This window comes from Vitis vinifera, chromosome 19, assembly GCF_030704535.1.
Source record: "Vitis vinifera cultivar Pinot Noir 40024 chromosome 19, ASM3070453v1".
Taxonomy (NCBI): domain Eukaryota; kingdom Viridiplantae; phylum Streptophyta; class Magnoliopsida; order Vitales; family Vitaceae; genus Vitis; species Vitis vinifera.
Genome location: NC_081823.1, coordinates 23266437 through 23410615, shown reverse-complemented (window position 1 = coordinate 23410615; position 144179 = coordinate 23266437). Strand labels below are relative to the sequence as shown.

Here is a 144179-nt window from a genome sequence, read left to right as displayed (position 1 = left end):
TCTCCAAGTTCTTTTTCAAGTTGTTGAATTTTCTTTTTAAGAGAAATATTTTTCAAACTAAGTTTTTCAAAATCCTTATACAATTCTTCAAAATCATCATGCATATCTTCATCACTAAAGTTAGAGTTTACCTCATCAAGTTCATCTATTTCCATGAAGCACATGTTTGCCACTTCTTTCTCTTTTTCTTCTTCAGAGGATTCTTCACTTTCACTCCAAGTGGCCATCATTGTCTTCTTCATTCTCCTCTTGGCTTCACTTTTGTAGAGAGGACAATCATATTTAATGTGTCCCGGTTTCTTGCATTTGAAACACACCAAATCTCTTTTCTTTTCCCATTTCTCCTTGTCACCATGGGATGAAGATTCCTTTTTAGAAGGATCTCTTCTAGAGGTGAACTTTCTTCCTCTAAACCTTTCACCTCTCATGTATTTGTTGAGCTTTCTTGTGATGAGGGCTAAATCATCATCTTCTTCACTTTGTTTTTCTTCTTCAACTTTTTCTCCTTCCTTATTTGTAGCTTTGAGAGTTATTCTTTCCTTCTTCTTTTTTTCACCTTCTTGTAGCTTCTTTGCCAAATTGATCTCATATGTCATTAATGACCCTATGAGCTCCTCTATAGGTAGCTTGGTCAAGTCTTTGGCTTCTTGAATTGCAGTGACCTTTGTATGCCACTTTGATGGGAGTGACCTCAAGATCTTCATCACATTTTCGGATTCCTTGTAGGTCTTTCCCAATGCTTCAAGACCATTAAAAATGTTGGTGAACCTAGTGATCATCTCAACAATAGTCTCATTTTCTTTCATAAAAAACAATTCATAGCTATGAACAAGTAAATTCATTTTTGACTCTTTCACTTGATTTGTTTATTCATGAGTTATTTCAAGCAATCTCCAAATTTCTTTAGCCGATTTGCATTGACACATTCTATTATATTCATTTCTATCCATAGCGCATTGCAAAGTGAAAACGACCTTAGCATTTAATTGAAAATTTCTTCTATGAAGCTCATTCCATTCTTGCTTGGGTTTTGGAACCATGACTCCATCAACTAGTTTTGAAGGAAAAGTTGGGTCATCTTCAATGACGTCCCATACGTCTAAATCGGTTTATTATAAATACCAAGTCATTTTAGTTTTCCAATAGGGATAGTTAGTTCCCGTAAAAAATGGAGCTCTATTTTTTACAAAACTTTCAGTATGAGATGAGCTTGATATAATAGTCATTTCCTCTTAGACGATTAAGTCTTAAATAAGAGGCCTATCTCTGATACTAATTGAGAAAATAAAGGTAAATCTTAAACACCCAAGAAATGAGTGAATTAGGTTTTTAAAAATCTTTTTTAACACAAAAAATTCAAGCACGATAGAAGCAAATATAAAGAGATAGAGTTGGAGAAATCAAACTTAGATTTTATAGTGGTTCAACACTTCCTTGCTTACGTCTACTCTCAAGCTCTTAACCGAGTAAGGGTTCCACTAACTTGAAACTTCAACCAAGCTTCTAATCTCCTTTACACTTGGATTCCAACTCCAATGGGCTCTTACACAATCTCTTCAAGATTCAACTCACTTGAAGGCTTTAACCCTCAATTTTACAAGAATGAATCCCTCAGCCTAGCTCAATGACTACTCAAATACAAATAAAAAATAGGATGAATCACAAAGGTGCACAAAAGGATATGCAAGTGAAGATTTAATACACCAAGAAAGAAATGAGAGCTTTTAAGGCAAGAAGAAGTGGGTAGACAAATAAATCCAGGTGTTCTATATCTCATAAATGAAGTGGAGCGCTCTATTTATAGGTTTCTAACCTCGAGAGCCAAGAAAAACATAAAGCAACCTCAACCGATCGAGCTGGGGGTCGACCGGATCACTAGCCGTTGGAGCATTTAATGCTTTGACTGGTTACCATTACTTCAACCGGACTTCGACCGGACATCGACCGAAGGTCAACCAGGAATAAGGATACCTCGACCGGAAAGGAAAGGCTACTGGAAGAGAGAGAATTTTTTTACACTCCTCGACCGGACCTCAACCGAGCAAAGGGAACCGATCGATCGGTACCTTGGCCAATTGAGCCGGTTGGCCCAGTGCCTCGACCGATTCAATAATTTGGCCTCGAAAACCTATCTTTTTCTATTCTTTTCTTTTCTAACACTTAGGCAAGGTCTTTAGGTAAATTAATATGCCAATTTTGAAACGTTTTGCCTAAGGTACATTTGATAAAAGATGAGTTTTAATGAAATTGTAACTTTAAAGAATAAACCGAGTTTTTCAAAGATGCGTGAAATGATATGTAAAACCTAAGTACACCCATACATTCATCTTACATTTGTTTCCTATGATTAAAGATTTTCCAAATGTCTTGATCTTGTATCCATTAGGTCCTTTGATGAATTTCCAAATTAATACCTGAGATTCTTTACAATTCAATCCAATTAGTAATTTAACCATGGTTTGTTATCATCAAAACTTGATTAGGAGAACCCTTGGGCTAACACTCCTATTGTGTATTTAACTCATATGTCTTAGCTCTCAAAGAGTCTATGTCAAGTTCCACTTAAGGAACTATTATGGTCGTAGTTTCCATAAATACACCTCCTTAGGATCACCCAAGGAACACACTTCCTCATTTATTGAGAATACCTATTGTTATCGACTTCCATCAATAGTGACCAAATCCATCGGGAATATATGATTAGTTTACGATCTCACTTGTAGGTCAAAGCCACTAATAACTTTAGCATAAGCTCAATATTCTATAAAGGTTGAGAGACAACACAATGAAGTAGTTTGGTGAAGTCATAACCACTTGATAGCCTTAAGTCATGACTTACCGTAAGTCCTATCCAATGTGTAACCATACACATTAATGCACTCACCATGGGAAATTCATCTTAATAGCCAAGACTAGTCATCCCTACAATTAGGAGGTGATGCACTACAACCTTTAATGGGTTGTCTAGAGCTATGAGCCGATTGTGAGGAACCCATGACTTAGATCTTTTGTGCAACTTTTAATGCACCCAAGTCATCCCTACTTGAATCAGGGTTTTGAGCATAAAGATTCCACTGACTTGTAAAAAGTGGGCTTAACCCTTGAGGGTGCGGTAATACATCTAAGAAATTATTCCATCGAACGTACTCCCCCCTGGATCCAGGAATAGCGACATGGACTAAATGTCCTGTCCAAGCCAATGAACTTACTCCGAAGAGTCTTGAAAAATGATGATTGAGGCGAGATTCGACATTTTTGAACCACGAAACACTCGGTTTTCATTTCGGTACAATGCAAAAGATATAGACAAGAATGCTCAAAAAGTATAATACATGGAATAAGGATAGATAAAAGTGAAATTGGAACATCATTAAATAAATAACGGAATCCAAATTTATTACATCATGTCGTGCTTTTAAGGGCTCTATCCTAACACTCATTTGGACATCTCTAGCCCCCTTAACTATCCTTAAAACTTTGGATTGGTTAAAATAGGAATGTGTCATTGATCTTCATGCGACTTTAACCCTTTAGCTCTACTCATACTCTACTCTTGCCTACAAGATGTCCCAATAGGATTTCAAGACCATTATTATTCATGAAAGTAGTTGCAAACCTCAACAACTAAAAGGAAAATATGAGAAAACTAAGCATATGCAAAGTTAAATATAATTAACTAGTTGACAGATTAGTTTAGGGCTAAAATAGAAGCTAAGTTGTGATTTTTGCCTTCACTATTATGTAAGATATGACATCAATCAATCTCTTATTGTGTAATCTCAGCTCCACTCTATTTCTCTTCTTATGAATTTTCATCTTAAATATTGATGTATTTTTGTTGGTCTCCATTAGATGACACAACAGTTGTGTTTCCATGTTTATAAAAACTGAAGAAATCTTCTTCATGGTTTTCTTCCTCTTTTAGCAAGGTTTTTCCATGTTATATATGGTGTCATCTTGTTCTTATATTTTTAAATTATGATTGTTGCCTTTTCTTGTTGGAATGTTTTTATTGTGGAATATTTTTTAACTTGTGCGGTGAAACATGGTTGTTATGTCCATAATGTTCACTATCACTTAACAAGTGTTAACCATCCTCCATCTCATCATGTCATCCTTAACAACTATTACCATTCTCCAACCTTGATAAGTGGTATCAGAGCTTGGTTGTAGTGGGAATACTTGTTTTTGAAAAAAATGGAAATGGTAACCTCCATGGTAAAACTCAACAACTTAAATTATGCTATGTGGAAGACCGTGATGGAGAATTTTCTCACCACTCTTATATGTAAAGAGGCCAAAACCAAGGATATATCTAACCTAGAATGTAAGAATACGAACAAAACGGCAATTGCTTACATTAAACAATGGATTGATGCAACTTCACACCATCATGTGGAAAATGAAACCAATTCCCATAATTTATGGAAGAAGATGGAATCAATGTTTAAACAATAAACTACTACAATAATAATAATAATAATAATAATAAATATTGAGGAAGTTAGTAAACATGAAGCTAAAGGAAGGAAATCTAATGGTCTATCCCTTGAATGGTTTTTAAAGAATAGCACATCAGTTGGTTGCCATAAAAATAGTAATGGATGATAAGATGCAAGCTTCCTTGTTGCTATATTCCTTGCTAAATAGTTGGAGAACCTCTATTATAATTATAAACAACTTCCTTTTAAATGGTGTATCATCTACGAACTTGTGAAAAGAAAATTAAAAATAAAAAGACAAGAAGAAAAACTTTTAACACAAAAAAAAAAAAAAAAAAATACACAAGAAAGTAGAAGAAGCAAGAATAGAGGACATAAAAGTTTTGAAAAATCCAAAGGAAGGCCTAAGTCCAAAAATAAGATTAAATGATTTTATTGAAAGGAATGTATCTCAATTGCAATCCAAAGCACTTTCATAAAACAATAGGGTTAGTTCAATAAGTATAACATAACAAATGTCCTATAATACACACAATATACATTCCACTAAAATCAAGAATCGAAGTAGTGATCAAGGCATAACAAGATGTAACCAAGCATGAGAATATATAAAAACAAGACATATTTTCATCGAATATTTAAGTAAATAAGGGATAGAAGAAACATACCTTGATAGCATATAAAGAGTTTTCATAAGACCAAAGGGGATTAGCTTAATGAATGAAATAATGGATTCAATATCATAGGTAAGGACTCATATTACATACAATCAAATCCAAAATAAAGAGCAAATAAGTGAAATAACGTAAAGTAATACACAACAATCAGGTTAAAGAATTCAACATATATTGAATCATAAAATAATTTCAAATAACATGTCAAAAGAGGGATATGAATATGAAAGAGAACTCATATAATATATATAATACATCTACAATGTATAATCAAATTCCAAGCAACCTAAAAGCGTGCCTAAGAAAGCTAAATTATCAACAACAAACAAGACTTTCAGTAATAGGGCAAAACAAGGGTATTCCTAAAATAAATCCAAAATAAATACCTAAAAAAATTATTTCATCAAAATAAAATATGGAAAACATCTTCAATATGTTTATATCACAACATAAAAGCCTAAATTAGGTATCAATTAATGACAAATTAATTCATACTAAGGACACTACACAAAATAATCAACATACAACCAAAATAAAGGAACTTGTAAAATAAATCCTAAAAAAAAGATCTAAAAATAAAATTTCACTAAAATAAAAATTCTGCATCATTCTTAACAAGTCTAGAAGACATTACAATTACCCAAAAAAAATTTAATCATGTCCTATTGAATACTAAATTTAATCACAAACACATTGGTAAGAGAAACAAAAAAGCAAATTTCAATAATATATCAAAATGAATTTATTTCACTAAACTAGAAGCATGGTAAATTCAAGAAAAAAATTGTACGATACATTCAATATTCCTACTGATAGGAAAAATAAAAACATAATGAAATTGCTTGAGTACATTTAAACTAAGCTAAATAGTCCCTAACTACAAAATGGGGTCAATGTAGTAGGTATAGGAAAAATAATTTATTTCTCCCACTTGGAGAATTGATTTTCAACAAAAAAAAAAAAAAAAAATGGGGCCCTAAAATTAACTTTGAGAAGTGTAGATTAAAGTAAAAATAACAACAACAATTAAAAAAGTCAAAAAGTAATTTAACTTTGCAAGAACAGTTCAGGTGTCTAGAACAAGGTTAAAATTGGACTCATGTAAAAACCGATTTAAATCTCTTAATTGAAAAATGATTTTAAACCTAAATTAAAATTTGTTGATAAATTTAGGAAGTTAGGAACATCATAAAATCATCAAAATAATTTTAGAGAACTCAAAGTGCCTTGATTCTAGTTTTTCATTTCAGAGGTTAATGAGTCAAGTAAAGTGGCAATAGGTTTTTGTTTGGAAGAGTTCAATGTCTGTTGGACTTCACCATGGTTTAGATTAATGTCCACACATTTAATCCATATTTTCCAATCCTCCATACTCATGATGAAGCTTATAAGGACCGAGAATGACTTTATTATTTGAAGCCATGGATTTTATTCATGTGAGGAAAAAGAAAATCAACAAAAATCAACAAGAAAAATGCATACCAATTGAAACATGGTTGCATGTTTTAAAAAAAATGATTTTTTTTTTTTTTTATAATCTAGAGATCTAAGATGAATTTAGAAAATGGATAATCAAATTTTTATTAAAAAAAAAACCCTTCAAAAATATTTTAAAACAAATAATTCATAAAAGTTTCAAAATGAGATAAAATACTTACTAGTCAATTTAGAAAGAAATTTTTTTAATCATATATATATATATAGTATATCTTATATTAAGTTTTTCTAAATTGTTTTTTCTAAAAGGTCCCATTATAAGAGGTGACACATTTAAAAGTTTAGTGACAATCATCTTGGTCCAACTCAAAAAGTTGTACATAATATTAGTTAATGGAAGAATCAATATGTAAATAAGAAGTCACTAATATATCTCTTATTCTTTAGGTGAAATTGCAATTTGTTTTAAATATGATTGCAATTAACAAGTTTATTTGGAATAAACTTATTAGATATGCAGAGATCCCATAAAGGTCTCATGTCACATGTCCTCACCTTAGATTATTGAGAAGAGACAATTAATTTATTGAAATGCAAAGAGTTCATAACATATAAATAAATTTATTATAGACATTTACTTTAAAAGTTAAAATATTATAATGAATTAAAAAGTTACAAAAGGTTGTAAATTTACAATTATTTAATGTGATGTCACAAAGAAATGTGTAAAGACACCAATGAATTGTGAGGTTACAAAAGTTGTAAACTTACAATGAATTGTAAGGTTACAAAGAAAAGTAGTGGAGTCACTGATGAATGGTGAAGTTTCCAAGTTGTAAATTCACAAATAAATTGTGATGTCACAATAGGTGTAAACACACCAATAAAATTTATAAACTTACAAAAAATTGAAAATACTATGGTTTATCGTTATGCCGATAAAAGGATGAATGTGCTTCATAATTTTAACACTTTTCAGTTTGGGAAGATAATCTTCCTATATTTCCTTTTGTCCCTCTCAAGAATTCTAATATTCTACCATAAGACTAGAAGGGCATGCATGTGAGCTTGTGGAGGGTTTTGTAGTTGTGAAATCAGAGATTAAAAAATATTTTTCTTCTTATTTCTAAATTAATTCATACATCCACATGTGAACATCAATGGGTAATTATTGTTATTATTATTATTATTATTTTAAGGATTTGTTTCAATTTTTTATAACATGATGACAGCCTTGTAGCCTAGTGGTCTCCTCGTGGTATTAAACAGAAAATGGTAGAGCCAAATAAAGTTATGTCTAATGGCCTTTTGATTTAGTAAGCACTGCTAACACACTATGACATTGATATGGGCAGATGTGCTCCCTTCCTTTAAAGTAGGACCGCCAAAGAAGAAAATAACCAAACAAGCCATATCAACAAAAAAGTTCATGAAGTACCAATAAGCCATTGTACTAGAAGAAGGAGGCTGTAAACCTTTTCAATAACAACCAGAGACATCTTGATTATAAATAAATTCTATGAAGCTCCAATCAACTCACTCTTTTGAGTACTCCGCTTGCTCTATCTTAAATACATGCTGAAGAACATCATCAGAACAAAAATTAGAAGTTGCAAAAGAGGACAACTGTCGTCTGTCAGGGTGTGTTGCGCCTCTCTCCAGTAAATCATGTTCAATAAGACGATCAAAGGTAAAGTCATGCCTATAAGGAAGAGTTGCATATTCACATCTGGCCTAAGAAACACAAACTGTGCAGGTTTGAATTTACTACTGTCTCAGAGTGAATATGGGCTCATGAACTATGCTTGAGCCTAAGTGCTTAGACAACACTATGAATAGGCCTGCTCAAGCATTGGGCTGCCCAGTAAGCAACCCTATCAGAAACGAGCCCATCCCAGAAAATCCACATTCATAATTTTGGTGAAAACCACCTTATCACAATGATAAAAAGGATTGTTGAGTTCTTTCACTGATCCAAAATTTCTCATTCCTATGTCATTCAATTGCAACCATTCTCTGGAATGGTATCCCAATCTGGCAAGAGATATTGGAATGGTAACCTTGAAAGAAAATGGGAAGTAAGTGATTGAAATGAACAGGAATGCAATTCGCAGAAAATTTATTTTGAATGGAAAATTTTGGTTTGTAGCAATGCAGCTTGGTTGGATTAATGTGTTTACTTAAACTATTGGAATTTCTTTATTCTAAGATCACCCAAATTATTGGAATTCCACAGAAAAATGACAGAGGAATCGGGATTAAATCCATTATCAAGTGATAATAGAAAACTCTCACATTCAAATTCTTTCGACTGTCAAACAAAAACCATAAATTCAAACTCTTTTTCTTCTTTGTTTATTAACTAAATCCCATTTCTCACTATTTCACACCAAAAATAGAGAAGAGGTAGAAATTGTGGTAAAGAGGGGCATATGGAAAAGAACTATCATTTTTGGAAAAGGGAACCAAAGAGGTAGAAATTTTGGTACTCTTAAATAAGTATATGCATGTGAGTAACCAAGGAGTTGAGTAGATTATAGGCATTACTCCTTCCTATTTGTTTTCAAAATTTTAATGGTATGTCTTGTTTCTCTTTCCACATAAACTTCGAACAGTTTGAAATTAGTACATGCATTTTTCTTTTTCTTTTTTTGTTTTAAAAATAAAACTCAAGCCCGCTGATTAAATGTCACGTTCAAGCTTAAGAAAGTGTTGGATTAATTCGAGGAAATCCACAGCCTCCAATACTCACTGATTGCAACTGTTTTCATACCTTTCTCATTAACATGAAAGACTTAAATACAACTGAAAATAACAACTGACTCAATCCACGACGCTGATATTCAGCTAACAACCCAACCTAAAGACCTATTCTTAAGCCAAAATACTTGGCTGTGAATTAACGGATGATGCCCACGTACAATTATTGGACCCAAACAATTAAATTAATCAACTCAACATGACTCTGACTCAACCAAATTAAATAATAAGCAACCAACAAATTAAATAATAAGCATTACACAAGTGGGCCCCAAGTGCACATGACATTGCCCCCCTCATTAAATGACCTTGTCCACAAGGTCTGGAAATTCATTGACTAAGGTAGAATATTCCACCCAAGATGCTTCATCTTCACCGAGCCCCTTCCATTTCACCAGTACTTCGGTCACCGCATGATTTTTTTTCTTCTTCAACCTCCTGTGCAATATTTCTTTTGGTTCTGGTCGAATAACTCCATCCTTGTCTGCTGGTGGAAGAGTAACAACCAGCTGGTGCCTTTCTCCCAACTTCTCCTTTAAGCAAGATACGTGAAACACCGGATGTATTTTTGCCTCAGGAGGAAGCTCAAGCCGATAAGCAACAGTACCGATCTTCTCCAGCACTCTATATGGACCATAGAATCTTGGAGATAATTTCAAATTCCTTCTTTGCACCACCGATTGCTGCTTGTATGGTTGTAAGCGAAGGTAAACCAAATCCCCAATGTTGAAACTTCTCGCAGTCCTCTTAATATCTGCAAATTTTTTCATTCTATCTTGTGCCAACTGCAAATTTGTACGAAGGATGTGGATGATTTCATCTCTGGTCTTCAAAGTATTTTCTACTTCTTGGAGTTGTGTGGTTCCTGGCGTATAAGGAATTAATTTTGGGGGTGGGTAGCCATAGACAGATTCAAAAGGGGATAATTTGGTAGATGCATGAATGTTAGTGTTGTACCACCACTCAGCCAACGGAAGCCATTTAATCCATCCCTTTGGCTTGTCCCCCGAGAAACACCTAAGATATTGCTCAACCATCTTATTGACAATCTCTGTCTGGCCATCCGTTTGAGGATGGTAAGCTGATGAAAATTTCAAAGTGGTTCCCTGCAGCTTAAAGAGCTCCTTCCAAAATGTACTCGTAAAAGTAGGATCTCTATCAGTAACAATGGAATTAGGCAGCCCATGTAATTTAAAAATATTGGCTAGGAACACCTGAGCAATCTTTGAGGCAGTGTACGGATGAGAAATAGGAATAAAGTGAGCATACTTAGACAGCCGATCCACGACCACCATAATAACACTGTAGCTTTCAGAGTTCGGTAATCCTTCAATAAAATCAAGGGAAATATCAGTCCATACCTTAGTAGGAATTGGCAATGGTTGCAGCAATCCAGCCGGGTGGATATTCTCAGACTTGTTTTGCTGACATATATCACATTCCTTGATAAACCTTCTGACCTCCTTCCTCATTCCTTCCCAATAAAATTCAGACTTAGCTCTATGGAGAGTCTTGTGAAATCCTGAGTGTCCTCCTTGTGGGCTACTGTGCAGCAAATAAAGAATTTGTTCTCTCAACTCCTTTGAAGCTGGAATATACAATCTTCCTTTGTAAAATAATAATCCATCCCTTTGTTTATAATTTTGGGATGCAAGACTTCCTTGTTCCAAATTTTTAATAATCTGCTGCAATTTAGGATCTATAGCATAACTGGTTCGGAGTTGTTCTAGCCAAGTGTTAGCTGGTGCAGTAATAGCATATAGCTTCCCTTCCTTCTGATCTTCCATTTTTCTGGACAAGGCATCAGCAACCTTGTTTTCCTTTCCTTGTTTGTATTCTACCACAAACTCATATCCCAAAAGTTTGGTAATCCATTGTTGCTGAAGAGGAGTACCCATCTTTTCTTCCAGCAAGTACTTGAGACTCTGCTGGTCCGTTTGTATCTTAAAGTTGTGTCCTAAAAGATAAGACCTCCATTTCTTCACTGCTAAGACCAATGCCATTAACTCCTTCTCGTAGGTAGATAGTTGCAAGGCTTTTCCATGAATTGCTTGACTCATGTATGCTAAGGGCCTGCCCTGTTGCATTAATACAGCTCCAACACCAATACCAGAAGCATCACATTGAATAGTAAAAGGAATAGAAAAATCTGGTAAAGCTAAGACAGGAGGGCTAGTTACAGCATGTTTAAGATCTTGAAAAGCCCTTTTTGCGGATTCGGTCCATTTGAAGGAATTCTTTTTCAAAAGGGTTGTTAAGGGGGCTGCTATAAGTCCATATCCTTTGATAAATTTTCTGTAATATCCAGTTAAACCTAGGAAGCCTCTAAGGGATTTAAGGCTGGTAGGAAAGGGCCAGTTAAGCATTGCTTCAATTTTGGTAGGATCAGCTTGTACCCCATCTTTTGAGATTAGATGACCAAGATACTCAATTTCAGAACATCCAAAACAACACTTAGATTTTTTTGCAAAAAGCTGGTGCTGTTTTAAAATGTCTAAAACAGTTTGTAAATGATAGACATGGTCAGCAAGGTTTTTACTATAGACAAGAATGTCATCAAAAAAAACCAATATGAACTTTCGTAAATAAGGTTTAAAGATGTCATTCATAAGACTTTGGAAGGTTGCCGGGGCATTGGTAAGCCCGAAAGGCATTACCAAGAATTCATAGTGGCCTTCATGGGTACGGAAGGCTGTTTTAGGTATATCCTCTGGGTGGACCCTAATTTGGTGATATCCCGACCTTAAATCTAGCTTACTAAAGATGGTTGATCCATGAAGTTCATCAAGAAGTTCGTCAACTATAGGTATAGGAAATTTAACCTTAATGGTTTCTTTGTTAAGGGCTCTATAGTCAACACAAAGCCTCCAACTTCCATCATGTTTTCTTACTAATAAGACCGGGGATGAGAATGGACTTTGGCTAGGTCGAACAATACCAGATTGTAACATTTCATGAACTATGTTTTCAATTTTAGATTTTTGAAAGTAAGGGTATCTATAAGGCCCTACACAAACTGGTTTTGCACCTGAATGTAATACAATATGGTGGTCATGATTTCGAGTAGGGGGCAATCCTTTGGGTTCTGAAAACACTTCTGAATATAGGTTAAGAAGGTCATATATTAGTGGCTCAGCAGAAGTTTCAATGGACAGCAAACTGGAATTTTCAAAATCAATAAGCTGAATAACTAGTCCTCTTTTATTTTGCCTAGAAACTTTACCAAATTTTTCTCCTTCTACTAATGAGATACCAGTTGGTGACATACCTTGTAGTTTTCGAGGTTTGTCCCAAACTGAGAACTCCATTTGAAGTCTTGAGAAATCCCAAAGGATAGGTCCCAAGGTTTGAAGCCATTGAACACCCAGAACGATATCACATCCTCCTAGGGTCAAAATGTAAAAATCAATGGTATAGAGATTACCCTGCATATGTAGAGGTACTGCTGCACAACTCCCCTCACTACGAACTGCTTGCCCATTAGCCACTTTGACAGAGAGCCCTTCTGTTGGATTAGATGGTAGGTGAGCCCTTTGAATAACAGATGGGTCCATGAAATTGTGTGTACTTCCCGTATCAACCAAGATTACTACTGCCCTTCCACAAATGTGCCCCAAGAATCTCATTGTTTTTGGGTTTGGTGACCCAACTAATGCATGGATAGATATTCCGGGTTCTATCTCCACTATAGGCGTTTCCTCCTTAGACTTGCTCGCACGCCCTTCTGCAACTTCAGATTTGGGCACCTCATCATCACTTGATTCATCACACTCCATGATAAACAGTCGGGCTGATTTGCACTTATGCCCCGGGGCCCATTTGTCATCACAATTATAACAAAGTCCCTTATCCCGTCGCTCCTTCATTTGGCTAGGTGATAATCTTTGGACCGGAACAATGGCCCTTTTTTCAGGTGGGCTCGGAGGCCCAATAGCCAAACGTGTAGGAACTGATCCTAGCTTTGCAGTTCTTCTAAGAGCAGCCACATTCTCTTCTTGCATTTTTGCTAAACCAAAAGCAATATGTAAATTTGAAGGATTAAGCATACGTACCATAAACCGAATATCTTCCCGCAACCCACTTAGGAAACAACTGAGTTTGTAAGACTCAGCCAGTCCTCTAAGTTGGTTTGAAAGAGCCTCAAATTGGCTCTTATAATCTTCCACTGTTGAAGTTTGCTTTAACCGAATAAGAGCTTCCATGGGGTCTTCATAAGGTGATGATCCAAACCTTGTCTGAAGTGCACGTACAAATCCCTCCCAACTACTAATTCCCCCTGCAGCTTCAATGTCCTAGAACCAAACCAAGGCCTTCCCTTCCATATGGAAGGATGCCAATAGGACTCTGTGATGTGGATTGGTTTGATGGTAATTGAAAAATTGATCAGCTCGATAGACCCACCCACTGGGGTCTTCTCCATTAAATTTAGGAAAATCCAACCGTACTGCACGAGTCTGAATTCCCCTATTATCTTCAAAAAGAGGGTTAGTCATCTGTCGTTTAGACCCTTCTGAATCACCTGAATTATGCTTAGTCTTCATTTGCACTAATGTCTGCACATTGGAGGCAACCACTTCTAATTGATGGGCCAGCCCTTCAACCACTTGTTGCAAAGAATTATGATTTTGCTGATACTGCTCTTGATTTTGTTTGACAGCTGCCAAAGATTCAGCAAGCTGGGAATATCTGGTACCTGTACCCTCAGCCATTGGAACGACCTGGCTCTGATACCAATGTCACGTTCAAGCTTAAGAAAGTGTTGGATTAATTCGAGGAAATCCACAGCCTCCAATACTCACTGATTGCAACTGTTTTCATACCTTTCTCATTAACATGAAAGACTTAAATACAACTGAAAATAACAACTGACTCAATCCACGACGCTGATATTCAGCTAACAACCCAACCTAAAGACCTATTCTTAAGCCAAAATACTTGGCTGTGAATTAACGGATGATGCCCACGTACAATTATTGGACCCAAACAATTAAATTAATCAACTCAACATGACTCTGACTCAACCAAATTAAATAATAAGCAACCAACAAATTAAATAATAAGCATTACACAAGTGGGCCCCAAGTGCACATGACATTAAAATAATCAATATAAAGGTATCAAAATATTTGTATTCTCTAATTGAGGGAATCTTCATTGGAAATGGATTCAACTGAATTTATCAAGAGACTTCCTAACTCCCTATGATTTTTCTGTAGAATAAAGTCTCTATGCTTCTTTCTTAAAAACACATGTTTCACAAACTTCATTTAAAGGGTTAATAAAAAACAATCCAAAAACTATATTCTTAGTAGAAAATAATTTTAGACTTACAAAATTAGATGTAAAAAACGCAATCGAGTCTTGAAACTAATTTTTATCGACAATTATAGAATTAAAGTAAGGTAAATTTCCACAGTTAATATCTAATGAAAATAAATGATTTTGGGTCATTTTTCCTTTGATATCAGTCCATTTTATTATTATTAATAGTACAAATGCCCTTATAGATTTATATATCATTACTCTTTTTATAAATGTTGCCCCAAACTTAATGGATTTTGATGAAAACTTGAGACATACAATACATTGGAGATAAACTTATTGGATTCGTCCTTAAATTTAATGAAAATCTTACCTCTACCCTTAATTAGTACTATTGTGTCATTCTCAAACTTTACTTTTAAATTAAAAGTCTCATCTAGCTCAAAAAATCTCTTTCTCACCACATATGTGACTATACAACCTGAATCTAAAATCCATCTACGTTATTTTATTTTATTCCTTTGCAACACATGTCAATAATAAAGTCTCTAAATTTTACATTTATTTTCTATAGCACTGGCTTAAAGTTTCTCCCATTTGATCTTCTAGACTTACATTCTGACTTGTAATGACTATATTTTTTATAACTATAAGATTAAATATAAATTTTATTATTTCTTTGAGTTGAAGTTTTACCTCTTCCTCCTTTTTGGCCTAATCTAGAATTTTCTTATCTTCCACTCTATAGATTTTAAACATTTCTTACTTGATTTAGAATTATTATGGGACTTCTATTTTTCCTATTTAAACTTTAGTTGTCTTTGGTAATACCTTTTCCACCTCAATTTAAGACCTTACATTTAATTGTTGTTCTTGAGCTTACAGAAAGCCCATCAATTCATCTAATGTCATGGTATTAGATAATACCTTTTCTAACCAAATCAAGATGTTTCGTACTCTTTTTTCCATAATTTTATTTTTAATCATCTCAAAAATAGGTGGTTCTATTGATTGATGAACTTAAAAACGAGTCACCAAATCTTTCTTTCTAGAATCCATTAAATTGTCTTTTTATACTCGTGGGAGTTGTGTTTAATCTATTAGGATCATAAATCCTTGATCCACTTAAGGGTCTCCAACGGCCGGGCCAGGCCGCCCGGCCCGGAGGAGTAAGGCTCGGGCCGGGCCGGGCTGGGCAGGCTTGGCGGGCCAGTTGGGCGGGCTTGGGTAAAAATTAAAATAGTTTTTCAGTTTTGAAGGGAAGGGGTTCGAACCCTTATGGATCCATAAGGGAGCTAGCCACCAACTGAGTTAGTCCTCTTTTGTGCAACTATTTTGCATTAGTTATATATATATTAGAAATGTTGTATGATTTTTGAAAAAAAATAAAAGTGAGCTGGCTGTTCAACGGTCACATGACCGTTGAACATGCCTACCTCTCATAATTCAATATTATGACCGCTGAACGGTCTTGACATTTAAAAAAAAAAAAAAAGTAAATCCTAATATTTAAATCCCTATAAATATTAAATACCCTCAATTTTTTTTTTTTATTCTCTCAACTCTTAAGCTCTCTCTCATTCCACAATATTTCCGATTATTGCATTTTGTCTCAAATTATTCAATATTATTTGTGGTGAAAAACAAGCATTAGTGGTTCAAAGAGTTCAAATTTGAAGGAATTTCTGTTTCGGTTCTCCAATTTAGTAACATACTTCACCTTTACTTTTATTTATTTGTTACATTTTAATTTTACATTTATTATTTTTAATATAATATTTTATCAATAATTATAATTATAGCAAGTGGTTCTTGTTCTTCATCTAATGCATGTGATAGCAAAAAATTTACTTCAAATATATGGAATTTTTTTTATAGAATAGAAATAAATTTAGAAAATAATAAAAAAGAAATAAAAGCAAAATGTAAAATTTGTAACAAACTTCTTAGTGGTGGCTCAAATGCAGGTACAAGTCATTTAAAAAGGCATCATGAAAATTGTAAAACTAAAAATAATGTAGATATTAGAAATTATATGCAATTAGGTAAAGATGAAAGTGGAAATTTAAAAACATTTTCTTATGATGAATCTTATTGTCGTGAAGAAATGATTGGTTATATAATAAGAGCAAAACAACCTTTCAATTTCATGGAAACTCATGATTTTATGGGAACAATGCAACGAGCTGTTAATCCTCAGTTTCAAGGTTGCTTTGGAAATACAGTTAAAAGAAATCTTATAAAAAAATTTGAAACACAAAAAGAAAATTAAAAAAAAAAAATTGCAAATTTTGAAGGAAGAATTTGTTTAACATCTAATATTTGGACATCTTTAACTCATAGTGGTTTTTTATGTATAACTGCTCATTATATTGATAATGAATGGAAATTAAATAAACGAATTATTTCATTTAAAATAATAAATGTTCCACATAATGGTAAAAATATAGCATCTTTAATAAATGATGAAATTATAGATTTTGGCATTCGTGATAAAATATTTACAATAATATTAGATAATGCTTTTAATAATGATGCAGCAGTATCTAGATTAAAATGATATTGGCAAATAAAAGAAGATCAATGTAAAATATTTCATGTACGTTGTTGTGCACATATTTTAAATTTAATTGTAAAAGATGGATTAAAACACGTTGATGATACATTATCAAAAATTAAAGGCATTGCTGCGGGTCTTAATAGTTCTCAAGCAAAACATGAATTACTTTTTTATTGTTGCAAAATGTTAAATATGAAAAAATGAAATATAAATTTGGATATGCCCACTAGATGGAATTCCACTTATAAACTTTTACAAACTATTATAAAATATAGAAAAGTAGTAGAACTATATGAAATACAATTAATTAGCAATGATTGTGAAACAGATATTGATGCATTAAATGATTATGATTGGCATATTGCAAATCTTTTAAGAGATCTTTTTGAAGTATTTGATACTTTAACAAAAAAATTTTGTGGTGTATATTATCCATCTTCAAACCGAGTTGTCATGCAAATAACTAATATTTTTGTTGTACTTAAAAAATATTTAAATTTGGATATATTTAATGATGCAATATTTGCAATGATAGAAAAATTTAGAAAATATTGGGGAGAAATACCTTTAATTTTTTATCTTGGTTTAATTGTGGACCCTAGATTGAAATTTGAAGCTTTGGATGAATGGTTAACAATTATTTATTTTAATGACCAAATAAGAACTAAAGAAATTAAAAATGAAATAAATTCATTATTATATAATTTATATAACTATTATAAAGAAAAATATGGTGATGATATTAGTTCTATTATATTACCACCTACATCTACAAGTTCTTCATCTTTTTATAAAGGAGCTCTAGAAATGTTAAAAAGTCGAAAGAAGACAACAAATAATTCTCCAAACAACACAACTGATTTAGATAGATATCTTAATATTGATTTAATTTCATTTGAAGATGATGAAGATTTTGATATTTTAATATGGTGGAAATCATAACAACACAAATATCATGTGTTTTCTATCATTACTTGTGATGTACTAACAGTTCCTGTGAGTACAGTTGCATCAAAAGCTGCTTTTAGTGCAGGTGGAAGAGTAGTTAGTGATAAACGATGCAGCTTAGTGCCGGATTCTATTGAAGCAAATATATGTGTGAAAGACTGGGCAATAGCAGATAAAAGGATATTTGATTCTATTCAAGAAGAAAATATGCTTGTCGATATGGAAAAACTAAAATCATCAAGATCTTCATGGATTTGCGATAGTTCGCCATCACCGCCAAGAGATAATGATTAAAATATTTTACTAAATGTATGTCATATTTTTATTTTTATTTTTGTGGTTGAAAAGTACAAGTGATTGATAAATAAGTAGGTGCCAACCTATTTGGGATGTATTTATTTTGTAGTGATGTAAACTTTTCCCACATTTTCAAATGTAATGTATACATTCAATGAATAAAATAGTTAGCAATGAATATTTTTATTAATGTAACATTTTCTATTTCTTGAATTTTATATATATATATTTTTAAGTGGCGGGCCTACGGGCGGGCCAGCCCGTCGGGCCTAAATTGGGGCCCATGGCCCGGCCCATCTAGAAATGGGCTCGGGCCGGGCCTGGGCCGGGCCGCGGGCTTTTTGGAGACCCTTAGATCCACTACTCTCAAAATATCTTGATAATCAATAATAATTGCATGTACATCCTCTAAAATTCAAAATTATGTTTCTCATCAAACTTTGGAAACCAAAGTTGGATCATGTTATGTTGGGTTGGTTGCTTCTCTAATAGTTAGAGTTTGATACCTTATCTGAATAACCAAAAAAAAAAAAATTCTTTCCTACACAAGTATAATTTCTTCACATAAAAAGGACAAAAAAAACCTAAAAATAAAACAAATAAAAAGAAAAAGTATAAAAAAACAGTAATTATAGAAGAAAATATATATATATCATACACACTTTTGGCCAAAGATTATTTAAATTTTTTTTTTTTTTTTAAATCCCAACTTTTGGCCAAAGAGCACCACACTCAACAAATCCGGAATAGCCATAAAGGATGAAGAGAAACGATCAAAGTCGTCACTCAAGCCCAAAGCCTCCTTGAATCAATGAACTTCACGACATAACCTTCTCTTTATGCAAGATTTGTGTTTTCAATACCTAATATGTTGAACTCCATGAACCTTTCAATACTAGTATCCTTGATTGAATTAATAAAATTAAGTATACTCATAATGTGTCTACAAAGTAATAAATTGGGACTTATACATGGTTTCACGTTTTATAAGCCTAAATTAATTTAACGACATTATTTACTTAAAAGAACTGACCATTGCTTAGTGACTTTGTAAAGTCAAACTTTCCCAAGTCACTCAGTCCTGTTCTACATAAGTATATAAAGAAAAAATATAACAAAGGAAAAAATATAAAAAAAATAAAAAATAAGTTTAAACTCAATTAATTAATTTTTTTTAATATTTTCTCAAACTTATTTTATTTATTTATTTTGATTATGTAAATATTAAACAATTTAAAAATATATAATTTTTATGAATTTTAATTATAGTTGAATTTTTTTTAATTAATTAAAATGTACCAACAGATGAAACTTTAGTGTGAACAAAACCCCGCCCAATAAAAGAGACTAAAAGTAAAGATGGAAAAATCGAATCAACTAAAAGTGAATTGGATTTCCTTCACTCACATGGTGCATGATCATGGTATGGTCTATTTCGTTGATTTGCTATGTGGAAAATGCATTACAAAGTTAGAAATTAAGATCATCTTTGTTTCATGAAGATTTAAACATCACTTTCAAGAATTAAAATAATCCTTCAACCATGATGTATCATGTACTTTAAAACTAACTTTTTTATATAGAACATTACAAATATTATTATGAAAAGTAGTTTTTTTTATGTATAAGCATATACTAGATGTTCATAAAAGTATTTTTAATATTAGAGTTAGGAAAACTACCGTCATATTAGCATTTTTTCCATAACGTGTTGTCATTCATAATTATATTTATGCAATAAATTGATATATATTATTTAAGAGTATTAATTGATAAGTAAGTGAATCAATTTATTGAACATCCAAAAGTCTTCTGTATAGAAGACTACAATTACAAACGTGGAGTTAGAAAATTTTCATTTATATTAATATGGTGTTACAACTTTTGTAACCCTATTATTATGAGATTTAATTTGTATGTAATATTTATAAGTAATTGAGGAATATGGAAAAATATAACCTACACAATTATATAAATGCATTCAAGTTAATAACCCACCATTATTCATTAATTTATACATACCGTTTATAAATAATGAGTATAACTTTCATATAGTCTAAGAGTTATCAATCTCTTTTATAAGGTTAAGGTCCCAAGCCACATTATCATTTTTATGTTGTTGTTGTTTTACTTATAACAACATATACTACACAATTGACTCATCCACTATGTAAGAATAGTGAGTTAAAGATTTTGACCAAAATAATTCACAAGATAACTCAAACTCACTTAAGAAGTGTCATCGATATCATGGATCAAGTAAGAATATAATTATTATTTATCATTTCTTTAGGTTATGTTTGGTTTCCAGAAAGTACTAAGGAAAGAAAAAAATGGTAAGAAAAATTATTTTCTCATGTTTGTGTGGACCCTGCATTTCGGCTCATGCATTTCCCACTCGATGGCGAGCTCGATTTTGATTTTGAAAAATGATTTTATTGATTAAGAAAAATGACTTGGAGTCGCCACTTATTTTTGTTTTATTTTAAAAGGGTAAACAAAATAAGAAAGAAAAAACCCTAAGTGTGACTCCTTATTTTGGAAAAGGTGATGTACGAAAAACCGGATCGGGTTCGGGAGTCTGGTTACTTATCGAAAAGGTACGGCAAAAACCGTAGCACCCCTCTAAGTCCCTAAGTCGGGTCTCTACTAATAAAATTAAAGCAATCGTGGTAATGGATGAGTAAATCAATTAATACCCAGAATAAATCATGCACATGTGAAAATTGGGACATGCATAGACAACGATTAGAGGGAAAATGGGTACATACCTAGGCAACGAGCAACCATGCGCTATCAATAGAGAGGGTTAGTGCACAATTTAGGAATAATCTCATGCATGTCAAAGAGTAGGACAAATCAATCATGTATGATAATCAAATCAAACAATCAATCAATCAATCATAAAGTCACCCATGATGAGCCCCCACCAAAGTCCGTTTATTTTGCATGACTTAATGTTACAGATTCCATTATTCTGGAATTATGAAAAATTTATTCATGCTTATTGAAATCAAGAGGAGCAGAAGATCGTTTGAAAACCAGAGCGGAATTAAAACTATTTGAGAGAAAATTGGATTTTTGAAATTTATTTGAAAAATGGGGATCTCGAGGATTATTGGGAAAATTGGAGTTTTAGAGTTTATTTGAAGATCAGACTTTTAGAAATTAAATGCGAGAATGAGAATTTTAAAAATTAAATTTGAATGAGATTGAAATTTTGAAAATGATTTGAGAGTTCGGGATTTTAAATGAGTAGATAAGTGGATGAGTGAATAAGTAAATGAATGGAATCATAACGATGGTGAAATAATAAAGATTAGGTAAATAATTGCGAAAGATGGAATTTTAGAGATTGGAGATTTGAATTTAGAGATTGAAAACTTAAGAATTTATTTAGAGACGAGATATTTGGTATATGAATAACTGAATAAATAAATGGATGGGATAACATTAATAACGAGAATAATCATTAAACATCGGTATATGAACGGTGAAGCTTTTGAGATTGGAAAATTAGATTTGGAAGTCGGGTTCTGAAGAATTAAACTTTTAACGATTAGAATAAATAAATAAATATGGAATAATAATGCTAATTAATGGAAATAATATTTTAAACGAATAGAAAATGAGTAGTGGAATTTTTTAGATTGAAAATTAAATTAGGACGTTGGATTTTTGAAGAATTGAACCTTAAATAAATAAATAAATGTGGGATAATAATTCTAATTAACGAAAATAACATTTAGACGAATAGTGGAATTTTTAGGATTGAACATTAAATTAGGACATGAGATTTTTGAAGGATTGGACTTTAAATAAATAAATATGGGATAATAATTCTAATTAACGAAAAATAACATTTAGACGAATAGTGGAATTTTTAGGATTGAACATTAAATTAGGACGTTGGATTTTTGAAGGATTGGACTTTAAATGAATAAATGAATATGGGATAATAATTCTAATTGACGAAAATAAATTTATACGAATAATGGAATTTTCAGGATTGAAAATTAAATTAGGACATGGGATTTTTGAAGTATTAGACTTTAAATAAATAGATATGTATGTGATAATAATTGTAATTGATGAAAATAACATTTAGACGAATAGTGGAATTTTTAGGATTGAAAATTAAATTAGGACATGAGATTTTTGAAGGATTGGACTTTAAATAAATAGATAAATATGGGATAATAATTCTAATTGATGAAAATAATATTTAAATGAATTGTAGAATTTTTAGGATTGAAAAATTAAATTAGGACATGGGATTTTTGAAGGATTAGACTTTAAATAAATAGATAAATATGGGATAATAATTCTAATTGATGAAAATAACATTTAAACGAATTGTAGAATTTTTAGGATTGAAAAATTAAATTAGGACATAGGATTTTTGAAGGATTAGACTTTAAATAAATAGATAAGTATGAGATAATAATTCTAATTGACGAAAATAACATTTATACGAATAAGGGAATTTTTAGGATTGAAAATTAAATTAGGACATGGAATTTTTGAAGGATTACTTAAGGACCTAAGTTTTGAAAATAGGATTTAAAGTTTAGAATGTAGTAAACTCATCGAAACCAACATAAGTTAATAATATAAAAATTTTCATATATGGTGATTAGACATAACTAAAGAAGGGAAGATAAGATACGAATTATTTTAAGTTTTGAAAAGGATATTCAACCTTAATAATTTGTCTTTTAATTGTCTTTAAGTTGAGTTAACTAAATTGGTAAAAATAAAATAAAATAAAATAAAATAAAAAAATAAAAATGAATGGATAAATTAATAAATTATTAAGATTAGAGGTTTAAAACTTATTTAGAAATGAAGTAGCCAAATGGGCTAACTCAACATGGACTTGGGCCATGAGGGTGGCTAGCATAGGGAGCATGAGGCCCTCCATCAACATGCTTAGGCCTGGGCTTCTACTCAAGCCCATATCTGTCACCATGGGCAAGCCCAAGGCTTCATCTCCTTCACAACCTACTCATTTGAGAAGACATTGCCCTCCATCAACATGCTTGGGCTAGGCTTCTTCTCAAGCCCAATATCCGTCACGATGGGCAAGCCCAAGATTTCATCTCCTTCACAGCTTGCCTCTCCACCTAGGTATCATCCTCAGAGGAAGCTTCCACCACCGGCAGCATGATGGAGAAAGGAGCTGTGGCGGAAATCCGACGGCATCCAAAAGATGTTGCCGCCATGGTGGCCGGTGCAAGTGCCCGCATGGCCGGAGCGGGTGATGGTGTCTCATGTTTTGAACAGATAAGAAAAAAAAATGGTCCCTCAATCACGCAAACTGATTACTGAATGGACAGTCACCGCCTCTAATTGTGCACTCCGCAGTTTGTAAAACATCCCCTCCTTGCATCCAAAGTCTCACAACTCTTGAAAGATGATGAAACGTGGCATAACAAAAATCGAATAAGCCTCAGAAATCACATGTCAATTTTCAGCTTCAAACCCATAGAAAACGGCATGAGAGAAGTCGATAAAGAGATGGAAAGTGGTGATGTGCATGGGGCATGAAGGCAGCGGGTTACATGGCGGAGAGGGTAATGAGATAAATGGGTTAAGGAATATTGAGAGATGGCGGGGAAACGGGGTGAGTTGGGAAGTGTTGAATGGGATTATGAGGAGTAAGAGAAATGGGTATGAGGTGGCCATGTTTGCAATGGGGTTAAATGGGTGGCAGAAGGTTTGCAATGGGGTTAAATGGCTGGCTGAAGGCGTGAGTTTAAAGGGTGTTGGAAGAAAGGAAGGTGGCAAGCATGAGGGGTGGAAAGGTGATGAAGTGGAATGGCTTGGGTAGTTGGCATGAGACGGGAGTGGGAATGATGGGCAACCGTGAATGCATGGTAAAGTTAGAACAGAGCCGCATTGCTCTCAAAGCAACCCAAAGAAGTGAAGGAGATATTAACAAATAAACCATAACTCAAACATGATCCATGAAACTGAGCATATAATCAAGCAATCCACATAAACTATTGAGAAAAAAAAAGAAATGAGACTATATATAGATAAAGTAAATCCAGGGGCCCATGGTATTCATACCTCTCCTTTCTCCTTCCCAAAGCTCTTTGCCCTCTCTCCGGGTGTTTGGCTTCCTGGAAAAAAACCCTGAAGCTCTCCCCTATGACCAAAACCTCCTACCGATATCCCTGAAAACCCACTCTCCTATTCCACTCATCAGCCAGCATGGCTCCCTCCAACCACCTTCATGGGCAGCCATGCCCTTGGTCAGTTGCCTATGCGGCTAGTCTCGTGCATGGGAAGGTCCCCCCCCCTCACTTCAATAAATGTAATGAAAAGGAGAAACCACCTTCATGGGCAGCCATGCCCTTGTTCAGTTGCCTATGCGGCTAGTCTCCTGCATGGGAAGGTCCCCCCCCTCCCTCTCACTTCAAAAGGGGTCTACAGTTTAGTTTCATCATAAAATTTAAAAAAAAAAAATTAAATATGATTAAAATTAGTTAAAAAATTATAAATTATAAATTTATTTAATTTTTATATAATAGAGGAAATTAAGTGAAATGAGTTTAAAGAAACACATAAAATTAATTTATTGATTTTGAATTTTTATTTTATTTTTTTTATTTTTTATTTCCTTTTATTTTTCCTCTCTATTTTCTTTCCCTTAGATTTTTCCTCAAATTTCATGAAAATCAAACATAGCCTTAGTGTTTATAAATATTATATTTTATGCATCCAAAATGATTTTCCAAAATAATTATTTCTATATAACGTTTGGTTAACACACATCATACACTAATCACCATTTTACTAAAATCAATCCCAAAAGTATATTTTATTTTTTATCAAGATTAGATCCGAATAGCTACATGTTGATTTATTTTGCTAAATCTATTTTTTTTATTTATTATTATTATTATTATTATTATTATGCTAAATCCATTTTATTTATTTATTTATTTATTTATTTATTTATTTATTATTATTATTATTATTATTATTATTATTATTATTATTATTATTTATAGCTAATTGTTGAGTCATCCTACTTGAATTTTAGGCAATGTTGTTACTTATTAGTCATCTCTTGACCCTAGGGTTTGTAGATAATGAAAAAGGGGGTGAAAAGAGATAAAATAAAAATAATAAACAAATCCAGTGGTTTTCCTTAGCTAACTAATATATAGATTATATGATTTTGTTCTTTAGTATTTGTTTGGTACGCAATAAAAGTTTAAAAATAATCACAATCTGTTTGTTAGTGATTATAGAAAGCGTTTGTGACTTAAAAAGTGTTTTTGAAAAAAAATTAGGTATTTAAAAAAATATAGAAACACTTTTAAAAATATAAAAAATCACTTATAATGTTAAAAATTGCTTGTAGTATTGTTTGGAGAAATATTCTATAAATGATTCTTCTAAAAACATTTTTATTATAAATATTTCAAATAAAAACACTGTGAAACACACTTGTAATTCTCAAAATTTGTCCTATATTTATTTTTACTTTATATTTTAGTTCAATTTTATCCTTACATTTCAAGTTTGATTAGATTTGATTTTTTTTTTTTCATTTATACCATTTAAATCTTAATCTTTATTATTTTATTTTTATTTTGTTTTTTATTTCATTTTTATTATTATTTTTTTCTTTCACTTTTTCTTCACCTACTCCACCCACTCCAAGTGCCACGACCATACCTACCCCCTCTCCTTTCTTTCTTTTTCTTTTTCTTTTTCTTTTCTTTCCTTTGGGCTTCCCCATTTTTACTCTCCTCTCTTCTTTCTTTTTTTTTTTTTTTCTCTTCCTTTTTCTTCATTTTTTCCTCTTCCTTTTTCCCTCACCACACTCACTCAACCCTTATTGCCAGTAACACAGTCGGGTAGCTGTGGTCGACGAGACACTGCCAGATGGTGACCCCCCTTCTCCCTCCTATTCTCCCCTTCCACCCATCTCACCATTTTATCTCTTTTCCCCTTTCATTTTCTTTCATTTTTTTTTTTTTTATTCTCATTTTCCTCTCTCAACACTGTCATCCTTGAACAAACTTCATTCAATGGTTTCTTCAAATTTGGGTAAGTTTATTTCCTTTTATTTTTATTTTATTTTATTTTTATTTTTATTTTTAAATTTCTATGGTAATTTATTCTTGATTATTGAGATTGTTTGTTTGAGCTAATTTTTATTATTTTTGGGTATTCATTTACTTGATTGGAATATTTTTTGTAATCTTTAGGTTAAGTTTGGACATTTTTAGTATTAATTTAGACCTTGTATTTTGATTTGTATTTATAATTTAGGTTTGCTAGTTTATGTTTTATTTGGATTTAGTGATTATTGGATTTGAGTTTGTTTATTAAATTAGGTTAGGATTATGACAATATTGAATTTAGGTCTAGTTAAATTTATTTTGTTTTGTTATATTTGGGCTTTGTTTTGGTTGTGAATTCGGGTTAACATAAATTGGGTTTGGTTGATTTTGTTTGTATTTTAGTTATTAATTTGGAAATTTTGGAAGAAGGTAGGGGTATTTTTATTGGGTTATATTTGTTAATTTAAGCTCATTTTAATTTGTGAAATTTATTGGATTAATTTGAAATTTGAATTTTGGCTTGAATATTTGTTTTAAATTTTGTACATTTTTTTATATTTACATTTGGACTATTTTTGTTTTTTCATATGCACATTCCACTACTTGCATTGAAATTCTATTGGTTGGATATGAATTTATAACACGTGGAGCATTGAATTTTATAGAATAAAATGAGGCTTGGAAAATTGTAGAAAGACATTGAGCTTATTATAAGCTTGTTTAGGTACATATTTTATTTCCTCACTTCTATTTAGTTTTTTTTCTTATTAGTTTCTATAAATATTTTTTATATATTTATTGGGTGTACACAAAATTGAACATCTGATTGTTCAGATATTTTGTTTTAATGAAAGAAACAATTCAATAACCATGTTTTAATAAATAAAAAAATTCTAAGAAATGTTATTAGATGAATTAGAAAATTGTTTTTAATAGGAATTCAAAAAATTGTTTTTAGTAATAATTTTCCAAAAAATTATTTGTTTAACAAAAATTGTCCCAAAAAAATTGTTTTGTAAATAAAATTGTCCAAAAAGTTAATTTTTAATAAAATTGCACAAAAATTATTTTTAAAATAAATTTTATATCCTTAATTAGAATGGGATTAAAAGTAATTTTTGTAAATGAAAGTCTTAAATAACCTTTTAATGAGAATAGAATGAAAGTCATTTTTTTCAAATTAAAGTTGTAAAAAACATTTTCTTAATAAAATTGGATTGAAAGTTGTTTTTGTAAATGAAATTTTAAAAAAAAAAATCATTTCTTTTGTAAATAATGTCAAATTGAAATATTTTTTTTGTAAGAAACAATCTTTTGTTTAAAAAAATATTTTTCTAATTAATTTGTAAAAAAACACTTTTCTATATAGAAATAAAATTGAAATATTTTGTAAATCAAATTCTTTTTTTTAATGAAATTATTTTTAATAAATTCCTTTAATAACAATGACTATAACTAATTTTCTTGAAAAAAAAACTGAATATAAATAAAATTGGATCAAATCACTGTTGGAAATAAATTGAAACTTTTTTTAAAATAAATAAATTGAAACTTTTTTTTTTAAATAAATAAACTGAAATCATTTATTCAAAATTGTTTTTAATAAACTTCTTTGGAATTTCTTAAAAAAATAATTTTTTGAAATTTATTTTTTTAATTAGTTTGATAAATCAATTTACATAATCCCCTTATAATTTATTTTGTGCATTTTTTTAATTTGATTTTATTGTCATTTTTGTGTATATTGATTTATGTCTTTAATCTTGATATTAATTAATTAATTGTTATAGTTTCATCCACTCGTTTAGTATAGATCATACGTATGCGAACTTAGAGGGGTACTTCGGCTCATTACCGTACATTTCCAATAGGTAACTTGATTCTCGAATTCAAACTCGAATTTTGCATATATGTCTTTTCCAAATAAGAAGTTGCATATAGATTTATTTCTTATTTTGTTTTCACTTTTAAAAAAAATTAAAATAAGTAACAACTCAACTTTTTTTAAAAAAAATATCATATTTTTCACCAAATAAAAAGCGAGTATTGCCGCTCGACGCACATGAAAAATATAGGTCTACAACACTATAAATCAATTTTGAAATAATATTGGAATGAATGTAATCCCATGCACAATCACTATCCATGGAAATTTTATTATTGTAGTATGATTAAATTTAATATTTAAAAGTTATATCTTAAAAATATTTTTCCTAAAGATTAGGTGATATTTTAAAATTAATTAATTAATTAAAAATCTACTTAATTTCCATAATGTAGTTGAGGAAAAACACGTCTATTTAATCCTTTAAAATACAAAAAAAAAATACATCAATAAATGATTGTCCTCGTTAAAATTATAATCAAACACTATTACAAATTACATTTGAACTTCAAAACTGCATTTAGAAAAATTGTTTATAGCATTTGAGAAGCTATCCTAAAAGAGCTTCAATGTTTACAAGCACACACAAATAGATTACTTCCAACATTTTGTCTTCAATGTTTTTAAAATATTTATTAAAGGATTTGGTGTAAGATGTGTTAGAAATATAGCTAGATTATGATTAAATTCATGTTATAGAAGAAGGGCATGAAGACAAATAATAATCTTTTATACCGATGTGGGTTTGTCAATGGTAGGTGACAATCCGTGGCCCTACACTACGGTGTCGTGTACCTTAAAAACTTCAAACTTTTATGTGGCCTATACTCTCAAGACATCCTTGAAAGACCAAGAGGGCGTTTAATAAAAGTGATAATCCGTGGTCCTACACCATGGTGTCATGTACCTTAAAAACTTCAAACTTTTATGTGACCTGTACTCTCAAGACATCCTTGAATGAAAGAGAGTGTTTAATAAAATTTAATATTTATTATTTAATTACTTAATTTAATTTTAAATTAAATTATACTTAAGTCATTAACTTAAAATTTATTAATTAACTTTTATTTTAAATATTAAGATTATTTGATAAAATTTATTATAAATTATTAAATTAACATATTTATCCTTATAAATTATAACTAAGATAAAGGAAATTGACTAATAATATAGATCTTGAAATAGCAAAAAAGATCATGAAGGTAATTAGAATAAATTAGAATAAAAATATATACTTAACAATAAATTAATTATTTTTACTTATTATTTAAAGTTTTTTTTTTAAATCATATTATTAAGTTATTTTATTAAATATATATACTTAATTTATTTAATAAGTTAAATTAAGTTATTAAGTTGATTTATCAACATTACTGAATTATTATTTGTTTTTTAACTTTTAGTTAAAAAAAAAAAAAAAAAACTTCTTTTCAAATTTTACCATTTTCTAGAGCTCTCAAGTTTCTTCCACGGTTGTTAAAGAGGAGCCTAGTACATCATTTATAGACTTTCGCAACTCCTTTGTTAGCGAACGATGCATTAACACCTCCTCCTTGGAGTAAACTCCCTCAACCGACCAATCAGACGGTGCTAGCATGCACGAATCAATGAATGGTTGCCAACAAACCGACCAATCATACTTCACCTCCAAACCGACCAACCAAGTGCACCGCCTTTTTTTACCAATCATAGATTGACACGTGGACAATCCTTAATCACGGCACACCTAACAGCTTCCTCAAGCCAATCATATTGTTACACACAACTTCCTTAGAGGGCAATTAGATTATTACACTCAACCGGGCGGTTCTGCCGACGTATGATATTATGACACCTAGCATTCATGATTGTGACACGCAAGAGCTTCTTTTGTGACATTCAATAGGCACTATAAATAGCTGAAGGGGTGTCATTTTAAGCACGGCGTTTGAAACTTCGACCACAATTGCTCTCATGCAGCGTGTCCTGTCTTTTTTGAGGCGGGCTAATCGGTCAACTCGATTTATTAGCCGGGCTCCTACCCTCAGCAAATGGGATCGACCAGGTCCAATGGACTAGGCCTTCTCCATGCCGTGGATTTTTCTAGTTATGTTGAGTTGGCCACTAGCGGATGAGGTCCCCATCTAGGGTTTTAGACCCGACCCTTCCACGTAGTAATGCTCTTGCTTCCTATATTCTATTGTGTTAAAAGGTACGAACATCTTCGTATGTATGAATTTAACCTCTTTTTTTTTTTTTTTTTATGTTTTTGTTTGAAGAGTATTCTATTTTTTATACAAATATCTTTAATTATTTTAAATATTTACATATGTTTTAATAGAAATGTTATTTTTATAATATATGTAAATGAGACCATAAAACCACGAAAAGTTAGATTTCTAAAATTAAGTTATCAATTATTTTTTTAATCAAATTTTTTTTTTTTTTACTTTTGTCTGTCTTCGTCAATTCCGAAATTCAAAATTCATACTTCCTATATTTATTTTTTAGTGCGTTTGATTAAAAAATAAAGTTTACGAAACCTTGTTTGGTTTTAAGTTTTACTTAATATAAAATAATTATAAAAATATATATGATTAAATTTTTATATAATTCAAATTTTATGAGATATATTGATATAACCATTATGATATTATATATCACCACTAATAATAATAAAATACTTCTTCTACATTGTATATGGTTTAATTATTATATTACATTTGTTTATCATTTTTTAAATTTCGTTTTACTTTTATTTTAAAGTGATATTGATTAAAATATTTTAATATACTTATGATTAATCAACTAAATTGTTCAAATATAAAAAATATATCTATTTATAATAATCAATACTGTAACAAATAAACAAAATACTTATAAAATATATATGAGAAAGATAGTAAATTTTATTGAAAAAAAATATAATAAAATGTATATATGGTGAAGATTTTATAAATTATTAAATTCTAGTTTCTTTTCCTTATGATTATCATAAATAATTCTGAAATAAATTTGACAAAGTTCGAATCGCCTTCTTGAAATTATGTTTTGCTTGTTTTTCAATTTGACACAGTTTAGGCATTGTTAAATTGAAATAAATTTTAGATATAAAAAATATTAATATTAATTTAGAAAAAGTTAATTAGTATTATACATATAAAATAAGTAGTATTTCTCCATTTAACCCAAAGATTAAAATTTCTTAAATGGGTTCTTTAATTATTAATCTAATAATTTTAATCACACAAGTACATAAGTGATTTACATGGAAAAATCAAACCGTAAAACTATAATCCATTAATTTTGAAGAAGCACGTACACAAATTTATTTCGTAATTGTTACTCCCTCATAAATACATTGTCACCAACTTTACCTATTTTTTGCTTACAACGTAGCACCCCTGTGCTCCTTAGTGGATTCTTCAACTCCTTGAGGTGGTATGATTTTATTAGTTGAAGCTCATGAACAAAAAGATACTTCTTGAGAGAGTCGGGTTAAGTACAAAGATAATGAAGTAAGACTTAGGTAGTGTTTGTTTTTTGGCTGAATAGAAAAAGCCAAAATATTTGGCTTTTTCTATTCAGCTAAAAGTAATATGTTGACATCATCCAACATAGTTAAAATTAATTTGTTATCAAATAAGTTCAATTTAATTGTATTGAATGATGTCAACAGGTTACTTTTAACTGAATAGAAAAAGCCAAATATTTTGGCTTTTTCTATTCAGCCAAAAAACAAACACCACCTTTGCGTAAAGAAAAATTGCTCTACATTAGACACTATTTCTGCACCCTTTGATCAACCTGAACAACATATACGGATCCCCTCCCTCCTTTTTAGCCAACATCATCAACCCCATTTTTCACTTTGAATTGGTCAAAGCCAAAAATATGATGAATAGAAGGAAAGGAGATCAAAAGGATACGCGAACGACTTGACTATAAGTATAGGTCGAATGTTTTCATGAGCAGTAAGCAGCGAATCTCCCTTTATTTTGGGAAAGCTGGTGGCCGCGTGTGAATTCTTTCAAGGAAGAAAAACCTGATTTGACATTGTTGTTTACTCTGATCGGGTCGAGGTGGTTTTCGTTTACCAGCGCGTAGGTGGTCTAAGTTCCTATGACCGAGTCTTTCTAGCCCCTATGAACATCTTTTCTTCATGTATTAAAGAGGGCCTCTCTAACCTGTGAAAAGTGGTGGGTGTCCACTAACGGCCATTCCTGGCTCGGCTCCGATAACGCAATTCCAAGAGGAGTCGGTAGTTAGGCACTGGATCCCCTCGGGCCTGGAGAACGTGTGACGCTGGGTCGGGGTTTGGTGAACCAACTGGTCGCTCCTCTAGTTGAAGTATCGGGCCCCTTTTTCGTTGCCTAGGTTACACCTTCGGAAGACCCAGAAGGGAATTTTGCTCTACTCCCCTCAATCTTCACTTTACGCCACGTCGACTCCCCTTTCGTCATAAGGCGTGGAATTAGACCAAGCGGAATCTCCATAGGAACTAGTCCCTCAGATTTCGCACGTAGAAGATCGAGACATAGCCCCAGGGCTATGGGGAAAGATGTAGATCGATCGCCCTAGATAGAGAACTACATAGAGGGTTTCTACAAGTCTCTATATTCTTTGATTTCGTTCCCCCCCGTAAGATCAATATCACAACCAATGAGGTCTGCAAGTTTCACATCTAAACCCGATCTGATAGTTTACGAAATAGATAGATAATTATATATTTAACAACAACATTCTAAGAAAAGATATTAATAGATATCGGTAGTTGTCCGGTCATATACCCAAACAAAAATATTCCAGAGGGAAATGCACCTAAGATCAAATATTTCGAGCTGGCTTCTATGGAAAATTCAGACTTTCTTTTTTATGCTGCGATCACATAAAAACATAAATGGAGGTTTAAATAGAAATCAAATTTTACCCAAATAGAAATTAGGATCTCGGAGAAATTTTGGAAACTTGGTAAATTTAGGCAATCCTATCTCAAGCACTAAGCACCTACTAAGGCCACTTGAGCGATGAGAGCACCCTTGAGGGTGCTTTAGTGCTCTAATTAAGATTTCTATTTTTCTCAAATTTTAAACACCCAGTCTCCTTTTTCTTAATGTACAGCATTGAACTAAAATTGTTTTCCAAGTTCACTTCATTTCCAATTTCCATATAAGTGTATTTTATGTCTTTTAGATCATTATTTCCAATTAATTCAACCATGCTTATCGATATAATTCTCGAAGATTTTGTTTTAACCATAAGTCTTCATAGGAATTATAAATCAAAGTAACGTAATCTTAAATTAGAATGAATGGAACAAAAAATTTTAAAAAATGAATGGAACGAAATAAAAACAAATAAGTCAATAGTTTATTACAAATATACATTTATTATGATGTCCCATGTTGAATAAGGGATAAAGCTTTTAATACTATATAAGTATAAACTTCTCTTAACCTTATAGACGTATTTTAAAGTCGTAATAGCCCATTTGGGCTCAAAGCAAACAATATCTATACGATTGGATACGAGTCGTTATAAATGACATCAAAGCCGATTCTTGACCCTGGTGTGAGAGTTTGTTTGGCCCCGTGAGGGGTGTCAGTTTATTTGGTCTTATAATCCCATGGGACATAACAATAATATTGTGTTTACATGGGAGATGTTTGCAACGTCTCATATCAAATAGGAGAAAAAGTTTATGTCATTATATAAATATGAACTCCTCTTAACCTTGTAGACATATTTTAAAGTCATATGGGTCTCTTTAGGCCCAGAGCGAATAATATCTATACAATTAAATGCGAGTTATTATATTTATTCCCTAATAATTTTTTATAGAGTATTATAGATCTGTTTGGTCTAGTAAAGTTTCTTAATAATTAGTATAATATTTTAGGTTATGTTCATTTCCGAAAAGTACTAAGGAAAGAAAAAAGTGTTACGAAAAATCTTATAATATTTGGTTTCATTATGAAAAAATATGAAAGAAAATAAAATCTAATTAAAATTAATTAAAAATTTATACATTTTAAAATTATTTAATCTTTATATAATAGAGGAAAATAAGTTAAATGAATTTGAAGAAGTATTTAGAAATAATTTATTGACTTTGAATTTATTTTTTAGTTTTCTTGAACTTTTTCTTTTCTTCAACTTTTACTCTCTATTTTCCTTCCCTCATAATTTTTAGTCGAATATTTTGAAACCAAATATAGCCTTAATTTAAAAAATAGAAGTGCAAGGTGAATTCAGCTACAAGCAAATTCCATAGTTATTCACAGATGATATGGATCAAAAGCAAAATCCATGGCTGATACAATCTCATCCCAATTCCCATTTGTAAAGAACTCCCTAGCTTCCTCACTCAAAACAGTTGAGCATGACTCCGGCTCTGAACCTACATGCAACTGGATCCTTCCATCCATACTGTGACCAACAACAGGCTTCTTCTCATCATCAAGAGCAGCTGAAGCTCCAAAACTAATATTGTAATATTCCAAGTTTTCCGAATCCGCATCGCATGTTTTAGTTCTTGCATTCACTGGATTGTGTCTAGCAGATGATTCTCTCCAATCTGGTGTGTACTTTCTGTACGACACATCTCGCTTGAAAATTCGACATAGTGTCCATATTTCCTGCAACCTCACAAAGAAAAACATGTAATTGTCAAACAAACAATTAATTCATGTGTGTATATATTTCTGAGTAGTTTATTTTTTTTCTTACAGCTTCTTGGTCAGCAGCCTTGGCATTGGGGAGGTTGGTATTTTTCTGGTTTGCGGGGAGGCGAAACTCATGCATCATCCAATCAGTTTTGGTGCCTTTTCCTGCACTTCCACGGTAGTATACTAAGGATTTCTTCAGCCCAATACAGTCATGGCCTTCTCCATTGTTAGAATATATTGGCTTGTCTATGCCTGTGGCTTTCCAAAATCCGGACCTCGTGACTCTGTTGGGTCTTATGCTATTCCTGTATTTTCTTCCTCTTTTGCAAAAGAAGTACCATTCCTTGTCTGTAAGAGTATTAATATTTTCTGCATATTTACAAGACATATCAGAGGAAGAAGATTTCTCAAGCATATATACAAAGATTTGGGACACAAAATGGGTTGTTGTACTGAATAAAAGTGGGCTTGAAGTATATGTATATATTGCTTTCCCCCTATGAAAAAGGGTTTTCATTTTTTCTCTATAAATCTCATGTCAGTGCAGTTGTCCCTGTTAATCAATTTTCTTTGCGTCAATAGTTTGCAAGAAGAAGGGCCTCAAATCAAATGAATATTAAGGCTAGCTAAATCAGAGGAACCCCATGCATGCATGGCCTCTGGATCCATATGGAAATCCTATTTTGTTTTCTGTCAAGGAAAAAGTAAAGAAGTAAAAGGACTGAAAAAGCTATGCCCTAGAATTATAAACCTGTAGCTGCTTCTATTATTGTTTGTTACCATGCGAAAGCAACAATCTCATGAGACATGCCAGTGTATATATACATATAGATAGTTAAGACAGTTTCTTCAGATGTTGGTGAACCTTCCAAACCCTAATTGAAAGAGAACCTAAGCAAGTAAAACACTATCATAAAAATCAAAAGAAGACAGAAATCAAACTGGGTATGGAATAGCGTACTCGCAAGATCCCAGGGTTCGTATTTGTAGATGTCGATCTGCTTGATGAATTCAATACTGATCAGCTTCTTCTCGATCTTTCTCTGAAGATAAAACGAAACAAGTTCTTCATCTGTCGGATGAAACCGAAATCCCGGAAGCACAACTTGATCATCATCCTTTGTTGCATCCATGCTACTCTTGATCATTATTCTGCTGCACCTCTTTATTTCTCTAGCTCTCTCACCCTCTGAACCTGAAACCTTCTTATAATGGGAAGGGTGTTTGAGAGATGATGTGCTGGTCAAATCATGAACTTTGACTTTCTGCTAATGAATTTGAAGGAGTCTTCCCTGGCTTACCTCACCTTGTATGTAAATCATTGAAGACAGAGGAAGATAAAGAAGTTGATTTTGTGTGGTGGACTTCTCCTTACTAGTTCATTCAATGCCAATATCATCTTCAGGAGGCAAAAGCAAAAAAATTAAATATAAAAACAAAATAAAAAATGCCATGCATTTTCAATAAAATTCTTGGTTTAAATATTTACAACGCAATGCAGCAAATGTAATTTGTTTTAAATGATAAAAAATATATACATTTTTATTTACATTCCAATACTTGGGGGTGTAAGCAAAATCGAAAAAACCGACAAATTTATCCAAACCAATCAAAATCGATCATATTAGTTCGTTTTCAATAATAAAAAAGGTTGATAAGTTTTAAAATTCATATATAATTATTTGATATTTGATAAGTTTTTTATATTAAATTCTATTCAAGTAATTCATTGTTTTTATATTATAATCAAATTAATTCTAAATGCATTCAATATATTTTTAACATTAAATCTAAGTTGATTTAATTAATTTTAAAAACAAAGACCTAATATAAACACAAAATTAATAGGTTTTAAATTCAAAGCAAACCTAAATTTACAATTGGATTGAGGACTAAAAAAGTTCATTAAGTTAAGTCGAAATTGATCCACAAAAACCGAACTAAGACGAGCTTAAAAAACTTGGTTAATTTTTGTTTGGTTTTTCACTTCAAATTTGGTTGGTTTGGCTTTTTTTATATATAAAATCGATTATATTGGTTCGGTTCATTTTTTACTCAAAACTCAACCGAAATGACCTTATTTACACCCTACAAATATTTTAAAATGTGATTGATGAAAAATTGCATTATAAGAATATTTATGTTGGTTTTTATCAAAGATTCAAACTTAGAATTGGGTTTTCCCAAAGTCAAAAACTTTTCCCCATCACCAATACTACACTACGATTTGATTAAGCTCTCCTTTATATATAACTATAAAATGATATAAGATGACAAGGATGGTGTATGCTAGTTAAACACTTACTATGAGACATAATTATAGCATATGTAGACTAAACACTTGCCCTAGAATTGAGAAAAAGGGTTAATTTTGTCAACCATAATATATGATTATGTCTACCTTCTTTATAAGGTGTTAAAGATATTAAGTAGACCTTATTTAGTTTAAGGTTTGAATGCCTCAAGAATTTTTATTTTTATATAGATTAATACAACATTGGTTGTGGCTTAGTTAAAAATATATTTTCTTATCATGAAATAAAAAAACTTAAGGTCCGTTCAATAAAACTTAATATTTATTACTTAATAATTTAAATTGATTTTAAGTTAAACTATATTTAAATTATTAACTTAAAACTTATTACCTTAAATATTAAGATTGTTTAATAAAATTCATTTAAAACTTGTTTTAAATCATCAAATTAATATATTTATCCTTATAAATTATAATTATGACAAATAAGATCGAGTAATAATAGAGGTCGTGAAATAGTAAAGGATGTCGATGAGGTAACTAGGACAAATGAAGATAAAGGTAAAATGAAGATATAGACTTAAAAATAAGTTAATTGTTTTTACTTATTACCTGTTTTTTACTTTGAGTCACACCATTAAGGTATTTTACTAAATATACTTAATGACATAAATTAAGTTATTAAGTTAGTTTACTAAATACCCCCTTAGTGATCTTCCTCCATTTATATTTATTGCATTTGTAAGGGAAATATGAGGGTTGTATGATTTGAATTATCTGATTTTATTTTAAACATCTATATAATTTCAATAGTAAAATAGCTAATAGAAAAATATTTTAAATTAATTTAAAGACTCATAAAATCATGCTACAATCACTTTAACATCATTTGTCTACTTTTGAGCCTCAGATTAACGTAACTTATTTTATATCTTTGTTGACCCTATGATGATATTTTTCATGCTTTTTTAATATTCTGCAGAAAAGAACATCTAACCAAAACAACCCTGAAGGCAAAGTAAACCCATGCTTTCTTCTAGGACCTCAACCACATCCAAACCAAGTCCAAGTTGATTAATTTTCTTCTTCCTCCTTTTTCATCTTCAATTATTTTTTCTTCTTTTTTTTAGCTTTTTGTGCTATGGGGATCGAAAGCCTTTCAGAAGGTGCGCATTCTTTGACTAATAGACGAAAAGAATGTGAAGGTTCCCTTAAGTAATTGAAGTTATATATATATAGGGAACCAAATTTCAAAGGTGTATGAATTTATGGTGCAGATGCAGTTATTTCCGTAACAAGTTTGAAATTCTATGCCTTTGAAAATCGGTGAAGCTTGGACTTTTAATGCTGCAAATCAAAGAGGGGACCAATGATCTAGAAGCAGCTGGAAGTACGTTTTCGTAGGTGTTGAAAGAACAAGCAGAAAATGAAAAGGCAAAAAGAAAGGGTAGTATCTAAGGTCGTGAGCCTGACACGGTTTGTTTCACAATTTCACATCTTCAAGCCTTTCATTAATACGAATTTTTGGTGATGGTATTGCTGCCGTTGACCATAGGGTTGTGGAAATTTAAGAAAGGGTGTAGAAAGGTCAAAAATAATATATTGAAAAAAATCAACCTTTTTATTTATCTTTAACAATTTAATAATAAAAATTAGGTAAAATCTCAATAAATTAATAATCAATAAATTGATAATCTTAATTAGATGATATTTTTTACGGGTCTCAACTTAGGACCAATGTGCTAAATTAATAATTTGACAAATTTATAAGATAATTTATTATAGAAAAATCTATGTAGTTTAATTTAAAAATATGTATCCAATGTTGTTTTTTCTCGACTTTTTATAATGTGAAAAGAAGTTTTGGTGTGGTGTTCTAATATTGCAACAAGAAAGTATTCAACCACTTTGAGCGCTTCTTTACAAGAGACAGACTCCATAATAGAAATGTTATTTTCAACATCGTCCTCTCCATCGTTCTAATATTCCATGCATGTTTTTTGGCATGCTACTCAGTTCATATTGTAACAAGAAAGTATTCAACCACTTTGAGCGCTTCTTTGCAAGAGACAGACTCCATAATAGAAATGTTATTTTCAACATCGTCCTCTCCATCGTTCTAATATTCCATGCATGTTTTTTGGCATGATACTCAGTTCATATTGTAACAAGAAAGTATTCAACCACTTTGAGCGCTTCTTTGCAAGAGACAGACTCCATAATAGAAATGTTATTTTCAACATCGTCCTCTCCATCGTTCTAATATTCCATGCATGTTTTTTGGCATGATACTCAGTTCATATTGTAACAAGAAAGTATTCAACCACTTTGAGCGCTTCTTTGCAAGAGACAGACTCCATAATAGAAATGTTATTTTCAACATCATCCTCTCCATCATTCTAATATTCCATGCATGTTTTTTGGCATGATACTCAGTTCATATTGTGCAAGTTTAAATTCTTGAAACAATGTGGTTTAGCATACTTCCCGATAATCCACAAAAGATTTTCTCGGAACCATCCTCATTACAACAAATAACAATTGTAGTCTTTCCTCTTTTTTTTTTTATCTTCTTCAAGTTGCTTTGTTGAAAGAGAATAATCTAGCTGTTCTTGAAATAATGTCATAGTCATCCATGCATGTTTTTTGGCATGATACTCAGTTCATATTGTGCAAGTTTATATTATTGAAACACATCAATGCACAAGTTTAAATTCTTGAAACACTATGGTTTAGCATACTTCCCGATAATACATAAAAGAATTTTTTTTCTAATCATAATGATAAAAAGGATTGTTGAGTTCTTTCACTGATCCAAAATTTCTCATTCCTATGTCATTCAATTGCAACCATTCTCTGGAATGGTATCCCAATCTGGCAAGAGATATTGGAATGGTAACCTTGAAAGAAAATGGGAAGTTGCAGAAATGAATCTAGTAAGTGATTGAAATGAACAGGAATGGAAGATTTTGAATGGATATATAACCAATGGAAGATCTTTGGTTTGTAGCTATGCAACTTGTTGGATTGATGTCTTTGTAGTGTTTGTTTTTTGGCTAAATAGAAAAAGCCAAAATATTTGGTTTTTTCTATTCAACTAAAAGTAACATGTTGACATCGTTCAACATAACTAAAGTGAACCTATTGATAACAAGTTCACTTTAGTTATTTTAGACGATGTCAACAGGTTACTTTTAACTTAATAAAAAAAGCTAAATATTTTGATTTTTTCTATTTAGCCAAAAAACAAACACCATCTAACCATTGGAATTTCTTTATTCTAAGATCACCCAAATTATTGGAATTCCACAGAAAAATGACAGAGGAATTGGGATTAAATTCATTATTAAGTGATAACAGAAAACTCTCGCATTCAAATTCTTTTGACTGCCAAACAAAAACCATAAATTCAAACTCTTTTCCTTCTTTGTTTATTAACTAAATCCCATTTCTCACTATTTCACACCAGAAATAGAGAAGAACTGAGCCAATGACAGTACCTAGTTCAATTGCATCTGCATAAACTTGTAGTCCAATCGAATTAGGAGGTGGGGCAGTGGTCGACTGTGGGCAGTGATTTCAGATATGACCCAAGGATTAATCACCAGCTTCCTAGGAGTCGAAACGTATGCAAAAATCATTCATAAGTACTAAGAATATCATTGAAGCTTTACAAACACTGGATTCATATGGCATGATTATCCAAGAATGTCCAAATAAATCAGCATCTTCAGTGTAAAAACTCCACAACTAAATTGCCAAAATAGCTAAAATTGTCATAGGATTCAATAATATCTCCTCTTCACATACCTAAGAAAACGAATTACAAACTCTTTTAGAGTTTTGGGTTAAGCGTAAATAATAATCACTTAAAAATTTTTGGTGTACAAGTTCATGCAAAAACTCGCTTCCATAGTCATGTATTAGAGAAACCCTAGTAGACTTAGAATCAATTTAGGAAACCATATTTTACCAAAAAAAAAACAATAATAATAATTTAGGAAAGATTTTTAGAAACATTTTCATTTTTAAATCCTTACATTAAATTCTTTTTCAAATTTCTTCAAATATTTTTAATGTTTTCAGAATTGAACTAGACATTGAATCAAAAAAATTACTGATTCATAGTTCACTGTTTAGACCAATGATCAAATTGCAATCGAACCGGTGATGTCATAAATATATAATTTATATTTTATTAAAATTAAAAATAATTTTAAAATATATATAATTAAAAATTAATAATATCTGTAATATTATTTATTCATTTTTATATAAATGTATTAATATTTTAAATTTATTAAACAAAATATATACAATATTTAAATATGAAAACATATTGAAAATGAATATATATATATATATATATATATATATATATATATCATTTTTTGAAATATCCTATGTAATGTTCCCTGTTAGGTTTCTACACAAGCAAAGGCATAGCACAGTGGAGAGATTATCCTATTGTAAACTTGAGGTGGTTCAAGCTCCCTTGTTGCAATAGCAAAGCTGATTTTTTCTTTAAAGCCCTTCAAATTGATCCACATAGGAAATGAATATCTTTATAAACCTCCTTCCATCTAACAAAAACATAAAGAGCTTTATAAACCTCTTTCCCTCTAACAAAAACCAAATGGTTGCTGGGCCATGGGGCTCAATGTGGGCCTGTGTAGGCCCTAGTGGTCCATTTTGCAATAATAGAAGTGGGCATGGACTATTGGGCTGTGAGGAGAAATTTGGCCCATTTTGCCAAAAAGAAAAGAAACAAGGAAAAGGTGGTGACCTTGACCCGGTCCAGTTTTAAAACATAGAGATTTGGAAAAAATTTCCTTCTTAAACTTTCAATTTAAAATTCTTTTCCAAATTGATTTTAATATTTATAAAGATTTTTAAAAATTCTCAATTTAAAATTCTTTCTACAATCATCCTTACTTGTTTCGATCTAGATTGATTACACAATAACCTTGAATTTGAGTCCTAAAATAAAACGGAAGAAATAAAATTGTCAACAACTTAAGGCAGGATCCATATTTTTCATTTTTGACAAGGGTTTCACTTTGTGTACAAGCATTCCACCAGGTTTCTTGAGACATCTTATGGGGTATGACAAAGTAAAAAGAACAAAAATATAAATAAAAATAAAAATCATGGTATATATGCAAGGATTTAAATTAAATCCTTTAGAGTAACAAAATTCAAGGTATATATGCAAGTTAATGGAATTTGTATAGGTGAACTTGATGATTACAACCAACAGAAAAAATGAGAAATAAAATACATAAAAGATTATAAAATTCAAAAACTGCCTCTTCATGTGTGGGATTCAAGATCAGAATCCAGGAAGAAAAATCAGTACCAGAATGAACCCATAACAACAGGTTAGCAAAGGACTAAAACAACTGTAATTGGAAGAACCCAACACTATAGTTCAGAATGAGCAAAGAACAATTTGGAGGAAAAATCTGCCATAGATGAGCTATAGCGACTGAAAGTCAGCTTCTTCTATTTAGAAGGAAAATGCACTTCGGGAGACATGAGTGCTTCTGTAAGTTGTTTGGGCATGAACAAAGCTTCAACGAATTTTAAATCCACTATTCCTCTCCCAATCAAGTTGAAAGCCCTGAGAAAATTCAAACCTCACCATTTTCCCAAACTCCTAGACTGCAGAATTCAAAGAGACGTGATTATTTTGGCACACAGCATTAGCAATTAGTTTGACAATGCAAACTTTACAAAGTTTTTGATCTAAGTACTTTATCAAATAAAATGAAAAAAGAGCATTTTGATTGTAAAAATAAAACCAAAAAAAAATTGAGAAGAAAGATTGGAATTTAACCTGAAATCGCTTTCTGAATCAGTTCACTCTCCATCATTGAGGGCAGTCATCAATTTCAAATTCTATAAAGTGATGCGGAGTTGCCTATACAGTCTCATAAAGTTGCCAAATAGTGCCAAATAGACAGAGACTTCAACGAAGAAGAGACAAACATCAGTTGTTGCCATACCTCCTCTCTGACTCTATACAGGTCTAGTACCTCAAGACATGGTAATGAAGACACTTTCAAGGATGTCAAGGGCAACTTTTGATACACAAATAGCAAAGATGAGGAGATGAATGCAGTTCCAAGGATGCCAACTTAGGGATTTGATCGATATGTAATTTAGAAAGACAAGGCAATGGAGGCAGTGGCAAGGATGTTAAGTTATCACAACACGTGATCTCTATTTTAGAAAGACAAGGAGATGAAGGGAGTGTCAATGATGTCAAATTATCACAATATTCAATAACTAATTGAGAAAGACAAGGAAACAAAGGAAGTTGCTCTGCTGGTAAGTCCGTCCTCCACAATCTATTCAATTTACACAAATAACTGAGCTGGAGTCTTTGAAGAGATGGGAAGAATGGCAGTTTTGATGAACACTCCATCATGTATTCCACCTCATCAAGACCATTAAGATCCAGAGACTGGAGAAAAGGGAGTTGAGCAAAGGATGGCAGAATTTGGCTTATTTTACATCCTTCTAAATGAATATGAAGTAGGTTAGGGAGCCGCAAATGCAACTCATCCATCATCCAACTTGGAAACCTCCCACCTCCATAGCCTTTTACATAGAGCTTCTCCAGGCATGGGTGTGGCTGGAGGCTTTCCATCACTAACTCACAATCCTCAGCTTCTTGTTCACTTGGCCCCCATTCTAATCTCAGAGACTACAGGTATTTTTTTTCCCTTCAAATTTTCTTCCTTGGTTTCTAATGCACCATCCCTCACATTTTCAAGATTTTTGATGTATAGCTCTCCTCTTAGGTTGTTAAGCCTTTTCAATTCAATCAAGCTACCAATTTTATTATCCCTTGAATGCCCTCTTCCATTCCCAACAACAAAGATGGACAGGCTTTGAAGCAAAGTCAAATCTCCTATTCCAAATGGCATAGAAGTCAAGTTTATACACCCATCATTCTCCAAGTGCCTAAGATTGATCAATTCTGGTGTATTTTTTGGAAATTCTTTTAGATTTCTACAATGAACAAGTCTTAGCGTCTGCAAATTCGTTAAACTTCTAATGGCCTCTGGGAGTACCATAAAATCATTGTAGGAAAGATCAAGATACCTTAGATGGTGTAATTGGCCTAAACACACAGGCACCATCTTAACTTCCAACATTTTTAATTCCAAGGCACGTAAAGACTTGCAACTTGAAATCCATGTATCCACCATTGGTTCATATTTACAACCATGGCAAGAGAACACACGAAAGGACTTTAAGGATTTTGCCTCTAAATAGTTGATTACAAGACGTAAGGGCCTAGAGACTCCAAACAATGACACATGGTTAACTCCTCCAAAAATATTCTTCTTATCATCTGTTAAAATGCCAACGTTGAATCCCATAACTGATTGTGCAAGATCATGGATAAGGTCATGCATTTTGTACCTTTTTATATTATCATTGACACCCTCTATAACCTCCTCAAACAATGACCTAGACAATAAATCTTCAAAGTATTGATTGCCAATATCTTCTAAATGCTCATTTCCATATGAAGATTCAATATAGCCTTGTGCCATCCATAATTGCACCAACAACTTTTTCTCAATTTCATAATCTTTCGGAAATAACGCAAAATAAGCAAAACATTGCTTCAAAGGAAGTGGCAGATTATCATAGCTTAACTTAAAAAAGTGGAAGAATACCATGATTTATATCTTCATGTAAAGTTCCCTTAATAGACAACAATAGACTTTCTTCAGTTTTAAAGTGCAACATTGCTCCTAAAGTCTTAATGGGAAGAGGAAATCCCTTGCACATTTCAACAATTTCTCTTCGAATTGCCTCATGGTTGGGATGTACTTTCTCTTGTTCTCTTCTAGGTGCAATTTTTGAAAATAAATACAAAGACTCATCCATTCCCAGAGGTTGCAAATTAATGGTGGAAGCACTGTGCATAACACTTTCAGCAACATGACTCTAAGTGGTGACTACAATTTTACTCCCTTCGGCACCGACCATCAACAAAGCTTCCAGCTGATCCCACTTCTCAAAATATTCATCACAAACTTCGTCCAATACTAGCAAGTACTTCTTTTGACTCAGTTCTTCCCGAAGCCTATCTTTCAAATCATCCCACTCAAAACCTTCCATGTTTTGAATGTTTATGGATCCTAAATTTTTTTTTACCAGCCACTTCACATCAAAATGATCAGAAACACAAACCCATATTCTAGGCTCAAAAAATTGCACCACTTTCTCATCATTGTACACCAACCGGGCAAGGGTGGTCTTACCCAACCCCCCAATCCCAACAATGGCAACTATGGAAAGAATTTCTTGATTATCAGATGACACCAACGACTTTATTATCTCCTCTTTGTTTTCTTCTATTCCCACAATTTCAGAGGTCAACACAAATGAGTGAGTCTCTCTCCAACTACTCTCTACCTGTTCCCTTGAACAAGTTCTAGCAAATGACTTAATTGCTGGCCGGTTCACATTCATTTTTTCCGGTTGACTTAATCGCTGGCCGGCTCCGACACAATATTCGTCACCGATTATCGGTCGACGGAAATTTCGGTAATTTTTCGAAAATATCGCCGATATTTCGGTATTTATCGGTATTTTACCGATTTTTCGGGAAATTTCCCGACATTTCCTACTAGTCCAGCCCGCGCACAGGATACAAAATCTGTTTTTTTAAACAAACATAAGATGCTATTTGGTAATCTGATCATGATTTGCAGGCAAAGGTTGTGTTTTTCAGCCTGGCTCAAAAATTGTGGATTTTAGGGTTCGTGAAATTGAAATCCAATGGCACAAAAGCAAAGAGACCCCTAGAACAGATCCAGAAAACACAGGGAGCAAAAAAAAAGCAATTATTTTGGTTTTCTTTGGGGGTTTTGCATGGATTTTCTCGGATGAATTTTCCCGGAAATCGAATGGGGGATGGATTTTCTTGGGAATCAAACGAGCGTTGCAAAAAAAAAATTAATAATAACATGATTAGATTAGTACCTGCGAAGATTGAGAGTGGCAGAGGAAAATAGGGCCATTTTAGGGATTCTCTCGTCTGGAGGGCAATTTCAGAAAAGAGCTTTCTTGATGCCCGGGTGGGAGAAGTGGGTGGCCCTTTGGGAGAATTATGTTTTGGGGTAGATGGATTCTCAAATTAACAAAAGATCCATGTAACTTTTCAAATTGAGCCCAAGACCCAATGAAAGTATATAAATTGAGTTGAAGGATATCATTTTTCAATATTTTCAAAAATGCCTTTTGTTGATTTTGAGGAAAAAAAATAATATTTTTGAAAAATACTTTTATTTAATTTAATATTTTTGATTTAATTTAATATTTTTTAAAAATACTTTTATGTAATTTAATATTTTTTAAAATACTTTTATTTAATTTAATATTTTTTAAAAATAAATTTATTTAATTTAATATTTAAAAATAATAATTTAATATTTTTTTAAATACTTTAATTTAATTTAATATTTTTGAAAAAAAAATAATTTAATATTTTTGAAAAAAAATTATTTAATTTAATATTTTTGAAAACTACTTTTATTTAATTTAGTATTTTTGAAAAAAAATTTATTGAAAAAAAATTATTTAACTTAATTTTATAAAATATTTTATATGTGTTCTTAAAAGGTATATTTGTCCGTTACTATTTCATATCCTTCAATTCAATTTGAAGAGTTATACGTAAGGGTCTCCAACGGGCGGGCCGGGCCGTAAATAGGAGGCCCGCGGCCCAGCTCGGGCCGGGCCTATGGGCTCGTTGACTGGTCAACGGGCCGGGCCGGGCCTGGCCATGGAAAAATGTTAGGCCCGCGGCCCGGCCTATGAGCCCGCGGGCTAGCGGGCTGGGGGGCAGGCTGGGGCATTTAATTTTTTAAAAAAAATAATATACTTTATTTTATATATATATAACTAACTCATTTAATTAACACAAAAGAAATGTGGCTCAGTTGGTTAGAGCCTTTATATTAAAGCATGAGGGGAGGGGTTCGAATCCCCCCCTCTCCCCTCCTTTCTAAAGCCATTTTGGCTTATTTAAAAAAGCCCAAGGCTCGGCCCGCTGGCCCGGCCCTTTTAAATAAGCGGGCCGAGCCTTGGGCTTTTTTAAATAAGCCAAAATGGCTTTAGAAAGGAAGGGAGAGGGGGGGATTCGAACCCCTCCCCTCATGCTTTAATATAAAGGTTCTAACCAACTAAACCACATTTCTTTTGTGTTAATTAAATGAGTTAGTTATATATATATAAAATAAAGTATATTATTTTTTTAAAAAAAATTAAAGGCTCCAACGGTCATGTGACCATTGGAGCTCCAGCCCAGCTCCCAGCTGCCATGTGACCGTTGGGCAACGGTCACATGGCCAATTTTTTTTTTTTTTTTTTTTCTAAAACCTTCCTATAAATACATCTTCTCCCTTTTCATTTTTTTCATCAAATTCTCTCTATTTCTCTCACATTCTACAATATTTCAAATTCTTTTATTTTTCCCTCAAATTATACAATATTGTTGGTGGTGCAAAACAAGCATTGGTGGCTCCAAGAGTTCAAATTTGCTAGGAATTTCTGCATCGGTTCTCTAATTGAGTAACATACTTCACCCCTACTACTTTATTTTTTTGTTACATTTTTTTTTATATTTATTACTTTATTATTTTTGGCATAATATTTTATCAATAATTATAATATGACAAGTGCTTCTTCTTCATCTAGTCCATGTGATGAAATATCATCAAACAAAAAATTTACTTCAAATATATGGAATTTTTTTGATAGAGTAGAAATAATTTTAGAAAATAATAAAAAAGAAATAAAAGCAAAATGTAAAATTTGTAATAAATTTCTTACTGGTGGCTCAAATGCAGGCACAAGTCATTTAAAAAGACATCACGAAAATTGTAAAACTAAAAATAATGTAGATATTAGAAATTATATACAATTAGGTAAAAATGAAAGTGGAAATTTAAAAACATTTTCTTATGATGAATCTAACTGTCGTGAAGAAATGATTGATTATATAATAAGAGTAGAACAACCTTTCAACATGATGGAAACTCATGATTTTGTAGGAACAATTCAACGAGGTATTAATCCTCAATTTAAAGGTTGGTCTGGAAATACAGTTAAAAGAGATATTATGAAAAAAAATTATACACAAAAAGAAATTTTAAAAATTTTTTTTGCAAATTTTGAAGGAAATATTTGTTTAACATCTGATATTTGGACATCTTTAACTCACACTGGTTTTTTATGTATAACTGCTCACTACATTGATAATGAATGGAAATTAAATAAAAGAATAATTTCATTTAAATTAATAAATGCTCCACATAGTGGTAAAAATATAGCAGCTTTAATAAATGAAGAAATTATAAATTTAGGCCTTCGTGATAAAATATTGATAGTAACATTAGATAATGGTGCTAATAATGATGCAGCAATAAATAGACTAAAACTATATTGGCAAGTAAAAGAAGATCATGCTAAAATATTTCATGTGCGTTGTTGTGCACATATTTTAAATTTAATTGTAAAGGATGGATTAAAAAATGTTAATAGTACATTGGAAAAAATTAGAGGCATTGCATATAGTATTAATAGTTCTCAAGCAAAACATGAATTATTTTTTGAATGTTGCAAAATGTTAAATATGAAAAGAAAAAATATAAATTTGGATATGGCCATTAGATGGAATTCCACATATAAACTTTTACAAAATATTACAAAATATAGAAAAGTAGTCGAATTATATGAAATACAATTACTTAATGATTGTGAAGCAGATATTTATGCATTAAGTGATTATGATTGGCATGTTGCAGATCTTTTAAGAGATCTTTTTGAAATTTTTGATACTTCAACAAACATTTTTTGTGGTGTATATTATCCAACTTCAAATCGAGTTATTATGCAAATAACTAATATTTTTATTGTACTTCAAAAATATTTAAGTTTTGAAATGTTTAATGATACAATATTTGCAATGATAGAAAAATTTAGAAAATATTGGGGAGAAATACCTTTAATTTTTTATATTGCTTTAATTGTGGACCCTAGATTGAAATTTGAAGCTTTGGATGAATGGTTAACAATTATTTATTTTAATGACCAAATAAAAATTGAAGAAATTAAAAATGAAATAAATTCATTATTATATAATTTATATAACTATTATAAAGAAAAATATGGTAATGATATTAATACTAATAAATTACCACCTACATCTACAAACTCCTCATCTTTTTATAAAGGAGCTCTAGAAATGTTGAAAAGTCGAAAAAAGACAACAAATAGTTCTCCAAATAATACATCTGATTTAGATAAATATCTTAATACTGATATAATTCCATTTGAAGATCAAGAAGATTTTGATATTTTAATATGGTGGAAATCACATCAACACAAATATCCTGTGCTTTCTATAATTGCTCGTGATGTACTAACAGCTCCTGTGAGTACAGTTGCATCAGAAGCTGCTTTTAGTGCGGGTGGAAGAGTTATTAGTAAAAAACGATGCAACTTAGCGCCAGACGTTATTGAAGCAGGGATATGTGTAAAAGATTGGGAAATAGCAGATAAAAGGATGTACGATTCCATTCGAGAAACAGAGATGCTTGCCGATATGGAATCTTTAAAACTATCAAGATCTTCATGGATGCATGATAGTTCGCCATCACCGCCAGAAAATAATGACTAAATGTATATTATATTTTTATTTTTATTTTTTGTGGTTGAAAAATACAGATGATTGACAAATAAATAGGTGCCAACCTAGTTGGGATGTATTTATTTTGTAGTGATGTAAACTTTTCCCACATTTTTAAATGTAATTATACATTCAATGAATAAAATTTTGAAATGAATATTTTTTTTAATACTTTTTATTTTTGTAGTTTTTTTTTTAAAAGGGGCGGGCCTAAGGGCGGGCCTACGGGCGGGCCGGGCCTAAATTTAGGCCCGTGGCCCGGCCCGCCCATAAACGGGCCCGCGCGGGCTTGGGCCGGGCCTAAAGCGGGCCGCGGGCTTTTTGGAGACCCTTAGTTATATGGACCTTTTGTTAATTTGGGGGCTCATCTACCCCCAAAAGATAATTCTCCCTTTTATTTTTAGATTTGGTAGAGATAAAAAAAAAAAAAAAAAAAAAAAAAAAAAAAACAAATCATGCGAACAATTTTCAAATAATTATTAAAAACATCGACCTTTATTTTGACTAAATTACTATCATGATTGAAATTTCCATTTTTATCGGTATTTTATAAATTAAAATTAATTTAATCAGATAAATTATTAATAATTTTAATTATTTAAATAAATTAATATTAATAAAAAAAAATGGTTTCATTATTTAAATAAATTAATGTTAATAAAAAAATTGTTATTATATATTTTTAATAAAATTTAAGAAATTAAATCTTAAATAAAATATATTTTAATAAAAGTATTTTAAAATTTTTTAAATAAATATTATCTTAAAAAAGATGTACTCTTTTCATTTAACAATATAATGGAACACAGTAGAGTCCCTCTTTTCAAATCAAGTGTAATGGTTCGTTGTTATTATTATTTTTATTATTACTATTTTTATAATTTGAAACAAGAGGGCATTGCATGACCACCCGGGAGAGTAAAAAAATTTTCATTCTTTAAGTAGGGGGGGCTCCCTATGCAAAGGAGGAGTTGCATTGGATGTGCAGCAAAAAGGGATGGCTGGTGGTGGGTAGAGATGACGCACTTGCTGGATAACGCACAGTGAAGTAAGGAAAAAGAGGAGAATCAATTTTTTTTTAGGAGGAGATCTGAAACGGGAAAGAGATTTTCAGGTATGAATACTGCGGATTTCCTTTTTCATCTTCCTTATTACATCATTCTTCATGCATTTATCTGGTGGTTCTCTTGCTTTCATTAGTTATTGGGGTATTTTATTGCTCTGTTTTCTTTGCCATCTTCTTCAAGCATTTAGTTCAAATGTAAACCCGGATTTGATTCGAGTTATGCCATCGACCACGGTGATAGAATAAATGTGGACCGACAATATATTAAACATTGTCTAGTATTAAGCTATCTTTTAACATGCAATTTCTGATTTAATCTTGAGTATGGACCACCTAATGTGTAGAGCCCAATGCCATCACGGGCTTTAGATGATGGGCCTAAGACCCGTGAAGCCCAATAACCAATGGGTATGGTCCCTAAGGCAAGAGGGTATAAAAGGTGAGGCTTATGTCTTTTCAGATGATTATCACACCTATTAAACAGAAAAAGACCGCTCTCTCTCCCACTCCCATTGCCTGAGAGAATCTAGAGAAAGGTGGTGCCCTCCATAGCATTAGAAGATCCATACCGTCTTTAAACGCACAATGGACTCAGGTTAGTTCGGATTCTATATGGTAGCATTCCGCAAAACCTTCAAGGCATGATTTCTTTGTATGGTTTAACATGAGATTCTTGGCAGAGTTTCTTTTATGTTAATAATGGTGATGTATTTCAATTGGTATCAGAGCAACATGTTAAATCATTAAGAAATTCCACTATTCACATTCAGTTGTTTAATGATTATTTTTGTTATTATTACTATCCCGTTCATTTTTTTATCCACTTATTCATATATTTAAAATCTCATCTCTAAATAATTTCTCAAATTTTCAATCTCTAAATTCAATCTCCAATATCTAAAATTTTATTTTTCACAATTATTTACCTAATCTTTATTATTTCTTCATTATTATCATTTCATTCTTTTATTTATTCACTTATTCATTTATTTAAAATTCCGTCTTTAAATAATTCTTCAAAATTCCGATTTCTAAATTTAGTTCTTTGAAATTCCAATTTTCCAATTTCCGAACTTAATTTTTTTCAGTTTCCAATATTCCAATTCCCATATTTATTCCGTTACTTATTTATTATTATCATTTTATTCATTTATTTCTAAAAATTCCGCCTTTGAATGATTTCCAAAATTTCCAATTTTTATAATTCGATTTTCACAGTTTCTATTTCTCAAATGATTTTCAATTTTGGTTTCCTTCAAAATTTAATTTCCAAGGTCCCAATTTTCGAAATTTAATTTTTTTAAAATCCCGAACTCTCAAATAATTTTCAAGATTCCAATCTCTTTCAAATTTAATTTATAAAAATCTCATTCTTACATTTAATTTCTAAAAATCCAATTTTCAAATAATCTCTAAAACCCCAATTTTCAAATAATCCCTAAGACTCCAATTTTCAAATAAATTTCAAAAATCCAATTTTCCCTCGAACAGTTTTAATTTCTGTTTGGTGATGCACGTGATATGTTTTGTGTTATTTATCGTACACTGACCTCATTTTTATGATAGCGCATTGCTCGTTCGTGGCTCAAGTACGCATCCACTCCCATTCTAGTCATTCTCTATGCATATTTTGATTCTCATATGTGCATGATTGATTTGAGTATCCATTGATTTTCCTATTGATTGCCACGTCAGTTTCATTTTATTAGTAGAGACCCGACTTTAGGGACTTAGAGGGGTGCTACGGTCTTCACCATACCTTCCGGATGAGTAACCTGACCCTCGAACCCGATCCGGTTTTTCATAGACCGCCTTTTCCAAAATAAGGAGTCACGCTTAGGGTTTTCTTTCTTATTTTGTTTACCCTTTAAAAATAAAACAAAAATAAGTGGCAACTCCAAGTCATTTCCTTTTAATTAATAAAAATCATTTTCAAATAAAAATCGAGCTCGCCATTGAGTAGAAAACGCATTAGCCGAAATCCAGGGTCCACAACCACATTGATCTTTATTTTGATATTAAGGATTATTACAATGTCATATGTATTATATTTATGTATAACTTGTTTTTATTCAATAAAATCAAATATTTCTCAACTCAATTCTAACTTTATATACTTCCAAAATTCATATTTATTATTCTTAAAATTTAAATATTGAATCTACCGATATATCTCTGTTTACGATGTTTTTCTTCTTGATCATATCTATGTCAATTACACTTACAAGATAATTTAAAAATGTGTATTATTACTTATTTTATCATTTTCTTTTTACTTTTGTCAAGCATTCCTATGAATTTTAAATAATTTTTCGTTCCACCAATATTTGTGAAAAAATATCCATATGAAAAAATATTCATCGATATTTCTTCGATATTTGTGATATATCCGTGTGGACCCTGCATTTCGGCTCATGCGTTTCCCACTCGATGGCGAGATCGATTTTTATTTTTATTTTTAAATGATTTTATTGATTAAGAAAAATGACTTGGAGTAGCCACTTATTTTTGTTTTATTTTAAAAGGGTAAACAAAATAAGAAAGAAAACTCTAAGTACGACTCCTTATTTTGGAAAAGGTGATCTACAAAAAACCGGATCGAGTTCGGGGGTCAGGTTACTTATCGGGAAGGTACTGTAAAGACCGTAGCACCCCCTAAGTCCTTAAAGTCGGGTTTCTACTAATAAAATGAAGTTGATGTGGCAATGATGAGGAAATCAATGAATACTGATAGCGATCATGCGCATATGGGAATCAAAACACTCAATAAAGAACAACTGAAGTGAGAACGAGGCATACCTTGGTGTCAAACAATCAATACGCTATCAAGAAAGAGGGTTAGTACACAATTAAAGAATAATCTCAAACATGTCATAGAGCAAAATGAATCAATCATGTATGACAATTAAATCAATCAATCATAAAATCACTTATGTAGGGGCCCCACCAAAACCCATTTATTTTTGTATGAATTAATTCCATAAATTCCATTATTTGGAATTACGGAAATTAATCTTTACTTATTTCAAAACATTTTTGGTAAAAAAAACTGAGGAGATGAGAATTGCATACCAAAGGAATTGGTAGCAAAATTTTGTTAAAAATATGATTTTTGGGACCTAAACAAAAAAACTTTAAGGGTGAGAATTTGAAAACAATGAAGTTATTTGAAAATTGAAATTTAGGGGGAGGGTTATTTTGAAATCAAATATGGTGAAAGATGAAAAAAAAAAAATTAAAAAAAAGGAAAAGGCACATGGCCCCAAAGATGGCCATGCAAAAAAAAATGTATAAATGAGAGAAGTGGTAAGGGATGACCATGCAAGTTTATAGGGTTGACGCCACCAGAAAGCTTTGCACTACCGTCTCCCAAATAACCACCCTGAGCCTCCATCAATTTTCCACTTAGCTTGCCACTTAAGGGTGAGGAGAGATGAGTTTTACCCCAGTTTCAAGTCTTCACCCAGATCTTCACGGGCTAGTGCTCTACGCTATGTTGTACGAATGCAAGGACTGTAGTTGTGGGATCAGGAATGCACCGAGGTGGGGACCACTTTATCTGCAGTTGATGTATTAATCTAGCAAAGAGACTGGGTCGTGCAACCTCCTGGTTTGTCTTTATAAGAAATTCTCGATGCTGGTGGTCCATGCGGATTTGGGAACAACACCAATAACTGTTTTTTTCTTCTCGCCGCTCCTGAAGATGATGACAAGGGCTTTCATCAGTGTTCACTTTGTAGCATTTGAGCTTCCCAGTACATTGCTTTGCCAGTTCATTGATCATCGGGTGGATCATGCAGTAGGGACCGCACCATGGAACCCAGAATTTCTACCAGAACGGGGGTGCCAACATAAAAAACAAGCGACTACCAGATTGCATCAGTCACAACAGGTACTTCAACAGTAGTCTCCTGAGCCTCGCACACGACTCCTCCAACACGGCGACCTACTCTTGAACTCTGACCTACTGCGGCCACAGAACGAGAGGCGAGACATGACTGGATCTTCGAACCTAAGAACTCCGGCAACCTCGCCACTCACTTCCTTCAAATCTCCTTTCGTGAATATCAACTCAATATTCCCATGAGCAAAGGAACGTAACATAGAAAGGCCTCGTTACCCATTTTTCTAAGGTCTGAAATCCACCCCACCGACCACGTACCTTTGACACTGCTAAAAAGTCATTAGAATGCACATCTTCTGGATTGGTAGTTACCTGCCAAGGCTGAGGGCGTTTTTCAAACGGTGCACCCATGTGATTCTTCAGAAAATCTAAGTTGGCACTCTGACCCCAGGCCGTGTCAGAAAATAGAGGTAAGACGTCCATTAAAGAATACAAGATCCCCAGTATCCCTGATGTCATGAGAAATACAGAGACGCCATGCTGCTTTACATATTCCAATTCTGCAGGTTCTTCCCATGATTCCATTTTTAATTTATGTTCTCAAGCAGAAAAGTAGTAGTCCCGCGTAGCACGGTATGGTGTTGCAAAAAAAAAACATATAAATCCATACAGGTGCAACTATGGGTTTCAGATGTTTATTATCAACTGTGAATCTAGAGCTTGAATTAATCTGGTTCACGAGCTTCTCACTTAGTTGGGTTTCATCATCTGTAATGACATATTCTTCTACTTGAATAACAACAAAACTGATGCAAGCTCTCCTAACAGTCTCGATATTTTCCACCAAGTGAGCCCTCCGGTGCATTGAGAACACAAAGTAAGTTGACTGAAACTCAACCCGCGGCCATAATAACGAGACTCCATGCATGATTACTGGGAAAAATGAACGAGAGAGACATGGGAAGAAAATGAGTTCCATGGGTGAGGGTAATGACATAGAGAGAGGAGTGGATCTAAGTGTGTGGTGGAGTGGAAGATGATAGAATGATAGGTTTGATAATGAAACCGATACATGGAAGGCCTGAGAGATGTTGAATATAAGTGGTTTCGGGTATGAATGTGGTCATGCATGGTTGTGCATGGCCATGCAAAGGTTAAAAGAGTGAACTTGAAAGGCACTTGAAAGAGAATATGTGGGTGGTGTGGTGTGGTATAGAAAGAGAAAAAGGTGGTGAGGGGTATAGAAGATAGGTGATTTGGGTATACATGGATGTACAGAGATAAGGTGTTTTAGCGGTGTGATCAGATGGGTATGTGCATGAGAAGAAGGAGATAATGGATATGAAGAGTATCGGTGATTTTAGATATAGCGAACGTGAGACATAATGGATGTGGCGAGCATGGAGTGGACAACTGGAAGACTGGAACGGAATCAGCTACATGCTCTAGAGTAGCCATGCACATCAAATTTTCTTAAACACAGGGGATGAGTGGTGGGGCAATTGGAAAGTGGGCCTGCTAGCAAGATAGTCAAATCAAATTCTTCACTTTAGCAAAGCATTTGGGCTTTCTGCTGACGAACTCAATTCAGACCTGAGGACGTCAAATCCCTTCGCACTTCGATGAGTGTTTTCTTTTATGTCAAGTGCCACATTCTGGCCATGCTAGAAAGGATAACCATTTGCCTCACTGCTTCTCATTGGTTCTAATTCAGAGTGTCTCCCATGGGTTCGCGATTGAGATGTTCAATTTAATCACCATCCTCCAGATCCACCAATAAGTAACTTTGATTTTATGGCTTGCTTAGACCGGCATTGACAATAGGAACAACCCTGATCATAAAGAAAAACAGTAGGGGCAGATCTGGATTTTACAAGGCACCTCACCCCATGTCTTTCAACTTTAACCTTACTCCCCACCTGCATTCTCTTCCCTGAACCTCTGGATCACCTTTAAATCCATAAGGATATAACCAAGACCGGTTTCATTCTCATTGCAGATGTAGAGAACTAACGGGTCCAAAACAAAGCATCCATGAACACAAACCAGTTAACACTCCTGCTTCATTTAAACCGATGGATGATTCCAGCTGTTTTATCAATTACAAGAAGTCTGGCTCCATTTCTGGGGTCTTCATTTGTGGGAAGAACCTCAAGTATGGGAGCCAAAACATCAGCTAATACAACACAGGTATACATCTCGTCCACTGGGTCACGGATCTGGAGCAGTAAACTAACTCACAGCCCTCTCTTCTCGTAGTTTCACTCTCCATTACGGCTTCCTATCCAAGAAAGTCCGAACACCAAAAGCAGAGAGAAAAAGTAGAAAAACAGAGCAATGGAGGAAATAAATAGGATGAAACATTAAGAACTATACTTCACCTCTTAGTAAGTGGGCTTGCAGATGGGTGAATTAAAAGGTCATTTTTCTTTAAAATGCCACAGAGGAGGTAAAATAAAGTTAAATCAATTTCCAATCATAAACATAAGCAAAAGAGGAGCAGTCAACCATGAAGAACAGAGCATAACCCATCCAAAGATCAACAATAATGCATCCCAGTAACATTTTATGAAGAGGAAAAGAAATAAACAAGAACATAGTGGGAAACTTACCTCCGGGAAAAACCTGGAGGCTCTTTTTCTCTGGTTCTTGGTAACCTCTTCAACTCAAAACCGCCTCCTCTGTGACTTATCGCTCCTTAGCTCCAGAACCCCACACCTTACCTCTTACCCCCTCAAGAAAAGAAACTCCTGCTGAAAATATCTCCTCACCTCTATCCTCTCCTTCAGCAAAAACCCAACCAAAAGCTCTACACCTAGCTTGTCCCCTCAGCTCCCGAAACCTCCTTTTCTCATAAAAAGCACCAACCTCTGCAGAATCCTCTCTCACCTCTCTCTACCAGATTTCCCCCTCCAAAAATATCTCCTATCCAACTTCCTAAAAAGAAACCCTACTCTCTGCCCCTGCCGGTCACTCCTAGCCTCAATCAGAATATCCTTCTCTCTCATACGCTCCCCTAACGACCTGCAATGCCAAAAGAACTCCTTTCCACGTGTCATCCTCTTGTTTGCTCCTTGATTCCACTACCTGATGCCATAGCAACTAAACGAGAATCAAGTGCCTACCCACAACTGCGACACCTGGCTAAAAGATCTGCAGGAAAGTGAGGAAAATAAGCCCCTAAAATGGGGGTCTACAATCCGTAAAATTGAAATACCATATATCCATAAAATCCTATTTTTTAATCCATGCCTAAAGCCTTTCGTGACTTTGTCAATGCATGTGAAAGTTATTCCAATCACAGAAAAAACCAAAAAGTGAAAATGAAAACTTTAAAAATGTTAAGTATATTACTGTCTGTGTTATTTTTGGTGAGAGGAATCTTGAATTTTAGACTCATATATATTTTTGAAATGAGTAATGAAAAATAGGTTATGTATATTTCCTCGAAAATATTAAAGAAAGAAAAAAAAATATAAAGAAAATTTATTTTTTTTCATGTTGAATTGTCCTAAGAAAAAAAAAATCAAATCTAAGTTAGTCCTTCTAATAACAAATCTAAGTTAGTTCTTCTAAAGAAAATTTACTTCCCTCCTTATCCTATAGAATACGTCCAAAAAACATTTTCCTGTAAAAAAAATCTAAGTTAGTCCTTCTAATAACAAATTTTAGAAAGTTGGACTATCAACTTAATGAATGAGATTTATTCTATTTCAAAACAAATGGATCTTCAAATCCCAAATGTCAATTATATTGAATCCTTGTCATAAGGGCTTTGTAGTAAATGGATATAATTATTCAAAGCCATTAGTTAATGTCATATTATCATAAAATTCCTTCCAATTGGTACTATATCTCTTCCCAAATTAATAATTCTTTTGTTGGTCAAAATTCCCCACATAAAATTCTTTTGACAGAATCGGAAGAGACAATACCGAGCAATTTAAGGCTGCAGAGCGTTTGTAAGCATAGGGGAAGTCACACGGGCGTGCTCATCACGTGCATAATATAATAATGTGAATCCTATAGCATTAGGTGGCACGTGGGAAGCACACTTGCGTGTTCATCGCGTTTCAGAATTATTACATATAAATTGTTTAATTATTTTTTCTTTACATTCATTTTTTCGATTGACTTAATCATCTCAATATGAAAAAGCCCTAACCATGTTATTAAACCATAAGAAACAGTTTTACTTATTTAAAGATCAATGATAAAGCTACAATCAAAATGTTTACCACATATTTGGCTCTTGAAAAACACCAAGCAAAATATAAGAAATAAGAAATAAAATATATATATATATATATATATATTAGTAAAAGGAAAATAGATTTAAAATTAATAGATTATTTTTATTTACTTATTATGATTTATTTTATTTCATATTCTATATAAAAGACTAAAGAATTTAAATATATATATAAATTTTTAACTGATTTTAATTATTTTATTTTATTTCATAACTTTTTTTTTATTTTTTATTTTTTTTTTTTTTTTCATGAATTGACTATGAACAACTTATCTACTTATAAAGAACACATGACTTGTATCTTTTATGCAACTCCTAATGCACCAAAGTTATGTAAAATGTAAGAGATATGAGCTAAATGTTCAAATCAATGTCAAAGCATAAAAAAGATAGCAAAGAAACAGTCAAATATGACTTTGTTACATCATGTCTTGCTTTTAGGGGTTCAATCCCAACAATAGGTTCATTTCTAGATCTTTATTGAAAAATTACGCTCGAAATGAAAGTCTTAACACCTTCCATTAGGAAAATGACTGACTATTTGGGTAAAACCTTCCATGAAACAAGTCTAAGTAAGAACCTTAGTTGAATAAGCCCTAATAAAAGGCAATGTATGAAATATTGGTAAATACAGATATATCGGTATTTGGATTTTATGGAAATATCGGAGAAATATTAGTGAATATTTTGACAAAAATATCACTCAAACATAAATGGTTTAAAATTCATGAAAATGTTTAGAAAACTTAAAAAAAACGATAGAATAAATAAAAATACAAATATTAAAGTTATTTTGTAAGTGTAATTGACATAAGTATAATTAAAGATAATATTTATCAAATTTTTATTAAAAAAAATTATTTTAAATTCCTCTAATATATTTGTATTAATTTATTTTAAAATTTTAAAAATATTTTTATTAAAACATGTTTTATTGCATTTTAAATAAAAATTTGAATTGATTTATATAAAATATTTTATTTGGGTTTTAATTTCTAAAATTTTATCACAAATCTATGGTAACAACATTTTCAATTAACATTAATTTATTTAAATAATTAAAATTATTAATAATTTATCTTATTAAATTAATTTTAATTTAGAACTTCATTATTTTTTTTATATTGTACCAATTTTTTAGTAAAATTATAGTTTTAATATTTTAAAATTAAAAGGATAAATATAAAAAAAAATTAAGAGTGAAGTGATAAAAATTTTTTAAAATAGGATTAATGAGACAAATATGAAAAGTAGTTGAAAATAAATAGATAATATAAAATAAAATGATAATATAAATTTAAAATAAAAGATAAATTAAAAATGAATAAAAAAACATAACAAATATAAAAAAAAATTGTGATTTTTTGAAAAGTCGCTAAAAAATCGAGCGATTTTTCAAAAAATCGCACACTTTTCAATGATATATCGTCAACTTTTTGTTGTCAAACCTCCCCACACGCATGTTGTCCCCATACTTGATTTGATCGTCGATTTTTCGATTTTCTATCGAAATATCGATAATTTTTCTAATTTTTGGGCGATTTTTTGCCTAATTGATAATCAGTAGTCGATTTCATTTTGGCCACCACCAATAATTGATTGTTCGGAAATTTTCCGATTTTTCAAACATTGATAGAATGAGCAACCTTAAAATCTTTCACAAATGACATAAGGTTGCCTTGGTTTATCAATCACAAAGTTGTAATCAATCCCAATATGGGGACCCTCTAGTGCATTACAACTATTTACCCTTCCTATGAGGGCCCAATTACAACTTATGTCTCCTCCCCTGGCCAAAGAGAGGCTACCACCACCCACTCCTAACCTCAACAAATAAGCAATAGTTATAAGGCATTAAAATGCCATCAAAAGCCTACATTCTAGAATGTAGCAAAAGACACTATAGTAAAAGCCTTGCAAAGGCAACAAGTAAAAGTCCTGTGATGAACACAAATAATCAATTGAAACAAAAATGTCCAATAGAGGTAATAATTATTAAAGGTACTCCAAAGATAAGGAAAGAATCAAATAAAGACAAGATAAGCTTTTTCTCCTTAATAAGGAGACTTGTAAGAGGAACCACTTTAGATTTAGGCAACACATTATGGTCCTTTAAAAGACATAAAACCTAGACCTTCATTCTTGATCTCATTTCGTAAAATCTAGCTAAGTCATAGAACTGTTCTTGAGATGGTACATGTTAATCTTTAAATAGATTTACTAACATGCCAAAGGCTTAGCTCTATCACAAACAAATGATCCAAAGAGAGTTACCTCTAAGGCCTCTAACAACTATGTTAGGTAGTTCCCAAGCAAGTTCAACTACAATACTTAAATCACTTCAGCACCAACTTAGCTCTTTGGCATCTTCATTAGACTAATGTTTAGCACTTAAGTGAAACATTAAACAACTAAGTACAAATCAAAAAGCTAAATAAGGCTAATGACAAGAAAATAAACTACTTCAAGATTAGATCTAGACAAGGTGTCATCTTTAACCTACGCTAAATCCACAAGGAACTATCCAATAGAACTCGTTGCACGACTATAAGAACCAAACTCAAAGCAAAGGTCTCCATGCCTGTTGAGATATTAGGAATGTTTAGATATTAGGAAAGTTGAGATATTAGGAATGTTGAAATATTATGATATTAGTTGTTCTTTCCTTATATCATTCCTTCCTTGTACCATTCTTTCCCATTCTTAGAATGGTGATTACCCTCTATATATACTCTGTACATGAATGAATGAAATAATTAATGAAAAACTACCATTCATCAATTTGAAGATGGTATCAGAGTCATGGAACTGAAATCCTGGATATTTTGTCGGTAAGGCCAACCATTGCCCCTCCTTTGCGATTTAAAAAAAAAAAATGAGTGAAAAAAAATACTATTGTTTTTCAATTTGAAGGTACTTTTAATCCAAAAATTATTTTGACTGAATCAAACTATGACGTTTGGTCACAACTTGTGGAGATGTATATTGTCAAACGGGAAAAACTTTCCTACATTCGAGTTAAGACAAATCCACCAAAAGAGTCAGAAGATGGATATGAAAAATGGTATGCTGAGAATCAAAAGGTGAAGAGATGGTTGTTAATGTCCATGAGTCCAGAAATTATAAAGAATTACTTACGCTTACCCACCGCTTAAGAAATTTGGAGTGCATTATCAAAGACCTTCTATGATGGAAGTGATGAATTACAAGTTTTCACTTTGAATCAAAAAGCCTTTATTGCCAAACAAAGCGGCGGGTCTCTTTCTAAATATTATGGAGAGTTAACTGAAATTTTTTGCGAATTAGATCATCAGGATAAGGTAGTCATGAAAGACCCTAAGGACATTGCAGCATACCGAAAATCTATTAAACTATAACGGGTGCACATCTTTCTTGTTGGATTGGATGGTAACTTTGAGCAAGTTTGAGGAGAGATTCTATGCAAAGATCATCTTCCCTATTTGGAAGAATGTTATGCACTGATTCGACGAGAGGCAATGTGTCATGCTAATATGAAAGCAGAATCTGACAACCCTGACACCTCAGCTATGGTAGTCTGACAACGATCAACCCAGAATTGGCAAGACCAATCCAAGACCAACCATCCTAAGACAGACCCTAATATTGATAAGTCAACCTTCAAATGCACTCACTATAATAAGACTGGTCATACCAAGAGTCGTTGCTTTGAAATTGTGGGATATCCAGACTGGTAGGATCATAATCGTGATCCACGGAAGAAGGATTCCAAGAAAACCTCAACTGCAGCTGTTGTCGAAATAAAAACAGAGGCTAATGTTGCTAAGAAAGCGTCTGCATTGGTAGCCGCTACAGATTATGGTGGTAAGTTTTTAAATACTTCTACACCTGTTATTAATAGTGCATGGATAATTGATTCTGGTGCTATAGATCATATGACTTTTGATTCTAGACAGGTCTCACCCCTTAGACTTTCCTCACAAAAAATTGTTTCCACAGCCAATGGTAACATAACCCCAATCATTGGGGAAGGATCCTTAACTCTTACTTTGAATTTGGATTCTGTTTTAGTTGATCCATTCATGAAACGGTTACCACACCGTCATAATAGAGGTATTCCTAAACCCATATATGAACCTGAATTGTCTACCAAAGTCAAATATCTCATGAGCAACTATGTGTCTAACCATCGTTTATCTGAATCAAATAAGTCATTTGTAAATCAATTATCTACTGTAACTATTCCTAATAGTGTGTAGGAAGCCTTCACTGATCCAATGTGGAAAGCAGCCATGAATGAAGAGATGAAATCATTGTAGAAGAATGAAACATGGGAACTCGTAGAATGTCCACCAGAAAAGAAGCCAGTTAGGTGTCATTGGATCTATACTGTGAAGTACAAGGCAGATGGTAATATTGAACGATTTAAAGCAAGACTGGTAGCAAAAGGGTACACTCAAACTTATGGAATTGACTACATAGAGACATTTGCACCTGTAGTTAAGATCAACACAGTTCGAGTATTACTGTCTTTAGCTGCAAACTTGGATTGGCCACTATAACAATTCGATGTGAAAAATGTCTTTCTACATGGCGAGTTATCTAAAGAAGTATATATGGATCTTCCACCAGGATACATGGTGTCAAAAAAACAATGTCAGAAGGTGTGCAAATTGAAGAAGTCATTGTATGGGTTGAAGCAATCCCTGAGAGCATGGTTTGGAAGGTTCACAAAGTCAATGAGAGTTTTTGTCTATCGTCAAAGTAATTCAGATCACACTTTGTTCCTGAAAAAACAACATGGTAAGATTACGACATTCATCATATATGTGGATGACATGGTAGTTACAGGAAATGATCTTGAAGAAAGAAAAGCTCTGCAAAATTATCTCTCTAGAGAATTAGAAATGAAAGATCTAGGTCCTCTGAAATACTTTCTTGGGATTGAAGTTTCTCGATCAAGTGAAGGAATTTTTCTGTCTCAAAGAAAGTATGTCTTAGATCTTTTATAAGAGACTAGAATGTCGGGATGTCAACCTGTTGATACACCAATAGAAGAAGGTCTGAAATTGTGTGTTGAGCCTAATCAAGTATCAACCGATAAGAGAAGATACCGAAGAATTGTGGGGAGATTAATGTACTTAGCTCATACAAGACCAGATCTAGCTTATGCATTGAGTGTAGTAAGTCAATACATGCATAATCCTGGAGAGCAACATATGAATGCAATCATGCGTATTTTGAGGTATTTGAAGAATGCTCCTGGGAAGGGAATTTTGTTCACTAAAAATGTTGATCATCATAGTATAGAAGTATATACTGATGTTGATTGGGTTGGTGCAGTAGATGATAGGCGATCTACATCTGGTTACTTTACCTTTGTAGGTGGTAATCTTGTGACATGGAAAAGTAAGAAGCAGAATGTCATCACTCATTCAAGTGCAAAAACGGAATTTAGGGGTATGGCTCTAGGACTTTGTGAGGTATTATGGTTAAGACTCCTCTTACAGGATTTAGGTTACCTATCTAGGTAACCAATCCGATTGTTTTGTGACAATAAAACCGCATGTGATACTGCTCATAATCCAGTACAACATGATTGTACAAAGCATGTCGAGGTGCACAGATTCTTCATTAAGGAGAAGTTGGATGATAAGATTGTGGAATTGCCTAAGATTTGATCAGAAGATCTATTGGCCGATATCCTCACCAAAGCTGCAATCTCAAGTCGAGTGTTCTCAAAATTTTTAAACAAGTTGGGCATGTGTGACATCTATTCACCAACTTGAGGGGGAGTGTTGAGATATTAGGAATGTTTAGATATTAGGAAAGTTGAGATATTAGGATATTAGTTGTTCTTTCCTTATATCATTCCTTCATTGTATCATTCTTTCCCATTCTTAGAATGATGATTACCCTCTATATATACTTTGTACATGAACGAATGAAATAATTAATGAAAAACTATCATTCATCAATTTGAAGACCAACTTTCAATCAAGCTCAAACAAACTTCTTACTCCAATATGACTCCTCAAAATAGACTCGAGCAAGCTCAACATCTTTAAAAAAAAAATACTTGACTAGAGATAGTTCATTAAAACCAAACAACTTAACTTTTCAAACTTACTCCTTTAGAAGAAGAACCAACATATGAAGCAACATCTCTTAACATTATTTTCCCAACAAATAGCCTCCACTCTTTAAGTCCTTTGTCTAAAAGAAGCAAAGGTTGAGTGGGAGGGTTGGGGTTGGGGTAATGAAGGGGAGAAAAAAGTAAACCATCCCAAAAAGCTACCTTCAACCATCCAACCTCAGGGCCATCTTAGGGAAAGAGGTAATATCGTTCACTTAATTTGACTAAAATACCTAATTTTTTATGAATCTCACAAGTCTACTATAAAGCTAGTAACATTTGAAAAAGTCCCCTACAAAAGCTGATAATCTTTGAAAAGTCTTTATAGCTAAACGACAAAAAACCCATGAGGCAAGAAGCTTATAAAAAGCCTTCAAATCCTCTTAAGTGGGGAGAGAGAGCTCAACCTTCAAATATAACTACCTTCAAGCATCTCAGGGAAAAATTAACACCTAAAAGGTTTGCATGAAGTGTAAACTATTGCAAGCAATAACAATATTGAGAAGTGACATTCCATTCAACTATTGCTTTGTGCCAAAGCCTACAAAGCTTGTAAAAGAAAGAAAAAATAAATAAATAAAGGAAGCAACTTCTTAGAAGATTCATGATCAAGGAGCTTATAAACAACTTCTCTCCAAGTAAGAAATGATCAAGTCCTCCTCCCTACCAAATCTCTCTATATATCTATCAAACAGATGAACAAAAATTCAGTTACTCCTTGAAGAATTTCAGTATCTTCAAAGACCTATCGAAGCTTTAGAAGAGAAAAAGGAAGCTTGACAAATAAGAAGGTAATAAAAAAGAGAAGACCTGAATTTTTGTATGTGATTCGATTAAAGCAAGAAAAGTTAAAAGAATTGGACTAGAAAAGAAAGCATATAGAGATATATGAAATCATAAAAGAATATACATCACACATCTACCTATCCAATAGTAACGATGGAGCAATGGTAATCAGTGATGGTTGGGAAGTGATAATTGAAGACCAGGGATAAGATTGCTACAATGGACAAGAGAAAAAGGATTATGATAAAGCACATGTAGAAATAAAATTAGCCCAAATGAGGACATACGAACTTCTTGGCCAACTTAGTTGCTAAATGACACCCAAACAAGTACTTAGTCCCATAATTACGGTTTTTATAATCCTCATCACATTTTTCTTGTCAGGGGTTTTGATTAAGGTTATGATTGGTTCTTGGAAAATACCAAGGAAAGAAAAAAAATGTAAAGGAAAACGATTTTTTCATGTTTGGTTGTCCTATGAAAAATATCAAAGAAAATCAATATATAATTAAAACTAATTAAAAACTTATGTATTTTAAAATTATTTAATCTTTATATTGATGAGTTAAAATAAATAAAATGAGTTTGAAGTAACAAAAAAAATAATTTATCAACTTTTAATCTTTTTTTTTTATTTTCCTTCACTTTTTCTTTTCTTCTACTTTTCCTTTATATTTTCTTTCCCTTACATTTTCCTTCAAATTTTATGGAACCAAACATAGCCTAAAGATTTTCTTATTCTCAATTATTATTTTCATTTTAAATTTGATGGCCAGCCGTAGGACCGCCAGGCTCTGGGCCTCAGATATGGGAGAGGAGCCGGGCCCAAATGCCTCCTTGGGTTTGGGCCATACAAAGTGGCCCAAACAAAAAAGAAAATATTTTAAAATGTGAAAATTGAAATTAACCACATGAACCGCTTGAAATTAACCCACATATATTTTCAACTTCTCGTCTTGCCCCAACCTCTTTCTATGATTCTATCTGACTGACTATGAAGGAGGACCGTGGGCTTCCAAAACCCTAGAAATCAGTTAATTGTATGCCCATCTTCTCTTTGATTTCTTCGTTATTCATACATTTCTAGATTCAACAACACTTTTGTGTATATATATATATATATATATATATATATATATTTCAATTTTGCACTTGGATTTCTATATGTACTGGTCAATCATTTATTCTTAGGAACTCAGATTTAGCTCTATACCCTTTTCATCTCCTTCTTCTCATGTAGCAGTTTCAGATTCGTGGTTTTCCCCTTTCGGGACCCATGTTGGTCCTGAAAACGAAGTCAAAATGTCAGATTTTGTGTTGTTTGATTGTTTTGATTAATGGGTTGCCTTGATTTGGTGAAAATCCGTGGTCATGATTTTGGTTTCAGTGTTTGAAGCTCTGAATTTTAGTGGATTTTTTTTTTTTTTTTTTTTTTTTTGTGATTTGGTTACAACTTCCCTTTGGTTCTGATTTGTCCGTCTGTATATTAGAAGAAGGTTTTGATGTGTTGTAGTGGACATGTTTTGACTGCTTTTTCATATTCTGTAGTGCTAGTTTAGGGTTGTAAATGGGCAAAACTGGTTGTGATATGATTTGCCTCCGTGATTTTGTGCTTCGATAACGCACTGGATTCACGTTTTTGGTTCATTTGGGAAAAATAGCTTATCCCTCTTGGGGTTCTTTATTGGTTTACCACTGCCATTGCATTGTATTTTTGGATTTTTGCTTACATTCTCATTTCTTTTTGAATGATTGCCCCTCCTTGTACTTTATTATTGCTTTTTTTTTTTTTGATATATTTTCAGTTTTCTATTGATACAATGAAAATTTCATTGTTTTTTCACTGTTATTTCTCCCCTAATTAAGCATCTTGTATGGTATAGGTGGCGTTTATAAACACCTTGTATCAAGAATAGTTGGCCTGAAAATTAAGAATCAAAACCTTTGGATGATGATGGATGTACTCTGTTTACCAATTTCACCAGGTCAATTATGGTGGCCCTCTGAGATGTTCTGACAACATTTTCCGAGAACCCTTGCATTTTCATGCTTCAGTTTTACAGATCATGGTATCTTTATCTCCCTAAATTCTGTTCTTATTTTTTCTGTTCATTACAAAGAATTTTGATCAGCTTGAGATGTTTCTTTTGATTCTCTCCTGATGCATTAGATATAATTGTCATGATTCATGACATGAAATTGCACCTCTCTATATTTTTTTGTCTTGTTAGAAACCTCAAAGCTTTTTGCTGATAAATTTCTAACTTCTGCCTTTTGGTTGTATTTTTTTATAAGATGGTAGATCGCTATTGGATTGCCTTCTTTGCTGTCTTTGTGTATCTTGTTAGAGTTTTTGAAGCTAGTGTCGGTGATGCAGATCCACTTTACAGGTAAAATTCAGTTCCTCATCCAGTGTCAGATGCTCAATCATACAATCTTACACTTGTGACTTGGTAAACATGAAATGCAATCTAAGTTCTTGAGGAAAGTAAATTGCAGATTAGCCTTACTTTTACACACGATTTTGAACAATCATAAAAGGAAATGTGGTCATGTTTATTGGATGCAAAATGCAACAAAATTGGGCCATTTATTTTAAATGTTTTCCTTAGTATTTCTATTTCAAAAGGAAAAGAAAAGGTTTTCATTTAAAATAACATTGTAATAGTGGAGTATGCTCAAAACTACATAGGAGGGACACAAGTACAGAGAGGTTTTCATTTTTTATATTGATCTCTTGTTTTATTGGTTGGAAGGTGGTCGAAATGTATTAAGTAGGGACCATCTAATTATATTGTGATAAGGTGGAAATCTCTCTCTATATATCCTTATTTAAATGGTTTTAAGCTTGAATTGCATTTATGTAAAAGAACTCAGGTAAAAGATTTAGTGATTCAAGCAAGCTTAACATGGGCTAATACGGGAATCCCACTTGTTAACTTTTTTGTCAAAGTGCCAATTTCACTGTATTGCTGGAATAAAGAAGTTGGCAACTTGGCATCAACTAAACTATATTTTGAAGAGTGTGTGCCCTTAGGGGGCAGAATCCACATGGATAAGTTTCCTTCAAATTTAAGTTTTAGAGCCCTGCAAGTATCAGAAACAATATTGAGCATTTTTGAAAGCATTTTGTGCATTTCCTGTTTTGGTAGATTTGTTTAGTGGGGCTCTGCTAATGCCTCTCTGGTTTTGTGGCCATTATATCTTGGTTATTTCTTCTATCTTGACTTTGTGGATCTCTTATGTTCCTTTTTCTCCTTTTACAAAGTGGGAATGAGATTTTGTATTCATGTATTGTCTATTTTTCTTGTCTTTCTTCTTAAAGGCTTGTAATTTGGCCTAAATCTCATGGATTTTGAGCTGTTCTTGTTGGCATTGTAGAAATGTCATCTAGAATGAGATATTATAAAGTTTGTCATTAGATCTGAGTTTTCTGGAGTCTGCTATTGGCTTGTAGCTTCTGAATATCTGCCTAAGCTCCATCACTATGGTTGGTGATCTGTGATCTTTGCCAGGAAAAATTCTACCTTTTTTTTTCTTTTCTTTTTAATTAGAAACAATAATTTTTTAAGTACAGTAGAAAGCTTTGAAGTGCAAAAGGCATCATTTCCTAAGAATTCTGAACCTAATAGAAAACAACAAAAATAAGAGATACAGCCCATCCCAGAAGTTAGTGCAGATAAAGGTAACCCTCAAACTCTTCCATGCACAAGCCCCTCTTTGTCCAAGCTATGCATTTCTGTGTTCCCTGATCTATGAGTGTATTGTGCTTTCAGTTTCATCATGCATGGAACCAACCTTATAAATAATTCACTGAATGGCATGATCAAATTTCTGTAACTTGTGTATCTTCCCCAACTGATAATCACTAATGTATCTCTTTCCACGATTTCTCAATTAGATTTTTTATTACTCATCAAAATAAAAATGTATGTCAACATTACTTCTTGAGACCTAGCACAAAAAAATCCTGTCATGGTTGCATCCCTCCTGGCTGGCTTCAAGTAAATTGAATTCACTCTCCAACTCATAGTCTCTAGTAGAACCTGGCTGTCTCTTTCCACAATCAACTGGTTGATCCCATGGGTCATTACTTCCTTGAGACCAAGCACAAAAAACAATTTTGCCATGGTTGCATCCCTACTTGCTGGCTTCAAGAAATTAAAATCACCTTCACCTCATTGTCTCTAAAGGACCTGGCTGACCTATCTAATCTTGTTTTCTAGGGGAATAACCATCAAAGTTAAGCTTCATAAACTTCATAGGTGAACTTCCATACTGCCTCTCAGTGGGGCATTCTGTGTTGAAAATTACACCTTCTCAATTTACATGAATAGGAATGAAAGTGATATATTTAAACTCTTTTGCAAACTGATGTCTGTAAAGATGAGATAACAAACTCTGTTCCACATGGTATTTATGCCCTGGTCTTTGTATTCCAATAACCTAGCATCTCTTCCATGCATATGATCCATAAAACTTCAAAGACAGCAGGTTCCCACAAACATATACCTTGCTACTTTGTATGCTTGCTACCACATAAAGCACTACTCACTACCTAAAAAGCATTCTAAACCTTTAGCAGGAGATTTCAAGCATATCTAAGCGGTTATAATGGGCTAGTTATAGAAATGCCATTCCAACCTTTGCACCACATTTTTTTGTACATGTCGGCTTGCCCTAGGCCGTCATGCTCCACATTCATGCACCACAATGCTGCCCATTACCACACAATGCTGCATATTGTCACATGATGCCGCACATTGTGGCACCACTACATGAGCTCATCATGCCATGCTGCTGGAATGTTGTAGGTTAGAGGTCTCTATTGCTCTGACATGTGAACACACATACACATCATACATAACTCATACACATAGATAAAGTTGCATCCAAAATTGTTGTTTGTTTGAGGAGTGGAATTGAGGAAACTTATTTTTCTATCTTGTATTTAGCATGGAAGCTAAAAGAGATTGATTTACAACAGAAATACTAGTTACATTTTTTATTTTTTTTGATAGGTAAGAACACTTGTATTAAAAGTGCCTAAAAAAGGGCACAATAAAGTATACACAATGTATACAAGGCACCTAAGGCCAAAAAAGAAGAGGGGTACACAAAAACAACACCCTCCCTCACGTGCACCTCAGCTAATCAATGAAATCAAATAAAGACAGTAAGCTAAAACATAAATGCACCCTGACCCATTCCAAGAGGATATGCACAAAGGACCATAAACTAGCTAGTTCTGCCAAACGCAAATACTAGTTACTTGACACAAGGACTTCCAAAAAACAAATGCGGTTTGAGTATGGAAACTAAAGCAGATGCTAGTTAAAAAGATGAAAAAGGAAAAACAGTTTTATGTAAAGATTCTAATTCTTGGAGTAGTATTGGAGTTGAGGTTGAGTATCATGTCAATTATGCCTTGAGGACATAAAATATGCACAATAGTTTGTTAACCATGACCTCATACTTCGAAGTATGAAGCATAAACAGTGTCAAAATCTACACCCTCATTTGGTCTTTCACAGGCAGTGTCTTGAGGCAGCCCTGTAGGAGTTAGTGTTACATGCCTTATAAAGCTAGGTTACGAATGTCTCTTGTGGTATATATAATTCAACTTATTGATGATCTAGATTGCTACTTGTTAGTTTTGATATGACATGCCTTGGGTTATTCTACCTCTCAGGAACTTCTTAAAGAATGATATCTGGGAATAAAAAGTTCTGCAAACTTAAGCCATTGTTCTTGAATATCAATCCTTCCTTTTTCAATCTTCTTCTTGCCAATCTTGCATCCTTTATTGCATTCCTCTAGAGCCAATTTTCATATTTCTTAAAAATAGACTCTTCTCAATTGCATATTTTGCATGGAAGGATTTCCCAAGGGGAATATAATCAAACAATTAGAATAACTGGATTTCATTCTTTGACTTGTTTGATTGTAATGGCTGAGCATTTAATTGTTGCAGGTGTTTTGAGTATGGGCATCTGTTCTCGATTTATATTTTAATGCTTTCTTGTTCTTGATTTATATTTCAATTGTTACAGGTGCTTTGAATATGGGTACTTGTTCTTGATTTATATTTTAATGCCCCCCCCTTCTCTCTCTCTCTCTCTCTCTCTCTCCCCCTCCCCCTCCCTCTTAATTGATTTTTTTTTTTTTAATTTTATATAAAAGATTTAAGTTTTATGATCTTGTTTAATCTTTGGATTCTAGGGATTGTGTAGAACAATGTGAAAAGACTGGATGTGTCGGGGAAAGATGCTTTCCACACTGCAAATTCCCTTCAGATGGTGCAGTTGTTGATGGTCCATGGTATCTGCAAGAACCTCTTTATTTGCGGTGGAAACAATGGGATTGTCAGAGTGATTGTCGTTACTATTGCATGCTTGACAGAGAGAAAGAAAGAGAAGCACTTGGCAATGGGCCTGTCAAGTATCACGGTAAATGGCCCTTCAAACGCGTGTATGGGATTCAGGTATGTCATTCCTCATTATGAATTTCTTTTGATTTAGCAGGAAGTGCTATTATAATTTCCAGTTTGATGCATTTTGAGTGATGTCAATCATTTACTCAGGAGCCTGCTTCTGTAGCCCTCTCTGCTCTCAACCTTGCAATGCAGTTCCATGGTTGGCTGTCCTTCTTCATTCTTCTGAACTACAAGTTGCCACTGAAGCCAAATAAGAAGGCATACTATGAATATACCTGTTTGTGGCATATATATGGACTCTTATCAATGAACTCCTGGTTCTGGAGTGCTGTATTCCATAGTCGGTAGGCTTTTATTTTATTTTAGACCATTTTTAATGTTATTTCCTTGAGTTCTTGTATCTGATTAAAGATAGAAGGCAGAAGCAAGGGACAGAGTTTGTTATATTGTGTTTTTCCCTCACCATTGCCATGAGGAAAAGATTTGGCTACCGCCTATTTCTATTTTTGTATTCGGATTGGTAAGTGATTTATCATTAACCTTAAAAACAGGGTATGCAACCAAAGAAAGAACTTACCAACCTGTCTAGATTTTTCTGTCATTAGATTGGGGTTCTTAATTTGTTAAATGGGTTTGGTTCAGCTAGGATGGTTTGCACTCACCTTTTGGTGCAATATACCTACTGTAGGATAATGTGATCAGGATAGAAACATGGTTGTCATTGTCTGCCAAGGTGACCTGAAATGTTTTTTAAAAAAACCATGAATTTTGATGAAACATGGACAACAGGCATGGTTGTTAGTCCAGCCAACATGGTTAAGGTGAGCCATGAGAAAGGTAAAACAAGACTCTTCTTGATAGATGGGTATATACTTGTACATTTGCTAATAGATGCTAGTGTTGTTTATTTGTTTTATATGATGCAATCAATTAAATAATTTTTTTTGTTAATTTCTTTTCTTTTATGGGTCTATCATTTTTTTTTTCGTTTTTGGGTAAAATAAAGAGAAGTAGAAATATGAAAGACTATCGTTGGATAAGTTTTGGTCATGTATCCGTCCACATTTCAATTGAACAGAATTTGCAAACCATATGAACTATATTTATGTGCTCATCAGTTCAGCTGGTTCAGTCTTATGTTATAGTATGATGTTTTTCTTATTTCTTATTGAGTTGTCTCATGGAACTACAGAGATGTGGATTTGACTGAGAAGCTGGACTACTCATCTGCAGTGGCATTACTTGGGTTCTCACTCATTCTTGCCATACTAAGAAGCTTCAATGTCAGGGTTGAGGCTGCCAGAGTCATGGTTTCTGCTCCGCTGCTAGCTTTTGTGACCACCCATATATTGTACCTCAACTTCTATAAATTTGACTATGGTATCATCACCTTCTTTCATACCCTCCTGTGTGATCCACAAGCTATGCAATACAAACCTATATTTCTTCTATTTACTGCTGAAAAGTACTCGTGTATCTAGATCATCAGCCATATGTAAATTCATAGTGATATTTCAAATGCTTGGTAGATTCTATTTACTTCCTGATCATCAGTTAGAGCCTGAAAACCTTTATGTATCACTGCCTCTTCCCATGTTTCTAACACTGGAAGGAAATCTCACTTTAGGACTGTAGCCACTGGACATTAGTTTTAGTTTCCTTGTATTTTTTATGATTATCTGACCAACTTTTTGAAAATCGGACAGGGTGGAACATGAAAGTGTGTGTTGTCATGGGTGTTGCTCAACTTCTCATTTGGGCGATATGGGCTGGTGTCACTCGTCATCCTTCTCGCTGGAAGTTGTGGACAGTGGTTGTGGGAGGTGGTCTTGCAATGCTCCTGGAGATCTATGATTTCCCTCCATATGAAGGATTTGTTGATGCTCATGCTCTTTGGCACGCTACCACTATCCCCCTCACCTATATCTGGTGGAGTTTCATCAAGGATGATGCTGAGTTCCAGACTGCTAACCTCCTGAAAAAGGTAAAGTAGAACATTTCAACTCTGATCTGTGAACTTTGTAATGGCTTGACCAACAGGATAAGTCTGCTTCACCATTACCTCAACAGAAAATATATTCTTTTCTTCATTATTTATTTCCCTTGCAAAAGGGGAGGGCGCTTGGTTTGAAATTTCCGTTGGGTAAACGGGTTTTATATAAAACAGGATAGTATATTGGAATGGGAAGTTCCAGAAGAGCATTGATTTTATTTCTTTTGCAGATTCAAATCCAATAAATTGTGTTGAGATAACAACTACCATTGTTTCTGATTAAAAAAATAGCTGCCATTGTAGCTCCTCACTGCTGGGCTGATTGCAGTCCAGGATTGCATCAAGCAGCTAGAAGTGCCTATAAATTTTAATAATATTCACAGGATTAAACAACCACCTCATATCCAAATAAGGGTAGTCACAGTTAGAGCAGAACGTTATATCTTGTCTTTCATCCATCAATTTCTCATTCGTTTGTCCTTTCAATTCTTCGATAGAAAATTCAAGTTGTAAGGTGATGAAACCATAAACTGTCCTCTTTGGTTTAGTTTTTATATCTTAGTGGCATTTGTTTTTTTAATTTTTTGCTGAAAGTAATTTGCTTTCAGAGTTCAAATTGTTTGTTTGTTTACCTTTTGTTAACTTATTACTTAATTTTTAATTTTTTTTTTGAATACAAAAAGCTAAAATATTTGCCCTTTTGAATGTTAAAAGTAACCTGTTAGATTATTATTATTATTATTATTTTACTTCTTAATACTTAATAGAAAACAAATAAACAATTTAATACTTAACATATTTAATTTTAAGCTCTATTTAGAATTAAATAAATTTTAGTCTAAAACAATGAAAATTGTATGGTTGGATTACATGATAATTTTCTCATCTTATTAGGTAATCAGACTTCTTATCACAAGTAGACAAGTCATGAATCAAGATCATATGCTTACCATGCTGTGCTCCTAAAGAATAGTTCATGGTTGGATGGTCACTTAATTTCTATACAACTAATAGGGTAGGGAAGGAAGGTGCACTAGCTTTAGATTCCAAAAAGAGTCCTCAATCTCGTTCAACCCATTAAAGTGTTGGATGGCTTAGGGATGGTGTGATAGAATGAGTGGAGCCCTGTGCCATTTTACTCACAACCTTAGAGACCCTAGATTGAATTTTAGGTGAATCTCTCTCAGGAAGGAGAAATTTGCACAGCCAACATACAAGGAAAGCAACCATGTGAGTCTCATCTGCATACTCTTTTTCTACGCCTAGCCTAGGTTATGAAGCACCTCCATCTCTCAACATGGGTGATTGTGAGTTTCCTTTTGCTTTTGCCTTTTATTGTACTTCTCTTTGGTGGCTTAGTGTATCCTCAAGCCTTTGTACCAAAAGGGGTCACGATAAAGAATTCTAGTAAGAGATTTCCCTGTCCTTCTCTAATAAAGCCTGTGATAAGCTAAGAACAAGTATTAAAACTGTTCTTATTCTTGTCCCAATAAAAACATAAGTAGGCAAGTAGGTAGAAGACATGAGTAGGGCTTATTTGAGAATTTCCTATAATTGTCTTGTTGCGCTTTGTTAATTATTATTTTTAATTTTATTTATTTTATAAATTTAAATTATACTAAAATAAATATATTTCCTAAAATTAAATATTTCAAAATTTTATAATATATTTTATTTAAAATTATATTTTCTTATTTTATGTACTAAGAAGGAGAAAATAAAAAATTAAAAAAATAGGGTAATTTTAAAAATAAGATAGGACAAGACATTACCCTAACTCATCTGATTCTATTAGCAATAAGAGGGAGCATGTCATCATTTTGTCAGAAATAAAAAGTGGGACTAAGAAATAGGAAATTTTCCTATCAAAATGGTTCTTTTTTTAGCACTAATACACCCAAATGCAAAGGAAATATTTAGTTTTGAAAACAATTACATCTTCAAATTCATCTTGTATGAAAGTGAATTGCTTGGAAAAGAAAAGAAAAGAAAAACTAGAAGAACAAAATGGGAAAATTTTGACGAGTGAGATTTTCCTTTGATGAAATAGAAGTGTTTGAAATAGGAAATTTTCTTATTAATATGAGGTTTTGTTTTAATATTAAGCATACATGAACATAGACTCCATAAAAAGGAAAATAGAAGTCCTTTAAAAAAAAATGACTTTAATCCTCATTTTATGTACTCATATATGAAATGGGCATTTGTGGACAAGAAAATTTTGATTAAGTTCAAGCTATCATCAAATTGATCCACAATCAACAAGTTTTTGAAAAGATATAAGTTAATGAAGGTAAGCTGAATGAAATAGATGACATGAACAATACAAGATTCAACAAGCAACTACGAAACCATAAATCAATTCTTAAAAACTAAAATCAATTAAATTAGTATTAAAAGATATAAAATAGAAAAGAATTAGAAACTTCTAAAAAAAAATAGAAAAAAATTATTGGAGTAAAGGGCCACATTTCTTGAATTTGGAAGCAAATGAATGAAAAAAAAAGTCTTATAAATCTCATCAAGCAAAAAGGCTTAAAGTCCAAGCCAAACTTCAAACATTCTCCAATGAACTTGCCAAAAAAGGACAACACAATATGAAAAGTGTTGCTTATCCATCTTTTAATCTCAAGATCAAGAAAAATATTCTTTACTCTTTTTTTTTTTTTTTGAGAAATAAAATTCGTTACAAATTTATTTGAGAGCAAACTTTTGTTAGCCTTAATTAAACTTTGACTCAAGAACAATTGCTAGTCACCTCTAGATCACAATGAAGGCATTCACTCAAATTAGGACTAATATTACTTATACCTACATTAGATTTATAATATTATTTTTAAAATTAATATAAATGAATTCTATCCATTATTTTCTTATCTATTTGATTGTAGAATGAAAACATTGTTCCTCAACATAAACCATAATTTGTTTCCTTTGTAAGTGTTAAATGAGTGATTGGCCTTAGGAAAAAGTCTTGAAATCTAGTGGGTATCCCATTAATGAAATTAATAGCTTATATTCTTTCACATAGGAAATCCAACATGTCATGTTATTTATAATTTAATCTCAAATTTTTGGTTCATTATTTAAGTTAAAATGTGATGTTCTTTATCAATATTTTCCTTTGACAACATTTTTTCAGTTTTACCAAATTTATCATAATTTTAAAAATAGAAAATTTGTTAACAAAAATAAAAATTCAATAAATGAACCAAAAATGGAAAACAATTTAAATATTTTCTATTTTAAAATAAATGATACTCCTTGAGTATGTGCGAAAATTGTAGTTTCAAGTAGTGTCATAGTAATATTAATTTTAACTTGTTTTAGCTTATGTTTGGTTCCCAAAAACTTTAAGAGACAAATGTGAAGGAAATAAAATAGAAAAAAAAGGTAGAAGGAAAAACAAAAGCAAAGGAAAATAAAAAAAGAGATTCAAAATCAATAAATTATTATTATTTTCTTTTTCAAATTCATTTCATTTATTTTCTTCCATTCTATAAAGATTAAATAATTTTAAAATTCATAAATTTATAACTAATTTTAATTATATTAGATTTTTTTTATAATTTCCATAATGAAATCAAACATGAAAAAACCATTTTTTTAAACTTTTTTTTTCTCTTTTTAGTACTTTTTGAGAACCAAATATAGCATTACTTAGTAATTTACAAACTATTAATTATAATTGTTATATATTTGAGAAAAAGAAATATAGTACCACAAGTATGCATCAAAATTTCCCATGCCTAATTTGAACCACAAATTGAATTAATTATGGGGTTGGTAGACACATATATTATAGTTATTTGGGAAAAAAAATTAAGGTGATTTGTAAACATTTGTTGTTGTTCATAATTATTTTTAAAAATTATTCAAAACTAGAAAAAAACTATTCATGTGCTGTATTTATTTCATTTTATTATTTTGGATGTTCTTATGAACATTCTTCATGTTTGTTTGGATTATATGCAAAACTAATAATCACATGCAAATTAATGAAATGAAAATTATTGGAATTTTTAGTTGCAAAAAAATTAAGGGTAGCATTTTTAGAATATATTTTATTTGATTTAAATTATTACTACAATAGGTAGAGTTCTTACCAAATATTTAGATTTTGGGGAATTTGTCAAGCATATATTGTTTGAAACAAAAAAAAATGAAATTTTTTTAAAAGTCCAAGATTTCCTTTTCATAACAAGTACCCAAGGTGATGAAAAACTTATATTTACATCCAACTATTCACTTTACACATCTATAAAACATTAATCCTATTAACACATTCACATAAAAAATTTCAATATACCTAATTCTAACATTTTTTTTTCTAATCGACATACTAATATTATATTTATACCACATGAGTATATTTTAGGGTATGATTAATATAAATTTGGACAAAAAATTATTGCAAAGATAGTTTTAAAAACATCTAGAAATAATTTTAAAATGTTTTAGAAATAAGAAATTTTGAAAAAGTGGAAAAGAAATGAGGAAAAAAAAAAAACAATTGTATAGTGTCCAAACTTCCAAGGTGGGACATTGAAAATATGTCTAGAAGGACGGTTTCGGATGTTTTTAAAGATATCTAGTGATATATTTTCGGGTAATGAAAGACTTTAAGGGCATTTATATTATTTCATTAAGAGTCAATTTTTTTCCTAAAAATTCTAACTCAATTAATGTATTGAGATATTTGGTGGAGGTAATATAACTTCTAGTAACGTTGACTTCAATAGTAGCCCTTTTACACTTTTGAAATCGCCTCTTAATCACCAAAGTAGTATTCATATTTCATTCACATGAGTCAACCTTTTTTTCCTCAAATGCCCAGAAGGATCTAACAAAAAAAGTCTATCTAACTAAAAAAAAACTATCAAACAAGAAAAATATTTGGTTTTTCATCTTTAATTAAAATATAAGGTTAATTTACTGTTTGAAATTTAATGTAAATGTACTAATTGTCACACCCCTGAATATCTCATTGAATTTTTCACGAGTGCGTGGTGCTAAGGACCCTTCCTTAGCCAACCTTCCTTCCCAGCGTTTAGAAAAACAGAGTAAAACACAGAAACAACAAGGCAACAGGGACACACACGAGGTTACGAGAATCCTTTCCCAACTTGTATTATTTCACTATTACAAGACAAAATCGTTTCCTGAACCAGAGTACAATGCTCTCACCCAAGCATACGAGAAGGAACCCTTTTCCCCAAACTCTCTACCTCTGTTTCAAGGCTATAGGAGCCCTTTTAAAATACTCAAGTTGCAATTACAAATTTGAATTTCCCAATTCAAATCTTGGAGCCAACTTGGTGATTATGCAACTGGCCAAAACCGCCCTCAATTGCCTTGCATAACCACCCACCACCCAAATAGTGGCCTGCACATGCCACCCACTTGCACCAGCCATCATCCCTCAGCCCTATAGGTCAAATGATGGCTTGACTTGGTCACTTGCTGTCCGAGCTAGCTGCACTGCCATATCCTCAGGTTTTGCTCCCCAAGCTGTTGGAGAGTCCCCCTAACAAGCTGACTCCTTCCCCGTAAGGTGCCTCTTGTGATCGGGTGCCTATCAGCATGTCTTTGATCAAGGTCCTCTGAGCCAGGCAGCGTGCACCAACCATCTGACTAAGCATCTGGTGCATCAACGTGCCTTCCCCACACTGATGTGTGAGCCCGTGCCATGTCTAGGTGCTCATGGCTTGGGCTTGTTGCTTGCTTCCCAGCTTCCCAGCAACGAGCCATGGCATTGCGCCCATGGTTGATCCCTCTTGGTACACAGGGCATTGCGCCCTTGTGTTGTGCGTAGGCATCTTGGTGCGAGTGAGCTATTGCTTGGAGCCATCAGACCATGGCATTGCGCCCATGGTTTCATTAGTTGGCTCACTGCACAAGGCTTAGGCACCCTCGTGCTCGCGCGGGGATGGGGAAGGCCGCACCAGGCCCTGTGTCGTTGCGGCCACGGGGTGCACACCACACATGTCATGGAACCCATGTGTGTGTGCTCGAGTCACGTCGTGTGTCCTAGGCACGCCCAAGGCTGTGCCATGATGCCCCCCCAAGGCTGTGCCATGATGCCTCCTTGGTGCGGTTAAGGCTTCTCTTGGTGGCTCCCTCCTTTGAGTCACCTACCCCCCCTTAAAGAGCAATACGAGCTGTTTTCATTGTTTCTTAATGAGACATCAATATGCCTAAGGAGACATAATGGAATAACAAATAATTATAAATTAAAACTCCAAGTCCTTCAGCCTTCATCTGCACTACCTAAGTCAGGTGCGCGCGCGATCCCCATTTGGTGTGCACGCAATGCATGTCTGGCTCGCCCGCAGTGCACGCGCAGTGCGCGTTTAGTCCACTCGTGATGCGCGTCTAGCCCGCTCGCGGTGTGCGTTTGGCTCGCTCGTGGTGCGCGCGTGGTACGCGTTTGGTTCGCCTGTGGCCCCCTTACATGGCTCCTAGAGTTTGAACCACCAAACCTCCAGGATTTCCTTGCTTTCATCCTAGGCTCTCATGGGTGCAAGACCTACCCATGAGGCCTATTTCTCCATGGTTAAGTTAAGAGGCTAAGGGGCTGACACTAATCCACTATTGGTTTCAAATTTTATTTATTATCATCCTTATAGATATATTTCATATATAAAAATTAATTTTTAGGGCTACTAACGGATGAAATTCGAAATCAATGGCACTTAGATGTATTTACACCATACCTCATGGATATGAGTGAAATTAATTCAAAATAATATTCTAAAAATGCTTTTTGTTATTATTAAGGAATTTACAACCCTTTTTAATTTATTTGAATTTGTTTTTTTTTCTAAATATAAAAAATAAAATCTCTTTGGATCTTCATGAAAAAATATTTAAATAATTTTAGAATATTTATAATTGTATTAAATGTTTGGAAATGAATTTTAGTTATAATAAAGTATAACATGTTATATTTAATCACTTTTTTTTTTTTAATTAATTTCTCCTCATGTGACTAATTAACAATTGAAAGAAAAAAAAGTGAAAATTTAAATTTATAAATTTAAAAAAAAAAAATGTAGAAAGGAGAGCTTTCATTTGTAATAAAATAATAAGATTACATAATTTTATGAATAAAATATTGTAATATCCATAAGGCATAAAAAACATAAGCAACAAAATATAATAATGTTAATAATATCCTCCTTTTAACTTTTATAACAAAAAAAAGATATTATCACTATAATATCAATAAAATATTAAAGTTTAAGTTTCTTATTTTTTAAAATATTTAATTTATAATTTTTATGAATAAAAAATAGATGACCACTCTTGAATAAAAACATAATTAATTTTAAATTTACAAGTTTTATGGTACATATTTTTCATAACCTCGTATTACAATAATAATTAAAATACATGTTAAACATAGCTTCTAAATTTTTTTTATATTCAATATATGGCTTTGAAACTTTTTATTTTCGATAATATATTTTAATTTAATATAAACATTATTTGCATATTTCAAATGGTATCCACATTTTTAAATATAGGTAATGGACACTTGCAATGTGCAATGTACCTAATAGCATGCTTATTTACTTCTGAAAATACATGCCTAGGCCTATAAAAATGGAAGATTATACCCAAATTAGGAAAAATGAGTCACATACATATACATATATACCATGTATATACAGTATACTTATTTTTTGTATGTTTTTTTTATGAATAAAAAGTAATATATTAAAAGAAAAAGGCACGTCAAGGACGTGCCCCAAAGTATATAGGTAGTATACAAGAGAGAGAAAAAAGAACCTCTTAGTCCACGCCCAAAGATTACAAAGGAAAAACGATTTACAACCTTGAACCAAATGCCCCTCATTTTCAAAAACCCTACTGTTTCTTTCTTTTCAAGCAATCCAAAAAAGACATAAGGGAGCTAAAAACCACACTTTCTTTCTCTCCTTACCCACACAAGGCCCAAACCACCCCAATAATGCCTCTTTAACTGAATAGGGGAGCACCCACGAAACCCCAAAAAGGGAAAAAAGTAGGTTCCATAAACTTCTTGCCAACACACAATGTAAGAGAATGTGATCAATAGTCTCTTCCTCTAATAAGCACAAATAACATCTATTAGCCAAAGATAACTCTCTCATCTGAGTACGATCCAAGGTTAAGACATTTTTCCACGTAGCCTCCCAAGAAAAAAAACTCATCCTTAGAGGCGCCAAAGAGTTCCAAATAACTCTTGCAGGAAAATCTCCTAGTCTTTTCGGTTCTAAAGTCTTATAAAGAGACTTAACAGAAAATCTTATGTCCTTTGCCTTTGTTTAAATTACTTGATCTTCCACATCACTATAAACCCTCCTCTCTTGCAACCTTAAGAAAAAACGCTTCACATCGAACACTTCACAATCATTAAGCCTCCTAGAGAACCTGGGAGCCCACACTCCCTCTCCAGAATGGCTCCACACATCCTCCGTGCAAGCCTCCTTAGCCAAGGATATAGCAAATAAAGAGGGAAAAGAAATACACAAAGGATCGTCTCCACATCACTTGTCCTTCCAAAATCTAACCCTCTTACCATTTCCCACAAAATAAACCATATTGTCACCTATCACATCCCAAACTCTCTTAATCGCTTTCCACAAATCAATCCCAAAACTACCTCTCACAACACATGACCTCCATCTGCCCTCTTCTTCCCCATACTTCGCACAAATAATTTGCCTTCACAAAGCTTTCCTCTTTTCCACAGAGCTTTCCTCTCCACCGCAAAGTGCCAACTCCGCTTACATAAGAGAGCCTTATTCAGCAACATCAAATTCCTCACACCCAAACCACCCTTACATTTATATGAGCAAACAGTAGAGCAATCCACTAAATGAGGCTTTCTCTCTAGGGCCCCACCACCCCAAAGAAAATCCCTTTGGATTACTTATTTTTTATATGTACAATATATTTAGTTTTAAATATGTACTTATTTTTTCTAAGGACGTACCCACTTTTCTTGCACATAAAATGAGATGTGGCAAGTACACAAATGCATCCTTAAGCCTACAAAAGAGGATGATCATGTCCAAATTATGACAAATGAGTCACATACATGATGTATATGTGATTTACTTCTTTTTTTAGATGAATATTATTATTTTTAAACAAGATATTCTTATTTTCAAATATCATACACTTTTTTTTAATGATGTACCAAGTATTAAAGCATATAGAATGAGACATATGAACCTCACAAGTACATGTCTAAGCCTAAAAAGGTGGAAGATTGCAACCAAATCGGGGGGGAAAAAGTCTCTTACAAGATGTACATGTGATGTATTTATTTTTTAATAGGATGTACTTATTTTCCCAAACGATGTGCCTAGTACCTTAGCATGTAGAATGAGATCTGGAATCTCCATTAACGCATGCCTAGGCAAGGAAAAATGAAAGGTCATGTCCAAATTGGGAAAAATGAGTCATGTACATGACGGTGATACAATGAACTTATTTTTCAAGAGGATGTACTTATTTTCTCAAATGATGTACCTAGTATCCTTCAATGTAAAATGAGATGTGACAATTCCATAAATGCATGCCTAGACAAGGAAAAGTGGAATATCATATCCAAATTATTGAAAATGCATCATTTCTCATTGCTCAAGGAAGCTGGCCCTTTTCATTTCTCATTGCCATAAACAGGACATACATGTTTTTCTAGTACACTCGCATGTGGAATGAGATGTGACAACTCCGTAAATGCATGCCTACACCTATAAAAGTAGAAGATCATGTCAAAATTAAGGTAAATTAGTCACTTACATGATGTACATGTATTGTACATATTTTTAAATAAGATTTGCTTATTTTTTCCAAGAATGGACCTATAATCCTAGCGTGTGGAATGACATGTGGAAAATCCATAAATGCATGTCTAGGCCTGTAAAAGTAGAATATCATGTCTAGAACTTAGCATGTGGAACCACTGTTTTACAAATCGGACCAAACCGGCTGGTTCAGCTAGTCGAACTGTCGCCCGGGCCTTAGTCCGATCTAATTAGGTTTTTGAGCCGGAAAGAGCTTTGGACCAGCATTGAATCGGATGAACTAGTGGTTCAACCGTCAAACTAGATAGAACCGAGACGATTCGTTTCAATGGGTTTTTAGGCCAAAATAGGCCTTAATAATCAATGGGCCACACCCCCTTTCACGACCCAACCCACCATGGCCAACAGCTAGTTGAGATGCAAACAACTAAATGAGGTTTTTAAAGGTATTTTTATGCTCTCGCTTTTTTGATGTGGGACATGACAAGTCTAACATAAAACAATTAGCATTTATATTTGCATAGTTTACGGCCTTAGGGCTTAAACCTTGGACCAAGGGTTCAAAGTGAGCATGGTTGCACCAACTTGCTGCTAGTTGGTTTTTGCCAAGGGTTGTAAAAAACATAATAAAATCATATCAAATATCTATCTTTTTTAAACACTTCCATTTTCCATATGTAATATTATATATGTTTTATTTAATAAACTTTAAAATATTAATATATTTATATAAAAGATGAAAAAATAAATATTATTGATTTTTAATTTTATTTATATTTTTTTAAATTATTTTTAATTTTAATAAAATATAAATTATATATTTATGACGTCATCAGTTTGACTGCGGTTCAACCACCGATCCGACCACTAAACTGTGAACCAGTAATTTTTTTGGTTCGTTGATTGGTCCGGTTCTGAAAACATTATATGGAACTCCATAATTATACTAACATGTGAAATGATATGTGACAACTTTGTTATATATTTATATAACATATTTTGTAATAACTTATACCCAACTATGTGATATTATTTGTTTTAAACCCAAAAGGGACCTCACGACTTTAAAATACTTCTACATGGTTAAGAGAAGTTCATACATATATAGCTCTAATAACTTTCTTTCCTATTTGATGTGGAATATCACAAACACCCTCTTCATGTAAACACAACGTTTTCGTTGTGTCTCATATGATTATGGGGTCAAATAAATAGATACCACGGGGCCAAACAAACCCCCACACCGGTGTCAGGGATCAGTTCTGATACTATTTTGTAATGACTCATACTCAATCGTGTAGATATATTTTGCTTTAGACCCAAAAGAGCTCTCATGGCTTTAAAATGCAGTCACGTGGTTAAGAGGAGTTCATATATATAACCTTATTAACTTTCTCTCCTATCCGATATAAAATATCATATATTTTGTTACACTCTATAATAATATACAAAATTTAAAGCTATATTAAATCTAAAATTATAATATATTTAGTTTCTAATAAAAACATAAGTAGGTAAGTAGGTAGAAGACATAAGTAGGGTAGAGCTTATATGAGAATTTCCTATAATTGTCTAGTGCTTTGTTAATTATTATTTTTAATATTTATTTATTTTATAAATTTAAATTATTCTAAAATAAATATATTTCCTAAATAAATTAAATATTTCAAAATTTTATAGTATATTTGATTTAAAATTGTATTTTCTTATTTATGTATTAAGAAGGAGAAAATGAAAAATAAATAAATTAGGGTCATTTTAAATATAAGATAGGACAAGGCATTACCCTGACTCATGATTCTATTAGCAATAAGAGGGAGCATGTACCAAAAAGAAAAAAAAAACTCAAATCATTTTGTCATTAGGGGAAAGAGGACGTGTTCAAAGAAATAGGAAATTTTCCTATCAAAATGGTTTCTTTTTTTAGCACTAATACACCCAAATGCAAAGGAAATATTTAGTTTTGAAAACAATTAAATCTTCAAATTCAGCTTGTATGAATAACAAATGTATGTATGAAAGAGAATTGCTCGGAAAAAAAAGAAAAAAGAAAAACTAGAAGAACAAAATGGGAAAATTTTGACGAGTGAGATTTTTCTTTGATGAAATAGGAAAATTTCTTATTAATATGAGGTTTTGTTTTAATATTAAGCATACATGAACATAGACTCCATAAAAAGGGAAAAAAGGAAAATAGAAGTCCTTTAAAAAAAATGACTTGAATCCTCATTTTATGTACTCATATATGAACTGGGCATTTGTGGACAAGAAAATTTTGATTAGTTCAAGCTATCATCAAATTGATCGAAAAATCAACAAGTTTTTGAAAAGATACAAGTAAATGGAGCTAAGTTGAATGAAATAGATGACGTGAACGATACAAAATTCAACAAGCAACTACGAAACCATAAATCAATTCTTAAAAATTAAAATAAATTAAATTAGTATTAAAAGATATAAAATAGAAGAGAATAGTGTTTCATTAGAAACTTCTTAAAAAAAAAAAAAAAGTTCATTGGAGTAAAGGGCCATATTTCTTGAATTTGGAAACAAAAGAATAGAAAAAATAGTCTTACAAATCTCATCAAGCAAAACACCTTAAAGTCCAAGCCAAACTTCAAACATTCTCCAATAAGCTTGCCAAAAAAGGACAACACAATATGAAAAGTGTTGCTTATCCATCTTTTAATCTCAAGATCAAGAAAAATATTCTTTACTATTTTTTTTTTTGAGAAAATAAACTTCTTTACAAATTTATTTGAGGGTAAACTTTTGTTAACCTTAATTAAACTTTGACTCAAGAACAATTGCTAGTCACCTCTAGATCACAATGAAGGCATTCACTCAAATTAGGACTAATATTACTTATACCTACATTAGATTTATAATATTATTTTTAAAATTAATATAAATGAATTCTATCCATTATTTTCTTATCTATTTGATTGTAGAATGAAAACATTGTTCCTCAACATAAACCATAATTTGTTTCCTTTGTAAGTGTTAAATGAGTGGTTGGCCTTGGGAAAAAGTCTTGAAATCTAGTGGGTATCCCATTAATGAAATTAATAGTAACTCTTTCACATAGGAAATCCAACATGTCATGTTATTTATAAGTTAATCTCAAATTTTTGGTTCATTATTTAAGTTAAAACGTGATGTTCTTTATCAATATTTTCCTTTGACAACATATTTTTCAGTTTTACCAAAATTTCTCTTAATTTTAAAAATAGAAAATTTGTTAACAAAAATAAAAATTCAATAAATGAACCAAAAATGGAAAACAATTCAAATATTTTCTATTTAAAAAAAAATATACTCCTTGAGTATGTGAGAAAATTGTAGTTTCAAGTAGTGCCATAGTAATATTAATTTTAACTTGTTTTAGCTTGTATTTGGTTCCCGAAAATTTTGAGAGAAAAATGTGAAGGAAAGAAAATAGAAAAAAAAAAGGTAGAAGAAAAGAACAAGTAAATGAAAATAAAAAAGAGATTCAAAATCAATAAATTATTTTTATTTTCTTTTTCAAATTCATTTCATTTATTTTCCTCCATTATATAAAGATTAAATAATTTTAAAATTCATAAATTTCTAGCTAATTTTAATTATATTAGATTTTCTTTCATAATTTCCATAGTGAAACCAAACATGAGAAAACCGTTTTTTTTTTAATATTTTTTTCTTTCTTTAGTACTTTTTGGAACCAAATATAACATTATTTAGTAATTTACAAACTATTAAGTATAATTGTTATATATTTGAGAAAAAGAAATATAGTACCACAAGTATGCATCAAGGATTCCCATGCCTAATTTGAACCACAAATTGAATTAATTATGGGGTTGGTAGACACATATATGATAGTTATTTGGGAAAAAAAAATTAAGGTAATTTGTAAACATTTGTTCTTGTTCATAATTCTTTTTAAAAATTATTCAAAACTAGAAAAAACTATTCATGTGCTCTATTTATTTCATTTCATTATTTTGGATGTTCTTATGAATATTCTTCATATTTGTTTGGATTATAGCAAAACTAATAATCACATGCAAATTAATGAAATGAAAATGATTGGAATTTTTAGTTGCAAAAAAATTAAGGGTAACATTTTTAGAATAAATTTTATTTGATTTAAATTATTATTACAATAGGTAGAGTCCTTACCAAATATTTAGATTTTGGGGAATTTGGCAAGCATATATTGTTTGAAAGAAAAAAAAAAGAATTTTTTTAAAAGTCCAAGATTTCCTTTTCATTACAAGTACCCAAGGTGATGAAGTAATTTCATGAGAATTTATATTTACAGTCAACTAATCACTTTACACATCTACCTTATTTATACATCCACTTTAAAACGTTAATCCTATTAACACATTCACATAAACATTTTCAATATACAAAATTCTAACATTTTTTATGCATTTTTTTTCTAATCGACATCTAATATTATATTTATACCACATGAGTATTTTTTAGGGCTACTAACGGATGAAATTCGAAATCAATGGCACTTAGATGTATTTACACCATACCTCATGGATATGAGTGAAATTAATTCAAAATAATATTCTAAAAATGTTTTTTGTTATTATTAAGGAATTTACAACCCTTTTTAATTTATTTGAATTTGTTTTTTTCTAAATATAAAAAATAAAATCTCTTTGGATCTTCATGAAAAAATATTTAAATAATTTTAGAATATTTATAATTGTATTAAATGTTTGGAAATGAATTTTAGCTATAATAAAGTATAACATGTTATATTTAATCATTTTTTTAATTAATTTCTCCTCATGTGACTAATTAACAATTGAAAGAAAAAAAAAGTGAAAATTTAAATTTATAAATTAAAAAAAAAAGGTAGAAAGGAGAACTTTCATTTGTAATAAAATAATAAGATTACATAATTTTATAAATAAAATATTGTAATATCCATAAGGCATAAAAAACATCAGCAACAAAATATAATAATGTTAATAATACCCTACTTTTAACTTTTATAGAAAAAAAAATGATATTATCACTATAATATCAATAAAATATTCAACTTTAAGTTTCTTTTTTTTTTTAATATTTAATTTATAATTTTTATGAATAAAAAATAGATGACCACTCGAGTAAAAACATAATTAATTTTAAATTTACTAGTTTTATGGTACATATTTTTCATAACCTCGTATTACAATAATAATTAAAATACATGTTAAACATAGCTTCTAATTTTTTTTTTTTATATTCAATAGATGGCTTTGAAACTTTTTATTTTCGATAATATATTTTAATTTAATATAAACGGTGATCGTAGTGAAAATTTTCAAATAATATATTAATAAAGTTTGTCTACAACTTCATTAGAAGACTATAGGTGTTGTTTTTTTTTTTTTTTTTGTTGAATAGAAAAAGTCAAAATATTTTACTTTTTCTATTTGGCTTAAAGTAACTTATTGATACCAATCAATATAACTAAATCAAATGCATTGATAACAAGTTCACTTTAGTTATATTATTTGATATCAACGTGTAAGTTTTAGTTGTTAAATAGAAAAAATCAAATATTTTGATTTTTTCTATTAAGTTAAAAAACCATAACACTTGTGTCACTAAGACAATATTAACAAAAAAATATGATGTAAAAGTTATAAAAATCAAAATTTATATTTTTTTTAAAAGAAAGAATTTAATCTAAAAATAATATAAAATGGCAAATTGGGGTTGGATATGTGAGATGTAATATTGGAGATTATGGGTTACTAATTGGGTGTTTGGGTTAATGTGGGAGAGTTCAATTGAATCCATATCAATGTCATTATTTCTTAGTTCATTTGGTCCATTTTAATATTTTTTATTTTGTAAAAGATTACAATTTTATGCATCTTGAAATAGAATACTACATAAAAAGATGTTGATGTTGTGTACAATATATGACAACAAAGTTTAAAATATAAAGACTTTAACATCATAATTGTGACTCATTTTCAGCTCCCAATACAATTATGAGCATCACATATTGTTATATGTTTGTCATATCTATTCATTATTCATTGATGATCCAAAAATAGCATGGGTGCAAGTTCTAGTTCCATATTTATATTGTGTTTTAATTAAGGGGAATGACTCCAAAGAAGAAGCTGAAACATGCATTGATAAACCAGACGTTGTAATAGGCAGTTACAAGGAAGAAGTTTTAGAAGACAAAGGAAGCTTTTAGAAGATAATTCTGTTACACAATTTGTTATTCAATTTACAGCTGTTATAACAGCTTTTGTGTGTAATATTGATGCTATAAATAGATCTTCCTTAGCCTCTAGCTTCTCAGTTTTTGTGAGAGCAGAGTTTCACTTTTCAGTTTTTCTATCTTGCATCAACCTCAAAAATTGAAAATGAAGTTAGATGGACCATATTTATGATTTATTTGTGAGCTACTAATTTACTTTTAATTTTAACATTATTTGCATATTTCAAATGGTGTCCACATTTTTAAATATAGGTAATGGACACTTGCAATGTACATGCAATGTACCTAATAGCATGCTTATTTACTTCTGAAAATACATGCCTAGGCCTATAAAAATGGAAGATCATACCCAAATTAGGAAAAATGAGTCGCATACATGATACATATATACCATGTATATACAATATACTTATTTTTTGTATGTTTTTTTTATGAATAAAAAGCAATATATTAAAAGAATTTGTCATTTGATCCAATAGCCTTGCGTTAGATAGGAACAGATTTGATAAATACTGATAACTCTCGGATGGAGTATTAGAACAGAAAGATCCATTAGATAATGAATTATAGGTTCTAAGCCATCTCTAGCGATGAATCAACAATTCAAAGTGTTTTTCTTACGTATTCTTGATAAACCAGCGTTTATATATAGATGTAGGAGGATCTGTTTGGGAAGTAAGAATCCCCTTTGACATCTCTTCATCTGCAAAGAATTCTCGATGTGAAAACACAGAGACAAAGGGTTGATATTTGAATAGGAAAAAAAGTGGATCCGCAGGATCCCAAATGAATTGGTTTATTCGAAAAAAGCCTTGTTCTTTGGAAGATCTATCTCATGTCTGGTACTGCATGGTTCCATTCTGCAAGAACTTCGAATCATTCTCTTGAAGCTCATCATCTTTATCATAAATGATCAGCTTGCCCCAAAAAGACATGGCCCAATAGGGAAATCCCAATTCATTGGTCCTTTCAATACAATCAAATAGAAAGCCCCAAGGGCGCCATATTCTAGGAGCTCAAACTATGTGATTGAATAAATCCTCCTCTATCTGTTGTGGGTCGAGGGCTCATTCTCCTGCCCCTTCTTCAAACTCCAATTCGTATTTTTCATAGAGAAATCTCTGATCAACGATAGAACAAGATCCATTTTGCATCATATCTAAGGGATTCCTTGGTTCGGGCCGAAGAAGCAATGTCACTCGATCATTATCAAACTGACTGCAATCTTTTTCTGTCTGTGAGGATCCTAAAAAGGGAAAAAAGTAGGTTCCATAAACTTCTTTCCAACACACAATGCAAGAGAATGTGATCAATAGTCTCTTCCTCTAACAGACACAAATAACATCTATTAGCCAAAGAGAACTCTCTCCTCTGAATACGATCCAAGGTTAAGACATTTTTCCACGTAGTCTCCCAAGAAAAAAAAACTCACCCTCGGAAGCACCAAAGAGTTCCAAATAACTCTTGTAGGAAAATCTCCTAGTCTTTTCGGTTCTAAAGTCTTATAAAGAGACTTGACACAAAATCTTTCGTCCTTTGCCTTTGTTTAAACTACTTGATCTTCCACATCACTATAAACCCTCCTCTCTTGCAACCTTAAGAAAAAACGCTTCACATCGAACACTTTCCAACCATTAAGCCTCCTAGAGAACCTGGGAGCCCACATTCCCCCTCTAGAATGCCTCTACACATCCTCCACCCAAGCCTCCTTAGCCAAGGATATAACAAATAAAAAGGGAAAATAAATACACAAAGGATCGTCTCCACATCACTTGTCCTTCCAAAATCTAACCCTCTTACCATTCCCCACAAAATAAACCATATTGTCACCTATCACATCCCAAACTCTCCTAATCACTTTCCACAAACCAATCCCAAAACTACCTCTCACAACACAAGACCTCCATATGCCCTCTTCTTCCCCATACTTTGCATAAATAACTTGCCTTCACAAAGCTTTCCTCTTTTCCACAAAGCTTTCCTCTCCACCGCAAAGTTCCAACTCCGCTTACATAAGAGGGCCTTATTCAGCAAAGCCAAATTCCTCACACCCAAACCACCCTTACATTTATCTGAGCAAACAATAAACCAATCCACTAAATGAGGCTTCCTCTCTAGGGCCCCACCACCCCAAAGAAAATCCCTTTGGATTACTTATTTTTTATATGTACAATATACTTATTTTTAAATATGTACTTATTTTTTCTAAGGATGTACCCACTTTTCTTGCACATAAAATGAGATGTGGCAAGTACACAAATACATCCTTAAACCTACAAAAGAGGAAGATCATGTCCAAATTATGACAAATGAGTCACATACATGATGTATATGTGATTTACTTCTTTTTTGAGATGAATATTCTTATTTTTAAACAAGATATTCTTATTTTCAAATATCATACACTTTTTTTTTTAATGATGTACCAAGTATTAAAGCATATAGAATGAGACATATGAACCTCACAAGTGCATGTCTAAGCCTAAAAAGGTGGAAGATCGCAACCAAATCAAGGGGAAAAAAGTCTCTTACAAAATGTATATGTGATGTAATTATTTTTTAATAGGATGTACTTATTTTCCCAAACGATGTGCCTAGTACCTTAGCATGTAGAATGAGATTTGGAATCTCCATTAACGCATGCCTAGGCAAGGAAAAGTGAAAGGTCATGTCCAAATTAAGGGAAATGAGTCATGTACATGATGGTGATACAATGAACTTATTTTTCAAGAGGATGTACTTATTTTCTCAAATGATGTACCTAGTATCCTTCAATGTAAAATGAGATGTGACAATTCTATAAATGCATGCCTAGACAAGGAAAAGTGGAATATCATATCCAAATTATTGAAAATGCATCATTTCTCATTGCTCAAGGAAGCTGGCCCTTCTCATTCCTCATTGCCATAAACAGGACATACATGTTTTTCTAGTACACAAGCATGTGGAATGAGATGTGATAACTCCGTAAATGCATGCCTACACCTATAAAAGTAGAAGATCATGTCAAAATTAGGGTAAATTAGTCACTTACATGATGTACATGTATTGTACATATTTTTAAATAAGATTTACTTATTTTTTCCAAGAATGGACCTATAATCCTAGCGTGTGGAATGACATGTGGAAAATCCATAAATGCATGTCTAGGCCTACAAAAGTAGAATATTTGTCTAGAACTTAGCATATGGAACCACTGTTTTACAAATCGGACCGAATCGGCTGGTTCAACTCGTTGAACTGTTGCCTGGGCCTTAGTCCGATCTAATTAGGTTTTTGAGCCGGAAAGAGCTTTGGACCAACATTGAACCGGATGAACTAGTGGTTCAACCGTCAAACCAGACAAAATCAAGACGATTTGGTTCAATGGGTTTTTAGGCCAAAATAGGCCTTAATAATCAATGGGCCACACCCCTTTCACGACCCAACCCACCATGGCCAACAGCCAGTTGAGATGCAAACAACTAAATGAGGTTTTTAAAGGTATTTTTATGCTCTTGCTTTTTCGATGTGGGACATGACAAGTCTAACAAAAAACAATTAGTATTTATATATGCACAGTTTACGGCCCTAGGGCTTAAACCTTGGACCAAGGGTTCAAAGTGAGCATGGTTACACCAACTTGCTGCTAGTTGGTTTGTGCCAAGGGTTGTAAAAAACATAATAAAATCATCTCAAATATCTATTTTTTTTTTTAAACACTTCCATTTTCCATATGTAATATTATATATGTTTTATTTAATAAACTTTAAAATATTAATATATTTATATAAAAGATGAAAAAATAAATATTATTGATTTTTAATTTTATTTATATTTTTTTAAATTATTTTTAATTTTAATAAAATATAAAATATATATTTATGAAGTCATCGGTTCGATCGCGGTTCAACTACCGATCCGACTACTAAACTGTGAACCGGTAACTTTTCCGGTTCATTGATCGATCCGGTTCTGAAAACATTATATGGAACTCCATAATTATACTAACATGTGAAATGAGATGTGACAACTTTGTTATATATTTATATAACATATTTTGTAATAACTTATACCCAACTATGTAATATTATTTGTTTTAAACCCGAAAGGGGACCTCACGGCTTTAAAACACTTCTACATGGTTAAGAGAAGTTCATACATATATAGTTCTAATAACTTTCTTCCTTATTTGATGTGGAATATCACAAACACCCCTTCATGTAAACACAACGTTCTCGTTGTATCTCATATGATTATGGGGTTAAATAAATAGATACCCCTCACGGGGCCAAACAAACCCCCACACCGGTGTCAGGGATCAGTTCTGATACTATTTTGTAACGACTCATACTCAACCGTGTAGATATTGTTTACTTTAGACCCAAAAGAGCTCTCATGGCTTTAAAATACAGCCACATAGTTAAGAGGAGTTCATATATATATATATATATAACCTTATTAACTTTCTCTCATATCCGATATAAAATATCATATATTTTGTTACATTCTATAATAATATACGAAATTTAAAGCTATATTAAATCTAAAATTATAATATATTTAGTTTCTAATAAGTTTTTTATTTTAAAATATTGATAATTTTATTTAAAAATTTATATTTGTTTTGTATTTAATTATTGTATAAAAGATATAGTAAAATAATTAAAATTGATTTATTATAATATATATATATATATATATATATATATATATATATATTATTTTGTGATTGTATACTTACTACCAATCTTAAACCCTGTGCTTGATTAGCGAGTATTAGTTTATTTCGTAGATTATTTATCTTTGACTTTTTATTTTAATTGCATATATGTTGTATATGTTGGGAGGCTTTTGGAGTGATATTATGTCTCTTATCTTGCTTGTGGAGTAACCTTCTTTTTTATATAAACATTTAGCCCCATTGTGGACACTAATTGAGGTATGCTTCCTCATTTCTTGATTTATTCATTTGATATACATGTCTTGTTTTGGTTATTCTATGCTCAATTTGTTATCATCATTGTCTTGTATATTCTTGTTGTTATCCCTTGGTATTCATTGATATATTAGTCAATTCTCTTATTGCTCACCATTTCTTTTGTAGAGATCTCTTTAAGGCATAAAAGGATGCTACCCTATGGTATCTTTATAATAAATAGCATGACCCCATATTTGAACTCGATTTTTATAGACATGCTTTTCATTTCATAAGGAATCACTCTTAAGGTTTTATTTTTTATTTTGCTTTCTCTTTTAAAAAAAATAAAAAAAATGGTAAACTCCAATTTTTTTCAAATATCAATTTTTGAAAAACTTAGGTTTTCACAATAAAAAATCGAGTCTTACTATCAAGCATGGTTTTAAAAACTGGTCAGTCACGGTTCTGATTCGATCAATTGGGCTGGAAAGTGGTCAGACCGGAATTGGACAGGTTAAAACCACTAGTCCGACCGGTAAACCGGATGAACTGGATGGTTCCTTCAAAACCGTTTGGTTAAACCTTTTTTTTTTTTTTTTTTTCCACTATCGTCGTTTCCCATCGATAGGATCCCCACCCCCCTTGTAAAACCACCACCATGCTGCAAAATATCTTATTGCCCGTCGGAACCCCTCCTTCCCCCCTCCCCATCAACCCCACTGGAACCCCCATCCCACGCTGGAAAAGCCTCTACCGGCAGGACCCCTCCACCCCTCTTGCAAAGCCACCCCCGCAACCCCGCTGGAACACCACCCCACCCCTTCCCCTTGCTGAAACTCCTTGCACTAGAAAAACCGAAAAGTTCTTTCTTTTTTTGCCCGCTGGAAGCCCCACCCCCCAAAACCCCGTTGGAACCCTTTTTTGCCCACTCTCTCATATTTTCTTATAGAATTTTTTTTTTATATTATTTTTTGCTTCATCTCATTATTATTTATTTTCTTTTATATTTATTTATTTTTTAATTTCATGATGTTTAAAACTTATGATTTTATTTTAAATTAATGAAAACATTATAATTTTAAATAAATTCTTGATTTTAAAATAAGTTTTTTTATTTAAAATTAAAATTAAAATTATGATTTTAATTTAAATTTCTAATTTGAAACTAATTTTCTGATTTTAAAATAAAATTTTAATTTTTAAATAACATATAAATTTTTATTTTTATTTTTATAATTATTTTTAATTTCAATAATTTATAAATTATATATTTATGATGTCACCAGTTCGATTGCTGGTCCAACTAGTGAATTGTGAATCGTGAACTGATAACTTTTTTGGTTCAATAATCGATCCGATTCTGAAAACATTGCTATCAAGTGAAGTCACATGTGAAAAATATTAGTCCATAGATAGATTGGGCTCAAAATAAAATAAATTCACTTTTAAAATTCAATTGGGCATAAGGCCCAAAATGAACTTTGTTATTAGACTAAAATCGTATTAAAAAATTGAACAAAATTGGTTTGATTCGGTTTTACTACATATAAACCTACTACATAGTTCATTTAATTTTTCACTCAAAAACAGTCCAAATTGAAGTTATTTACAGCCCTACTCAAATCTCCACAACTTCACAACCATACCACCACCTCTTCACACGTTTCTACATTCCTTTCAATCTACTTTTAGCACTTCAATATTCATGTGACACCAACTCATCTAATAATATACTTGCAATGGACACACCGTACACTTGAAGAAGAATAAACACCGTGAAAAATTATAAATTTCTAAATAATTTTGGGAGAATTGTGTTTTGGGTCCAGTTGAGCCCAAAAATTAACATTTGATCCTCCAACCACCCATATTTAAGCCCAAAGATATGATATAGTAATTGACAAAAATACCCACTTGACTCATTTTTGTCTTTATTCTATTACTTGTCACTCTTCTTTCTTATTTAACCATTTTTGAATTTTTCATTTTTTTAAAACTCTTTTATAAATAATTGAAAAATTACATTATTTTTTATTTTTAAATTATAAATAAACAAAAATTATATTAATGATTCAAATACTATTTTGGAAAATACTTTCTAAAAAAATATTAATTTAAATAAATAAAAATTATCTTTTACATTTATTTTTATAGTTTACATTTTAGAAATAAATAATTTAATGATTAAAATACCATTTAAAATAAATATATTCACTATTTTAATTTTTTTTATACTAAAAAGTATTTTAAAGTTTTTTTTTACTATTATAAAATAAAAAGTTCAATTTTTTTTTTTAATCTTCTTCCTTCCTTATTTTAATAACTTTTTGAAATGACTTTTAGTAATAAGTTATATGAAATGCTACAAATTTGTTTATTAAGGATTTTTTTTTTTAATGATTTGAATTAATTGAAAATTTACTAAAATAAGAAAAAGAAAAATAAAGAAAGGGGATGGATTGAGAGTTTTTATTTTAAGTACTCAATTAAAATAAGGATGGATGGAGAGTTTTTATTTTAAGTATTCAATTAAAATGTTTTCATATGACCTAATTTTAGAAGTGGATTATATCAATACATAGTATAAATTGATTTTATATATATATATATATATATATAAAAGGGTTGAAAGGTATATTTACTTGTTTTAGATGAAAACAAGTAACTAAAAATTATATAGATTATATTTGAGTTTGGTTTTAAAATATTTTTCTAGTTTTTATTTTTATTTATTTTTATTTTCTATACTGTCTCTTTTTGAAAATATGTTTAAGTTATGACAAATATGAAATTTGTGTCATTGTACAAGGGTATTACACTAATTGTACAAGGGAAATGTGCTAAGTGTACAAGGGTATACAAAACTCCTAATAGGTTTTGTACGATTTTTAAATAGCTTGAATTTGATATTAAGACGATTATTGATAGTTTTTTTTCTTTTTTTTTACCAAACTATTTCATTAAGACATTCCCTATAAAAATTAACACATAAGAAATAAAATTTTGAGTTATTTGAATTATTGTACAAGGGTGTTACACTAATTGTACAAGACAAATTTACTAATTGTACAAGAATGTACAAGACTACTTTTTGTTAAGGATTTCAAGTGATTTTGAAAAACTTTCCTATTTTTTTCCACTCAGATTTCCCCCCCACTCAAATTCTCACTCAAGAATTGTTTCGAATTTTATTTTCAAATTTCATCATCAGAATTTTGTAATTGCATATTTTGTTTTTATAGTTTTAGCAATGTTCTTTCTTTTCACTATTTTTTTTTTGTGAAATTTTATCCAATTTAATCTATATTTAAAATTATAATCATATTTATCAAAAATTTTACTAAGATTATCTTTAATTCTTTTAATATATTTATACTCATTTATTTAAAAAATGAAAAACTATTTTTTGTTTTTGTAAACATGTTCTATTGCCTTTCAAGTAAAAAATTAGATAAGTTTAAAAGTCAATAAAAAAAATTAAATACCGCTTTCAATAATTTTTAGATAAAATTTTATATAATATATTTTATTTGAAACTTAATTTTTAAAGTTTTAACTAAAAAATTGTATTGATAATTTTCTTGTTGTGGGTCAAAATACTTTGCATTAGTCTATCTAGATAAGAAAAATTATTAATATAATATTAGAACTTCATATCTTAGTTATTTTTTTTCAACAAATTTATCTTTTTAAAAATTTTAAAATAAAAACATTAAAAATTAAAAAGCTAAAAAGATATATATATATATATATATATATATATATATATATATATATAATAAAGTGAAGTGATAGTTTTTAAAATTTTTTAAAATATGGTTAATGTAGAAAATATAAAAAATAATTAAAAATAAGAGAAAAATATAGATGAAAGGGTAATATAAATTTAAAATAAAAAATGAAAATTAAACTAAAAGATAAATATAAAAAGATAAAAAAATATTTGGATGAAAAATCCCAAAATTTTTATCATTGCTTTTAATAAGAGCAAAAAAATTCAATATCTTTAAAAATGAAAAATAAAAAAATATTATTGTTTTTTATTTGACATAAAATAGAAATATATATTGAAATAAAAAGGAAAAAAAAGAGTTAGAAATAAGTAATATTTAATAGAGAATAGAAAAGGAAAAAAAAACACAAAAAAAAAATAAAATTCACACTCACTTGTAGGCATATAAGGGATAAGGGTATTTTAGGAATTAATGAAAGACAATATCCTTCATCTTAATTTTCATACTTTGTTTATATCTTGGACTTAAATATGGATGGTTGGAGGACCAAATGTTAATTTTTGGGCCCATCTGAGCCTAAAACACAATTCTCCCAATAATTTTCATCACATCTAATTTTCTTTTTCCTTTTTGTCTTCTTTCTCATCTAAACAAGAGAATTCAAAGTTTCTTCCTTTGTCTTTTCCTATCCCTATTACTCCCAATTTCTTCTTTTTCTACAATATTTAGAAAATCTAAGCAAAACCTAAGAATGAAATCCATCATCTTTCTTTCCATAAAATGGAAATCCTAAATTAAAATACATCCCATATTTTTTGCCTTGTAGAACTGAGACTATAAATATAAGCTCCTGGTTAGAAGTCAAATTCATGCCACATAAGAAGACAACTTTTACTTAGAGAAGCCTGAATTGGATCAGCCATTCAACATATTGCCTCAAGTCTCTCAAGTAAATATTGAAATAGCATTGTTCAAAGGAAGTAGTAAAACTCAACATATGTATTGGTTTAAAAGCTGTACAAAATATTCACTAACATTTCTATATAGTAATAAATATTCAAGCAATTCATCCTTATAAAACAATACAGTGTAACTAGGAAGAAAAGACTCTATGTAGCACTTTATGTAACAAGGGAGTAGTAGTAGCTCTCAACGGTTTATAATATCGAGCAACCTCCATCTTCCCTGTGGAGACAAGGGCAACTGATTGGTCCAAAGACAAAGCAAAAACATCCTATGAGTTGATTTATAATCGGAAAGGGTGAAAGAGGACCTACTTCTTTTTTGGTTCATAATAGGTTACTGCTTTCTCAAAGTTAAGCCAATGATGACCCGTTTCCTGAAGATTCACATTCTTTGGTCCAGCTAGATAAGCCTGAACAATAAATTGAGGAGTTCTTTGCCTGGTTTTCACCCATCAGATGATCAATGATTCTGTAAGAGATATGTACTCAGGAAAAGTTGCATTGGTGAACAAACTTACCGCCCTTCATATTCAGATAACCAAGCTAAATAAGCTGCACCAAAGTACATGGAGATGAATGGCTTGGTTAGATCATCCACAGCTTCAACTCTGTAAGCCTTGTAGCCCAAATCTCTGGATGCAAGGACAAGTTTTAAGCACATCTCAGCAAAGGTATAGAATACAAACAGGGAATTGAGGACAACATACAAGTGAAGTCATTCCACTCTTTTTATTTTCCATAGCATTTGAAAAGAGTTCTTTTCTGTAAATTCCTCAAATTATGTTATTTACATACCTGTAAAGCCACATAGCTGTTGGGTAATCTATTCCCATTATTCCAGTTCGTGCACCGACGCCATTCACAAAGCGCATGCTAACAATCTCTGCAAGAGCACATAGAATTGTCTGCACCAAAAGAGCTTCAGGAGAAAAAAAGGGAAGAGGTATAGAGCAGTAAAAGATTTAAAACACACAGAAATTTATGTGAGCACAGAAAAGAGACAGGATATAACCCAATGTTAAACTGTCACAAAGCTTTTTCATCCCCTTGCCTTCCTCACCCCAGAAAAAGTCAAATCTAAAGGTAAAAGGCCGAGGCTTAGGCCTTGATGCTTATCAGTGCATAAAGGAACAACCTTGATGTTTACCAGTGCATTAAGGAACAAACTTGATGCTTATGTAACCTGGCTCCCACCCCAAGGTGTGATATGAATACAATTATATAGGTTATACAAGTATGGACTAGTGTACCATATGTAAACAAGTATATATGTACAGGGCTGTGTGTATAATACATGTCTATGCGTTTATGTTATCATATATGATAAACATTAATAAAATTGCATTGGAAATTCTAGTTTATTCCCCATCCAAAAATTTCTTCTGCTGACATTTTGAATAGAAAGAAATATTAATCTCAAGAAGTACCAATACAACTGGAAGAACCCATGATTTTAATTCACTTCCAGTTCAATGATACCTTTGACTAAAGTTTCCATAAAAGGTTGTCCAATATGTTGCCATATCCACCCCATGTTGGCTCTATGTTGTTCCAATTCTATAGTCAGAATGATGTTATAAACTCTGAAATGCTATACTAAATCGTGTCATTGTTGGAAAGTGTCTCAAATTGTATTTTGAGTCAATTTGGAAAGTTATTGATAGTTTCTTAATAGAAGATATTATTGAAAGTGGGTTTCCTATTATTATAGGAAATATCCTATTATAAGATATTCTATTTAGGAAAAGGTATCTTTGACAATTATGCACTTTGTTTCTTATATAGAAACTTCCTTTGTAATTAGGAAAAAATATAGGAAGAGATTTTTTACCAAACTAGTAAGTCTCTTTTTGGGTATAAATTAGGGCTTTGGGATTTGAGAGCTTAAAGAGTTGTAATCTCTTTAAAAATAGTGAAAGTTCTTCTTTGTCTTCGCCCGTGGATGTAGGCTTAAGGCCGAAACACGTAAATCCTTGATGAGTTTTTTGTTTTCGTTTTTTTCTTATTATTCCCTCCCTATTATTATTCTTTGTCATGATTTGCATAACAAATTGGTATCAGAGCTAAAGTTATTAGACCTGGAATGGCAACAAAGTTTGAGGTTGAGAAATTTGATAGAAGAAACAATTTCAGTTTGTGGTGTGTTAAGATGCATGCCTAATTGGTTCAACAAGGGTTGTCCAAAGCACTAAAGGGTAGAAAGGCTCACAACGATGTCTGATGAAGAAAATGATGAACTTATGGAGAAAGCGCATAGTGCTATTCTATTGTGCTTGGGTAATGAGGTGCTTCATGAGGTTGTAGAAGAAGATATGGCCGCCAAGTTATGGTTAAGGTTGGAAAGTCTGTACATGACAAAGTCTCTTACAAATCGCTTGTATTTAAAGAAGCGATTGTATACTCTCTAGATGAAAGAAGGTACGTCCATTAAAGACAACCTTGATGAGTTTATTAAAACTATCATTGATTTGAGGAATATTGATGTTAGAATTGATGATGAAGACCAAGCCATAATTTTGATGTGTTCCCTACCAAATTCTTATGAGCACTCCGTAGATACGATGATGTATGGTAGAGATACTCTCTCCATAAAGGATGTTAAAGCAGCCTTGAACTCAAGGGAGTTGGAGAAGTGGGTGTCCAAAAGTAGAGAAGATGACTCAAGTGAAGGTTTAGTGGCTAGAGGGAGAACAAGAAAGAAAAATAATGGCAGAAAAGGTCGATCTAGATCAAAGTCCAGGGGAAACAACAAATGTTTCAAGTGTAAGAAAGAAGGGCACTATGTGAAAAATTGTCCAAATTGTAAAGGAAAAGAAAATGAGAGAACTTTTAATTTGGTGATGCAACAATTGCAGAAGAAAATTCAAATACTGTAGATGTTCTTTGAGTTACTGTTACAAACTCAGGTGATGAGTGGATTTTTTATTCAGGGTGCTCCTATCATATGTCTCCCAATAGGGACTGGTTCAATACCTACCAACTCATAGATGGTGGGAAAGTTCTCATGGGAAACGATGTAGCCTGTAAGGTTGTTGGGATAAGCACAATTTGAATTAAGATGCATGATGGCATTATAAGGACATTAATTGATGTAAGACATGTTCCAGAATTGAAGAAAATTTTGATTTCTTTAAGGACACTTGACTCCAATGGATGCACATATAAAGCTAGAGGTGGAGTTTTGAGGATTTCAAAGGGTGCTCTTGTTGTGATGAAAGAAAAGAAAATTAATGGTCTTTATACATTGCAGGATAGCACAGTTACAAGTGCAACTACAGTTTCAACTTCAAAATCAATTATAGAGACTACTAGATCGTGGCATATGCGGCTTGGGCATATGAGTGAGAGAAGGTTGACAATTCTAAGTACACGAGGTTTGCTTGATGGACAGAAAATGAGAGAACTGGATTTTTGTGAGCATTGTGTGTTCGGGAAACAATGCAAGGTAAAATTCAATACAGGTGTTCATAGAACTAAAGGTATTTTGGATTATATCCATTCAGATCTTTGGGGCCCTTCTCAGGTTGTATCATTGGTGGTGGAAGATATATGTTGAACTTTATTGATGATTACTCTAGAAAGGTCTAGGTATATATATCTTGAAACATAAGAATGATGTCTTTGGGAAGTTCAAGCAATTGAAAGCCATGATCAAGAAACGGACTAGAAAACAAATCAAGCGCTTGAGAATTGAAAATGACATGGAATTTCGTGGGAAAGAGTTCAATGAGTTTTACAAGAATGAAGGTATTGTGAGATACCGCATAGTTAGGCATACTCCACAACAAAATGGGGTTGCAGAACGGATGAATAGAACTATTTTAGAGAAAGCTTGATGCATGCTTTCGAATGTAGGGTTGTCAAAGGAATTTTGGGCTGAAACGGTAAATTCAACTTATTATCTTGTGAATAGATCTCCTTCAATTCCTATTAATTGTAGGACTCTTGAAGAGGTATAGTCTGGTTCCCCTTCTAATTATGCTAATTTAATAATTTTTTGTTGTCCTACTTATGCTCATGTGAATGAAGGTAAGTTGGAACAAAGGGCAAGGAAGTGCATATTCTTAAGATATGCTGATGGAGTGAAAGGATACAGGTTATGGTGCCCAGATTCAAAGTTCTCCAAATTTCTTATTAGTAGGGATGTGACTTTTAATGAGTTTGCAATGTTGAGTCCTAGGAAGGAGCAACTTCATACAAAACACGGCCCCGGTGTGAGAAAAAAAGTGGAGTTTCTAACTAAAGCTCCGGAAACCATAGAAAAAGCGATTTCAATAAAGCCAAAGGAGGAAGAAGTGAAATATCTTGATGATAAAGAAATTGCATCACAAGAGCAACAATATTGTTTGGCTAGGGATAGAACGAGGAGGCAGATTAAACAACCACAAAGGAATGCTTATGTAGATTTGGTTGCTTATGCACTTAATGTCGCAGAGAGCATTGAAAGGGAGGAACCTCAAACTTATCATGAAGTCATCACTAGTAGAGAGTCTACATAGTAGATTGTTGCTATGAATAAGGAGATAGAATCTCTTCAAAATAAAACCATACTTGACAACTAGTTGAGAAACCTAAAAATCAAATGATTGTTGGTTGCAAATGGATCTTTAAAAGAAAGAAAGGAATTCCAGAATTGGAGGATGCTAGGTTCAAAGCACGCTTGGTGGCAAAGGGCTACACACAAAAGGAGGGTGTGGACTTCAATGAAGTGTTTTCTCCAATTGTGAAGCATGGCTTAATCAGAGTGTTACTTGCTACGGTTTCTTTATTTGATTTAGCGTTAGAATAACTTGATGTCAAGACTGCTTTTCTACATGGTGAGTTGGAAGAACATATTTAGATGCATCAATGCGAGGGATCCATTATTTCAAGAAAGGAAGACCATGTTTGTTTATTGAAGAAATCTCTTTGTGGTTTGAAGCAATCTCCTAGGCAATGGTATAAAAGGTTTGATGCTTTTATAATTGGTAATGGCTACTATACGAGTGAGTATGATAATTGTGTTTATCACAAGGAATTGGTTGATGGTTCTTTCATTTATTTATTGTTATATGTTGATGACATGTTAATTACGTGCAAAAATATGTCTGAGATCAACAGTTTGAAAACTCAACTTCAAGGAGAGTTTGAAATGAAAGACCTTGGAGTTGCAAAAAAAAAAAATTAGGCATGGAGATTCATAGAGACCAAAAAGTAGGGAAATTGTACTTATCACAGAAAAAGTACATTGAGAAAGTGTTAGAACGCTTTCGAATGCAAGGGTCAAAACTAGTGAGTACTCTATTAGCAACTCACTTCAAAACTTTCTAGTGTTTTATCACCACATACCGAAGAATAAAGGGAGTACATGTCACATGTTTCTTATGCTAGTGCAGTTGAGAGCATTATGTATGTCATGGTTTACACTAGGCTAGACATTTCACATGCAGTTAGTGTGGTGGGTAGATGTATGGATCGCCTTGGAAAATCTATTGGCAAGCAGTGAAATGGATACTTCAATACTTGAGAGGAACATCACATGTTGACTTACTATATGATAAAATTATTGACATCTATGGGGAAATTGTTGGTTATGTTGATTCTGATTATGCTGGAGATTTGGACAAAAGAAGATCTCTAACAGGGTATGTATTTACTTTATGTGGTAGTGTTATTAGTTGGAAAGCAACTTTGCAATCTACAGTTGCTTTGTCAACCACTGAAATAGAATACATGACAGCCACAGAAGCAATGAAAGAAGCTATTTGGTTTAAGAGTTTGGTTGGCGATTTAGACTTACAACAAGAGTTGATTGTTGTGTATTGTGATAGCCAAAGTGTCATACATTTGACTAAAAATCAGATGTTCCATTAGAGGACCAAACATATTGATGTCAGAATGCATTTTATTAGGGATGTGATTGCACAAGGTGCTATTGTAGTGAAAAAAACCACTAGGTGCACAATCCCGCATATATGATGACTAAGTTCGTTCCTATGATTAAGTTCAAGCATTGCTTGGACTTAATTGGTGTTAGTGGTATTTGAAGGCCCCTATAAGGTGTAGGAGCAAAGTAACTCGAAGACTTTCGAGTTTGTTTGAATCTTGGGAATTTGAGCTAAGGTGGAGATTGTTGGAAAGTGTGTCAAATTGTTTTTTGAGTCAATTTGAAAAGTTATTGATAGTTTCCTAATAAAAGATATTATTGAAAGTGGGTTTCCTATTATTATAGGAAATATCCTATTATGAGATCTTCTATTTAGGAAAAGGTATCTTTGACAATTATACACTTTGTTTCCTATATAGAAACTTCCTTTGTAATTAGGAAAAATATAGGAAGAGATTTTTGACCAAAATAGTAAGTCTTTTTTTGGGTATAAATTGGGGCTTTGGGATTTGAGAGTTTAAAGAGTTGTAATCTCTTTTAAAATAGTGAAAGTTCTTCTTCATCTTCACCCGTGGATGTAGGCTTGAGGCCAAACCACGTAAATCCTGGATGAGTTTTTGTTTTTGTTTTTGTTTTTGTTTTTTTTCTTATTATTTTCTCCCTATTATTATTCTTTGTCGTGATTTGCACAACAAATCGCTTCTCCCACACTTGGCTGAGAACCAACCTTCATTTACACAAGATTACATGGTATGTCACTAAGTGTGCATGACAAGCAATTTGGTAGAGCATATCAGAAAACTAATCATTTTCAGTGTAGCTATAATTACATTTCAGAAATGTTCAGTTTAACACATCTGTCGGTCATGTGTCTGACACAATCACTCTCCCTCTTAAATGTTTCACAACTTAGGGTGTAAAAAATTTTTGAACTAAAAGGAAAAAGGTGAAAAGATGACCATAAAGCAAGATCTGAGATATGACGTGTATGATTCTTAATTAGTAAAACTGTGTGCACTTACAGATTTAACTTGTCTTGTGCTGAAGTGTTTTGAAAGAATGATTTCTGCAACTGCCTGCAAGAAGATTTAAATACTATAGCTCAAAGGCAGTTAAGCTTAATATTAGCAAAAGAGGTGTATTAATGTTACTTAATGACACCCCTATAATTATGACAGTGAACATGAAATACACACATTAATGGTTATTTAAAGGAAAGCAAGTCCTAACAAATAAGGGAAATTAGTTTCATCCATTCTAGAGAACTACAGAATGCCTCCCAATAAAATGCTAGCACTTTCTTATTCACCAACCTAAATGGAGTGGGAGTATTTTGAACCATTTCCAGATTTGCTTTTCTTCCAAGACAGTTATAAGAGCTAAGGGTTTCTTGGAATCCAATAAAATGATTCCATCTTTGTGAAAAGTTTGTTCAGATTTCTGAAGAGTTGTTTTCTAGTTGCAAGATCATGGTTTTTGCATAATACCATGTGGAAAAAAATTATTTTTATTCATTGCATTTTTCTGACAAAATAATACAGTATTCGTAGTATACCATCCTAAAAAAAATTAGGAAACCAAATTACACAAAATCATAAAGTTGACTAATTCCTATAAATCCTCTACTCTACAAATAAAACTAGAAAAATACAGCTATGCAATCTCAGAAATTAGAAATTAGAGAGTTAATTCCCTAATATCTTCAATCAGATTTGTCAATACTCCTCCTTAAGCTGGTGAATAGATATTTATCCATTTCCACCTTGCTAGTTATCTTTTAAAATGGGTAACTTAGTAGACCTTTCTTCTAGGATATCAGCAAATTGCCCATTTATTGAAACATCAGTACAAATCAGTCTACCGTCAAGCTTCACTTTGATAAAGTGTCGATTCACTTCAACATGTTTTATATAATCATGTTAAACTAGGTTGTGAGCAATAATAAATCAATAGTTATGAGCAATACTAATTATTGATTTATTATCGTAGTATAACTTCATAGCCCCCTTCCTCTTAACTCCTAGATCATCAAGAATTGCTTAACTAAAGTAGCTTACAAATTCCTTACACCATGGCTCTGCCTCTACACTGAACCTAGCAACTATAGCTTATTTCTTATTTCTCCATGTCACCAAATTTCCTCTAAGAATAGTACAATACCCAAAGGTTGATATGAGATCTACTACTGATTAAGCCCAGCCTACGTCAATGTAAACTTCCCAACTCAACTCTTTATTTTTCTTAAAGAGTATTCTCTTACCTAAAGAAGATTTTGAGTATAACAAAATTCTGTGTGTAGCTTGTAAGAGAGGCTCTTTAGGAGAGTGCATGAACCAGCATACTACACTCATTGCATAAGCTATATCATGTTCTGTTTGAGATAAGTAAATGAGCCCTCTAACTAGCTTCTAGTTACTTCCCCCATCTACGGTTGCATCTTCTGATGCTTCTCCAAGCTTATTATTTTGTTCAATATGGGTGTTAACAGGCTTATGTCCAACCATCTCAGTTACTTTGAGAAGATCAAGAATAAAATTTTGTAAGGAAATAAAATATTGTTTCTTGAATGAGGCACTTCAATTCCTAAGAAATATTGTTGTATGTCCAAGTCTTTATACCCAATTCTCAAACAAACCATTTCTTAAGTTTGTCCATTTCTTCAATATTACCCCATGTCATGATTATATCATCCACATAAACAATTAAGGGTGTGATTTTACCAATTATTCACCATTTGATAAAGAGAGTATGATCCCCTTGGCCCTATCAAAATTTCTAATTTCTCATAACTTTAGCAAATCTCCAAACCATGCTCTAAGAGATTGTTTTAGGACATATAATTTTTTTTGTAGTTTGCATACTTTATTAGTCTTAAATTCATCATTGAACCCTGGTGGTGCTTCCATGTAGATCTTTTCTTCGAGATCACTATGAAAGAAGGCATTCTTAATGTCAAAGTGCTACAAAGACTAACTAAGATTACTTGCTAAGGATAATAATAACAATATAATATTCATCACTGCCCTCGGATCAATGGTTTCTTGATAATCCACTCTATATCAGAGGATAGCCTTTAGCTACAAGTCTAGCTTTGTATCTCCACAAAGTTCCATCGGCCTTTTATTTTATAGTAAACACCTATTTACACCCCACTAGTGTCTTCCCTTTAGATGATTCAACAATTTCTCACGTCTTTTTTCTTTTTTTTCAACAACACCCACCTCTTCACTCGTAGCTTTTCTCCAATTCTCATTCCTAAGTACCTATCGGATAGTTGGTGGAATTTCAATAAGATTTAATTAGGTAATGAAGATTTGTTGTTGTGAGGATAGTCTATCAAAAGATATAAAGTTAGACATAGGGTGTTGGGTATTTCTAACTCCTTTTCTAAGTACCTATTTCCTAAGTACCTATTGGATAGTTGGTGGTTCAATAAGATTTAATTAGGCAATGAAGATTTGTTGTTGCGAGGATAGTCTATCAAAAGATATAAAGTTAGACATAGGGTGTTGGGTATTTCTAACTTCTTTTCAACAACACCCACCTCTTCACTCGTAGCTTTTCTCCAATTCTCATTCCTAAGTACCTATTGGATAGTTGGTGGAATTTCAATAAGATTTAATTAGGCAATGAAGATTTTTTGTTGTGAGGATAGTCTATCAAAAGATATAAAGTTAGACATAGGGTGTTGGGTATTTCTAACTCCTTTTCAACAACACCCACCTCTTCACTCGTAGCTTTTCTCCAATTCTCATTCCTAAGTACCTATTGGATAGTTGGTGGAATTTCAATAAGATTTAATTAGGTAATGAAGATTTTTTGTTGTGAGGATAGTCTATCAAAAGATATAAAGTTAGACATAGGGTGTTGGGTATTTCTAACTCCTTTTCTAAGAGCTATTAGAAAATTTAGGTCTCCAAGAACTAGCCACAAAGAAGAATGACTAGGGTTAGATTTCGTATATGTCATGGATTCAGATTCTTGGGTTAGCATTTGGAACAGGTTTGGCAATCTTCTTCTTAAGAAGATGTATAGTGGCACGACAATAATGCTACCATTTTTCTCACCCTCATCCTCAAGTTCAAGAGTGTTAGCCCCTGTAGGAATAGATTTGAGGATTATTGAAGGAGTGGTATCTAGAATAGGGGTTGTAAGAGATGAATATGGAAAATCGGGTAAGCTCAAGTTAGCCTCAGGTTTAGCATGAGGAAATAACACTAGGACTTTGCTTCCCAACACTTTATAAGGTAACTGACTAATTAAGTAAGCAATGGTTAATATTACTTCCCCCTAATATGATTTAGGCATATTTTTTTTCAAATAACAAGGCATAGGATGAAGTGTGATTTGAGAGGTTCTTATAGTTTCATATTAGCATCCAAATTGAAAGAGCGAAAAGCAAATTTGAAGGTGTGAAACAAAGAAGTCTTTGGCAATGTTGCACTTTAGAAGAAGTTAGCATTAAATCAAGTGGGATTCCAAGATTCCAAAGAGAGGGAATCAAGCCTTTCTTTGGAGGAGGTCAAAGCTAGAAGAGAAACAGAGGAATATTTTGCTAGTAGGCTTTGCTAATGGAAGTCTCTTAGAGGTAAAAATCCAAAGAACTTTAGTTTAAGGAGGATGACAGGAACACTATGATTTCTCATAAAATGGCTAATGTGCAAAGTAGAAGGAATTTCTTAGCCAAGAGTAAAAAGTGAATGAGGATTGGCTCTTTGAGGAAAACAAGATCAAGGAAGGTGTGGCATAGGCTTTGCACAATTTATTGTTTGATACAAGGGATTAGAAACCTAACATCAATGGCATATCTTTCAATGGTTTGGAAAGGAAAAGGACAAATGGTTTAGAGGTCATTCACAAAGGAGGAAGTGTTTATTGCTTTGTCAGATTTGAATGAAGACAGCTTCAAGCCCTGATAGGTTCTCTATGATGTTTTAGGTTTTAGTTCGGATTTTGTCAAAGATGAGGTAATAGGTTTCTTTAAGGATTGATCAAGCAAGTGTATATATATCTTTGGCCTAAAAAAAGTTGTGATAGGAAAACATCAAATGATTATATTCTAGCAAACAAGACATATTAGCATATATTAATCAATTGTGTCCCCATTACATGGAAATTTAGCTTATCTATCACTACTTTCTTATTTTATTTGGGCTTTAAAAATGTATATCTAGACCTGAAAATAGATTAGCAATACTTGTGGTAAACATCTCAAGAATGAATGAAGTTTATTATTATTAATAGGTAATGAAAATTTATCCATCCTAAAGTAGCCTAAAGAAGGACAGCTTTTAGAAAATCTTCCAAAGGGTGGATATGGTGATCAATGATTAAAATTCATTCTCCAATAGCAAAATTTGGTAGTGGTGTAAAAAGATGAAGGAAACTTCAACATGTGAATCATAAATTAAATACACAACTAGCAAAATTTTAGGCAGGATAATTTTATTTAGTCTACCTTCACTTCCACACGAGAAAGATAAGGTCTCTTCTCTTTATCATGTGAAAATAGCACCTTTCCCCGTATCTCTCCGCACTTGCTCCACTCTTTCAGGACATCAGGGTGATTCCACATCTCGTCCATGTCTTCAGGAGAAGCTCTAGAGTCCCAAAATGTATGATTAACACCTGCTATCTCAAGTACAGAAAGTAAGGCAAGTCATCCTAGCCTATGTTGTAATGTAAGAAAAAGAAATTATTTTAGAAAATAAGGTAGAAGGAATTCATGGTAATACTTGTGGCAATATCCATATGATCTGGAATTGAGAACAAGAGAAGTGCAGTTGAACAAGCATCAAATACTGGATTGTAAACCTAGCTTAAAAAGGGAAGTGGACAAGTCTCATAAGGTCAACTGCATTTACTTGATCACTTCATGAAATTTTCTTGAATATAACACAAGTAAGATCAAAGAAAATTAAATTTGTAAAAAATAAATTGTAAGCATCTCCAGCAGTAGAGAACACCTTTAAAATTTATTTGCACCACAGTTATAAAAATTATTTTTTTTTAAAAAAAGGAGAAAACAGTATCATATAGCCACTAAATTAAATCCACTAGAACAATATTTTATGTTAGGCCTTCATCTTAATTGTGTCCTAGTAGGTTACCATCTGTTCAAATTTAATAATAGCAAGCTTTCAGAAAATGAAGCAACAATGCTATTGACCAGCTTATCGTGGCAAAAAATAAAAGATAAAATGTTATACTAATTAAAAAATCAATGTAAAGCAAGGAAACAAAGTGCAAACAAGCATAATATGTCGAAAAGCTAGCCAAAAAATATCATCCCATAAACACTATGTTCTTTCTCATTAATTTTCATTCTCCTCTTTTAATTAATGCAAAAAATTAATGCAAGAATAAAGTTGCAACCAACTTGTTGCAAATCTTTAGGGATTTTAAATTAGAGACCTAGGGTAAAATCCAGCTTCATCATGGTCCAAGAGTGTATGGTTTTATGGAGGAGGCTGATATCTAGATGTGTTGCTCACTACCACCTAGGGAGTTTAAAATATTAGAGAACTAACATGAGAAACTCGAAAATATAACATCGAATAGATATTGCTAGCAGGAGTATATATTATTCTAATAGTGTGAGTACATGTAGGGCATTTTAGTAATTTGAGTGACTTCTCATTCCAAAAGACACTGTATGACTAGTCATTATAGTAGGGTGAGGACTATAGATCAATGTAATAAACCATCAAACTGGCTTCTACATCATGCTGTAGGATTTATGGCTTATACATCCCTATGATGTACTGAACCATCCTTTCCTATCTCCCCAAAGGTGTTTGGATATTCACCAGCTCTCATTGCAGTTAAATTGAAATCGAAATTTTGAAGATGTGTGTACCTAGGAAGAGAAGTCCTTATTTTTGCCTTTGCTGGTTCCTAACAGTTCATTTTATGGGGACACTTATTACTCTTAGCCTGAAAACTGAATGCCTCCTTAGAGTTTGATACCAAAGAACCAATTAGATTGTAAGTGACAACATGGATAATCATTGTAGGTCACTGTCTAGTTCAACACTATAGAAAGAGCACATCAAAGTTTACAAACATGTTAAATTTTTGTGTATCAGTAATGTAAAATAGAACTTTTGGAAAAGGGATTTGATTAAATCACCTTGTAGAAGGAAATTTGACTAAAATCTCTGAAGTAGTAAGAGATTCCTTGTACATTATCCCCAAACTCTAGATCAATTTGTTATTAATTCATCAAATTACAAAACACTTTTGAGTCATTCTATTACATTTACTCCATCTCACTATGTTTTCAGGACACTGCTACAAGGAAGATGAATGAGCATGCCAGGGAGAAAGAAAGGGTGTACTACCTTAAAGCTAAGAATGGTGTTGGTGATCATTGAACTCTTTCACAACTTCTAGAAAAACTTCCATCCAATAAAAACCAAACTGGTTTTGTCATTTTTGGCTAGAACATCCACCATTTTCCTTGTTGAAAAAGATGTTTCCTTTGTTTATCATGTATCTTTTCCTCCTGCGTGATGGAAAAACTTTAAGACCATTCAATTTAATTCATAGTAATGTCTAGGATCCATCTCAAACCCAAAATAATTTTTTATGCAAAGTAGTTTGTTATTTTTATTGACTATACTATAGTCACTTGGGTTTATCTTTTGAAACAAAAATCAGATGGTAGCACAATTTTTACTATATTTCACAAAATGCTTTTGTACCCAATTTAATGCCAAAATTCAAACAATAAGGTACAAGTATTACTATATCTACCCTCTCAAAATAACTTTGTCTCTATGGATATACTTTGATTGAAAGTCAATCCTATTTTACCCAATCTTATCTTCAAGGGGAGCCTTTGGCAGAAGAAAAGGAAGTCTTTCTTGACCTTACCTTGCCATTTGCACCAGAAATTTCTGCCATCAAACCAATATCTGTAACCAAACTTAAAACTGAACCTGAAAGTGAGCCATTGCTGATCAACATACAAGAGAAAGAGGGGGAGGGGATCATAATTTGCCACTCAAGGTCTGTATGAGAAAGAAGCAATCAGTCCTAGAAACCCCAAATGATCACGCTGTTGGACCCATGGCAGGTACTGAAGTTTTATCATCAAGTAAGCAAAGCCAAACTTATTTGAGTCCTAACATTCTTTATGATCTTCATTTGCCCACAACTTGTAGAAAAGGTACTACAAAATGCACTCAGTATCCCATTTCCTACTTTGTCTCCTTTGATAAGCTATCACCCTAGTATCGAGCCTTTGTTACTCAAACCCCATCGAAATACCAAAAACTATTAAAAGAGGCACCTGGGGATAAGAACTAACAGAAGGCTATGAGTGAGGGTATGAGAGCACTAGAAAGAAACAAAACATGTTAGACAGTTGATTTTCATAAAGAAAAGAAACCACTTGGGTGCCAGTGGGTATCTACCATGACGTATAGAATTGGTAGGACTCTTGAAAGATATAAGGCTAGGCTAGTAGCCAAGGCTACAAGGAGACTTTTATACTTAGCTAATAAAGAATGATTTCTTACATGGAGATTCAGAGAAGGAAGTGTACATGGAGATACCACCTTACTTAGATCAAAGTGTTGATACAATCAAGGTCTGTAAACTTAAGAAGGCATTATATAGCCTTAAACAATATATTACAAAATGGTTTGGAAGACTAAAGCTAAGGTAAATATGAGATATCATCAAAGTTAAGGAGATCACATAGCATTCGCAAAACACTCAATTTGGAAAGGTGACAGCTCTAGTTGTTTATGTTGATGATATCATCACGAGTGGAAACAATTTGGACAAAATAGAGGCGTTAAAGAAGCATCTCATGAAAGAGTTTGAAAATAAAGATCTCAAAGGCTTAAATATTTATTGGGAATCAAAGTTGCACATTTGAAAGAAGGAATTTTAATCTCATGGTAAAATATAACTATATCTTCTCAAGAAACTAGAACAATAGGTTGCAATAGAAATTCCAATGGAACTGAATCATAGACTTGATGAAGGAAATGAGGGTTTAGTACTAGACCGATGAAAATACTAGCCTTTAGTGGAGAAGTCGATTTACTTGTCACATACTACACCAGATATAGCCTATGTTGTGAGTGTTGTGAGCCAATTTATGCACTTACACAAGGAAAAACACATGGAGATAGTCTATAAAAATACTAATAAGGGTATTTTTTACAAAAGGAGGACAAGAAAGGATTTAGAACCTCATAAAGATACTATTGGGTAGGATCGGTTGTGTATCATAAGTCAACATCAGGATATTGTACCCTTTTGGAGGAAACCTTGTTGCTACTCAAAGGAGTAAGAAGTAATTGTTGGCTACATCAAGCTAATCTTGAAATGGGAAGGACCAATGAGACTTTATGATGATAAGAAACCTCCTATTAATATAGCTCACAATCTAATATAGCATGATGGGACTACACATGAAATGCATCGACATTACATGAAAAAATTGGATAGTGAACTTATTTTTACTCCCTACATTTTTACAAGAGGTTATCTAGTAGATATATTGACTTAAGGGCTTACTAGTCACTCATTTTAAACAATTACAAGCACATGGGGATGATGAATATCTACTCATTAGCTTAAGGGGGGGGGGGGCTTGAAAAAGGGATTTGACTTAATCCCTTCATTGAAGGAAAGACGATTAAATTCTCTCAATTAATGAAAGATTCCCGATAATTATTTCAATTAGAGATTTCTTATACATTAGTTAGTTTCTTAATTTTTTTGTAACCCAGAATTTTCTATGTTTACCCAATTGTATAGGATTTCTATGTCCATTAGTTTCCTCATAAAGTTGTATATTCCTTCACCGATTATCAATGAGAGAGAAATTATTGTTTTTTTTTTAAAATAAAAACATAGTGAAAAGAATGTTAAAATCTCTTACTATTCTTCCTTATTCTCTCTCTATCCCTTTCTTTTTTTTTTTTCGTTTTTCTTTTTTCACTTTATTGAAAATGCTTACAATCTAGGATGCATCTGCCAAACCAACTCATAGTGTCCCAATAAAGGCATTTTGTAGTCCTTCGACTTGGCTCAGGTGGCAAGGACTTGGAGTAAGGATGTCCAAATTCCAGGTTTGTGTCCCAATAAGCGAAAAAAAAAAAAAAAACTATAAAATAAAGACATTCTGTTAGAGTTGGTTCTGATTAGTTGGTTAAATGCTGACATGTCAAGTTAGTTTAAAAGATTTTAGTTGGAGAACAAATCTTGCTCTATCTGTCAATATTCTGTTTTGATAGTTATTTCAGACTAAGGGATAGTCTTTTATGGGAAGCTAGCTGATATAAAAGCCTACAACAATAGTCTCTTCAGATTTTGAGGAGAAGATATACATGAATGTTTTGGGGTTTTTTTTCATTAAGAAAGGTGTTGAGAGAGAGAAAGAAGAAAAACCTTAATTCTCATTCATGTGATCTCAACTTACAATTGAGAGATATATATATACAAGGCTAGGAGTCCTAACTACCATACATGTGACCTATATTAACAAGGAAAGATAATATACTATAAATACATTATATTCAACACTCCCCCTCAAGCTGGAGCATATACGTCATATGCACCAAGCTTGTTACAAATATATTTAATCCTAGGACCTCTATTCTCGTACAATACACCTTGGCCTGGTGTACTTTTGATATATCGAAGAATGCGGATTACGGCATCCCAATGGCTATCACATGGTGACTGTAGGAATTGACTAACAACACTCACAGGAAAAGAAATGTTTGGACGAGTAATGGTGAGATAGTTCAATTTACCTACGAGCCGTCGATATCTCCCGGGGTCTCCTAAAGGCTCCTCCTGTCCTGGTACAAGTTTGACATTCGGATCCATAGGTGTGTCTACCGGTTTACAGTCTAACATACCGGTTTCTTCCAGGATGTCTAAAGCATACTTCCTTTGGGAAAGGACCACACCAGAACTGGATTGAGCTATCTCAATTCCCAATAAATACTTGAGTTTCCCCAAGTCTTTGGTCTGAAAGTGGGTAAAAAGATGTTGCTTTAGTTTCTGAATACCATCCTGATCACTGCCTGTAATGACGATGTCGTCCATATAAACAACCAGATAAATACACTGCCCCAAGGAGTTATGATGATAGAAAACTGAATGGTCTGCTGTACTGCGAAGCATGCCAAACTCTTGAACAACAGAACTAAAACGGCTAAACCATGCTCGAGGAGATTGTTTCAAGCCATATAGAGAACGGCGTAACCTGCACACTAAACCAGACTCCCCCTGAGCAACAAAACCAGGAGGTTGCTCCATATAAACTTCCTCGGCAAGATCACCATGAAGGAAGGCATTTTTAATATCCAACTGATAAAGAGGCCAAGAACACATAGCAGCCATGGAGAGAAGCAAGCGGACAGAAGCAATCTTGGCAACAGGGGAGAATGTGTCACCATAATCAGAACCATAAACCTGAGTATAGCCTTTAGCAACTAAGCGGGCCTTAAGGCGATCAACCTGACCATCAGGACCAACCTTAACTGCATAGACCCAATGACAACCAACTGTAGATTTACCAGAGGGTAAAACAACAAGATCCCAAGTGCCATTAGAGTGCAGAGCAGCCATTTCATCCACCATTGCCTGTCGCCAGCCTGGATGGGAAAGAGCTTCATGGGTGCTCTTTGGAAGAGAAACAGAGGATATAGTAGAAACAAAAGCAGAATAGGGTGAAGATAATCGATGATAACTCAAAAAATTGAAAATAGGATGAGGATTACGAGTAGAGCGAGTACCTTTCCGAACAGCAATGGGTAAGTCATTAGGAGAAGGCAGAGCCGGGGCAGGTGAAGCCGAAGGGATAGGAAGTGAGTCAGCAGGTGCCTCAGCAAAAGGGAGAGGAGCAACGATAGGAGGGCGACGATGATAAACCTGAAGTGGTCGAGGAGGCATAGCATCAGGTGGGGAGACAATGGGAATGGGCAAGACTTCAGAAACAGGAAGAGACTCAGAAGTGGTGGAAAAGAATGGTGAGTCCTCAAAGAAGGTGACATCAGCGGAGATAAAGTATCGATGAGTCTCAAGGGAATAACAACGATAACCCTTCTGAAGTCTGGAATATCCCAAGAAGAGGCACTTCATGGCTTTGGCGGAAAGCTTGTCCTGTCCAGGAGTGAGAATATGAACAAAGCAAGTACAACCAAAGACACGAGGAGGAAGGAAATAAAATGGTTGGTCAGGGAAGAGAAGGGAGTGAGGAATCTGATCGTGTAAGACAGAGGAGGGCATACGATTAATCAAATAACAAGCGGTAAGAACAGCGTCCCCCCAAAAACGAAAAGGAACATTACTATGGAGGAGGATAGTACGAGCTGTCTCAACAAGATGTCGATTCTTGCGTTCAGCTACCCCATTTTGTTGAGGAGTATGAGCACAAGAAGACTGATGAAGAATCCCATGATGAGACATAAACGAAGTAAATGGGGCTGAAAAATATTCCCTGGCATTGTCACTGCGTAACACACGAATAGAAATATTGAACTGGGTTTGGATTTCAGCATAAAATTTCTGGAAAATAGAGAATAACTCAGCTCGATTTTTCATTAAAAATAACCAAGTAAATCAAGAATAGTCATCAATGAAAGTGACAAAATACTGAAATCCTAAAGTAGACGCAGTCCGACAAGGACCCCAAATATCAGTGTGGACAAGCTCAAAAGGAGACTTTGCCCGATTATTCAAACGCTTTAGGAACGAGACACGAGTATGTTTCCCAAGCTGACATGACTCACACGGAAGCGACGACAAAGTGGAAAAACGAGGGACCATCTTTTGGAACTTGGAGAGACTAGGATGACCCAGACGATTGTGAATGAGGAGAGGGGCATCAGTGGAAATGCAAACTGCAGCAGATGAATCCGAGGTGAGGTGATAGAGGCCTTGAGACTCACGTCCTATGCCAATCGTCTTCCCCGTACTCCGGTCCTGCAAGGTCACAAATTTATCAGAAAAGGTAATAGAGCAATTAAGAGTACGAGTGAGTTTGCTGATGGTAATAAGATTAAAAGGACATTCAGGAGTATAAAGGACAAAAGTGAGAGGTAGAGAAGGCAGGGGAAGGGCCAAACCAATACCTTTAGCCACAGTTTGAGAACCATTAGCTAAGGTAACAGTAGGTAAAGCAGAGGTAGTAGTAATAGAGGAGAAAAGATCCTTATTACCAGATAGGTGATCAGAAGCTCCAGAATCTAGAATCCAGGGTCCAAGAGAAGATGTGTGGGTAAGGCAGACAGAGGCATTACCAGGCTGGGCAACAGAGGCAATAGAAGCCTGAGATGCAGAGGAGCTCGGAGGCTGAGGCAGCGGAGAATCAGAGGACTGGGCCATATCCACTTATCTGGAGAATGAAGTATGTTTGGATCGAAGAGAGCCCTAATACGGCTTCAGATTGCGGCGTGGCACCACCGACAAAGGGAGACGGCCTCAGATCGCAGCGTGGTACCACCAGAAAGGTAGAAGAACACTTCCCAAGGCCCGTGCAGGGATTGGGGTGGAGAAAAAATAGTCGGAGCTTCGCCGGAAAGACTGTTTGGAGGGCCGACGGAGACAAAAATCCCCAAAAAAGGTACGTGCAGGGCTCGGATGGGAAAACCAAGGAGGTAGGGAGGCTGGTCGGCGTCAGGCGAAGCTGGAGGAGGAGGCGCGTCGCCGGAAAATGCCTCACGCGCCCTCACGCGCTGGCGCGTGAGATGCAGCCGCCGACCGGAAAATGGCGCGTGGCCGGCGCGTGGATGCTCTTTTGGTGCCGGTGCCTTCACAAAAGTTGGAGATCTCCTCCAGGCGCTCCTTCTGGTATGGTCGGTGTCGGAAAAATAGGTCGCCGGAAAAGTTCGCCGGAAAATTTCGCCTGCAGTGAGTGGTTTCTAACGACGTTCCGACTGACCGGAAAGTATTGGGAGATGGGGAAGGTGACCGGAATGAAACACGGTCACCGGAAGGTTTCCCGGAGTTGATGACACGGGAAACAGGAAAGAATTAGGTTTTCTTCCCTGGCTCTGATACCATGTTGAGAGAGAGAAAGAAGAAAAACCTTAATTCTCATTCATGTGATCTCAACTTACAATTGAGAGATATATATATACAAGGCTAGGAGTCCTAACTACCATACATGTGACCTATATTAACAAGGAAAGATAATATATTATAAATACATTATATTCAACAAAAGACTTTTGTATTCTAGAAAGTCGATGAAAGAAGAAAGAAAACTTATTCAGGTTTCTGGGTTTCCAAAACAGAGTGTTTTTTTTTTTTTTTTTCCCTTGAACTCTATTGTATTTTGTAATCTTGAAAGCATCTAATGAGAATGTCTCAGCTTGAGATGCTGCTCCCATGGATGTAGGTTATAAAACTAAACCATGTAAACTTGTGTGCCATGTTTCTTTTCTATTTTCTGTTCAAGTTACATTTCTGTAGCACTGTTCTTGTTGGTTTTCTGGTGTGTTTTGTTCCTGATCACTACAATTGGTGCGGTGAGCATGGATCAAGTTCTTAGGAACCTTATCAATGGCTAGTACAAAATTTGAAGTTGATAAGATCATGGGAGAGAACAATTTCAGTTTGTGGAGAATTAAGATGAAAGCTCTACTTGTTCATCAAGGTTTGGCAGCGGCAATTTCAAGAGAAGAGTTAGCAGCCATGATCGACACTTCAAAGGCTGCAAGCATTCAAGAAAAGGCACATAGTGCAATTCTCTTGTGCCTCAGTGATGAAGTCTTAAGAGAGGTTTCCGAGTACACTACTGCAGTCAAAGTCTGGTAAAGATTAGAGACCTTGTATTTGAAAAGATCTCCAGCAAACAGGCTATACTTGAAGAAGAGATTATATTCTTTGCACGTGGATGAAACAAAGGAGCTAAGGAAACATATTGATGAATTTAATAAGGTAATTCTTGATCTTAAGAATATAGACGTTAAGATAGAAGAGGAGGATCAAGCTATTCTTCTATTGAGTTCTTTACCTAAAGTGTACGAGCATTTTGTTGACACTCTACTCTATGGAAAACAAACCTTGACAATGTCAGAAGTCAAGGCATCTTTGAATTCAAAAGAACTGTCTATGAGATCAGAAAATAAAGAAGCTGTCAATGGCGACGGTCTGACTGCATGAGGAAGAACAGAGAAAAGGGATTCAAGAAACAACAAAGGAAAGTCTCACTTGAAGTCTAAAGTAGGGCGAAAATGTTTCTATTGTCACAAGGAGGGGCATTACAAGAAAGAGTGTCCTAAAAGGAAAAAGAAGAAGGGTGAAAAGTTAAACCAGAAGGATTTGGGTGTTGCAGCTGTTGCTTCGGACGGCTATGACTTAGCTGACGTTTTGGTGGTTTCAAGCAATGATTCTGGTGGAGAATGGCTCCTAGATTCAGGCTGTTCATTCCATATGACCCTTAACAAAAATTGCTTTCAGGAATTTCAACAAACTGAAGGTGGCATGGTGCTTCTTGGAAATAATAAATCATGCAAGGTGCTAGGGATCAGTTCCATCAGATTTAAAATGTTCGATGGATCAGAAAGATTGTTGAAGGATGTGAGATATGTTCCTGAACTAAAGAGGAATTTATTGTCCATTGGCACGCTGGATAGTATTGGCTGCTCGGTTAAGATTGGTCAAGGTTCTATGAAGATATCTAAGGGGGCTTTAACTCTTATGGAAGGAGAACTAAAAAATGGACTTTACACTTTAGTTGGAACAATAATTCTAATTACTCGTTTGATAGCTACTGCAGTAAATAAAGAGAATGAAAGAGCAAAGTTATGGCACCTAAGGTTAGGACATGTGAGTGAAAGGGGTCTCAATGAGTTAAGCAAGCAAGGCTTACTTGGGAATGACAAGTTAGGGACCTTGGAGTTTTGTGAGAATTGCCTATTTGGTAAAAGTAACAGAGTCAAGTTTGGAAATGCAATTCATAAAACTAAAGGCATTCTAGACTATATTCACTCGGATCTATGGGGTCAATCAAGAATCAAGACTTTAGGTGGAACAAGCTATTTCATCTCGATTATTGATAACTTTTCTTGGAAGGTTTGGGTTTATGTGTTAAAAACAAAGGACCAAGCTCTACAAGCCTTCAAGAATTGGAAGACATTGATTGAAAATCAAACCAACAAAAAAGTAAAGAAGCTACGAACTAATAATGGGTGGGAGTTTTGCTCAGATCAGTTCACTAGATACTGTCAAGAGCATGGTATTGCAAGGCATTTGACAGTTAGAGGCACACCACAATAGAATGGCCTTGCGGAGAAAATGAATAGAACACTGCTGGAACGTGTGAGATGTATGCTTTTCTATGCTGGTTTGGGAAGACAATTCTGGGGAGAAGCTTTGAAAACAGCCTGCTACCTTGTAAACTGATGTCCGTCAGCTGCATTGCAGTTTAAAACCCCACAAGAAGCTTGGTCAAGACACCCTGCTGATTATGGAAACCTGCGGATCTTTGGTTGTTCAGTGTATGCTCATATAAAGCAAGACAAGCTTCAACCTAGAGCATTAAAATGCATTTTTCTAGGGTACCCGGATAGTATTAAAGGGTACAAATTATGGTGTATTGAACCAAGAAACCAAAAATGTGTTATTAGCCGTGATGTGGTGTTTAATGAAGTTAACATGCCACTCTCAAAGGCTCCCAAGACTAATCATACTCAGGTTAATGAGGAAGAACATTCTATTGAGCTTGAGATGGAGCATGGTGTTACCCAAAATCATGCTCAAACACAAGAAGAAATTTTAGAAGCTGATCCAGGTTCGGGAGAAGATCAAACTGATCGAGTAGGAACTCAAGCTAATATAGATGCCTATTTACTTATAAGAGATAGACAAAGAAGGGTTACTAGACCTCCACAAAGGTTCGGGTATGCTGATATAATGGCATACGCTTTGTCTGCTGCAAAAGAAGTAGATGACCAGGAACCTCTTAGTTATAAAGAGGCAATAAAGTCAAGGGACAACAAACATTGGGTCAAGGCAATGCATGAAGAAATGGAGTCTCATGAGAAATATTAGACATGGATTTTGGTAAAGAAACCAGAAAACCAGAAACTTGTTGGCTGCAAATGGATTTTCAAAAGGAATGAAGGAATTCTAAGAAAATAAGCTCCAAGGTATAAGGCAAGGTTGGTAGCTAAGGGGTTTACACAACAATTGAGTGTTTGATTACAATGAGATTTTTTCCCATGTGCTAAAGCACACCTCTATTAGAACTATTTTGTCAATAGTTGCTACGGAAGACCTTGAATTGGAACAAATGGATGTCAAAACCCCCTTTCTACATGGAGATCTAGAAGAGACCATCTACATGAAGCAACCTAAGGGCTTTGTACAAGAAGTGAGAATCAGGTATGCCTCGTAAAGAAATCTCTATATGGTCTAAAACAATCACCTAGACAGTGGTATAGACGATTTGATGAATTCATGTTGAGAATTGGCTTTAAAAGAAGGAGTATGACTCTTGTGTTTACTATTAAAGAGTCAATGATGCTGGTTTTGTTTATCTTTTGCTATATGTTGATGACATGTTGATAGCTAGTAAGGATAAGCAGGAAATTAGCAAGCTCAAAAAGAGTCTTAGAGGTGAATTTGACATGAAGGACATGGGAGTGACCAGAAAAATTTTGGGAATTGAGATAATAAGAGGAAAAAGAAAGTTGTTTCTATCTCAGCAAAACTACCTTGAGAAGGTGTTGGTTAAGTTTGGTATGGGTTGTCAGCTGCACAAGCTCCAAGTGATGAGGAAGCAAAGCTTTATATGGAAGAGATTCCTTACACTAATGTGGTGGGTTGCATTATGTATGCAATGGTTTGCACAAGGCCAGATATAGCCTATGCTGTTAGTGTTGTTAGTCAGTTTATGGCTAACCTAGGGAAGGCACATTGGCATGCTCTTAAGTGGCTCTTGAGGCACTTAAGGGGTTCTCTAAGTATAGGATTCTCCTATCAAGGTGGAGCTGAAATGGGAGATATTATCATAGGATTTGTTGACTAAAATTATGCAGGGAGCATTGACACAAGGAAGTCTTTATCTGGTTATATTTTTACTGTCTTTGGAGGCTCGATCAGCAGGAAAGCAAGTTTGCAAAAGGTAGTTTCTTTGTCTACAACAGAGGCTGAGTTTATAGTAGCCACTGAAGCAGTCAAGGAGGCTTTATGGTTGCAGGGTTTTGTGTCAGAATTGGGATACAAGCAGAAAACTGTGACTGTGTATTGTGACAATCAAAGTGTTATCTACCTTGTGAGGAATCCAATGTTTCACGAGCGTTCGAAGCACGTTGATATTAAACTTCATTTTATAAGGGAAGTGGTCTCAAGTGGAGCTGTCAAGGTTGATAAGATAGATACAAAAGAAAATCCTGTTGATGCATTGACAAAGAGCTTGCCTATTGCCAAATTTGAGCTTTGCTTGAATTTGGTAAACATCTTTAGAAACTGAGTTGCTATGATGGAGTGAATCCCTTGGTGCTTTTGACTAATGCAGAACCAAGGTGGAGAAATGTTAGAGTTGGTTCTAATTAGTTGGTTAGATACTGACATGTCAAGTTAGTTTAAAATATTTCAGTTGGAGAACAAATCTTGGTCTATCTGTCAATATTCTATTTTGATAGTTATTTCAGATTGAGGGATTGTCTTTTATGGGAAGCTAGTTGATATAAAAGACAACAACAATAGTCTCTTCGGATTTTGAGGAGAAGATATTCACGAATGTTTTGGGGTTTATTTCATTAAGAGAGGCTTTTGTATTCTAGAAAGTCAATGAAAGAAGAAAGAAAAGTTGTTCAGGTTTTTGGGTTTCCAAAACAGAGTTTTTTTTTTCTCTTGAACTCTATTGTATTTTGTAATCTTGAAAGCATCTAATGAGAATGTCTCAGCTTGAGATGTTGCTCCCATGGATGTAGGTTATAAAACTGAATCATGTAAATTTGTGTGTCATGTTTCTTTTCTGTTTTCTGTTCAAGTTACATTTCTGCAGCATTATTCTTGTTGGTTTTCTGGTGTGTTTTGTTCCTGATCACTACAAATTCTATACAAATATGAGGCATGTTTAGGATTAAAGCCTTGACAAATACTAATTGGGTTGTTTCAGTCATTCACAATATTACTATAGTTCAGAACACCAAACCTTTCTTGTTGATAATATCATAATATAGCAAAGTTAGTATGCGGTGCCAAGGTCATCAAGATTAAGGAAATGTCCTATGGTGTCCGTGAATTCATAATTTCATATGGTTGGACCCATTGGAGATTCGCTAGAGAAATTTCACTGTGGAAGCCTAGCTACCCTAGTGTCCATATTGTAATAGAAAGCTGCATATGGCATAGCTTATGGTAAAAACATGACAAGAATAATTATATAGAAGTTTGTTGAAAACTTAATTGAAAAGGTACTCGAGTCCAAGAAAATTTACACTTGGTTGATAAAGATTGGCAATCACCTTCCCAATATCCTTGCTAGAGGAGTTGTCAGACATATGTTTATTCAGACCTTTGATACGTTTAGCATGTCAAACATACATGCACCAACATGATAGGAGTGGAGACCATTTATGAAATTCAGTTGTAATCTTACTTCACACACATAAGCACAACAAACACAAATTCACAAATCACACACACATGTGATTATACACATAAATGCACACACACTATTTCTAGGTAATGACTGTAGATTAGGACAGACCCTCTTTTAGGTTTCATTGGTTCTCTTTATCCTCTTTTCCTTGTATTCTGTTCTCTTTTTCTCACAAACAACTACTGCTTGAGTAGTTGCCAATGGAAACACAATGAGAATGTCATGCAAATAACCTCATATAGCTCTAACAACAATACCTTTAATTACTGAAACAGGTGCACCAGAACCAGAAGCATCATTTGGATATGGGCCATCGTACAAAGATTTTCTGCAGAAATGCAAAAGCTTGTAATCATTTTCAGAAATTTATCTTTCTTCCATTAGACATTGCCTCCTACTTCTTGCCAACATTAGTACTGCTCAGTGACTAAACAAATAGTTATACAACCCTTACCATATGAGAGATATTACAGCCAACAGTTCAGAATAATGTAGTTCTCAATCAATAAAATATAAAAAGAAAAATGGTATTAGGAATATGTAATAGTGGAAACTTAATATGCACAACATATAGGATTACATAATGAACATCAGAGGCAATGCAACTTAATAGCAGAGGCAATGCAAAATCCTGGGTTCTACCACCAATAGGGTGGAAATAATGCAATTCCAAGATCAGAGGCAATGCAACTTAATAACAGAGGCAATGCAAAATCCTGGGTTCTACCACCAATAGGGTGGAAATAATGCAATTCCTCTTCTATCCCCAATAAATAAGAAATTTCACCATGATATTTTTCAAAATACCAGGGATAAGATTATTAACATTTTCATCCAACTTAAGAAGTTCATCATTGACACTCCCTGACACACACACACACACAGAGACATGTTCAAACAAGTCCAAAAAAAATAGAAACTTCATTAATCGTTCATCAGAGACACCAAGTACTTAAAGGGTCAGATATAGTATGACTTTCCACCTATTTAGTGTGTTATGTTAGAGAAACATTCCGGAAATAATAGGACGGATGTATTTCCCAAGTTAGTATCATGGAGTGGAAACCACTACCTAAATGGAAGACTTTCTTTAACTGAAAGATAGCGCTTCCAATATTCCAAAGTTGACTTATGAGCTGCCTTCTTTGGGCCACCTTTGTATGCCCGAACTACAAACTCTTCACTTCTTTCTCTGCAGACGTAATCCTGAATATCATTACTTAAGTAGCAAAGAAATCCAAAAAGATAGTTGTCTTAATCAGTGTGGAAACATAATGTTGCTTGCAGTCAAAAGGATATGTAGGAAGCTGCACAAGAAGTTATAAATAAAAGATGGATGAAACAAAATCCATATTCATAACTTACTTTCCATCATAGTTTGATAACCACTTAAGGTAGGCAGCACCTAGGTATACATTTATAAAAGGCCTGAACAGAAGGATTGGATTCCCTTCCACTTCATATGTCCGGTAGCCCAACTCCCTACAAACAAATTCCAATTTTAACTTCACAAAATAATTTTAAAACAAATAAAAAAATTCACCTTTTAATAATGATGATCTTTTCCAATTGGCATGAGAACATTTAGCTAATACCTAACCAGCCAATCAGCAGTTTTTGGTAGAAGTTGCATGATCCCCAGAGTAGTGTCTTTAGCCTTTTTGTCATACTGTTCAGCAAGTGGCTGTCTATCACTTTCAATTTCAGAGATAGCACATATCATCTCCTACAGGATAAGGGAAGGATGACAAATTTGGAAAGGTGAAGATAAATTGCATCGAAACATCTCAATTAGCCATTTAGGTTACAGTAGTGCTGAAACTACTCCATGAATCAAAAGTTTGACTCCTAAAGTACAGTTTATCAATTCAGAAAGTTAGAGATGGAACTCTGCTGTAATTATATCAGTGCCTATTCACTATCTTATGGTAGAAAACTCTAATCGTTTTACCTAGGATCCTTCTCCTTTCTGGTTTGAGAATATGTGGTTCCTACATATGGGTTTTAGACATTGGTGAGAGCCTGGTGGGCAAAGAGTTAGATGGAGTGGGAGAGACAAAATTATGTCAAAAATGTTGGGCCTTTAAAAAATCAAAGTTTGGAGTAATGTCACATTCAAGGATGTTAGGGACAATAAAAAAGCCTCGATTCTTAGAATGTTAGTTTACATAAATCTACTGAAGAATTTGGGACCTTGTCAGATGTATGCAACCATCACATTTTCCAAGAAAGTGGAGTTATAACAAATACTAGTGAACAAGGAAGTTTAATAGAGACAATAATCAAGAGCGAAGTGGAAGAAAAACGAAAATTCCAAGTTCAAGGCTTCTTAATAATATTACAAGTGGTAGAAGGAAAGAAAAACACCATTAAAGTAAGTCCCTTGTGGCAAAGGATAGAAAGTTGATACTTAACCAAGGATGTATTTTTGTGGTGATATTGACATTTGTTGTTCACCTTATGGAACATTAAATGGGGATAATTGGAACCTCAATGGCTTAAATTGGCCTCCTATCTCCAAGGAAGGTGTTAGGTGGTTGATGCATCCTTTTCCAAAGGAGGAAATGAGCAGGTTGCCTTTTAAATGAATAGGGAGAAAGCTCCTAGATGTTTCTATTTAGCTTTTTATTAGCACCCTTGATCTAAATTAAAAGAGGGCTTATTCAAAGTTTTTAGAGAATTTTATAAATCTAGGTTCTTCAATAAAAGCATTACCACTAGCTTTATCATTCTTGCCCCTAAGAAAGACTTTATTGTTGATATTTATTGAATTTGGAAGAGAAACTAAATAATACTTTATTAAAAAAAAAAGGTTTACATCCAGAACTTAAATAAACGAAGCAAACCCTAAATTTAGCCACTAACCAACCTACAAAATATCATCCAATATTCTCTCTAATTCAAATCAGAAATAAAATCAAATTTAAATACACTAGGACTTATCAAAACTAAATAACCTAGAATAATAAGACTCAGTCAAGCCTTATCTTCTAGTTTTATTTTAAATTCAAACTCATAAAAGTCTTATGGTTTCAACAATATTAACAATGGCCCATTCGTTCAACCACCTTACTAAGATCCTTTCAAGGAAAATTTGAGAATTGTTGCATAAGACCTTTCATTTCCACAAGATCCTTTTTCAAGGACAAATAGATCTTTGATACAACGTTGATTGCTAATGAGCTGATGGACAAAAGTTTAAGTTCGGGGGAGCTAGTGGTGATTCTTAAAATTGATTTTGAGAAAGCTTATGGCCACCTTTTTTTATATAAGAAACAATGATTTCATTGTATTAAAATATTAAATACAAAGAAGGATGGGCAATCCTTCTAAGAAGTACCCAATCCTCTATACAAAGAAGGATAAAAAACATAGATGAGTTGTTGAGAATCTTAATCATATCAGAATTTTTCTGATCTGGTTATTACCTATTTTTTAGGGATAATTTGGTTGTTACTTATTTTTTAGGGATAATTTGGTTGTTACTTATTTTTTAGGGATAATTTGTTATTGTTTTTTAAGGATAAGTTGTTGTTTTTTAGGGATAAGTTGTATATTTTAAATTTATTCTAATCCTAGAAATTTGGGTGTACAACTGTAGATTTAGTTTTATTTGTTGTAACTTTTCTATAAAATGAAGCATGTTTCCCTTCCTTATTCAATTAAATATATGACATTTTTCTTTTCCTTTTCTACATGGTATCAGAGCCAAGTTAATTGGCTATTCCCTTTTTTGTTCCTCTCATTCTTTCTAGTTTTGTTCTTCTTCCCTTTTTCATTTCTATTGCTATCTCTTTACCATATCAGAAATTTTCGAATCTACTCCTTCCATTACTGTTGGTTCCAATTCCTCAAAATTACCCACATCCAATTCTCATCCCCACTTTGTCCAGATCACCACAATCCACCTTAATGAGAACAATTATCTCAAATGGTCACAATCTGTTCGGATGTACATTAGGGGCTGAGGAAAAATTGGTTATTTGACTAGTGACACCAAAGAACCAGCGAAGATGGACCTTAGATATGCCACTTGGGATGCAAAAAACTCCATGATCATGGCATGGCTTGTAAATTCCATGGAGGAGGAGATTAGCTCGAATTATATGTGTTACCCTACTACCAAAGTTCTTTGGGACAACATTATTCTGATGTATTCAAACCTTGGAAATCAGTCCCAAATCTATGAGTTACAACTCAAATTGGGCGATATTTGTCAAGGTGAGAATCCGGTTACCAAATATTTTAATGTGCTTAGGAGTTTATGGCAGGATCTTGACTTATTCAATGATTATGAGTGGAAAATATGAATGATTGTAACTATGTTAAGAAGATGGTAGAAAGTTCATGGATATTCAAATTTTTAGTTGGGCTTAATGTTGAGTTTGATGAAATTCAAGGTAGAATCATTGGTCAACAACCTCTCCCTTCTCTAGGTGAAGTGTTCTCTGAAGTGCGTCGTGAGGAAATCCGGAGGAATGTTATGCTTGGGAAGAAGCTCTCTGGACGTGTGGAAAACTCAGCCTTATTGAGCACTACAGTAGCGGCTTCTCGCAATCCTAATAACCAGCGTCATCTAAATGACAAGCTAAGAGTTTGCTGTGATCATTGTAATAAACCACGCGACACTCGTGAAACCTGTTGGAAACTACATGGGAAGCCAGCTAATTGAAAGCCTGTTGAATGGAAGACTAATAAGCAAAGCGACTCTAATCGTTTCCCTGCTAAAGCACATGCTGCCAAGACACCCTCATTGGGCAAAAAACAATTAGACCAACTGCTACAACTGCTAAAACCTGCTCCACCAACTCCTGGTACTCCTATAGCATCTGTAGCTCAGTCAGGTAGTCTTTCGTGTGCATATTTTCTTCCATTATCTGCACCTTGGATCATAGATTCAGGTGCCTCTAACCACATGACAAATTTACCTCATTTGTTTATTTCTTATACACCTTGTTTTGGAAATAAAAAAGTACGTATTGCAAACGGAAGCTTATTTTCTATTGCTGGGCAAGGCTCTATTCGTTTATCTGATAAGATTGTTTTACAATCCATTTTACATGTCCCAAAACTCTCTTGTAATCTCTTATTTGTAAGTAGTTTATCTAAGGATTCTAATTATTGTGTTGTTTTTTGTGCCTCTTTTTGTGAATTCCAGGATTTGAACTCGGGTATGATGATTGGTAGTGCTAGATTGATCGACAATCTCTACTATTTTGATGTCAACTGGTTTGAGAATAAACAAGCTCAGGGTTTTATTGGTAGTGTTCATTCAATCCCTAGGCATGATCAAATAATGTTATGGCATAACAGATTGGACATCCTAGTTTTTTCTATTTAAAACATTTGTTTCCAGGTTTATTTAAAGGATTGGATTGTACTTCTTTTGATTGTAAAACCTGTTTTTTGGCCAAAATCCATTGCAATTCTTATAAAATAAAACCGTATTGTGCCTCAAAGCCTTTTTATTTGATACATAGTGATGTTTGGGGTCCTTCTAGGATTACTACTTTATCTAGGAAAAAATGGTATGTGATGTTTATTGATGATCACACATGCCTATGTTGGCTTTATCTAATGAACTCTAAGTTTGAGGTTGAAAACTCTTTCAAGATTTTTATTTAATGGTTGAAAATCAATTTCAAACCAAAATAAGTATTCTTCGGAATGACAATGGAACAGAATTTTATAATGATTGTTTGGGTGATTTTTTGCTAGAGAAAGGTATTTTACATCAATCAACTTGTAGAGACACTCCTCAACAAAATGGAATTGCAGTACGTAAAAACAAACATTTACTTGAAGTAGGTAGAGCTCTTATGTTTCATATAAATGTTCCTACACACCTTTGGGGGGATGCAATTTTAACAAGTTGTTATTTGATTAATAGAATGCCTACAAGGGTTCTAAACTATGCAACACCTTTACAAACTCTTAAGAATACTTTTCCAAACACACGCCTCACCTCAAATTTACCCTTAAAAAATTTTGGTTGTACAGTGTTCATTCGTGTGCCAACTCATTTTCGATCCAAATTTGATCCAAGAACTAAAAAATATATTTTTCTAGGTTATGCTCCTAATAAAAAAGGGTATAAGTGTTTTAATCCTACCACTAGAAAAATTCATGTTAGTATGGATCTCAATTTTATTGAAAATATTCCTTTTTATAACAAAACTACTCTTTGGGGGGAGAGCTCTAATGAAGATCAGTTTTGGCAACAAGAACAACCAAAATCTAGTATTTTTCTTCTTGAAATAAATCAAAAAATAGATATTTTAATTAGTGAAAAAAGGGGAAATATTGATTTATCTATGCCAAATAAAATTGCATCACAAACAGGAGGAGAAACTCTACAACCTATGTCCACTGAGCTTCGTGTTTATACTAAGTGCAGGTTTAATTTTAATACTGAGAATAATCAAGTCAATCTTGAGCATGGTCAATCATCAACTCCTAGTTCTTAAAATCCAGGTAATCTTCCTATGGACTCCACTCCTTTACCGATTTCTGATCTTATTATCCCTATTGCAATCCAAAAAGGAGTTAGGAATTGTACCAAATATCCCATTGCGAAATATCTGTCTTATCAAAGACTCTCAGGAAAATATAGAGCTTTCACTTCAAATATCTCTCACTTATTCATTCTTAGAACTATACGGGAAGTACTAGGACACTCATAGTGGAGATCAACAGTTCAAGAAGAAATGAATGCTCTTTTGAAAAATAGAACATAGGAAATTGTTGATCTACCTAAGGAGAAAAGGACAATGGGATGCAAGTGGGTTTTCACAATCAAGCGTAAGCCCAATGGTAGCATTGAAATATATAAAGCAAGGTTAGTAGCCAAAGGTTTCATACAAACCTATGGAATTGACTATCAAGAGACCTTTATACCTGTTACAAAGATCAATTCCATTCGGATTTTACTTTCTCTTGTAGTATATTTTAATTGGCCTTTACACCAATTAGGTGTGAAAAATGTTTTCTTAAATGGAAATTTGGAGGAAGAAATGTTTATGGATTTACCATCAGGTTTTGAAGAAAAGCTAAGAAAAGCTAGGAAAAAAAAAAGGTTTGCAAATTAAAGAAGTCCTTGTATGTTCTTCAGCAGTCTCCTAGGTCTTGGTTTGAGAGATTTGGAAAAGTAATCAAGCTTCAAGGATATATTCAAAGTCAAGCTAACCATACAATGTTTTATAAACACTCAAGAGAAGGAAATATTGTTGTGTTGATAGTTTATGTGGATGACATTATTCTAACTAGTGATGATAGTCTAGAACTTGAGAAATTGAAAAAAACTTTAACTCGTGAATTTGAGATAAAAGATTTGGGTCCCCTGAGATACTTTTTTGGTATGGAGTTTGCTAGATCCAAGAAAGGTATTTTCATTTCTCAAAAAAAATATACTTGACTTATTAAATGAAACCGGTTTACTTGGATGTAAGGCTATAGAAACTCCTATAGAACCGTATTTGAAACTTTAACCAGCAAGTCCAATAGAGGTGATTGACAAAGAGAAATATCAATGCCTAGTAGGAAGACTTATTTATCTCTCTCATACTCATCCCGATATTGCTTTTGTGGTGAGCATGGTGACTCAATTCATGCACTCTCCAAATCAGGAACACTTTGCTGCAGTGAACAGAATTTTAAGGTACTTAAAGGGGACTCCAAGAAAAGGACTTCTATATGAGAACCGAGGACATCTCCAAGTGGATGTGTTTACTGATGTAGATTGGGGAGGAAGTGTAATTGATAGGGGATCAACTTCAAGGTATTGTACTTTTGTTGGAGGCAATCTTGTGACTTAGAGGAGTAAAAAGCAGAGTGTTGTGACTAGAAGTAGGGTTGAAGCTAAGTTTAGAGTGAAGGTCTTTTGTGATAATAAAGTTGTCATTGCCATTGCACATAGTTCAGTACTCCATGATAGAACTAAACATGTCGAGGTTGATAAACATTTTATTAAGGAGAAACTAGAAAATGGATTGATTGTTATGCCTTATATACCTACAGTTGAACAAGTTGCAGATATACTCACTAAGGGATTGCCAAATATGCAGTTTGATGATTTAGTAAGCAAGTTGGCCATGAATGACATCTTCAAGCCAGCTTAAGGGGGAGTGTTGAGAATCTCAATCATATCAGAATTTTTCTTATCTAGTTGTTACCTATATTTTTTAGGGATAATCTGGTCGTTACCTATTTTTTAGGGATAATTTGTTGTTGTTTTTTAGGGATAAGTTGTTGCTATTTTTTAGAGATAAGTTGAATATTTTAAATTTATTTTGTTCCTAGAAATTTGAGTATACAACTTTAAATTTAGTTTGATTTGTTGTAACTTTTCTATAAAAGAAAGCATGTTTCCCTTCCTTATTCAATTTAATATACGACATTTTTTTTTCTTTTCTACATGAGTGTATACTAATCCAAAAAAAATTAAATCTAACTACAATTCACATATAAATCTTCGGCAAAAGAAACCATATGTCTAATTCCACGTTTTCCTAATGCATCTACCACATCATTGCCTAAGTAAGGAATCCAAGAGAAGGACAATCCTAACTCTGAAGAAATGTCAATAATCTAGTGCAAACACACGTCAAACTTCCATGGTCCTCTTTCTTTCTTAGTTGCCCATGATATGACAATAGCATAATCACCTTCTACTAGAAAATTGAAAAAACCCAAAGCTTTTACCAACAATCATCCTTCTAGATGGGCTAGAATTTCTACCTCAATGGCTAAACCTTGACCTGTTGGTTTAAAGAATGCTCTTAACACTCTACTATAATGATCTCTAATCAACCCTCAAATCCCTAATTGCACTAGGTTTCCCAAAAAACATCCATCAAAATTTAGCTTGACAAAACCTACTAATGGTGGTAGCCATTCACAAGGTGACTCCTTAGTCAATCTTGTAGTTATGCAAACTAGGTTCCAATCTAGCAAAATGAGGCTCAAAGGGACGCCTATAAAAGCTTATGACCACTTTGGTTGGAATTTTTTGGATCACATCATGTTTAGAAGAGTTTCAGCCATAGATGGAGACTGGATTTGAGAATAGTTGTCCTTAGTTACCATCAACATTCTTGTGAATGGACAAGCAAGGGGTTTGGTATAGATTTCTCTAGGCCTAAGGCAAGAAGATCCATTGTCTTTATTTTTGCCCACAATTATAGTGGATCATGGATGCCTTGAGCAAAATGATGATTAGGGCAAAAGAGAGGTCATTAAGGAATTTGTAAAAGTAATAGCATTAGGCTGTCCAACTTGCAATTTGCTAATAACAACATTTTTTTCTCAAGAGCCAATGTTGAAGATATCCTAACACCAAGTTCATTCTCCAAGTTTTTGGTTACATTTCATGCCCTAGATAAACTTATAGAAAAGCAACTTATATGATATCAACAAAAATCAAGACAACCTCCTCAAGCTAGCCTCCCTTGTTAGGTGGGAATCATAGAGCTCCTCATTTTTGGGTTGGTTACTTTCTTAACTTGATCTTATCTTGGTTGGAAATCACAGAGCTCCTCATTTTTGGAACCTCATTTTGGAAGAAGTTCTAGAGGTTAGGTAGATAGAATGGTGTTTTTTCTACCCTTGGATGCACTTGTTCTAGCTTGTCTAAGCAATATTCCAACTTACTTTTTCTTAACTCTTAAGATCCTTATTGAGGTTACATCTTAGATTTAAAGATTCCAATGTGACTTTATGAAGTTGAGAATAGGAGAAAGGAAGAGCAATCAGTTAATGGGGTGAAATGAAGTTTATAAGCTAAATTATATAGAAGGTTTAAGGCTTCGGATGGATTCAAGATGGAATTATGCTCTTCTAGAGAAGAGGTTGTGAAGGTAGTCTAGGGAGACGAACATTGTTATGGCAAATGCTTTCAAGACTGGAATGAACATGGCAGTCTGACCTATTGGACCACCAGTCGATCCTCTTTCCAGTTCAGTGGACAGATTCACCGATTTTAGAGTTAAAACAGATGAAGAACTGGGGGCCAGCCAGTTGAACCAGCCCAGCATGTGGACCAGCCAGATTTTCCCAATTAGCTACCCCTTTAATTTTTTCTTCTTTTTTTCCTCAATGTTTGAAATATTGGTTAAGAAGACTTGCTACAACCACCAAGTTACATTGAACCCTTTACCATGTAGTGATTTTAATTAATAAAATATAGTAGCTTGACAAGAAATAAACAAATATATATAAAAAGTTTAAAGATTTTAAGATAAATATAAATATTGAACTGCATTCATGCATAAGATGTTAAACATCAAAACGATATAGGTAAAAGAACAAAGTGATTTTTAAAATAATAGAATGACAGAATATACATGTTGAAAAGTAAATTAAATAATAAAATTTTATTCACTCTTAGATACATAATTATGATACTTATATATTAATACATGTAGCCTTACCAAGATTTAATCTATCAAATTTAAAAAGATAAAAATATATATATCTTTAAGCTTTGTAATTATTTACATTTATATTTTAACATTATAATTATTTTTAATTTTCATAATATATAAATTATATATTTATATGTTATACTAACATCATAGTTCAATCGTAGTTCAACCATTGGTCCAATTATTAAATCTTAATCCAATAACTTTTCCAATCCAATGAATAAGTTGTTAACATTAGGGTTAGGTGGTCTCACCATTGCTAATAGAAAGCCGGTTTCGAAAGTACCTTTGATTTATCTTGTTTCACTTGTTTTTCAATTGTGAATGGATCTAAAAATTCATTTTTGGGAGGATCTTTGAGGAGGAGATCAACCCCTCTACCTAACACCTAGTGTTTCTCTTGTTTCTAAGACTAAACATTCTCCTATCTCCATGTCTATTTATTAGTATTCTTGCTTCGAAGATCTCCCCTCCCATTATAACCTTGAGTTGAAAATGAATGACCTCTCCTCTCTATTATCCTCTTTACTTCATATTTGTTTGCAGTCTTCATTTCCTAATAAAGGGGTTTTTTTTTTTTACTCCGTTAGAACTTTGTTCCTAGAGACCTTCTCCTTAACCCCATCCAAAAATTATTCTCTAATCAATTCATTTGAACAATTGTATCTGTGGAGAAACCTTACAATTATATACAACAACAAAAAGAAAAAATAAGGAAAGAATTGGAAACTAACCTATTAAATATCCCTACAAATTAGGGATTATATACACAAATATACCCAAATATATATTATAGTAGTAATATATGGTTGTAGAAGATATACTGTTGTGTATACGTAATAATCTTTACATACAACTATGTATACGACTATAACAAGCTATAATAATCTTCAACACTCCCTATCAAGTTGGTGAATAGATATTATTTATTCCCAACTTGATAATGATTTCTTGAAACCAAGCTTTGGCTAATCCTTTCGTTAAGACATTGGCTAACTAACTTCCAATGGACACATATGGTGTGCAGATTAAGCCACTGTCCAACTTTTCCTTAATAAAATGTCTATCTACTTCACATTTTTGGTTATGTCATGTTATATTAGGTTATGTGCAATGTTGATGGTTAACTTATTGTCACAATAAAGTCTCACTGATGTCTCCCACTTAATCTTCAACTCCTCCAAGATAATCTTAAGCCAAAGCAACTCACAGATTCCTTGGACCATTGCACAAAACTCTACTTCCGCACTAGATCTTGCAATAACGTTCTATTTCTTACTCCTCCAAGTTACCAAGTTCCCTCCAAGAAAAGTGCAATATCCTATAGTAGACCTCCGATCAATAACTGATCCTATATAATCTGCATCAGTATATGCTCAAGGCTTTAGATGCTATGAATAGCTCAGGGCTGTGGATGACATGAACGACTTTGGGTCTAATCCATCAACTCATTAGCTACCAAGGCAATATCTAAAATCTATCTGTCCGAGATAAAAGCTCCCTAAGTTAAGTACTTCTCTTATATGGTTGAAAAGTGCCTTGGCTACAATCTCATTCTTTTTGGTTAAAATATATTTATTTCTCAAAAAGAAACAAATAAGATACCAATTGAACATCAAAACAACTTTCAGGAATATAAAATATTACTACATAATAAAGTGTCTTCCAGCTTTAGATTTTAGGGTGAATTAAGTCTTTTAGCCAAAAATTCTAATAACCAATAAAGGTAGAGCAAATAATGTGTTTCTCTTAGTTTGAAGAAAAAAGCAATTAGCATCATTTAAGGAGGGGGAAAACATCTAAAATCTTCAATAATATCCCTGGAAAGTTGAAACACTAACTGCATGGAAGAAACTGCAAAGCTACATTCAAATTATAAGATGTACCAGATCTATCTGTGAATCAAAATGCCTGCTGACAACAATCGCAGCAACTGCCTGAAAAACACCATATGGCCCAATACAAAATTAAATTACAGAACCAGAAGCAAATAACCTCCATCTGTAAAAATGCTAATCAGAATTGATAAGTTAAAAGAAAATATGACAGTTCACTTTCTGAATTTATTGGAGGATGGCCACGTGAAAATGAAATGACGCTCAACAACTACAACATATTTTGATCTCCATGAACTTCGAAGGCTTAAAAGTAGATGGTGTTATCATACTGCCTAATCAAACCATTAACCTTTTTGTAACTGTGGCATATTTTCTTATTTCTAAAACTTCATACACACTTCAATTTGGTGAAGCGATGTTCATAGACAAGTCAAACACCTTTAGTAAATCTAGAATATGCAACTTGGAGTTACCATGAACGCATCCAAAGTAGACTGTTACTATTCAGGTTGCTTTACCTTCATCTCAATTTGAGTGAGATAAGGCTCTCCATCAGGATCCCTTGAGAGGTGAACTTTCCTACCTCTAGTCTCTCCAACGTCAAGCCATTCAGTGCTCACATCGGGATCCAACCACAGTGCCTCCAGATCTCGTGGATCCACACAATCATCCCAATATTTATAGCTGAGAGCCATTCTAGTAATATCACTGGATGCTTCTCATGCCAGCTAAAAACAGAAAGGATAGATTTCAATGGAAAGTAATACAACTAAGTACATACAAACAGATATGTATTTCAAAAACTTAATGCAAGCATAAAAAAACTGCACATAAACCATAAATCCTCCGAAAGCTATCTCTCCAGGGCAATGTAAGTGCTTCTCACCTGAATTCAGACCTTTATGTCATGAACACTCAATGGCTACCAAATTTTTCCTCCTGCCAAAATGAAGCATGTCATCAATCCCATTAGATCATGTATAGCTAAATTTACAGGTATGTGCATAAATAAGATTATGCAAATAAAACAACAACATCTACATGTGAAAATGTGCTAAGCAGTAATTAAAATTTAGAACTGATATAAATATCTAGTAGTATGAAGCAGTATATATCCACCAGTAATGACACCTTCCATACTTGTATAAGCCAAATAACCAACCTACCTGCCAAACCAATATATCAAATTAAAAGCAGCCATGTCAACCATATCATACGTTTAATGGATTTATCACAAAAAAAAAAAAAAAATGGTTGATGTGCAAGCCTTACTACTTGTCTAAAGGCATGTCCACTTTAAAATCAGAATATCTCCTAAAATTTCACATGCTGCTCATATATAATGGTTTTTTTCCTACATGACATGACCAAACTCGCCAGTCATTAACTACAAATTACAAGACATTAATTTGAGGCTGAAAAAAAAATTCTTCCACATATTTAACCAATGGATTAAAGGTAGATCAGAGGATTCTTTAATTTTAATCATTTAATAGATTTCTTTGTTTGGTTTTCAAGTCACTTCATTTCTTTGGTATTAGTTGCGTTGATTATAATTAAACATGACCCAATAATCATCATGTTTTCTACCAAAAATGATGTAAACTCTTAGGTTGTGTTTGGCTCTCAAAAAAATTGAGGGCAAACGCGAGGAAGGAAAATTAGAAGTGGTTCTTAGAAAATTTGAGGGAAAATGCGAGGAAAATAAAATAGAAGGGAAAAGTAAAAGGAAAGAAAAAGTGAAGAAAAATAAAAAATTGATTTAAATTTAATAAATTATTTTTATATATTACTTTAAACTCATTTCACTTATTTTTCCTCTTCTATGCAAAGATCAAATAATTTTAAAATGTATAAATTTTTAACTAATTTTAATTATATTTGGTTTTCTTTGTATTTTCCATAGTGAAACCAAATATGAGAAAATCATTTTCAGCATTTTTTTCTTTTCTTAGTATTTTCTAAGAACCAAACATAGCCTTAATAATCCCATCCATGACGAACTCAAACAATTCCAACCTCAATCCAAATTGCATCATAAAAATATGGATCAGGGGGGATTTGAAGCGCTCTTCTTGCTTACCAGTACATGTTGTAGAAACTCTTCATAGATTAACTGAAGAGAATTGAAACCAAGTCTTGTGAGTAATAAATCAAGTTATTCAACACCAAGCCAACAGAACAATGGTCTAATGCTAACTTTTCTAACCACATAGCTACTACCCGAATTATTTAAGGGTTGAAAGGGGAAAATTAAGTTCAAAATAGAGAGAAAATTATTTAAACAGGAAAACAGAATGCGGAAATTAATTTTCTATCGGATGAGATGACCCAGTATATAACTACTAACAGAGATTAGGAAAAGAGTTGCTCATGCAATATACCAGTAATAGCCCATCAACTTCATAAAATTGGCAGCAAATTTTTGAACTTCAAGTCTCAATTATCTCAGATATTTCCGGTTACAAAACTGGGAAAAAAAAAAGCTACAGATTTGCCAAGAAAAGGAACATGATCTAAGATGGATTCTACCACAAAAAGGGGAAAGTTCCAACAATAATAAATGGGGAACCCCTAGTTAAAATTTGGAATCCAATAAACTGAAAAACCACTTCATACCGTCACCCCAATTTTCAAATAAACATCCAAACAACACACAGTATTAAAATTCAAACAAGAAAAAAAACAAAAAAAACAAAAAAAAACAAAAAAAACAAAAAAAAACAAAAAAAAACCAAAACCCAAAGATTTTGATTTTACAAATTCTATCAACACAAAATTTTCAATACTCTACACTACTTTTCCATTACAACATCATTCCACAGCTCTAGTCAATACAGGCAATGTTGTTTCAGCTTCACCCATCTGCTTCATTCCATGGATCCATTTTTTCCCCTCAGAAGCAAATTAATAATAATAATAATAATAATAATCACCCAAATATGCCATTGAACATCTTCACCGTTACAAATAATTGGAAAAAAAAAATTTAAAAGAGAGAGAGACAGAAAGAAATAGAGATGATTGAGAGAGAATTACCAGAAAGAATGAATAATGAAGGGATAGGAGTGAATGAAGAGAAGAGAATGAGAAAGAAGAAAACAGAGGGTGGAGCATTGTTGCCGGAAACTAAATCTTTGTGCTCTTTGCGATCTACGCCTATTGGTGTGTTGCTCCTATTACCAAACTCTTACACGTGGCCTGCCACGCTGTCACACCTTCCGGTAGTTGCCGCATTTTTTATTCTTTTTTTGTTCTTTCCTGTCATTATCACTCTGTTTTTTTCAGTTTCAAGTTTCAAGCAACAAATTAATTTTTTTTATAAATTTTTTAAAAATGGTGAAAAAATGTTAAAAGATTAAGATAAGAAAAAGCTTTGATAAATTCATTTCCAATAATTTATTTATTTTTTTAATTCAAAGTTTTTAGTAATATTTAAATAAGAAAAAAATTATAATTTTTTTTATAATATTTTTCTCTAAAATTTTCCAAAAATTAAATATAATCTTAGTATTTTTTTTTTCATTTATTTTCCTTTCTAGTGTTTTTTCATACCTTATGTTATCCAAATATTTTAAAATGTAAAAAATAAACCATCTCATTAATATTTTTTTCCTTACTAATTTGAGCAACCAAACACGTCTTTAATATTTACTTTTTGTAGTTATAGATTTATTAATAAATAACTATATTCAAAGCCTATTAATTATAGATGTTATTGTATCTCGAATAATAATTTCCCTCCATGTGTTATGTCTCCACTTTGTGATCAATCCTATTTTTTTATTAGAGTAATTGACAATTGAATCCAATTTTATTTTTTTTTCACATTTGAAATAGCGCTAAATATTTATATATATATATATATATATATATAAATAAAAAACCTCAAATCCAAGTTATTCAAGAATAGTGCCATTAAGTTTCTCAACTCTTTGCCTTACTTAGGATTGTGTTGTATTTTTCGATATGGGTAAGGAAATGATATGACTTAATAGTAAAATGTCACCTTGAAGTGGTGGAAATCATTGGTTCGAGCTAGAAAGCCCTCTGATAGCTAAGTTAGCTTGGAAAGAATTTTTGACAAAGTTTCTATATGAATTGAATTGTGTACCTCTTCTCCTGTTGTAACATCACTCTTGCCTTTATGATTGTCCTTAATTAAGGTTTTAATGTATTAGATAAGTAGTAACAACCGATCATTTATAACACGTAATGGTGGTTTGACTGTAATGTGTAACTATCTCATTTATGGCATCCAGCTATTTGAACCGGCGTTGCTTTGGAGTAATCTGCATTGGCTGGGTGGTGCCATACTGCCCGATCAATTCAATCAGGTAGGACTGTCCGGGTATCCCACACTCAAGTGCCCATAGGTGCTATTAAAATTTTAATCCTATATTAATTTTGTTTTGAACGTAAAATTATAAAAATAGTAAATAAAGTAAATTATTACTTTATTTTTATGGCCAAATTAATAATATCAAAATACAAATAAGATGAAATAAGAAGTAATTTAGTAAAAAAATACAAGTGGGATACTTCCAAATTAGGAATATTTTGGAAATTCTTCGTTAAGATTCTACTTTTTATTGCTTTGTATTTTGATTTTGTTAGTTTAATAAATTTTTTTTTGAAGGAAATAGAATTGAAAAAGAAAAAAATATATATTTTAATATCCAATTTTAAAGTCATTTTATTTATTTTAATTCTTGTATGTATAAAAATGCAATAATTTAAAGTGTATAAGTTTTTAATTAATTCTAATTAGATTCTAATTTTTTCATTTTTTTTTTTTTGTCAAGTAACCTATGAGTGATGAGTGCCTAACTTTTTTATTGTACTAAATTTCATTTTTACTCTCTATTTTATTAGAACTAAAAATTCTTTAAAATTCTATTACAACTCAAGAGTTGTTTTCATAAGTAAAAGGCCATTTTCAATCAAATTAGGAATAACATGTTTGCAAGACAACTTCTACTTTATTCCTGATTTTGGAATTTTGGAATTTTGTTTTGAAGTGACGGAGCGTTTTTAATTTAAAAAGTGTTTTTGAAAAAACATTAGGTATTTAAAAAAAAATTTAAAATATTTTTTAAAATTATTTATAATATTAAAAAATCACTTATAATATTTTCTAAAGAAATACTTCATCTAAGATTCTAAAGAGTTTATTAGTTACATGAAAAATCACTTTATGAAAAATCAGTTATGATTAAAATATAAACCTAAATAATGTTTTAACTAATATTTTGGTAATACGTCAAATAAAAATAATAATTTTTCAAGAACAAAACACTAAATTTTAGTTCAAGCATTAGGGGAGTTATTTTCTAAATTTATAGAAATATTTTTTAAAATAGTTCTCAAAAAAATTAAAAAACAAAAGGCAATGTGCCAGATTGTTTTTGAAACGTTCTATAAAAACATTTTTTGATAGCAATATCTATTTGAAAGCTTATAAAATTCTCCACCTATTTTTTATGTTTTAAAATATTTCTTAAAAATAAACTTTATTAATGCTACTTTATTTTCAATCATTCTCCTACAATTATTTTTTAAAATAGATCTAAAAAAACAAGTAAAAACAATAAACATATTATTAAAAAAATATTAATAAATAAATAGAAAAAAAGCACTTTTTTTTAACATTTAGGTGATGTTTGTTTTTTAATTGAATAGAAAAAAAATCAAAATATTTAACTTTTTCTATTTAACTAAAAATGATATTAACCGATATAACTAAAATCAACTTATTATTAATAAGTTTAATTTAGTTATATTAGTTGATGTGAATGAGTTACTTTTATCTTAACGAAAAAAGTTAAATATTTTAGATTTTTCTATTTAACCAAAAAACAAATACTATCTTAATGTCAACTTAAAAAAAAAAAAAAGTAAGAAGTATTAAATATAGATGTAGAAAAGGGAGTCAAAAAAGTCAAAGGTGTCTGCCATATTCAACAGGGAGGAAAAGTTACGGGTAAAACATAATGCTAAATGAATCTGCAAGAACTGGGAGGCAGGAGTACAAGAATCCAACACTGAAAATGAATGGTCACTTCGAGCATTAAGGTTACACAAAGGCCTGATTAGATACATACACTAGCTCGAAAACATCTATAAACCAAACTTAGTCAAAACAAACTCACTCTTGGTCCAACCTCGACGGAAGTTGAATCCAACTAAGTACCCTCAATCTCAGTAGTTGATGCTCAGAGTCCATTGGGTAGTGTTTTTAAAAAGCACTTCTAGCATAAAAAAAATGTTTTTGAAAAAAAAAATATCATTGGCAAAATCTAGAAAGCACTTTAAAATTTTGAAAAATCACTTACAATGATTCTTGGAGAAACACTT

The 144179-nt window shown here is 32.7% G+C and overlaps 4 protein-coding genes and 1 long non-coding RNA gene across 13 annotated transcripts; 2 read left to right on the top strand and 3 right to left on the bottom strand.

Moving 5' to 3' along the window:
* The first annotated feature begins 30272 nt into the window (after window positions 1-30272).
* Window positions 30273-35520, top strand: LOC132253420 (uncharacterized). Its single transcript, XR_009465265.1, has 2 exons — window positions 30273-30543; window positions 35063-35520. It is a non-coding gene; the product is annotated as an uncharacterized LOC132253420 (long non-coding RNA).
* On the bottom strand, window positions 34582-36242 carry LOC100249286 (transcription factor JUNGBRUNNEN 1). The gene is made up of 3 exons (XM_002265920.5): window positions 35961-36242; window positions 35061-35368; window positions 34582-34969 (listed from the first exon to the last, which is right to left on the bottom strand). The coding sequence occupies exons 1-3, from the start codon at window positions 36145-36147 to the stop codon at window positions 34610-34612; spliced, it is 855 nt and encodes a 284-aa protein (XP_002265956.3). The 5' UTR covers window positions 36148-36242; the 3' UTR covers window positions 34582-34609.
* A 6143-nt stretch (window positions 36243-42385) lies between these two features.
* Window positions 42386-46376, bottom strand: LOC100264655 (putative disease resistance protein RGA3). Its single transcript, XM_059735482.1, has 2 exons — window positions 43093-46376; window positions 42386-42917 (listed from the first exon to the last, which is right to left on the bottom strand). Exon 1 carries the CDS (start codon window positions 44951-44953, stop codon window positions 43937-43939), a length of 1017 nt encoding a protein of 338 aa, XP_059591465.1. The 5' UTR covers window positions 44954-46376; the 3' UTR covers window positions 42386-42917; window positions 43093-43936.
* Window positions 46377-66942: 20566 nt separating this feature from the next.
* LOC100244118 (uncharacterized) lies at window positions 66943-74684 on the top strand. 3 transcript variants are annotated; one of them, XM_010646674.3, is made up of 7 exons: window positions 66943-67077; window positions 68023-68106; window positions 68333-68427; window positions 72260-72521; window positions 72621-72817; window positions 73666-73853; window positions 74180-74684. In XM_010646674.3, the coding sequence occupies exons 2-7, from the start codon at window positions 68104-68106 to the stop codon at window positions 74464-74466; spliced, it is 1032 nt and encodes a 343-aa protein (XP_010644976.1). In that variant the 5' UTR covers window positions 66943-67077; window positions 68023-68103; the 3' UTR covers window positions 74467-74684. The 3 variants fall into 3 exon arrangements, with proteins under 3 accessions (XP_010644976.1, XP_002266274.1, XP_002266197.1); XM_002266161.5 differs by having other exon boundaries at window positions 66950-67077; window positions 67921-68106; XM_002266238.5 differs by lacking the exon at window positions 68023-68106.
* A 25385-nt stretch (window positions 74685-100069) lies between these two features.
* Window positions 100070-140981, bottom strand: LOC100254368 (uncharacterized). Of its 7 annotated transcripts, none has more exons than XM_059735675.1 (16): window positions 140862-140977; window positions 139906-139938; window positions 138942-138988; window positions 138709-138761; window positions 138341-138550; window positions 137871-137921; window positions 127159-127289; window positions 126929-127045; window positions 126636-126782; window positions 125821-125891; window positions 111428-111597; window positions 106992-107045; window positions 100899-101008; window positions 100622-100735; window positions 100416-100541; window positions 100070-100323 (listed from the first exon to the last, which is right to left on the bottom strand). In XM_059735675.1, exons 5-16 carry the CDS (start codon window positions 138515-138517, stop codon window positions 100296-100298), a joined length of 1296 nt encoding a protein of 431 aa, XP_059591658.1. In that variant the 5' UTR covers window positions 138518-138550; window positions 138709-138761; window positions 138942-138988; window positions 139906-139938; window positions 140862-140977; the 3' UTR covers window positions 100070-100295. The 7 variants fall into 7 exon arrangements, with proteins under 7 accessions (XP_059591658.1, XP_059591659.1, XP_010644978.1 ...); XM_059735676.1 differs by having other exon boundaries at window positions 126636-126755; window positions 140862-140976; XM_010646676.2 differs by lacking the exon at window positions 138942-138988.
* Between the last annotated feature and the right edge of the window lie 3198 nt (window positions 140982-144179).

Excerpts from the sequence above, each read along its gene's own strand:
- LOC100254368 (XM_010646675.3), bottom strand. The coding sequence starts at position 138,517 with ATGGCTCTCAGCTATAAATATTGGGATGATTGTGTGGATCCACGAGAT. Across the intron at positions 126,783-126,928 it reads TTATCAAACTATGATGGAAA|TAATGATATTCAGGATTACG; the intron begins GTAAGTTATGAA and ends TTGCTACTTAAG. Across the intron at positions 100,324-100,415 it reads TATTATGAACCAAAAAAGAA|GGAAGATGGAGGTTGCTCGA; the intron begins GTAGGTCCTCTT and ends TTGTCTCCACAG.
- LOC100264655 (XM_059735482.1), bottom strand. The coding sequence starts at position 44,953 with ATGGTATTCTTCCACTTTTTTAAGTTAAGCTATGATAATCTGCCACTT.
- LOC100244118 (XM_002266161.5), top strand. The coding sequence starts at position 67,996 with ATGTACTCTGTTTACCAATTTCACCAGGTCAATTATGGTGGCCCTCTG. Across the intron at positions 68,107-68,332 it reads CTTCAGTTTTACAGATCATG|ATGGTAGATCGCTATTGGAT; the intron begins GTATCTTTATCT and ends TTTTTTTATAAG. Across the intron at positions 68,428-72,259 it reads GATGCAGATCCACTTTACAG|GGATTGTGTAGAACAATGTG; the intron begins GTAAAATTCAGT and ends TTTGGATTCTAG.
- LOC100249286 (XM_002265920.5), bottom strand. The coding sequence starts at position 36,147 with ATGATCAAGAGTAGCATGGATGCAACAAAGGATGATGATCAAGTTGTG. Across the intron at positions 35,369-35,960 it reads CGAACCCTGGGATCTTGCGA|AAAATATTAATACTCTTACA; the intron begins GTACGCTATTCC and ends GTAAATATGCAG. Across the intron at positions 34,970-35,060 it reads AGGCTGCTGACCAAGAAGCT|GAAATATGGACACTATGTCG; the intron begins GTAAGAAAAAAA and ends GTGAGGTTGCAG.